Source organism: Peromyscus leucopus, chromosome 1 (genome assembly GCF_004664715.2).
Source record: "Peromyscus leucopus breed LL Stock chromosome 1, UCI_PerLeu_2.1, whole genome shotgun sequence".
Lineage (NCBI taxonomy): Eukaryota > Metazoa > Chordata > Mammalia > Rodentia > Cricetidae > Peromyscus > Peromyscus leucopus.
Genome location: NC_051063.1, coordinates 26,060,730 through 26,204,908, shown reverse-complemented (window position 1 = coordinate 26,204,908; position 144,179 = coordinate 26,060,730). Strand labels below are relative to the sequence as shown.

The following is a 144,179-nucleotide window of genomic DNA, read 5'->3' as shown; positions in this document are numbered from 1 at the left end:
AGCTACTTTTGTGTTGCTGTGACCAAACTATATGATATGAACAACTTAAGACAGGAGAGGCTTATTTGGACTCACCATTTCAGTTCATCACAGTAGGGATGGTATGGTGAAGCAATTCATTCTACAGCATCAGGACCATATGGCAGAGTCCCCTCACAGCATGGTGGACTAGGGAACAAAGAAGATAACAAGAACCAGGACTGGGCTAAAACTTTCAAAGGCCCAGCCCTACTGATCGACTTCCACCAGCCAAGCTGTTTGCTGTAGGTTTCACAGCCCCTGGAGTAGCACTACCAGCTGGGGACAAAGCATTCAAAACATGAGCCTGAGGAAGATGTTTCACATCCAAATAGTGTCATTGGCTCTTGCTTTGGACCAGTAAGTGATCCATTTTTATAAATATTCCATGTACGGTTGAAAAATATGCAGTTAAATGACAACCACCATAAGGCTTCTCTACATAACCACTTAATTGAGCTTTTACCCACTAAGCAATCTCACTGGCCCTTCTTTTCTGTATATTTTATAAAAAGTTTTATATCCTTGGTGCCTTGGACCAAATTTTTTTTCTGAATCTCATTAGTTTTGAAAGTATTGTCTACATTTATTCACTCATGTCCTCCAAGGATGGGCCTGTTGTGTTCATCAGTGTTATGCCCATGGGACACACAACATCATGCCTATGGGGTATGTGAAAGGGGTAGCAGCCAGCAGCATCTAAAGCTTGTCTTTCTGAGAACATTTGCTGCCTGCAGCTTCAAGCCTTAAGCCCACATTCTGGGTACCACACAAGGCGTTACAACTTTATTCAAGTCATCATCAAGACACAATCCTATTAAGATATACATTTTTCCCATCCAAAATCAGTGCTGCACACTGTTTTGCTGTGGAATGGTCTGTATGTCAAATTGCTGATTGGTCAATAAATAAAACACTGATTGGCCAGTGGCCAGGCAGGAAGTATGGGTGGGACTAACAGAGAGGAGAATTGAGAGAACAGGAAGGCGGAAGGAGACACTGCCAGCCGCTGCCATGAAAAGCAGCATGTGAAGATTCTGGTAAGCCACAAGCCATGTGGTAAGGTATAGATTAATAGAAATGGCTTGATTTAAGATATAAGAACAGTTAGCAAGAAGCCTGCCACGGCCATACAGTTTGTAAGCAATATAAGTCTCTGTGTTTACATGGTTGGGTCTGAGTGGCTGTGGGACTGGTGGGTGACAGAGATTTGTCCTGACTGTGGGCCAGGCAGGAAAACTCTAGCTACACTGTCTCTACTAAAATGACTAATAAAATGTAATTTTTGATGTTAATATTTAAATGCAAACAAACATATATGATTTTAAAACGTTTATAAAGAAACCGAATAAAAATGCTTGTTACAAATGTGTGGAAAGTGAGGGTTAACAGGCTTATAGAAAGCAGCTCCCTCTTCTGTTTAAAGAAGTTTAGCCAGGTGTGGTGGCCATGCCTTTACTTTAATCTCAGCACTCAGGAGGCAGAGGCAGGTGATCTCATATGAGGTTGAGACCAGCCTGGTCTACAGAGTGAGTTCAGGCCAGCCTGGTTTACAGAGTGAGTTCAGGCCAGCCTGGTCTACAGAGTGAGTTCAGGCCAGCCTGGTCTACACAGTGAGAGCCTGTCTCAAATAAAACAAAACCCTGCCACTGGAGCCACCTGTTCAAGGTAGCAACAACTCCTCCATTACTGCTGCCTCCTTCTCAGCCTCCCACTGGACAGCCCTTATCTGTGGGGTCATACCCCTAGAAAAGTGGCCACTGCTGGGCTCATCTGAGTAGCTCCCAACATGGAGTGAGTGCTAGAGGATGCAGTGATTTGCAGATGTGTGTGATTCTCTGGATTGCCATTTTCCTTTAGTCTTTTTCTAGAAGTGAAAGACTTCCACTGGTCAAATTCAAATCTCTGCAACTGGGTTCTCATTCCTTCATGTGAAACCAAGCTGAAAAGGAGACCCCTCAGCACAGCCAAATCTGTGTGCTCTCTTTTCTCTACGGTGCTAGGTACTGACTACAAGGCCTGTGCACACTGGTTAAGTGCTCACAGCCCAGCCCTTTAAAGGTGTCCTCTGGAGGGAGAGATTCAAGATGGCGGAGACAAGCAGACGCAGGTAGGCCTGTGTCAGCGGCCCGCGGAGGTAGACGGGTCCGGCGGCAGTGGCCGACAGCGACATTTAGGCCCGGCGGCAGCTGGCGGAGACATTCAGGCCCAGCAGCGGCCCACAGAGGTGGACAGGCCCTGCGTCGGAGATAAGCAGACGGAGGTGGCCAACAGAGACATTCAGGCCTGGCGGCGGCCCACAAAAATAGACAGGCCATGCAGCAGAGACAGGTGGACACAGGTTGGCGACTCGCGGAGGTGGAAGGGCCCGGAGGCAGCGGCCGACAGGGACATACAGGCCCAGCAGCGGAGACAAGTGGACGCAGGTGGGCCTGTGGCGGCGGGCCACAGGGGTGGACAGGCCCGGGGACAGAGAGGGGTGGATGCAGCTTGGAACGGGGATGCCCCTAGCCCCAACACCTGGGGAAGAGGCTATCTCCGTGGGTCGGAACCAGAGCAAGTCTGGGCACTCCGTCTGGGGACAACCCAGGGCCCAACTGCTGATCCTGTGAAACCCAACAACTTGGAGGTGTTGGTGAAACTACCCTGCTCAGCTGAAACCCATCTGGGAGAGGATTCAGAGGCCTACAGTTTGAAGTCTGAAGAAACAAGATCAGCTGAGGAGTTGACAAATGAACAAAACGTGACCTGGGAACACAGAAGAAGGCACTACCCAGTCACCAAACCAGATCACCAGAATCATAAGTATATAATTCACCGACTGAAATCAGCTGTCCCTGAAGAAACAGCCCAATAGCACCAATTTAACCAAGAACACCTACTAAACCAAGACTAAAAATTAGAACAAGAGAGGCACTCTCAGACACAGACACCACCTGCACCGCACAGAGGAAAAGATGAGTAGACACCAGTGCAAAAATACAGGCAACAACATAAAGACCTATATGGCAACATCAGAACCTAGTGATTCTACACCTGCAAGACCTAAACATACCATGACAGAAGAAACAGAAGAAATCAACCCTAAAAATGACTTTAAGAAGATGATAGAGGCCCTTAAAGAAGAAATAAAACATTCCCTCAATGAGGAAATAAAAACTTTCCTTAAAGAGGAAATGAAAAACTACCTTAAAGAGGAAATAAAAACTTTCCTTAAAGAGGAAATGAAAAACTCTCTTAAAGAGGAAATAAAAACTTCCCTTAAAGAGGAAATGAAAAACTCCATTAAAGAGGAAATAAAAAACTCCCTTAAAGAAATGGAAGAAAAAACGAACAAAAAATGGGAAGAAATCAAATCAAGCCAAGAAAAAGCAATTAAACAGATGAAAGAAACATTCCAAGATCTGAAAAATGAATTTGAGACAATAAGAAAACACATGCTGAGGGAATGCTGGAAATAGAAATCCTGACTAAACGAACAGGAACTACAGAAACAAGCATAACCAACCGATTGTAAGCGATGGAACAGAGAATCTCTCACACTGAAGACACAATAGAGAAAATAGATTCGTCAGTCAAAGGAAACACTAAAGACAAAAAAGTCCTAACACAAAACGTCCAGGAAATTTGGGACACCATGAAAAGACCAAACCTAAGAATAATAGGGATAGAAGAAGGAGAAGAATACCAACTCAAAGGCACAGAAAACATATTCAACAAAATCATAGAAGAAAACTTTCCTAACCTAAAGAAAGAAATACATATGAAGATACAAGAAGCTTACAGAACACCGAATAGGCTGGATCCAAAAAAAAAAGTCCCCTCGCCACATAATAATCAAAACACTAAACACACAGAACAAAGAAAAAATATTAAGAGCCGCAAAGGAAAAAGACCAAGTAACATATAAAGGTAAACCCATCAGAATAACACCAGACTACTCAATAGAGACTATGAAAGCTAGAAGATCATGGACAAATCTCATGCAGACACTAAGAGACCACGGATGCCAACCCAGACTATTATACCCAGCAAAACTCTTAATCACCATAGGCGGAGTAAACAAAATATTCCAGGATAAAACCAGATTTAATCAATACCTGTCTACAAACCCAGCCCTACAGAAAGCACTAGAAGGGAAAATTCAACCCAAAGAAGCTAAACACATCCATGAAAAATCAAGCAATAATCTCACACCAACATACACCACAGAAGAAACAAGCTGGTGTAGCTATCCTAATATCTAGAGAAAAAGGATGTTTCAAAAGAGAAGAAGTCTTGTGGCAATGCCTCAGTGGTCCAGGTAACTACCAGAACTCGGAAAAGTTGTTGAACTTGGGATTGACTGGGAGGCCAAAGATTTAAAAAGCAGAAGATTCTCTCAAGACACAAGTTGTGTGATAATAGTGTGTTTTGTGTGTGTGAATGAGAATTTGTAAATGTTGAATTCTAGGCTTCGACAATCATTGTCAGTGCAGATTAAGCTGCAAGTATTTATGCTTTAAAACTTAAATTATAAAGCTAGTTACGTATTTCTAACAACTAGTTTTAATGTTTATGAGCATATTTTACCTACATTACCTTTTCAGGATGTTGAGAAAGATGCATCACAAGCACAGGCTGGAGGCTGGGGGTAGATGGTTTTGAGGAAGAGGTCTTGGTGGACTCTTTCATAGAGCAAAGGGAAGCAATGCCTTCTGGAAATGAGCTAAGTTTTAATCTAGTCTTTAAGATTAGAAGTCAAAAACAAAAATATTAAGGAAAGGAAAACCTAATTGATCTTTGAAGTATTGTTATGTGGAATTGAGTGGGACTTTTGAGGCCTTTCTTCCAGAAAACAAGGACTTGGTTGTCAGGCCTATATTAGGCCTAAACCTTGGTGCCATGTAGTTGTACTTAAATCATTTCAATGGAAAGTGTCTTAGTGATTGGAACTTCTAGTGCAGTTTGGAGTTCTTCCATTTGAAAAATGTGATATTTGCATGGGATTGTTTGAATCTTGTTTTCTAGTCCCTCCCCATCACCACCCTCATAGTCTGAAGGTAGATTTTTCTCTTGATAAGGGAACAAAAAGGGTGAACATCTTGTTTGTAAATAGGTATCTAGTAACTAGTGGTAAACTTGAAATGGTAGAATTCTTTAAAGCCTAATTCTAGATAGCCTTAACAAAATGTATCTTAATTACTTTTGAACCTGTATTGATTTTTTTCAAATATCTTAAGTTATATTTTCTTTTTCAGAGCTGCTTCTTATTTGGGGCTACTTTTTTTTTTTAATTGAGGCGTAATTCATAAAAGGGTATATTGTTTTTGGATGAGACTTTTTACAACTGTGGCTGGATGTCTTTCTTTAGTCTTCCAAGAAGGGCCATTTTACTTTTTTAGAGTTACTTTTAAAAGTCATGAGGTCAACAACTTGGACTACTATGCATGTAAGTGCTAATGCAAATTAAAGCCCAAGTTGACCTCCAGCAGCAGTTCATTCTATGTTGACAGTGAGAGAACACTTTGCCTGTTAGGATACTGTTACTCTGTGGACTGAAATGCTGAAGAAACCCCTCCCCCTATTTTGTTTTTTTGCAAAAATCAAGGTATATTCTAGGGTTTCCTGGTTGACCTCAACAGATAAACTGAGATGATAGTCTTAGTTCAGAAATGATCTGAATGTAGATTTACAGTCTACGTGTACAGCTGGCTAAGTGAGATCGCTTTCACAGTTCTGCATGTATCCCATCAGCTCCCCATTAGTCACTGAAACTCTTAAAACTGGTATTGTAACATTATCACAATGTTTTGCGCCAATTTTATAAACTTTACAGTGCAATATGTGTTCCTTTTCTGAGGAAACCAAAGGTATATTTCTCAAGGCTCTGCTGCTATCAGCAGCGTTGATAGAGGATTTTTTTATACATTTGTAATAGATAGAAATAAACCAGAAAAAAAATAAGAAAAAAAAAGTGGTGGAGGAAAAGGTGAACAACTGCAAGAATACTCAAAAGGCTGAGAGTTGCAAATGCCGAAACAATGGTTTGCATAGTAAATGGAATAGAACAGCTCTGAACTATAGCTTACTTTTCCTGGTTTGGTCTGACAGAATGATTGAATGCTTTTGTACAAAAATCAGAGCCTTAAAAACAAGGATTTTGGTGAGATTGTAAAATGGTATGCCACTTTGGCAAAACAGTTTGGTGGTTGGTCAAAATGCAAAACATTGTTACTCTGTTACTCAACAATTCTACCCTTAGGAATATATCCTCAAACTACTGAAAATGTGCACCCTATGAAACATGTACATGAAGGTTTACAGCAGTGTGTTGCTAATAGTAAAAAAGTTAAAACAACTCAAATAGCTGTCAAATACTGGAGAGAAATAAAATGTGTCTTATTCATACAATAGAAATATTATTAAGACATAAAAATGAATGAGAAACTGACAGATTAAATGACTTTGGTGAACCTTCATAATTTCATTTGTAGATCTTTCCATTTCTAATTTATAAATACATTTGGGGTTATAAATAATAAATGTACTGCCTCCTGTCAACATTGTATACTTCTATTTGATGATTTCTGTGTCAAACATTATATGGAAATGTTTCCAAGTATTTTCTGTATTAACTGTGAATGAATAGAACAAAATAAATTGCCTGTGATGGAAAAAAAAAAAAAAAAAAAAAAAAAAAGGTGTCCTCTGATCTTGGGATTTTCAGCCTCTATTTGTTCCCACACTCCATTCTGCAGCCCCCAGATTTCCTCACCCAACAGACATTTGTTCCAACATACTCAAAAGCCAGAATGGGTACCAAGAGTCCCTCTTGCCAAAGTTCCCAACAAGGAACATCAGCTCTGCCTGTGACAACCAGGTAGCAAGGGCAAAGTCCTTGAGGACTAAGAAAAAAAAGTGAGCCATTCTATTATGTATGTGAGAAAAGGGGAAGTTTCTGGGATCATTTAAACCAAGCTTTAAAAGGCAACAAGGGAGCTGGGTGGTGGTGGCACACACCTTTAATCTCAGGATTTAGGAGGCAGAGGCAGGCATAGCTCTGAGTTTGAGGCCAGCTTGGTCTACAGAGCGAGTTCCAGGATAGCCAGGGCTATGCAGAGAAACCCTATTTTGAAAAACCAAATAAAAATAAAATAAAATAAAAGGCAACAAGGAGGAAGGGAAGAATATTTGTAGTAACTGAAACAGATGTGTGAAGGTAAAAATATGTGAGTGTGCATAATGGACAGACAGTAGGGGCAGATGCAACACCCTTTTAGTATCCAACCACTATCATGGTCCTAGCAGGACCAGAAAAGGGCCCAGGAATCCATTGGAACTGAAGCTTACTCCAAAGAGCCTCAGTCCTGCCATAAGATTCAGAAACTCAAGATTCTGAAGCCCCAAGCCAGGTTCACCAAAAAGGACAGACAGAGACGGGCCTTTAGATGGCGAGAGTGAGATGACAGAGGCGTGGGAAGGTTATAAGAGGAAAAAGGACGCCCGAGCGGGCAGCAGCTAGCAGAGACAGATATGAGCAAGGCCAGGTCGCGGAGCATAAAGTGGTATAATAAGGCGTCTTGGCAGAGACTTCAGGCTGGCGGCGGACAGCAAGAGCAAAGACCCAGGGCAAAAGCTGACGGGGAAATTCAGGAGACAAGACGGACGAAGGAGGTAGAGCAGGAAGGACCCGGCGGCAGGACAAGCAAGACGCAGCAATTGAACAGGGACGACACTACTAGAACCAACACCGGGAAGAACGTATCTCCGGGGACGGAAACGACGATGGCTGAACATCTTAAGACAAACCGTACTGAGAGGACCACACGAGGTGGTAAACAGCTGCGATGAGACTGGAGAAACCGATCAAGAAGACAACTTGGAGGTGATTAGGTGAGGACTACCCCGCTCACAAGTCTGACAAAGCCCATCTGGGAAGGAGTGTCGAGAGGGCTAGCAGTCGGTAAGTCTGAAGAAACAAGAAGCTAAGTAGAAAATGAAACATAACATGACCTGGAACAGAGAGAAGGGTGCAGAGACAGTTCACCAAAACCAAATCACAGAAATCATAGTAGAGTATGAATAAATGAAATTTTATACATATATGAACGGGAGGAAGTCGATTGTTGTACTAGATCAGAATAGGCATCACCTAAAAGATTACTAAATAGTCTCACTATTCGGAATCAAGTTGCGAACCAATTTAACCAAGAACCTACTAAACAAGAAAATTAGAACAAGGAGGACTCTCAGACACAGACACCACTTGCACGCACAGAGGAAGATAAGTAGTGCCAGTGCAAATAAGACAAAAATAAAGACTATATGGCAACATAGAACTTAGTGATCTACCCTGCAAACTGATAACCAGACAGAAGAAACGAAGAAATCAACTCTAAAAATGACTTTAAAGAAATGATTAGAGGCTCTTAAAGAAAATAAAACTTCCTAAGAGAGAAATTAAACTCTCTTAAAGAAGGAAATGAAAAACTCGCCTAAGAGGAAATAAAAATTCCTAAGAGGAAATGAAAAACTCCAAGTGGGGGGCAGTGGCGGCGGGCGGCGCGCACGCGGCGTGCACGCCTTTAATCCAGCACTCGGGAGCAAGAGACGGCAAATCTCTGTGGAGTTTCAAGCAGCTGGGCTCCAAGTGAGTTCCGCAGGAAAGGCGCAAACCTAACAGAGAAACACTGTTCAAAAACAAAAAAAAAAAAAAGAAGAAAGAAGAAAAGAAAGAAAAATCATTAAGAGGAATAAAAATCTTAAAGAAATGAAGAAGGCGTGCAGTGTGGGCACGCTTTATCCCAGCACTCGGAGGCAGAGCAGGCGGATCTTGTGGTTCGAGCCACTGGGCTACAAGTGGTTCCAGAAAAGGCAAAAGTCAAAGAGAACCTGTCTAAAAAAACCAAAAAAAAAAAAAAAAGAATGGAAGAGAAAAAACACAAAAAATGGAAGAATCAAATAGCCAAGAAAAGCAATTAAACAGATGAAGAAACATTCCAAGATTGAAAATGAATTTAGAGAAATAAAGAAAACACATGCTGCGGGAATGCTGGAAATAGAATCCTGATAAACAAGATAAATCATGAACAGGGGAACTACAGAAACAAGCATAACACCGAATTGCAAGAGATTGGAACAGAGAATGCTCCAACTGAAGACCGAAAATAGAGAAATAGATATTCGTCATCAAAAGAAAAAACTAAAGAACAAAAAAGTCATAACAAAAAACGTCCAGGAAATTATGGGAACAATCTATGAAAAGACCAAACTAAGAATAATATGGTATAGAAGAAGGAGAAGAATACAACTCAAAGGCAAGAAAACATATTCAACAAAATCATAGCAGAAAAATTTCTACCTAAAGAAGAGCAAGCCAACCTACAGTCCATTATGCTGAGCTCTCCTGAGATGGAGTCAACAAGGTTAGGGCAATGCACCCTAGCTCCCACTGAGCATGTCCCATAAAATAATAAAAAAGGGGTGGGTATGTGGGATGACTCATCCCTAACAGGCCTGAGGGCTAGCCAGCCCAAACAAGTAAAAAGATACTTTCTGAGAGCCAAGCTGGGTCTGCCTAAGGGCCTTAGCAATAGCAGCTGAGACATGATCTGGAGATGACCTGGACCAATTAGAGGCAGCCATGTCACACCAGCATATGCATATTCATCAGACCTTCCCCCAGGGTGGGGTGGAGGGTATATAAGCCTTGCTTCTTCCTGAACAATAAACTGAGCTTGTTGTTTTGACATTCTTCCAGAGTCTGTGCCATTGACTCTACGCCTACTCGGCCCCCTCCCCAAAACGGAACAACAGCACAGATCTCTGCTACATTCTACAATGAGGAGAACATTTACAATTTTCTTTTGATCTGACAGAATTAGTTGCCGTTGAAGGGACTCCTCCAATGAAATCTTCTCTGCACTCTGATTTGGCAGTTCTTCTGAGCACATAAGACAGCTTTCTCTTCCAGCTCTTTTCTGCATCTCTCCATGTCCATGTCCCCAGAACTCAGCTCTCCATCTGCAATTTCTACATGACAACCTTTGCAATCACCACCACCACCCCTAGGTCCCATGCCAGAAAGTGCCTGGTTGCTACAAAGGTGACAGGGCACACTGGGAAGAAGACTCGTTGATTGCAGAAGACACTTAAGTCCTGTGTTTCCAGGTGGGAAAATGTTAGAACAAATGCAGTATACTTTATAGTCACAGTTAATGGTTCAGATTGTTTATTTCTTTGATGCTGACTACTGTACTAGAAAGAAACAGATTTTTATTTATCTGTCTTTGCTTTTTTTTCCACACAGACCAATGTCTATGCTTTTTTTATCAATTAATGGGAAGTAGTAGCCTATAGAGTGCTTGTGATGTTGGGGGGAGGCGGTTTAGATGTCTCTGGGGGAAATAAAAGATAAGAACTTCTTGTGTTCAGAGCATGGACTATTATTTAATTTTACTTTATTTTAATTATTTAATTAATTTATTTTAATTCCTTCCAAAAGGAAGTCTGAACACTGACACTAAATTACAGACACAAAAGATGAAGAGACCCCCCAAGCAGCATCCCCACTTTGTTAGCTCACACTTCAGTCCTCTCTACTGAACATTGGGGTACATGCTGATGTGGGTGCTGGGATCTGACCTCAAGTCATTTGGAAAAGCAGTACATACTCTTAGCCACTGAGCCAGCTCTCTACCCATCTCAATTTGTTTTAAGTGATGGGATCTTACTATGTCCCCCTAGGGTAGCCCCAAACTCCTAAGCTCATATGTTCATCCCTGTCTCAGCCTCCTAAGTAGCTGGGACTACAGGTCTACACCCCATACCCAGAAAAAGTTTATTATTAAAGCTTAAAAAAACTATCATAGAAATAAAAAAGCCAGAATAGCCAGGAGGTGGTGGCACACACCTTTAATCCCAACACACAGGAGGCAGAGAGGTGAATTTCTGAGTTTGAGACCTGCCTGTTCTACACAGTGAGTTCCAGGACAGCCATAGCTACACAGAGGAAACCCTCTCTCAAAAAATCAAAAGAAAACAAAAAGCCAGGCATGGTAATAACTCTGTAATCTCAAGATTACAAGAACTGAAGGCAGAGAGATCAGATGTTAAATGTCATCTTCAGCTATACACCCAGCCTGAACAACATGAGGCCCTGTCTTAAAACAAAGGAAGGAAGGAAGGAAGGAAGGAAGGAAGGAAGGAAGGAAGGAAGGAAGGAAGGAAGGAAGGAAGGAAAGAAAGAAAGAAGGAAAGAAGGAAAGAAGGAAAGAAGGAAAGAAGGAAAGAAGGAAGGAACCAACCAACCATTAAGAGGCAACCATTAAGAGCCTTCAATCTCTCTCCCAGTCCCATACCATCCCCAGGCTCCCAAAGGAGCACTATTCTACATCTTATTGTCTTACACTTATTCTTTGTTTATGTGCACATATGTACAGAGGCCAGAGGACAAGCTCGGGTGTTTTCTCTCAAGACAGGGTATCTCATTTGCCTGAAGCTTACCAATTCAGCTAGACTGGCCAGCCAAAGAAGCTACAAGCATGTGCCACCACATCCAGAGTTGTTGTCTTGGGGTGTGTGTGTGTGTGTGTTTTAATATGGGTCCTGAGGATGGAACTCAGGTCCTTGCACTCTCAAAGCACTCTACTGTTCTGTTAACTGTTATCTACCCAACAACTCACCCCTTTATTCTTCTCTAGAGTTGTACTATATGTGTTTGTCATTAAATAGCACTTTGTTTTGTGTTTTTAGTGTTAAAAGAAAATTTTTCTCTGGGTGTGATGACACAATTCTTTAATCCCAGTACTTGGGAGACAGAGGCAAGCACATCTCTGTGAGTTCTAGGCTAGTCTCGTATACATAGCAAGTTCCAGGCCCACCAGGGCTACATAGTGAGACCCTGTCTTAAAACAAAGAAAAAAGGCAGGGCAGTGGTGGCCCGTGCCTTTAATCCCAGCACTTGGGAGGCAGAGGCAAATAGATCTCTAAGCTGGAGCCTGGTCTACAGAGTGAGTTCCAGAACAGCCAGAGCTGCACGGGAAAACCCTGTCTCAGAAAACCAAAAAGGAAAAAAAAGAAAGAAAGGAAAGAAAAAGAAAGGAAGGAAGAAAGGAAAAATTTCCTAAACCAGTTATATTGAGTAGTGTATTTAAGCAACACCAGAGGTAATTCTGAGACCATCCACCAACATCAGACAGCTCTTACCAGGAGAACAGAGGTTAGACAAAGAAAACAAATTGTCTGTGACCTCCTCAATCAACCTACCAATTGGTTTCAGATTAACTAGTTGTTTACATTTTGGTTAATTGGCTACTGGGGCTCCTGAAACCACCCAAAACCCTATTACTGACATTAAACTTCTTATTGATTGGTATGCTGGGCCCAGAACAGATATCCAGGGCAAATCGAAGGCCACCTAAAAATAATAGTTAACATTGTCTTGGCAAAATGGAAACACTGCACAATTCACTCTTTTTCAATTCTATTTCTGCCACTCGCCCTTATGTTCCTGGAGCCACATTTTCTCATGTCACTATAATTGACTCATTAATATTGTTCAAAAGGATCCACTGAATAAACATATCAGAGTTTATTTATCCATTCTACCGCTGATGAACATTTGAGCTGTTTCCTGTTTGGGGCAATTTAGAATAATGCTGTGAATAGTTGTAACCACCTTCTTGGAGTGTGATGTATATCACCATAAAACTTACCCATTTTAAGTAGAATATAAATTCATACCTTTGTGTAAACCTCACCACCACTTGAAGGTCCTTCATGCCTGTTTACAGCCAATCCCACTTGTGGTAGACCACCACTGCTCTGCTCTCTGGCATTCTGGCTTTTCCATAAATTTCACATAAGTAGACTCAGACAATAAGCAGTTATTTACATCCGGCTCCTTTCCCAGTGCATAATATGTTGAGGCTCCATGTTTGATCCTTTTCATTGCTGAAGGGTGTTCCATTCTGTGCCTTTGCCTATCATTGCCCAGTAGGTAAAAACCTGGTTGAATTTCAGGTTTCAGCTGAGAGATGCTCTGAGAATGTTTGTGTGCAAGACTTTGTGGGGACCAGTATTTTCATTTCTCCGGGAGTAAAATTAATGGGAGAGAGTAATTTTATGTTCAATTTTTTTTTTATTTGAGACACACTATCCCAAGCCAGCTTCAAATTTGTAATTGTTTCTGCCTCAGCCTCCCCAGTGCTGGGACTGCAGATGTATACCATCAGGCCTGGCATACTGTATGTTTGACTCTTTTCTCATTTTTAAAGTGCTGGAGATGGAACCCAGAGCCTTGCTTGGTCATTAAGTGCTCTACTACTGAACTATACCCACAGCCTGTGTCTAACATTTTTAAAAAACAATGTAACTGGCAGGCAGTTCTTCAGTTACTATTCTTCACACTGCTCATACCAAAGGGCACTAAATAATCTTGTTTTCCAAAGTGACTGAGCCATTTTGCATTCACCACTTATGTCAGAGCAGGACTGAATATGAGTGGGAGGAGGAAGATGGTCCCCTTAGGGGGTGCATGACTAGGGTGGTGAGGCTGGATGTAGGGAATTCTAAATGAAGTGAGGGATACTCAAGTTTAGAGAAATCCCACCACCATCCAGTTTTTAGCCTACCCAAACCCCATGTTCATGTCTGTGAAATAGGTACCAGGCTGTGCTACTGGAAAGGAATTCAGAACTGTTGAATTAACTATGCACTACCTGGGCTTGGGACCCTCAACCTCCCATCACCATTAATTACTATCAACCTCATGGCTCAGGGACATCAGCCCTTCAACCTATTTACTTCATAGTTTACTTTAAATACAACTGGGAACTCCAGATGTCTAAAAAAAAAAGAAAGAAAGAAAGAAAGAAAGAAAGAGAGAGAGAGAAAAAAAAAACGTATGTAACTAAGAGAAATGCTTACTCACTTAATCCAAATCTTCATGGACAAACAAGCATTCAGACTGCATTTACACAGATCTGCTTTTGACTGGAGAATGGAGGACCTCTCTAACACAGAATAGGATGTTCCTGGTTTTGCTCTGTTGCCTCCAGCCACAGTGTGTTACTGCCTGGCTCCCACACCCCTGTGAAATCCCAGAAGTCCCCAGAAACACCTCGGCGATGTCTGAGGGGGCAAAAGGGATAAAGGTGAAAAGACCTTTGGAGCAAGAAAGACACAGGCGCGGCTCAGACCTGACACTTATCAGCAGATAGTCTGAGGCTCAAGGGGAATTAAAGCCCCCGGGCTCCATGGGCTGTGGGAGTGAAGTACCAAGTGCTTCTAGTGGTGAAATCATTCCCATCAGCCGGGAGACTGTGTCCAAGGCAGGAAGCAAGAGAAGAGATGCCCTGTTTTGATTCTCTTGATTCCCTTCCAGCCCTTGTCCACATACACTGAATCCTGATATAGTATAAGGCAAGGTGACCTAGACCCTTAATCCCATCACTCAGATGGTGGAGGCAGGAGGATCCTGATTAGAGGACCAGCCTTGGCTGCATACACATCGAGTTCCAGGTCAACCTGAGCTGCATAGTTAGACCTTAACTCAAATACAGAAAAAGAAAGGAAAGGAGGGAGGGATGGAGAGGGGGAGGAAGAGGGGGAGAGGGAGTGGAAATCTGACAGAGGTGTCACCTCTGTCTGGCCAGAACAAAGCATACCTTTTTGACAAGCGACAAATACATGTTCATATGACCACAAAATTCCAGTAGAGAAATAAAGCCAGCTGTAAGAAGACCCAACTCCAAGCACCCCAACCTCAGAGACATTTAAGTCATGTAACAAGTCACCAACAAAAATGTAACCACAGCTTTTTTTAAAATAAGCATTTCCAGTAACCCACCACTGTCTCAGCTTTATCCTGAAGCCTTATTACCTCAGGGCCACTCCAGCTCTATAACCTGAGCTGAGGAATGGATTTCCTGGTACACACTGAGTTGTTGGCTTTTTGTTAAATGAAATTTTTTGAGAATTTCATGTGAGTGCAGGTGCCACCCCCAGCTTATTCATTATTGTTGTTACATATATACATATAAATTTATAAATGTAACCTGCTGATGCCCTTTAGTGTGGCTCCTATGTGTATTAGAACTGATAGTTGGCATTTGTGGTGATCTATTGTGTACCCTAATAAACTTACCTGGGGATCAGAGGACAGAGCCAGCCACTAGATTAGACATAGAGGCCAGACAGTGGTGACACACACCCTTAATATCTGGCTCCGGTTTTCTTTTTTTTTTTTTTTTTTTTGGTTTTTTCGAGACAGGGTTTCTCTGTGTAGCTTTGCGCCTTTCCTGGGACTCACTTGGTAGCCCAGGCTGGCCTCGAACTCACAGAGATCCGCCTGTCTCTGCCTCCCGAGTGCTGGGATTAAAGGCGTGCGCCGCCGCCGCCGCCGCCGCCGCCGCCGCCGCCGCCGCCGCCGCCACCACCACCACCACCCGGCTCGGGTTTTCTATTAATAAGACCTTTTAAGATTCATGTTACAAGGATTGGATAATCTATTGGGCTCGCTCATGCCTGGAGAAGACTTCCTCTCTCAGCAACCATTAATTACCCATAGTTCATCTAGGGATGGGACATTGTGAGATTTTTTCCCCATTCACATTGGCGTGTTAACTGGTGTTGCCATTTTTCAGGTCTAAGCAACCACACTGTTAAGATTTCATGGACACAGTTTCCAGTTATATACAGAAGACACTGACATCCTGGTCTTCTGCCCCTTATAATCTTCTGTTCTCTCTTCTGCAATGTTCCCTAAGCCTTAGTTGTAAGGGTTTTGTCTTAGCTAAGGAGAAAACTCCTTCCCAAGAACCCTCTAACAGATATCTGCTTACATCTCAAATTCAAGGGCTAAGACTGGATCACCAACCTTCTCATTCAGTGGGAACCAACACAGAAGAGACTGCCAAGATACTCTACAGGACACAGAGAAAAGCAACTGGGAGACTCTAGGCCTGTAGGCTGAAGAATGAATGCCCCAACGTTGCAGAAGAACTTTGGGTAACTGTCCAAGTAGGCAGCTATCTCTGTCATTTCCAGAACCTTTTGGAAATTGCTTACAATGCTCTTCCTGTTTACTTAGATAATACTATATCCTTCTGAGGGCTTTGGTGTAGTTGAAAACTAGATAGTTATAATTTTCCTTGATTATGATAAAAGATAAATTAGATATGAAACTTGAGACCCACAAATATAGAATAGATAGAATATTTTTCTTTAATTTTACAAAATACAAATAGAGTAGATATTATAAGTAATTCTTGCTTCATAGCTGTTCTTTTATATGTAATTTTACTATGTTAAAGTTAAAACCTTCCTTTTTGTTTAGACAGAAAAAGGGAAATGCTGTGGGATAGTGCTTTTGTACACTGGTTTAATAAAATGCTGATTGGCCAGTAGCCAGGCAGGAAGTATAGGCAGGGTGAGCAGACTGAAGGAATGTTGGGAAGAGGAAAAACAGAGTCAGGAGTTGCCAGCCAGATGCAGAGGAAGCAAGATGTGAATGTCTAACTTAGAAAAGGTGCCAAGCCATGTGGCTAAACATAAATAAGAATTACTGGTTAATTTAAGTGTAAGAGCTAGTCAGTAATAAGTCTGAGCTAATGGCCGAGCAGTTTTAATTAATATAAGCTTCTGAGTGATTATTTTATAAGCAGCTGTGGTGTCCTTGGTGCTGGGCGAACACAGAAAAACCTTCAGCTACAGTGAGATATCTCTGCTTCGCTTAGACCTATCACAAGTTACAAGGTAAGGGTGTGACACAGAATTAGGAAAGCAGGGCAGGGTGGCTGCCATTTTCCCTGAGGAGCTCCTTCAAGGTTCACAGGAAGGGAATGAGGCTCAGAGACCTTAAGTCCCTCACCCAAAGCCCCATGTGTCTTCAAAAGCCCCACCAGAGCCTAGAAAAGCCACTTCACCCAGGAGTGTCTCCACTATGTCCAGCTCTATGACTCCACAGGGCATGAGCATTAACCTAAAACTTAGCCAGAGGTATGGCATGGACAAGGTCAAGGTCCTTCAAAAAGATCCCTCCAGTGCCTCTCACTGGGCCTGCCTACAAAGCCCACATTAGGGAAAAGCACTTTGAGGCACTCACCAAAGCTTGCCAAGCAGGCTAGTGAGAACCCACTGCCCAACAAACTGTATCTCTAGGTTCCTCGTGCCTGGCCAAACTGCCTCATTACTCAGAGCTGAACTCACGCTTCTGGGGAGGTCATGTTTTAATCCACCCACAGTCTGTGTGCAGCCTCTCGTGGCGGCTCAGGTCTGCTACCAGCAAAGGAAACAGCCAGGCTAGGAATGTGTGGAGGCAGGAACACAGCACAAGCAGCACATCCCATGCCCACCCTGCCCACCACAGCCTTCTTCTAGCCAGCCAAGCACACTTCAGACAGAAGCTGAGATGAGGTCCACGTCCTTGCCTCCAATGGATGAGTATATTTATTTAAAAAAAAAAAAACAACAACTTTCACACTGGCTATTTCTGTCTGCTGTGTTCAGACTCTTGGAGAGTGAACAACAGGCAGTTTAACTTCATGGGAGGTACTGGAATAGGTCTGTTGTCAGTTCTGCCTGAGAGAGAGAGAGAGAGAGAGAGAGAGAGAGAGAGAGAGAGAGAGAGAGAGAGAGAGAGAGAGAGAGAGAGAGCTGGAGAATTCATGGCCAGGCTAAGGCTCATGTTCAGTGACAAAAAGTGAATGTTTATTTAGCCCAGACCGGGAACAGCCACCCACTCTGGAGTTCCCACTAATAGCAAAAACTCCCTTTGTATGGAAGCCATGTTTGCACCCAAGGACATTTAAAAGCCTTCATGATCTTACTTACAGACTTTCTGGGTCAAACATCTACTTGACACTTGAGAGTGAGTGAGAGTGGCAGTGGGAATTACCAGCACATGTAGTTGTGTCCCCAATACACATGCACCTTCTATAACCTTCCAGGACCTCTCTGTACCATCACCCACACCTTCAGGTTGCAGGAACTAGACAATGCATTTGATCTCATTCATGCTAACATTTTATTCTTGGGCTGTGGAGATGGCTCAGCAGGTAAAAGCACTTGCCATTCAAGCCTGACAGTCAAGGTTCAATCCCACACAAAGGTGAAGAGACCCCACTCCTGAAAGGTGTCCTCTGACCTCCCCACTCATACTGCAGTGTGTCACGTGCTCTCCCTCCCCCCTGTCTCTGTCTGTCTGTCTGTCTGTCTCTCTCTCTCTCTCTCTCTCTCTCTCTCTCTCTCTCTCTCACACACACACACACACACACACACACACACACACACACACACCAGTAAGGGGACAGAGTGAGCACACAAAAACACATTAAAGATTTTTTTTAAGCTTTATTCAATCACAGGGACTAAGAAATGTGGAGAAAGGCAAACGACCTGTTTCTTGTTTTCCCCCTCCCCCACTCCAGCCTGACCCAGAGGAAGCTGACATAGTACCCAGGTTTAAACTTTGCTTGCTGAAGTGTTTCTCCGAATAGGACTCCCCTTGTTCAGAGCTTGAAAACTTTGCATACATTGAAAGTATGCAGGCAGCATAGACACACATACAGAGTGGATCTCCCATTTATAGAATAATAATCTTCATACCACTCTGGGGTCCACTGTGCTTGTGGTAAGAGCTCAAGTTCAGTGTCAGCAAACCTGCCAGGCTTCTGTGGGAGACTCACAGCACTCAAGCTCTTCTGTTTATTTTTGGTGGGAGAGAGGAGGAAATAAAGGGTGACTTTGAACCTGAGTGCCAACACAAACTTTAAAAAGGAACGACATTGCCAAGTGCAGAGTATTCCTGCCTGTCCTCAGGTCTCTACCAAACGTTGGAAGCTAGGGCATGAGAAGGAACAAGAAACCTATGTCTTCAAGCCCTAACTCGGCAGCTAGCTCACCAGAACATATCCCTTTCTCTTGTTTGCTTTATTTTCTGAGACAGAGTCTCTCTGTGTAACAGCTCTGGCTGTCCTCAAACCCACAGAGATCTGCCTACCTCTGCCTCCCAAGTGCTGTGATTAAAGGCATGCACCACCACTGCCCAGCTCAAGTGTACCATTCTTGCTTCAGGTCCTAACCCTGTACCTCCAGTGTGCTCTGTATAGCTCCCTACAGTCAGGCGCTCAAGCAAAGCCACATCATTCCAACTCACTCCTTTCCAGCTATCCACTGATGCTAACACTATCTTAGACTCAAATACCTTCTGTGCTGTGGTGTTTGGGGAGGTCACCTGGCCAGGAGTAATGAGGCCCGACTCCTAATTCTGACTGTCACATAGTCACTGTTGGACCCTCAAGAACTCTATCTCTTCTTGGGGTCTCATTTTCTTTACCCGTAAAGACTAGATTAGATGATCCTAAAGATTCCTCTCATGGCTGGCCTATTTCACCCACACATTCATTCTAACATTAATCCAAGCCAGAACCAAGTTCTGAGCATCCTGCACCAGGCACAGTATGTCATGTGACTGTGGCCTGCCACCTAAAGAAAGCTGATAGCATTAGGGATACGATCTCCTTGCTTCCATGGACACTGCATGGTGCAGAGTGGGGAAAACAAAACCAGCTCTCCCACCTGCCCAACCAACAAAGAGAAGGTGTTTTTCTGTCCCTCATCCAAGGTCACATCCTAGGAGAGTCTTCGGAGCATTTTCGAAGTTTCAAGTTATTTTTTGAGGTTTTGGGTGTTTGCATTTTAAGTTGCCTCTTTCCAGGGAAGGGTAACACTACCTCTTTCCCTCCTAATACGTCCTTTATTCTCCTGGGTTTTGCCGAGAGAGAGAGAGAGAGAGAGAGAGAGAGAGAGAGAGAGAGAGAGAGAGAGAGAGAGAGAGAGAGAGAGAAAACGCTACTCGTTTCAAAGTATTAAATATGGTGTTTTTCAAGTTGCACGGGCCCTCAGAAGATGAGCTTCAAGCAAACAGACCCGTAGAAAGAATTTCTGGCCCATTCCTCGATACCACCTAAGTAAACACTTACCACCCCCAGTTTCTGAACACCTGTTGGACCTGCTATGACTCTCCTCCATTTACAACCGTGAGCTTCCTCCCTGAGCCTCAAAGTTTGTGGGAGGATTTCACCCTGTTCAAAGAGCTCCAGAGCGCTGTGCCAACCAAAGTCACTGGGTCTGTGTAGTTGGGCGTTGATGGGAGATAGCGCCTAGCTCTGCCTCCCACAGCTTTTCTTGCTGATGACGTTGAAAGGCAAGGGGAAATGGTGGTCTCAGACCGTAACCCCCGGTCCAGCCAACGCTGCAGGTGGATACTTGCATCCCAGTGATTCCATCGTGACCTGAGCCCACAGCATCCTCACGAAGGCTAGACACACACACCACACACACACACACACACACACACACACACACACACACACACACACACACACACACACACACACACACACACACACACACACACACACACACACACACACACACACACACACACACACACACCGCCGCCGCCCGCCCCCTCCCTGGCTGCCACCAATCAGCGTCCCGAGCGGCGCTAGCGGAGTCAGGTCGGCAGCCATTGAGCGCCAGGGCCCGAGGCGGCGCCTCACCCGCCCCCTCGCAGGATGCCAGGCGCCCCGCAGCTGGCGAGGTGGGCGCAGCGCGCGGGGCGCGGGGTTAGAGAGAAGCGCGTGCCCGCTTCCGCTCCGCCTCCGTCCGGGGGCGCGGGCGCGGTGGCCCGGGCGGAGGATCGCAGGGGGCAGGGCCAAGACAGCGAGGAGGGGCACCGGGGGAAGCGGGAGCGATAAAAGAAGGCAAGGCTGCCCCACCCCGAGGCAGGCCGGTGGGCAGTCTCTTGCGTCCCTTCCGTCCGGCCTGTGTTGGAGGCGGCGGGGAGGCGCGCGGCCCGCTGCCGGCCCATGGAGGCTTTCCCTTGGGCGCCACGCTCGCCCCGCCGCGCCCGCGCCCCCGCGCCTATGGCGCTCGTGCCCAGCGCCCGCTACATGAGTGCCCCGGGCCCGGTGCACCCGCAGCCCTTCAGCTCTTGGAACGACTACCTGGGGCTCGCCACGCTCATCACCAGGGCTGGAGACCGGGGCTCCCCGCCCTCCTCGTCCCACTGCTCCTCCCACGAAGGGTCCGGGCCCTTGGCAGCAGGACCCACGCTGGGGCCGCCCGACGACGAGGAGGACGACGATGGCGATGAGCAGGGGACCCGGGACGGCTACTTGGGGGGCGCGCTGGAACTGCGCGCGCTAGAGCTGTGCGCCGGCACCGCCGAGGCCGGGCTGCTGGAGGAGCGCTTCGCTGAGCTGAACCCATTCACAGGGCGCGCCGCCGCGGTACTGCTGAGCTGCGCGCCCGCCGCCTCCGCCGCCCCCACGGCCGAGGTGACGCCGCGCGAGGAGCCAGGCCCTGCGTGGGCGGCAGAACATCGTCTGCACGCGGCCTCCGGAGCGGCTGCCGCGCGTCTGCTGAAACCGGAGCTGCAGGTGTGTGTGTTCTGCCGGAACAACAAGGAGGCGGTGGCGCTGTACACTACACACATCCTCAAGGGTCCCGACGGCCGAGTGCTGTGCCCGGTCCTGCGCCGCTACACGTGCCCCCTTTGCGGTGCCAGCGGCGACAACGCACACACCATCAAGTATTGCCCGCTCTCCAAAGTGCCACCGCCCGCTGCTCGCCCGCCGCCGCGCAACACAAGGGACAGCCTGCCCAGCAAGAAGCTACGCTAGGGCTGGGCTGCGGACACCTGAAGCCATGGTAGCGCCTCCTTTCCCCTTTGGCTCAACTTAGGAAGTAGTCTTGGTTTTGCGGGAGCCGGCGGGGCGCAGCACTTTGCAGTGGAGTGGTCTGGTCTCTGACGTTGAAATCTTGAATTTTGTCTCTAGTTTCTAAAGCGCGCAACCAGAATCGTTGAGGGCTGAGCGGGTATAACACGGGCTCTAAGTGTGGCGACTGAAGCGTTGTTTACTGTATACGTTGGCCTATTTTAGGTGCGCATCAGTATGAAACTGTCTCTGACTTTGGATGTTGCGTTTTGTGAATGGAGGCATTTTATTAGCTCTAGAGTATTTTTAATAGCCTCTGAACTTGTGTGCAAAACTAACCATTTTATGGAATGTCGGCAAATGTCTATTTTATTGTTTGATGCAATTTATTAATTTTTTAAGTTTGTCCTTAACTCTAATTGCAGGTAAACAATTTAGTACACTTCCCAGTATCAATTTGAGAGGATGTTCCTCCTCGTAGCTTGTTTCTGTCCTAGCTGGGAGGCTTAAAGGCACAATCTTTAGCAGGTGGAATAGTTCCTTAACCTTTTATGTATGATATTCTAGTGAATTAGCAAGTAGCCCTTCCCACCCTCTTAAAATTAACTGTGCCAAGTCCTAATCATATCGTGTACATATTTGGAAATGGTGCTGTTTAAGAAGACTTGTGTATTTATACAGTGACAGTATATGAATACATTAATCTCCCCCTGTAAACTCCTACCTAGCATCTTCTCAATGCACCATCCCCAGACCTGTCCAATTGTCTGATGCTGAGATCCAAGAGAGCAGTGTTAACTCACCTTGATTGCTCAATTTCAACTTCTTAAATAGAAAACAGGAAACTATGAAGCAATAACCTGAGTTCCAGAAGGTTCTACTCTGGGCTGTCTGCCTTCAGATATACAGAAGGTGTGCCAGAATAAACACCATTTAAAGGCTCCAACACCTGGGGTTGGGTACAAGTATTATGACCTCCCTGGTGGTGGTTCCACTCTTACTGGTCTGCTTCCAGAACCTAATCTTCAGGGAAAATTTCCTAACCCCTTACTTCCAGTACTCCAGTAAATCCATCACATTGAATGCTGGACTATGGACATTGAATGATGGGACTATACCATCAAGACAGTAGATGCAGAGATAAAGGTGGATTAAGATAAACTAAGACATAACACTAAACAACATTACCTGAAAATACCAGCCAAGAGTTTATGTATATAAAACTTAACAGTAGTCAGATTTAGCTAGAGTACTGGGAACAGCTAACTTCCACAATAAATGTAAAAATACTGGTTAGCTCTGTGCCCTATTGGTAAAAGGGAGGTGCATCATATAAAAAGATGGGGTTGGTGGAAAGACGTTCTTAACAAGAAAATAACCATTATAGCCCCACAGAATTGGCAGATTCCACTTGGCCTGGGTCGCAAACTTAATAAAACCATGTAGTTCCTTGTTCTTTTGCTAGAAAATAAACCATTTGTTTTGGGGTGATGTTTTTCAAGTGAACATAAATTCACATTCTCTCCACTAACTGGTCATGTTTTCCAAGAAATGAACATTCTCAAAGGGCAAACTCAAGTCATTCAGCTCTTTGAATTGTGGTAGTTCCACCAGATACATTCCAAGGCATGTGTGTAGTGCCAGTACATGTGACTACATGAGCGGAACCACTGATGACACATACCTAATGCCAATTTTTATTTTCTGACATCTTACTAGAAATAGGGATGTTGAGTTTGCACCCTTGTTCAATGGTGTTAAGAGGGGTCCGGAAAATGTCCTCACATTAGGTAGCTCTTATATTAACAGATGGGTATATAGGTACCAGTAGTGTTTCTAAGCACAAAGACCCGAGTTCAATCCCTAGCACCCACATTAAAATATGGGAATGGTGGTATGCTTATAGTCCCAGTGCTGGTGAGGCAGAGGCCAGCCTTGCTAAATGAAAAACCCTACCTCCTAAGTTAGGTGGGCTCATGAAGACTATCATCTGAGGCTGACCTCCATTCACATACATACACATTTCAGCTGCTGTTTTGGTAAGTTTTAAGTCAAAGGTAGCTATGGTCTCAACCACAGGGGAGACAAAGGAGCCCTGCCTGGGGCTCACTGGTCAGGTAGTCTAACTCCAGGTTTGGAGAACTCCAGATTCAAAGAAATATCTTGTTTACACGCATGCACACACGCACGCACAAGGGAGCTAACAAATACTGAAAGTCTACAATATAAACAAAAATATTATTGGTTTTTTAGAGTCCTAGAAGAAATAAACTTAGCCCCTCCTGCCACACAAAAAAACTTTGGAGCCAGGCATTGTGATGTGCACCTTTAATCCTAGCACTCCTGAGGCAGAGAGAGGCTAAGTAATCCTTGGAATGAGATACAACACTTTTATTTCGCCCAGAATGAGAGTCTGCAAAAAATGTTTACAGTAAACCCAAGTTTAGGGCCAGGGATATAATATACCTCAATGGTAGAGTACTTGCCTAGAATGCAAAAAACACTAGGATCAATACCATTAAGGAAGAAAATGAAACTTAAATCCCCAAGTTTAATGCAAAACTGTGACAAGGTTGGCTTCTAAGAATGCACTGTATAGCTGGCTAAACCACAAAAGGCACAGCCCTGTCAGCTTCTCCATGGGTAGAGGCACAGGCTGTATTATGCTTTAGCCTGTCCAAACTTGTTATTCTAATGGCTTTTACTTTTTTTGTATTTTTCCTACAAAGTCCTTTTCAGAAGTTAAATAGCTTTGATTAGAACTTTTGTCAGATATATTAAACCAAAACTATTTATTTAAAAATCATCAGAAATGTATTTCAGGTTAATTTTGTTGTCTAAGCCTCAGGGTAAGAACATTCCCTCCAGAGTAGTTTTTGAGAATGGGTCTCACCAGCCAAAGCTGACCTGGAAAATTCAGTATTCTTCTGCCTTACCCAACAAAGTTCTGAGATAAATGCCATGTGGTACTGGTGGTTCTTGACTATATCCCACACATAGGTGTTCAAACCCCTTCCTGGTTGGCACTCTATGGACAAGTGTGACATAGATCTTCTGAGGGTCCTCTCTATCTTTCAAGTACAGCTATAGAAGCTATATGGTTCCATTGTTTACAACTGCAGAAGTCACGGGGCTCACCTGGAGATTTCCTTTAACCTGTTAAATGTATTGGAGGTGTGTGTGCTGTGATAGTGGGATCCCATGAGCTAGACCACTAAGCAACATTATCAGATACTTCTGCTCCTATACTGTTCTCTCAGTTTTCTCCTAGAACAAAAACAAAACCACTGCAGAAAATGTCTGGAAACCTTGAAACCTGCTCCCCACCACCCCCCATGTGCATTCAGCTATACATAGCTGATTAGAAGAATCACTTGCTGGGGATTATCTGTGGCATCACATTAGTGTTTGGCTCACTAGTAAATGCAAACATAGCAGGTTACTGCCTAAATATAACCAATGGTCTGTAAGTACTTTACTTGTTATGATTAAATAATCCCTTCCATGTTTGAAATTCCAGTCCTTGGTAACACCATACAAAAGCATCCGATTAAGTAGAAAAGCATCAGTACTCCCTCTTCTGGCCTGACAGCTATTTTAACAGTAGAAATTTTAAACCACTACCATAATAATTTATAAAGCCTATAACCACTAAAAGTTTGTCACTAAAGTCTCCTACAACTCTGTTGTTGGTTTTTTATTTGTTTTTCCTTTTGCTTAATTCCAGATGAAACCCAAGGTGGTAACTTGACAGTTTCCATGAATAACAAGGGTACTTCACAAACACTTGCAAGCTGCTACCATTTGCTTTTTGTGTTACTGTTAATGATAAACTTTAAGAGCACTGATAAAATTCACAAAACCTCAACTGAATACATGGAATATAGCACCATTAAGAAATCAACACTAACACCAAGTATGTAAGTATTTTATTTATCACCGAAGAAAAAACACAGCAGCAAGTTCTGTGTTGGCTTCAATAAGACCAAATGGTTACTCTTTCACACAGCTACTACACTCCAAAATTGAAGTCAACACAGTCATCACTACAAATTACTTGTTGAAATAATCTATCCTGAAGAAAGAAAATTAGGAAAAAGAATTTAAACAATTCCTCCAAACCACACATTTATAAATATCGTTGTATTTAAAATGCTTGAAAGGCATGAATTAGTGGAAAAGCAGTTTTCTTTTGGCAACAGAAGAGAAGAAACAGCAACAGTTTACCAAATGCTCTAGGAATCCACAGCTGTACTGTTCTGATCTGCACTTGAGCAGCGTTGTCATGGTGACTACAGAATGCTTTATACTCACCTCTCTCAAGTCAAGTCTACAGAAAACCCATTGCAACCAGTGTTTGTAATATCTACTACACTGATCAGAAGCTACAAACTGCCTAAATGTAGTTAATAGTAAATACCTAAGAAGGTATGTTCCCACTAATGATGGGAAAGCTGTCAGATCCATTGGCTTAAAGGGTTTTCAAATATTTTAACAGAACCTTACCTTATTCCAAATTAATATCTGATATTTCAAAAATCAAAACAAAACAAAAAAAAATCAATTGTATACCAAGATATAGGTGTTAACACCTGAAGGGTTCATTTTTATTTTTTAGTTTTTTTTTTTAAACAAATGATTGATGAAATAATGCAACACCTTAAATTCCAGAAAATGGCATGGTTTTTCAACCTCCTGTGAATACAGTGCATGATCAATCTATTATATATGATTAATACAAGTTCATGCTTTTTGTGTTATGGTGAGACAACATTAAAGAATTCAATTTAGACTGGGTGAAGCACAAGTATAATAATCCTTGAATGTGATCAAACCTATGCAAGAGATAAGTTTGACTCCATCATCTTGGGACTTAACGTCGTACTGTGGTCCATCCATCTTCATCAGTTTCATTCTTAGTACGACGAAGGGACTCCCTATCTTTCTCAGCTCTCCAGGATGCTTTCTCTTTCTCGCCTTCTCGTTCTCTCTCTCTTTCTCGATCTCTTGAAAGAGTTGGGGGAGGAACACGACGAGGTAGATCCCTTTCTTCGGTCCGGTCATCTTTCCTGTCATCAGCCCGTCTCCAAGAGCTTGCTACAAAAGTTTTGAAAAAAATTTAAATGTTAAACTTGAACTACTTTATTGATTCAAAATAAACAAGTGAAGCTAAAGAAATGCCTGCTTTAAACTACTGAGAAAACCAACAATGCAGAATCACACTAAAAGTCCACATTTTAATTATTTTGTGTCATTTATGACAAAAATCTTTGAACTTGCAGACGTAAATGGAAAAACTGCCAACAAACAAAAGTCCTTGACCATGGAAATATCTTAATAGTTGTAAATCAAACACAAGATAAAAAAATATCAGAATAAAAATGTCACACAGAAAGGATTTGACTTGAATTTTATCAAATGAGTCATAAAATGTGAGATTTTAAGTTCTAGTTTTAATACTCTTCTGCTCCTGCCGAGCAAATTGTTAAAAGCATGTAAGGAAAGCATTTAAGTACAACTGACATTATAACCTCACTAGAAGTACTTTAAAAAAAATTTTTTGCCAGGTGGTGATGGTGCTTGCCTTTAATCCCAGCACTTGGGAGGCAGAGGCAGACAGATCCAAATTGGAGTCCAGCCTGGACTAGAGTGAGTTACAGGACAGCCAGGGCTACATAGAGAAACCCTGTCTCAAAAACCCAAAAATAAAGATACAAATTAAAAAGATTGTTTATGTGTATACACTTATGGTTATGAGGTCAGAAAACAACCCTCGAGGGAGTTCTTTTTCTACCATATGCATCCCCAGGACTGAAATCAAGTTGCCAAGCCATCTCACCAGCCCCATAAAGTATCTCCATATTTACACTCTTGTGTTCATACACTAAGACCTTATGTAGTTAATACTGTTTCTCCATTTTCATTATCAATTTCTGCTACTTAGCATTTAGTCTACTGCTACACTTGCCTTATACATGAGTTACATCACAACCTGACTACTAAGTACACTGAATTTACTCTTTATTTTCATCATAAATCTAAAAGACAACTACATAAAGCCCCAGTCCTGCCACAAAACTGTTCCCCAACATTAATACCCAAATTGTCTCTACCTTCTTCTCGCTCTGATCTGAGAGGAGGTCCTCTCCGGTCTCTATCATCTCTTAAATCCCTTCTTTCTCTCAGGTCTCTCAGATCACGACGATCATCTCTTTCCCGACGACGGTCATCCCTGTCCCTATCATCACGGCGACTTGAATCTCTCCAGCTTGAAGATTCTTCTGCTGGTCCTCTTCTCCAGCCACCTTCATCCCTATAGCCATTTAAAGTAACAAGTTCAGTGCTTGATAGACTACATGGGTAATAGTAAGCAACACACCAACCCGGTGGTGGTGGTGGCGCACACCAGTTTGAGGCCAGCCTGGTCTACAGAGTGAGTTCTAGGACAACAGCCAGGGCTTACAGAGAAACCCTATGGGTATGGGTGTGTGTGTGTGTGTGCGCGCCCACGCAGACACAACACACCAGATCCAATTTATTACTCTGAATTTAAACTCCTAATATCTCAATTTCAATCTTGTATCTCAGGCACAGAGCAAGCAAGGCACCTAGACCATCTCACCTGTAGCTACTTAAATAAGATCCTACAATAGCACAACCCATATTCCAAGAGCTAGCTCACTAGCCACTTAAAGCTGCTAGCTGCCATGCTGGACAGGACAAAAAGAACTTTTTCCACCAGATTTCCTAGTGGCAAAACCATTATGGCAAAGGAATAAGCTAGGACTTTTACTGCTATAAACACCAGGTGTGTTGTCAACTGACTATAAATCTCAGCATAGAATGGTTGGATAAAAATTGAATCTCAGGTCATCCTGAGCTACACAGAAAGATGTTACCTTCTCAAATACTAAAAAAAAGGATAATTTAAGGACAAGTAAGCTGATTCATTGCTCTAAGAAGCAGTAGTAGACACCTGGACTGGCCAGTTATGCAACCTGCAGGCAGCCAATAGGCTAAGCCCTCCCCTGTTGTATAATACTATTTTAAGGTGTGTTACTTTTGTTTACATTGCATTTGTTTAACTCTGTGAAGCTGTGTTACTGTGCCTGATTAAGAAAAAGCCGCTGTGGTTTATTTGGGAGCCAAGTGGCAGGCCCCCCAAAAAAGCCAAAATAATAAAAATAAAAATAATCAACAACACTCCCCTCATGTTATTTTCTAGGTATCTGGGGAGGGGAATTAATCAGTCATACTCTACGTACATCTAAACGGTTAAGTGAGGACAGAGCATTGCTTCTCAAAAGTGATCTGGAATGCATAGACGAGTGTAAGAGAAGCCTGTTACTGCAAGTATGTCATTTCCAACCTGGGTCTTCTGAAGCGATCCTCCCGGTCCCCATCTCTGTCTCTGTCCCTTTCTCGGTCAGGGTCCTTGTCGTTCTCCTCTCGATCTTGACTGTCTCTATCCTTCTCTTTGTCTCTTTCCCATTCACGTTCTTCTGATGGTCTTGATTCTCGAGGTGGACCCCAACTCTCTTCTCTAGCCTTTTCTTTCTCTCTCCATCCACCTATTTTATAAAAGAAGCAATTTTGTTTTTTAACAGATTAGCAACTGTATGTTTGTGTGGTGCTGGGATTTAACACAACGTCTTTTGCATGCTAAGCAAGTACTCTATAAACTGAACCTTAATGAAGATAGCATTAATTCATCATCCTAAACACAAACTGAAGTTACTCCCATCCCATTAAGAAAATAAAACAAAAAACCTAAACCCATGTATATCCATGCACAGCTAGTCATTAATAATTTTTTGAATTATATATCTATAGGAAGCTTAAACAGTCTGGATGTAATGTTTTGTAAAATAAGAGTATCCTTTTAAAGTACTGTGATTTTTGCTGGTTACTCCACTGTTCAAATGACCCCTAAGCATAGGTTCAAATACTATCATCAAACTTAAGAAGAAAATACACGTGTTAGACAAACTTTGTTCAAGCATGGGTTACCAAAACTGCTGGCTATGGATTCAGTGTTGCAAATAAGTACTGTTTCATGCAAAGTGATTTAAACAGAAACACATCGAGAGACAAATTATATGTTGATGGATGGCAGAATAACAGAAAGACACCTAAGTTTGTATTTCTTCTAGGATTCCTCAGTACTCGTGGCAACCACTATTTACTAAGAAACTAACATACTGCCAACCCCATTTTACACAAGACATGGAAGTTACTTGTCCTAAAGGTCATATTTGAACAGTGAAATATGGCCAAGACTAGAAAAGACAAAGAGGTTTACCACAGAAATCACAAGAAACTACCATACTGCCAACCCCATTTTACACAAGACATGGAAGTTACTAGTAAAAGCAAAAAAGGTGCTAATTAGATCTGAACTCAGGAAGGATTATTCTGGGTACTGCAAAAAAGAACTGGGGGGGTGCGGGGGTAATGGCAGAAACCAGTTAGCAAGGCCAAAAGCACAAAGAACCCAGACTCCACTACAATGGGGGAACACAAAAGTGGGTGGATTTAAGGACCATCAATAGGCAGACTGAGGGGCTGGAGAGTTGGCTAACAGCACATAGTATTCTTGCTATACCCACATCAAGTGGTACTAATTGTCTTCACTCCATCTCCAAGTGATCTGATGCCTCTGGCCTCCATGGACACCTGCATTCCCATATATATATACCCATGCATACCAACACAGGTACACGCACACATGTAATTTTAAAATAATGAATCTTAAAAAAAAAAAAACTGAACTAAATGACAGACTTAATAGAGGCTAAAACAGAAAGCAGAGAACTTAAGACATTTAAGACAGTGATCACAAGAGTGTGTGTTTATTTGGAGGGGAGAAAGGGTTAAGTTTTAAGTCTCAAGTGAACACTCCCAGATTTGACTAGAACAAAAATGAGACACTGAGTATGAGCCCATGGGTGGACAGTTGTGTGAACAAATATTTAGAAAGAATAATTTTCATTTAAAAGTCACTGCACAGGCAATCAAGGAAAAAAACCTGTATTTAAAAAAATGAGAATATGGCTGTGTTCCCTCTGTTTCCTGCTCTGCTCCCTCCCATCCCCTTTCTTTCTAATAAAGCTCTAAAAGTAAAAAGAGAGAATATAGTACAACTATCATTTAGCCCTACAATTTCATTTTTTACACACCAAACAGATTCCATAAAGCACCTAATTTTCTAAATATTAAATCTTACCTGGCTTGACAAATGGTCTCCAAGGACCAGGTCTTGCATCATCACCACGTCTGGGAATCCTATCATCGTCCATATTTCTCCAAGGCCCCCGGTCATCATCTGCACCTCGCCTGGAAATCCTATCATCATCAGCACTCCTCCAAGGTCCTCGGTCATCATCCAACCCTCGCCTGGGACCCCGGTCATCATCCATGCCCCTCCTGGGACCCCTGTCATCATCAGCATTACGCCAGGATGACCGTTCATCATCAGCACCTCCTCGTCTCGGCCCCCGGTCCTCATCCATCATCCCTCGTCTAGGTCCTCTGTCCTCATCTGCTGTACGCCAGCTTCCTCTGTCGTCATCTAGTCCCCGTCTGGGTGGTCTGTCATCATCCAGTCCTCGTCTGGATGGTCTGTCATCATCTGTGTGACGCCAGCTTCCCCTATCATCATCACCAATTCGCCTGGGAGGCCTGTCGTCATCTGCATTACGCCAGGAAGGACGGTCATCATCTGTTCCTCTACGAGAAAATCTATCTTCATCGGGACCACGTCTAGGCCCTCTGTCATCATCCAGGCCACGCCTGGGGATTCGATCATCATCTGGTCTAAGAGAAGATTCTCTCTCTTCATCATCCCCCAGGCGCCTCAGCCGATCCTCATCTCTCCTGTGAGGCCTCTCATCATCCCGGGTTTCTCCTCGTCTCCACTCCCTAAGGAACAAGGTACAAGTTTTAAAAGCAAATTTTTCAGAAAGCATATGGACCCTTGATTTCACTCATTCTTGCAAATCAGTAAGTCTAAATTCCTTAGTTCTAGTCCTTTAAAAATGTTTTGCAAATAAAAATTATACCAAATCCAGTACCTTAAATCAACACACATAGTAACAAGCAGACAACATTGTAAAAACAATTACCTGTACCTTCCCAAGAATAACTTGCCAAGTTCTGTATCTTTTACAATAAGTTTTCCTCTAAACTTAATTTCTGCAAAAATAAAGCACTATTTTTACCACTAGTAATTACCATACAAAATAATTCAAAAACTGAGCACATAGCTTAGTGGTAGAGTGCTTGCTATACACTACAACCTTAGGTTCTATGCCCAATACTACAAAGATTAAAAAATATATTGCTGGGGGATGTCTTTCTGTATGCTGTGAATATATGTTGTTACCATTGGTTAATAAATAAGCAGTTTTGGCCTATGGCAAGGCAGCTTAGAGGTAGGCAGGAGATCCAAGGAGAGAGACAGGAAAAAGAAAGGTGGAGTCTGGTGAGACACCAGCCTGCTGCCCAAGCAGCAACATGCCATCAGACCAGTAAAGCCATGGAACACATGGCAAAACATAGATTAACAGAAATGAGTTAATTTAAGATATGATAACTAGCTAGCATGAGGCCTGCCATAGACCATACATACAATTTGAAAATAATATTAAGCCTCTGGGTGGTTATTTTATAAGCAGCTGAAATACAGTGGGGCCGAGTGGGACAGGAGAAAACTCCAGCTACAATATATTTAAAAAAACAAAAAAGCTCAACCTCTTTAGAAAAATGTTACAGACAGTTCTTTTTTTAAATGGGGGTTGGGGAGAAGACAAGGTTTCTCTGTGTAGCCCTAGCTATCCTGGAACTCACTCTGTAGACCAGGCCAGCCTTAAACTCTAGAGATTCACCTGCCTCTGACTCCCTAAAAGTGTGTGCCACCACAACATGGCACATTTCATTCTTATTCTTCAAACTCAATGTTGTCGGGGTCTGATGGATTTATTTCAAGATCTGTATGGGTCAGTTGTCAGAGCAATACTGAAGGGAAAAAAGAAAAACTATAAAAAAAATTCTCATTCTCAGTAAAAAACCAGGTATGGTGGCACAAGCTTGTAAATCCAACACTTGGGAGGTAGCAGTCATTCTACAATTCAAATCTGATTTTAAAACCCAGACACCAGGATCCAAGACAAGACACACTTCCCATAATTCCACTTACTTCTCTGGTGGGCCTCTCCTCCACTCAGAGTCAGCTTCTGGTCCTTTTCTCCATGTGCCTTCTGAATCTCTATCTCCCCACCGAGAATCCTGCACCCACAATGCAAAGAGGCATCATAGTAATTAAAGTTACGATTCCAACTACTAGAGTTATCACTCAAGGATTTCATTATTTCATTAAACAACCTCACAATAAGAGTCTCTGGTTGAAGGAGGATGCACAACTCTAACCTCATCACTCAGAGGCAGAGGCAATAGGATCAGAACTTTTTTTTTTTTCACTTTATTCTTCTTTTCTTTTTTTTTTTAAATTTTATTTAATTTTACAATACCATTCAGTTCTACATATCAGCCACGGGTTCCCCTATTCTCCCCCTCCCACCCTCTCCCCTTACCTCCAGCCCACCCCCCATTGCCACCTCCTCCAGGGCAAATCCTCCCCTGAGGACTGCGATCAACCTCAGGTCCAGTCCCTTCCTCCCAGACTGAGCCAAGTGTCCCTGCATAAGCTCCAGGTTTCAAACAGCCAACTCATGCAATGAGCACAGGACTTGGTCCCACTGCCTAGTTGCCTCCCAAACTGATCAAGCCAATCAACTGTCAAGGATCAGAACTTTTTAAAAGGTTATCCTGGGCTATATAAGATACTGTCCTTCTACAAAAATAAAAAAACTAGAGAATGGAAGAAGTCAGTGGTCAAGTATGTATACTGCTCTTCCAGAGGATGAGAGTTCAGTTCCCAGCAACATCAGATGCCTCACAATTTTACCTGTAACTCCAGTCCCAGTGAATCCAACAACTCTGTGGGCACCTTCATTCATGTACACTTACCCACGTGCACATAATTAAAAATAATCATTTAAAAGAAATTGGAAAAAATAATAAGTAGTGTTTTGTTTAAGGGGCAAAGCAGTAACTCAGAGTGGCTGAAGCACAAGTTGACTGGTGAAAAGGGTTTGCTAATTTAATTGCCTTTGGCTCTCAGTAATGAATATGAACCAAAGAAAGCTGAGATAGAAGAGTAGATTTAAGGGTCACATATGCTACCATTATGAAAACTGAAAGGTCTGAAAGGAGATTATGATTGGAGAGACAGTAAAGGAATAAAGGAATCAGAAGTGACATAGGAAGTAATTAAAACTGAACTATGATTAAGTGAATAACTGACCACCAAATTAGAAGAATTCAACAGATGAGAGAAACAGGTCAGTTTTGTATACAAGCAATATCATGTAGGCACCTGATTATATTATACTGCACATTTTGAAAGAGGTTAAGATGGACCTAATTATCTCTCCCAAGTGATGGAAATACTATGAATGTGAATAGATCTTTGTATCTTAAGCAGAGAATGTCAAGTAGTTAATTGGCCACAATATTACACAAGAAAATTCATTGGTGAATCTATATGTAATACAGAATAATAAATACACAAGGGTTGGGAAGACAGCTCAGTAATAGGAGACTTTTTAAGAGTCTGAATTCCCTCTCCAGCACTAAAGAGAAACCAAGAGAATAACTTCTGTACTCACTTTCCTAGAAAGTGGATCATCACCAAGTCTCCTCTCTTCCTCTCTGCGCCGTTCTCTTTCTTCAATTTCCAGCTCCCTCTGCCGTTTTTTCCTTTCTACTTCTTCCAGTTTCTTGACTCTCTCCTGATATTCTCTAAGTTCTTCCTCCCGTTTTGCTCTCTCAGCACGCTCTCTTTCTTCTCGCTCTATGAAATTTTATCAGGTTATTCCAATGTGCTTCCCACCCATCCTTTCCTTACCACCATCAGGGCTGCTTTCCTGGTATGTAGAAGAGTTTTTAAAGGTGGGCTGGAGAGATGGCTCAGAATGATCTTCCAGAAGACCTGGGTTCAATTCCCAGCACCCACATGGCAGCTCACAGATGCCTGTAACTCCAATATCTGAAACCTTCACACAGACATACATACAGGCAAAAACACCAATGCACGTAAAATAAAAATAAGTAATTAAATAGTTTTAAAAGGCAAGTATATTAAAACAAGCCAAGCAGTGGTGCACGCCTTTAATCCCAGCACTCGGGAGGCAGAGGCAGGGAGATCTCTGTGAGTTCGAGGCCAGCCTGGTCTCCAAAGAGAGTTCCAGGAAAGGCTCCAAAGCTACACAGAAAAACCCTGTCTCAAAAAAATAAATAAAAACAAAGCCAGGAGGTGGTGGCACACGCCTTTAATCCCAGCACTCAGGAGGCAGAGGCAGGTGGATCTCTGTGAGTTCGAAGCCAGCCTGGTCTCCAAAGCGAGTTCCAGGAAAGGCGCAAAGCTACACAGACAAACCCTGTCTCAAAAAACCATAAATAAATAATGAATGAATGAATAAGTAAATAAATAAATATAAAAATAAAAAATAAAAATAAAAACAAGCCAGGTGGTAGTGGTGAATGACTTTAATCCCAGCACTTAGGAGGCAGAAGCAGGCAGATCTCTATAGGCCACTTGAAAAAACAAACAACAACAAAAGAATATTAAAAACAAGGCCTGCAAGATGGCTCAGCGGGTAAAAACATTTACAAATAAACTAACTGTATGCATTTAATCCCCAGAACCTAGATAAAAATTAAAAGAGAAAAACTGATTCCTCAAAGTTGGCCTCTGACCTCCACCTGTGTACCTGCCACGTATACACCATACACACTCATTAATGAACAAAAATTTAAAGAAATCTCAAATAGTTGGCAATCAAAAAATAGCAGTTGAGACTCAAACAAATGATTTAGGATGATACTAAAATCCAGTCATAGTTTTAGTTCAGTTGACACAAATCTAGACATACTTGGGAATAAAGAGTATTGATCTAGGAACTGCCTCTATCCGAGTGGCCCATGGGCATGTCTGTGGGGATATTTTCTTGAATGCTAATTGCTGTGGGGGGGCCTCCCTGTGGACAATACCATCATCCCTGGGCAGGTGTACCTGGACTATATAAGAAAGGTAGCTGATCATGTCATAGGAGTGAGCTAGGAAGCAACTCTCCTCCATGGTCTCTGATTCAGTTTGTCTCCAGGTTCCTACCTTGAGCCCCTTGACAGAATCTCCTCTCACTTCCCTCAATGTGGAGAATGATAAAGGAATCCAAATAAATCATCTCCTCATTTCCCAAGCTACTTCTGGTCAGTATTTTATCACAGCAACAGAAAACAAACTAGAAAAAAATTCTTACTGTATCTCTCAGATTCCAGGTATAGAACCACATATGTAATAATCATTAATAACACAGGATACTAAAACCCCAAGAGGGGAAAAAGTATCCATTTTTAAGTATGTAGATATAGGTTGATAGAGAAAACAGCACTTACACATAGCATGCATTGGGTTATCTCTATTGTCAAGAGACCAAATATACAGATTCTTTTGTTTTCTAAATAATATTATCTAAATGGTTTACCTTTTAGCATCTGTTCTTCTGCCCTCCTCTGTTCCTCCTCTTCCTTTTCTCTGTAGTAAGTTATTTTACGTTCTTCTTTTCGTTGCCTTTTCCGTTCTTCCAGGCGATTATGCCTTTCTTCTGCTAACCGTTCTTCAAACTGTTTCAGTTTTTCCTGTGAATTATATCCCCCAAAGGTCAAGTTTGTTCAAAATATAAACCAGGAATACACTTTTACACTTGTAAGCTTACAAGATCTGAAAGCCATAGAAAGTGGCCACCAAATAAATACAAAAGCAGAAGCTCTTAAAGGGTAAATAAATTTCATCAGTGTGTAGTGTGTCAAGTTTTTAGAATACTGAGTAACACACTGAATCTACATAGTGACATATACTGAATCTACACACTGGACTGAGAGCAGAGTACTTTGCCTGGCACACCTGTGGCCATAGGTTCAATTTCCAGTTCTATTTCCTACCTCAAAAAAAAAAAAAAAAAAAAAAAAACCTATTTACATTTTACTTATAAGAAAATGAGTAAGAACTCTAACAAAATAACTCTAACAAAATAACTTTGATTTAGTTCATCGCTGCTGCTTCTTTTTTTTTTTTTTTTTTTTTTTTTTAAAGGCAGGGTCTCTGCATAGTCATGGCTACCCTAGAACTCACTATGTAAACCAGGCTGGCCTCAATTCAGAGATCTGCCTGCCTCTGCCTCCCAGGTGCTAGGATTAAAAGTGTACACCACCATGCCCAGTCTTGATCTAGTTCATTCCTGAATCAAATAGTAAAAACACAACTTAAAAGCACACATGAATCTGGAGTTGCCTTGTGGTGTTTGTTCCTGAAATTCCACTCCTTCAGAGGTTCAGTGTCAAACCACACACAGCAAGACAAAAAGGCCCCATCTCAAAAACCCACACTTCTAGCAAATGAGAAAAAAAATCAACTTTCATCTTTGAAGCATTTCTTTTTTTTAATGCCGAATGCTGTTTATTGAAGGAGGGAGAAGGTCTTAAATACAGGCTTACAGCACAATGGGAGAACCCTAGAGAGCTGAAGTTCGCTACCAATGTTTTACAATCGTGCATCTAAGCTGTTAACGCCCATTATGCAGGATACACAGACAAGGAACTTCCCTTAAACATTCAGGAGGGTGAAAAACAGGAGGAATTAGCATAGGGAGGATATCAAGGTCAAGGTCAGCAAGCAAGGCAAGTTACCCTATAGGTCCCCCTTTTACTAGAAAAGGAGCTTCTGACTTAGGTTGCCTGGGACATCAGCATTTCTTGAGATGATTTCTTGATGATTTCCCTACTCTTCCTACTGAAATATTGAATAATTATCCATTACACTTTAACTCAAGACAGATTCTGCCAATGTGTTAAGGGAGAATCCTGAGAAATAAAAATAAAAATAAACCTCAAAGCTCACAAGTTAACTTTCCCTTACGCACGGGAATCTCACCTCATACACAGACTGCCGGGCAGCTTTGAGCCGCATCACAAATAGATCTCTGTCTTCCAACATTCGTGACATTCGATTCTTATGTTCCAGAGCCTTTTCTCGTTCTAGCTGCATTGTAGTAATCTGAAAGTACATAACACAAGGGTAATCTCCACAACATTTGTTTTCCAAATTACCCCCAGAAGATTCTAAAACTCTTTAAATCTGAGAAGTTGGTCCTTCCCCATTGTATCTTTTGACAACAGCATCCCAATTGATCCCCAAAATAAAAGGCAGGAAAACAAGAGGCAAATTAGCCCTAAGACATTAATGAGGGAGGTTTTGAACAAAACTATTTGATTTTACTGGAAGTTAAGGCAAAATGTCAGACTTTCTTCTCAGTCCTATGAAAATACAGAAGCCTCCAGACTGTCCCAAGTATTACTTGATCTGTAGCATTTTCTACTTCTACTTAGTTTAAACCCTTATATTTGCAGAGAATTATCACAAAAATCCCAATTTATCCTATATAAAACAGGAAGAACTGACAAAACAAGGCCTATAAATCTCCATATAATAGATTCTGAGACTTCAGGTGCCAAAAGCCCCCGTAAGGATGACCTTTCTCTTGTTTACATGCACACAAGGCTGTGACTTACAGTTTCATATTAAATCTCTACTGTGAACACTTCTCTTTCCAAACTATTAGTAAGCAGCTGTTAAAGCACAATTTCTAGCAAAAGATTTTAAAGCTGTTTTACTGCAGACTTATAACTTAGCTTACAGCACGATACCACAACAAAATGAAAAATGCTTACTCTTTCTTCTTCTTGTTGTTCCCACAGGTCCATGTCTTTAACCCTTTGTTCCTCATAAGCACTCTTTATCAAAGGAATTTCTTCCAAACGCTTAGCTCTTTCAAAATAGTCAATCTGAATGGTATAAAAACAAAAGCAGTTTTACAAAATAACTTTTGTTGTTGTTGTTTTTTAATTTTAGAGGCAGGGTTTCTCTATATAGCCCTGGCTGTCCTTAAGTTCAGAGATCCACCTGCCTCTGCCTCCCAAGTGCAAGGATTAAGGTGTGTACCACCGCCACCACTGCCCAGTCAAAATAACTCTATTTAACTCGTGTGAAAAGATTAACAATCCCATTAGGCAGGAGAAACAGTTTGAGGCCAGACTAGAGACCTTTTATATAAAACTAAAGAAAAAAAAAAAAAATCCACCCTCTCATTTACCTTCTTTTCTTGATTCTTCAGGCGTTCCTGAAGTTCCTTCTTTTCTTTCTCCAGTTGTTCAACCTGTTTGGCCATGATAAAATCTGGATCCAGTTCCTCAAGGTCCTGATGGTAACACAAAGACAGAATGGTCATCACAAATATTTTAGTTTATATTTATTTGAGACAGGATTTCTCTCTGTAGTCCTGGCTGGCCATGAACTCAGAGATCTACCTGCCTGTCTCCCCTGAGTGCTAAAATCAAAGACGGTGTCATAACTCCTTTATAAAGATTATTTTTAACTATGGGGGAAGGGTATATGTGCACTTAAGTACAGGTACCTGAATGTCCTAAGTGCTCAATCCAGCTGGAGCTAGAATAAGAGGTGGTTGTAAGCCACCTGATGTGGGTGCTGGGAACTGAACTTGGGTCCTCTGGAAAAAAGCAGTACAGCCATCTCTTCCAGGCCACAAATAAAAGATAAATACAATTTACAGTCACCTGAGGTCACTGCTTTCTAGAATCAAATCCTGCATTTCTTTAAATAGATATTCAATCAGGAAATATCAAAATTAGCCAAATGGGAGCTCAAGAGTAAAGAAGCTCCTGATGGCTGATGTGCTACATACTTCAATGTCGATGTCTTTGAATGCTTTGGCACCCAGTTCTGTCTTCTTGATCTGCTCTAACCGCTCCCGAACAGTTTTCTTTTTGATTTGCTCATGTTCCTGAAGGATTCGTTCCTTCTCTCGCTCCTTTGCCTCCTGGCGCAGCCTCTCTTCTTCAGCCTTCCGTACTTTCTGGAGTTCCGCTTCCCTCTGCTCCAGTTCTTCTTTCTCACGCTGGATATTCAGACTCTCAAGACGCTCTTTCCTTTCCTCAATTGTCTGTCGACGAGCCAGAATCCGCTGATGCTCTTTTCGTGAATTTTTAAGATATGCAGTAACTGCCAACTGATGCTGTTCTTCTTTCTCTTGCTTCAAAACAAATCCATTTTAAAAGATTACAAATATACTCTAGCACTAGACAGCAGTAGTAAAAATATTACCCACTGAAAGGCAGTTAAAAGACTGTCTTGACAAAAGCATCTCAACCACCAGTGAACAGGAAATCATCAAGTCTCTTCCACAGATTTCATCTCAAACCATATTTTGAAACATATACAAGTCCCTCAAAACTTTTGTAGCTCATATTCCCCCCTCAAGACACATACCAAAATGTGAGCAGGCTTGATGACTTCAAGTGCTTTTGCAAGCACTGAGGACATGGCTGTAAGTTGATTTCTTATTTGTTCTGATGGCATGCTTTGCAGGTGAGGACCAATTGGGGCATCTTCTCGAGTTGCATAATTCAAGTCTGATCCAAAACTCAGAGTACGAGAAGTGTGGTCAATACGAACCTTTGAAAATTAAATTATCAGTAACCAAGACTATATTTACAACTGCATTTGAGAAGGAAATAATCCAAAGTTAAAAGTAATGAGAATTTGCTCAACAGAGTTTTTAAAAGGTTACCATTGTACCAAAAGCAGAGAAGCTAAAGATTTGTGTCTTTCTAGTTCACAAAGACCTTCTAACCTGCCATCAGTGCCCCCTTATAGCACATACCTGCAGGTCGCAGTGCCTGGCTGCGTCTACTATGGCCCGTTCCAGTTGGAAAGCATCAACAAAAGGAACCAGAGAAGTCAAACGAGAAAACTCAATGCTCTGATAAATCTGTGCCACCTGCACAAAAAAACACAGGGTTAATAACAGCTACTATTTAGTCACCTTTTTTACGTGCAATTTCTTGGTAGCTAGAGGAAGCAGAAATTATGCCCATTGTCCAGAAAGGGAAAAAAAAATGAAGTTCATACAATTCGGCATAGCAGTAGACTATCAGAACTGAAGTTTCAATCACATGCTATGATCATATTACACATAACCATCTTCTGAATTCCTAGTTTCATAAATAAAAAACCTAAATGGCCACATATTTGTAGATAAAGGCCTGCTACTTACCTAATATAAATACTTCCAATTTTTTTTTTGTCTGAAGGAGACTGACAGCATAACTATATAAGTCATTCTGCTAATTATCCTTCAAGTATTTGTATAGCACATAAGAAATAACACTGCTCACATATTCAAAAGAAAGCAGGTCAATGAAATGTGCAAACACATCATAATACTCCCTTACCAAATGAAAATAAAGTACAAAGCACTTATACCACTAATAAACTGCAACACTCAACCATAGTCCATGACACTGAACTAACAAGACAAAAAGACACTAACAGCCAGTGTAAGCAAGAGGAAAGACTACCCAGTCATTACTGGGAAAATGCTTTATTAATATACTCTCAGGAGCTGCTAAAGTTTTAATTACATAAACTATGTGACTAATTCTATATCCTACAGGAGTCTTGATCATATGCAAAGGTATATGCATGTTAAGTGTTTGATGCTATAACACTTTCTAATGGGGAAACCCTAATGGAGTTCCAATGGCACTGAAATTGGTGTGTTTGTTACTATATCTAAATGGAACTTTCAGACTATGAAAAAATGGTGTAGGTAGATTTTTAAAGGAAAAGGGTAGCCCTATATTAGCAAGGAAAACTCAGGCCCAGGCATAATGATTTATGCCTTTAATGTCTGCACTTGGAAGGTAGAAGCAGGCCGATCTCTATGAGTTCAAGGCCAGCCTGGTCTACATAGTGAGTTCCAGGATATCCAGAGCAAACAGTGAGACTCTATGGGGGGGTGGAGTGGAAGAGGTCAACAACAACCCAAAATCTAAGGAAAATTCATAGTATTTGACAAAGAAAAAGAAGTAGGAGAGGAAGAACAGTTGTTAGGTCATTGATTCTGTTTCAAAATTACAAATATAGAAATGTGAGCAGTAGAAATTGGGATGACTTTCACGTAAGTCTAATTTTTTCAGTTTTGTCATCAAAATAAAGAGTAAAGGGGCTATGGAGGGGAGGGAAGATTCCCAGAGTTGGCCAGTCTGGTTATCTGTGAGCTTCAGGTTCAATGACAATCTCAAAATACAAGACAGAGAGTAGCAGATAACAGAGGAAAGACAGCTGATATCCACCTCTGGTCTCCACATACTTGTGTACATAAACAAAGCAAGTGTGTGCATATACATATTATATTATATATATATATATTACATGTATCATACACACACAAATATTTTCAATAGTGATACAGAGTCAACAGTAGAAATCTCATTTCTCCATAAGGCATTTGCTTGCATTTTACCTGTTGCAGAAGGCGGAGTATGGTATTGTTCTGTAGTTGTGGTACATATTGTTGCAATTCTGGTTCCTTTTCAGGTTGTTCCCTAACCCAATTTAATACCTATAAAATCAATTAAATTGAGAAAAAATATATATAGTTTATATGTAGCAGACACAGTTTACACTTTCAACTTCTTTATATACAAAACAGCATATAAAGATACGAATTTCATCCAATGACACTAACAATACTTGTCTGAAGGTGACTGACAGCAGTGGCAGATGTAGTCATGCTGCTAATTGACCTCCAAAAGTTTGTTTAGCACATCAGAAATATCTTTTCTCTTGATGTGAAGAAAAGACAATAAAATGTGCACTTCTCAACACATAGGGGAACACTTCTATTTTAGACAAATATAATGCTCAATTGCAGTAATGCCAACCATGTGGTGAAGAACAAAAACCGCCCATGCCAAGTCTTACCTTTGTGACTCTCTCACAGAGTTTTAGCGGGTTGAATTCTACCTCCAGCCAGTTGTAAAGGTCTTTCACTTCTGGGACAACATATTGTAACACATTGAATCTGACCTATAGTAAGAAAGGTAAAAAGTTTAACTGCTAAAGAAAAATTTCCAGCAGAGATTCTGGACTACAAACTAAAACTAGAAAATTATCTGATCTCAGTTCCCTATAAATTTACCAAATACAATCCAAACCATTACTATAATTACCCATATTGTTTCTACCTATAATTAACAACCAAAAAAAAAAAAAAAAACTTGAAAAGAGAATAAAAGCCGAGAGAGAGAGAGAGAGAGAGAGAGAGAGAGAGAGAGAGAGAGAGAGAGAAGAGAAGAGAAGAGAAGAGAAGAGAAGAGAAGAGAAGAGAAGAGAAGAGAAGAGAAGAGAAGAGAATCAACTAAAGGGTAACACAATATTTACAAAGACAACTACAATGAACACAAATTACATATCCAAAACCACAAAATAACCGAGCTCCCATTTTTTTTTTTTTGGGGGGGGGGGATTAGTTTTGAGACAGGGTTTCTTTGTGTGCCTATGGCTATCCTGGAACTCGCTCTTCAGACCAGGCTGGCCTCAAACTCAGGGATCTGTCTGCTTCTGCCTCCCAAGTGCTGGGTTTAAAGGAGTGTGCCACCACTGTCTGGCAAGAAATTATTCTTTTTTTTTTTTTTTTAAAAGATTTATTTACTTATTATGTATACAGTGTTCTGCCTGCATGCCAGAAGAGGACACCAGATCCCATTGCAGATGGTTGTGAGCCACCACGTGGTTGCTGGGAATTGAACTCAGGACCTCTGGAAGAACAGCCAGTGCTCTTAACCTCTGAGCCATCTCTCCAGGCCCAACAAATTATTCTTATATGAAGTATCACCAAAATTACCAGGATAGCTCTATTTTCCTCAAGGTCAAATTTGGAAAACTCAGTGTCCATTAACAGAACAGTATTATGTTAAGAGCTATGGTCACCTGTATCAAGTTCCACACACATACTCAGCCAATCATATTTAGATAATATTCATGAAAAAGATTACATCTGTCCTAAACGCTTTTTTTATCACCCAAACATGGCATAATTATTGCACAATATAGCATAAATTTAAGTATTCTAGGAGATTATATTTCAACCTTACATGGGGTTATGCATTAGATTATATGCAAATACAATCACTACCCTATTTCAGACTACCAGTGGGTTTTGATGTCCACTGGGATCTGAACCAGTATCATGCAGACACTTTCAGGTATAATTGAAAGCTACCTAACTCACCACATACCCTGAACCACTGCTTTAATGAGTTTCCTCAAATGAACAAGATATCCATTTCATCAGTGGTTGGTTCCTTGTCCACATATCAGAAGCCTAACAGTGATCTGAATTCCCAGTATTTACTCATGAATTAAAACTTACCACAAAGTTTTCTCTCCAAAGCAATAAATGCTCAGACTTATACTAACCATATCATTAATAAGGCCGATTCGTGTGGGTGGGGCTTGAAGACCTAGCAGTGTTGCAAGGCGCCGCTGCTTCTCAACTATAATACCATCCATATCCAGAAGTCGAGCAATATCAGTTCGCTCAGGAGTAATAGGTATAGAAAGAGTCGCCAAAAGGACTCTAGTGGACATTCTGTGGTGAACAAAGTTTTATTTGTTAATATTATAAATGTGTTTCTCTTTAATTATCTATTGTATGCCATCAACAAAATATACACAAGCACACCATGGACAGCTGCATTCATACTAGTTATTCCAGCATATCACAGTATTAGAAAACTGAACCTTGAGGAAATGAATCCTTATAAACTCATCAACACGTTGAATGTGGCCCAACAGCAGTAAAGACACATTTCCTTACCAAAATAATTAAAGGTAGCTTTAGAAACTAAGAAAATGGACTTTAAGTAAACACAATTATGACAGAGAATGCAAGGGGAAAGAGAACCTAACTTTTTACTTTCCTGAAACACAAGTCTGCACTTTAGAATGCTAAGTTGCATAGGTGCCCAGGAGCCTTCACAACATAACTCAGGAGTAAATGACCTGCTGCTGCTAACCAATATTACAGCATTCATGGGAAGAACAGCATTAACTCCCTTAAGGAAAACCATTTGGTTGATTTCATATTCTTCTACAAAACTAAGAAAAACAGATACACATTTTAAAAAGCCAGTTTACTAATACAAGGGCAAAAAAGGTGACATGTGAATTGCCTATTTTGTGTAAGACAATAGGTTCCATTCCTAGCTTGACCAAAAAAGGAAAGAAAAAAGAAAGCAACTGAAAAGAAATTAAGCTATATGTGATAGGGTTTGTTGTAGATTTTTCCTTGTTGGAAGAGGTCTTGCTATGTAGTTGAAGCTAGCCTAGTTTTGAACTTTTGACCCTCCCGCCTCAGTCCATGTACTAAGAGGTATGTGCCACCCCACCATTCAACCTATACTATGATTTTCTTTTTAATAGCCTACAAGTTGCACACACTCTTTTATTTTTGAAATATGTTTTCATGCCTATCTCCCAAATACTATCCATTTTATGACTCACATGCCCATATTTTTTACCATACTACAAAAGAAATGGAAATTTTTATCTTTTCCCAGGCTAGTGACATAACGTGTAGTATTTTTGAAAAAGCAGCAGCAATCAATGATCCACAGCTCCTAACCAGCCATGCATTCCTAAGAGTAAACAGACCCTCTTCTGCCCCTAGTATACTACACTGTTAATAGTAGGTCAGTCTAATATATCCTTATTTAACACATTTTCTTTCAACTTACCAGTAGATTTACCAGGATATAACCTAACACAAGTCAAGTGCTTTAACTACAGTTACTGTTTTATAACCAAGAAAGAAAAGAACTTGATGGAATTACCTAAGTATCCAACTTGCTCTAAGATGATCTACCAATACATGGATAAAAGGTTCACATGTTAACATTACCTCTGTGAATACACAACTTTCTCAATTGGGTTTCCGGTGGCATTTTTTTCTGGGGTCGGGAAAGGTAGAAGATGGCTCAAGAATACTCTCCAAGGAGAGCAATGTCTCAGAGACACTTGGTGGTCACAATTAGAGATTGCTCCTGGTCCCTAGAGATAGCTGCTAAACACTCTACCAAGCACTAGCAATATACCACAACAGTATTAGCCAATCTAAAATGTCCAGAAGCGAAGATTCCATGGTTTGGACCACACTACCACTTAGAAGTTTAATTTCATTACCATCTAACTATAACATTCTTACCTTTGCATCTCATCTTGTGTAAGATTCTTTCTCATTTCTCTAGACAGATGATAAAGACGATGAAGTGTAGATGCATGAAACAGAGCATTTCCAGATTTCCAAAACACTGTTGAGACTTTGTTATAGTAATTTGCCATCAACTGAGGCTTAGGTGGTTTTTTAGACAAGGAAAATAACCCATGAATATCTTCCACAGCTTTGAAGGCTTCCTAAAAATGTACAAATTAATCACTTCATTAAAAACAATCAAATGACAAATCACTTTTATGAAATTAAAACATTATAAATAAAAATCGAAAATAAAATGCCTAACATGGTTTTTATTTCTGTCTGATAAATCTGAGAAAGTTATAATTACAAAAATGCTATCTTTGAAATAGTATCTGATAAATAGTTATAATTACAAAAATGCTATCTATGAAATATTGTTTTGTTGTTTTGTTTTTTAACACAGGGCTTCTCTCTTTCTGTGCAGCTTTGGCTGTCCTAGAACATTTTTCCTAATATAATCATATTTGCTTGTCCTCTACAAGTAGTAGTTTAACATAGGTGTCCCTATAAAAAAGGAAAAATACTATGTGCAAAGGAAGAAAATTAAATCCCATTTATACTTTTTAGTTAAAACACATTTCAGCTAAAAACTGCCAATTTTTCAGTTAACCCCCTATAATTTCAACTAGCTCTTGTATGTTAAATAAATTTAGAAGCCCTCAAGTTATAAAGCTCCAAAATGATGTGAATATATCCTACATAGGAGGGAAAGGGCCAGGAAGCTTTTCATAATCATCACTGCTATCTCTTAAAAGTTGTATACACCATGCATGGTGCTAAAGCAGCACTTCTCCAAACAAAGGAAAAGGGTAAGTGTGTCATTTTTAACTTCTAATCATCAACAAATGCTCATAAAGTACAATAAAGTCACAATGTATTATCAGAATAAAACAAAATTATGAGGGAACTACTATTTAATAGTCTTTGTAGAAACTAGAGATGTCATCAGTGGTGTTGCACATGCCTACCATTTGAAAGGCTATGGATTTAACCACCAGCACCAGGGGGTTGGAGATTTAACTCATTGAAGTGCTGGTCTACCAAGTCAAGACAAAGCTGTGGGTTCAGTACCTAGTCCAGAAGAGTATGCACATACACAAACAGGTACTAATTCCTGGCACCAAAACCAAATGAGGGAAGGGAACAGCAACAGCAGCAACAACAAAAATATCTCCATCTTTTAATATTTTTCTCCATAGTTCTTTCATCAATCAGACTACCCAACTCAGAATGGTACCAATCATAGAACCACATTTTGTGCAGCAGTCATGATGTCGAGTTTTTTATTTTTGTTTTTGCATAGATTACATGATTTGGCCCAGATTTTGCAAGCGATTAAAAACTTAATTATGAACTTCCTGTCTAGAACTTTTCCTGCTGTTAGACCACCTTAAATTCTCACATTACCTACTGAAATTAACCAATACCAACACTAAAGGGAGAGAGAGAGAATGGTACAAAGCTAATAGTTAACTTGCCTGCCATAGTTCCATGCTGATAGCACTGTCCAACTGAACAAGTCTCGTTTCCAAATGCATGGACTGGCTCTCTGGATTGTTAAGATTGATTGCTGTGCTTTGGTTATGGTGGCGCTGAATCTGAGATAAGTGCATTCGCAAGTTGTCACAGAGCTTGCGGAACTCAGCCTTTCGAGTATACTGGAGGCAGAATTTGAAAGCTGTAAGCATAATTGTCAAACAAGAATTAGATATTTTCTGTCAAATTAAATATCTGAGTAAGTTTTATATGCCACATATTAAGATCAACATTAACAAGATTCACTAAGCTCACCATTACTCTATGTCAGTCTTAACTCCCTCCACGAACCTATGCCACCACTCTAAATCCTGAGCAAAATAAAAGACATGGTCCTAAGTCCTGGCCCAAAATATGGTTCTAGAAATTTACAAATAGGAAATGAACAGAATTTAAATTAAAGAAAAGACTCGGGAGCTAGAGAGATGGCTCAATATCTGGCTACTCTAGAACTCAAGTTAGAGTCTCTAAACCCACATGGCAGCTCAGGGTCATCCATAACTTCAGTTCTAGGGAATCCCGTGCCCTCTTCTGGCCTCTGTAGGCACCAGGCATGCACATGGTATACACACATACATACATACATACATACATACATACAGTCAAAACACCCATACACAAAAAATAATAAATTCAAAGCAAGAGTCACCTTCAAAGACCTAAAAGAACAAAAACTGCTAAGTTGAAATACAATGAACTTACATATCTAATATACATAAAATGCAACATGCTTTTGTACTAATGAAAACTACGTAATGAGGATTTACCTAACCTAATTTCAAATACAGAAACAGGAGAACATATGAACTACTTGCTCAATCATTAAAATACACATCTAATGTAGTATCTTTGCTCTTACAAACTGTATTTCACTGAGTGATAGTGGCACACGCCTTTGATCCCAGCACTCAAAAGGCAAAGGCAGGCAAGATTTCTGAGTACAAGGCCAGCCTGGTCTACTGAGCAAGTTCTAGAACAATCAGGTTACACAGAGAAATCCAGTCTCAAAATAATAAATAAACAGTATTTCTATTTCAACAGACCTAAAACAAGTAATATGATTTAACCTCAACTCTGTATTTTTTACAAATCAGCAAAAAGCCCAAGTTTGTTTGTGAGACATGAATATCTACATATGCTATACATGCAAATAATCACAGGTTCAAATATTCCTACTTGAAACAGTCACAGTTGAAAGTTACCAACACATAAAGAATTTCTGAGCCAGGTGTTGTAGATGGGTGCCTATAATCCTTAGAACCTAGACCAACCTAGCCTGGACTAAACTGAAAACAAGACAGACAGACACAGAAATAAACTAAGGAGGTAATCATCCTTAAGACTAGAAATGTAAACTTTTAAGTATAAAAAACAGGGGGGGTTGGGTCAAGTAGTCCTCAGTTATAAAGCTACATGCACTGCAGCAAAAAAATGCTGTCAGTCTAGTCCTTTTAGAGTGTGTGCTGAGAGATAACCAAGTACAAAATGATCTGTGACATCAATACTAAGCAATAATGCTTAAGAATGAGAAACATGGTTGACATAGTGGTATGTCCTTTTAATGCTAGAATTCAAGAAGCAGGAGCAGACAGACCTGAGTTCAAGGCCACCCTGGTCTACAAAATGAATTCCAGGAGAGCCAAGACTAGAGAGAAACTGTCCCAAGGGGGAAAAAAAGGCCAAAAAAAAAAAACACCCTCGTGTATAAGGCTATCCAAGTAGAAAGTAGGGGTAAGAGATTTCTTTTGGAGGGAGGAGATAGGGCCAACACAGAGAAGTCAGGGAGTTGGCAGTAGGAGGAGGGTGATGATCAAGAATGAAGTATAACATGAAAATATACCATAACAAAGCTTATTACTCTGTGTACTTAACTTTAAAAAAGCAGGAAAGGCTTCAAAAGTCAATAGAACAATCTATATGGAAATCTATTAACCCGTAAGATAAAACTTTTTTTAAGCTATTTGTGTAATAAAGGTCAATCTCATTTCACTAAGGATAAAACTAGTTGTTTTTAAAAACTATAGAGAACAGGAAGTTAATCTACAAAAATCTATTCTAAAATTAACTTTTCAAATCAGTTTATTAACATTTCACAATGTCATTTTACCTTGCTGGGCGATATCATGGTAAAGGCGCTCTACTCTAGAATTGTTTCGTAGAAGGTCCAAACACTGCCTGTATGATTCCCAAAGGAACTTGACCCAGGGAGTCAGTAGCAATCTGTCAGTACGATCCTGAGTGTCTTCCCCACTTACTGCACTTAAGAGAACACTACAAAGAAAAATGCATTGAAAACTATTTTAGATTCTTACTTTATTGTGACCTGAAAGCCCAAACCAACAATGACAAATACAGAAATGCTTCCCGCAACCTCATATATATATAGTCAAGCTGTACCTTACCATCTGTATCTGAATTCTCAGTCTGTATTACAAGTGTTTAAATTTTAGTGCATGTTCTATCTTAAGGTGTAAATTTTAAATATTGCTTACATGGTTGAAGTATACATTTTAAACTTCAAATATAAGCAGTTTTTTTCTGATAACCACCTACCTTCAAGTGGTGGGGGGGTGGGGAGTGATAGTGGCCCATGTAAAGAAAAACATTGTGCTGGACGGTGGTGGCGAACACCTTTAATCCCAGCACTTGGGAGGCAGAGACAGTGAAATTTCTTTGAGTTTAAGGCCAGCCTGGTCTACAGAGTACATTCCTCCTCTACACAGAAAAAAAAAAAAAAAAAAAAAAAACCCTGTCTCGAAATACCAAAAAGTAAAAATTAAAAAAAAAGAAAAACATTTTGCTAACTATCAAAATATTTACTAAGGGATTAAACTCACATACCTCTCAGGAGTCTGAATATTATCCAGATCTTCTATATCCAACACCATTTGTTGGGACTCTTCTTTAGCAGCTTCTGTTTTCTCCTCTGCTAATTTCAAGTATGCCCTAACAACATCCTCTAAAGATTTAATGTTTACCTACAGGAAGAAAAATGAATTTAATTTTCTCCAATGAACTAAAAGAATGTTTAAAAAGCAAATCAAGATAAAAACTTTAATTCGAAAGGTAAATTCCTCTAAAAGTTACTAAAAGCACTTTAAAAACACAAAAACAAGCGCAGTACCTGTTGACAAATGTTCTTATATTGATATAAACCTTCCTTAGCCAAATGGCTCTTACGAAGATCCACACACAGTTCCAAGTATTTCAACATAATTGGTTCATGTATCTTTTGCCATGTTCGGTGTTTCTTACTTTTCATAACATCATAAAGAACATCCAAGGCAGGTTGCTTTTTGCCAACCTCAAGAAATTCTGGAAAAAAAATTAAAAGTTAAAATTAGCTGTACATACTTTTATAAAAATCCAAATGACAGAACAAGGAAATGACTCAATAGGTAAAGCTGCCAACACTGACCCTCTTTGAGTTTTATCTTCAGAACCTAAATAGGAGAACCCACTCTTGAAAATTGTTCTCTGACCTCCACATGCACACCAAAGAATATGCAGGTCCCCTTAACTTGCACAAATAAATAAATGTAAAAGAAAAACTTTTTAAAATTTAGATCTTGCCTCTTTACTGATTTAAATTTCTAACTCATTCCCAACTTTTTTTTTTTAACATGTTTGGCTTCTAATAGCAATCTCATAATCATCCATTTATAATGATGACAAATTAGTATTATCTTAAGATACAGCATCCATGTAGAACTCAGTGATTTTAAAATTCCAGAAACTGAAGTCACAGATGGGGGGATATCTTCCCCCAAAAACTAAAAGTGTAAGTATGACTTCACATTGCTGTAGATAATTACATTTCTGATAAATTATTTTATGATGAAGTAGAAAAACAATAGATTGCTTTTACTATCTACTTTAAGACCAGTTGACTACATTTAAATGAACTTATTCTCAAGGAAATCCAGTGAAGTCTTGGAATTGGACAGTAAGTGTTCCAACTTTGTCAGTTGGTATCTCTAATCTGACATAGGTCTGAGCCTTTCCATACAAATTTTAAAATAATCTACAAAATAACTTGCTAAGATTTTGATTGGGATTATATTGAATAGTTATAGATATGAGTTTGAAGATGTGACAGTCAATCTCCCCAATCATGTAAATAGGTCACATACACACCAAAAAAAGACAAGAAAGCAACTGAAAGAAGGGATACATGAGTCTGGAGAAGATGGCTCAACAGTTAATAAATGCCCTGTTCTTGCACAGAACCTAAGTCTAGCACCCACACCAAGCAGCTCACAACTGCCTGTAACTTTCAGCTCCAGAAGATACACAATGCCTTCTTCTGGCTCTTCCAGCATTTTACACGGACACAGACGGACACACACACACACACACACACACACACACACACACACACACACACACCCTTTCCTTTTGAAGGAAAGGGTCGGAGACAGGGTCTCTCTATGTAGCCCATCTCAAAAAATAAAACTTAAAAAAGAAAAATGATTCGATCCTCAGCTCCAAAAAAAAAAAGAAAGAAAAATGAGCTGCTGGACACACACGCCTTCAATCCCAGAACTCAAAGGGTCTCTGATCTCATTCCAGGACAGCCAGGGCTACACAGAGAAACCCTGTCTCAAAAAACAAAAACAAAAAACAAAAATTTAAAAAAACCCTAAAAGAAACTTCTAAAACAATTATCAAGAGAAACACCAATTAGGATTCAATGGACTAAATATATGTGTCCTCCCCAAACTTCAGATTTGATACGTACTGACCAATGGAATGCTTTATTAAGAGTTGAGTCTTTAAAGAGGTGACTGGGTCAAAGGGTTCCACCCTCTAAATGCAACATGTAGCTTTTATAGATAGCTTCCTTTTTGTTCTATCTCTTTAATCGGGCAAGGGACACATTAATCTCCGCCTGAGAGATACTGAACCTGCTAGCTTATTTATCATGAACTTTTCAGCCACCAGAAATGAGAGAAATAAATTCTTGGTATTGATTGGTAAAGTACCGAGAATGTGTTAATCTCATTAAAACAGCACCAACTGATTTAAAAAAAGGACATTCTACAAAACATAGGCGTACTTCTCAAATCTGTGATTTTAAAAAAAAAGAAAAAAAAAAAAAACAGAAAAATCTGAGACACTGACAACCAAGACATGACAACTAAATAAAATGCTGTATGTGGACAGGATCCCAGGGCAAAAGGACAATAGGCAAAGTAGGATAACTGGAACACAGTAAAAACTTCACTTAATAATTCAATTGCTAGGCAGGGGTACTGGTGCGTGCCTTTGATTCCAGCACCTGGAAGGCAGAGGCAGGAAGATCTGTGAATTGGAGGCTGGCCTGGTCTACTTAGTGAGTTCCAGAGCTACAAAGATCTTACATCTTAAACAAAACAAAAATAATTTCGGTTATTGGCTCGTTATGAAGGATATACCATATTGTTTTAAGATGTTCATTAATGAGGACAACTGGGTATGGTGAAAAATCTGTATTATCTTTGAATGATTCTGTGAAAGTGAGAACTGTTTTATAAATTTAAATTAAGGTTAGTTTTAAAAATACAGCCGGGCGGTGATGGCGCACGCCTTTAATCCCAGCACTCGGGAGGCAGAGCCAGGTGGATCTCTGTGAATTTGAGGCCAGCCTGGACTACCAAGTGAGTTTCAGGAAAGGCGCAAAGCTACACAGAGAAACCCTGTCTCAAAAAACAAAAAAAAAAAGCCGGGCGGTGGTGGCGCACGCCTTTAATCCCAGCACTCGGAGCAGAGCAGGCGATCTCTGTGAGTCGAGCAGCCTGGCTACAAGTGAGTTCCAGGAAAGGCGCAAAGCTACACAGAGAAACCCTGTCTCGAAAAACCAAGAAAAAAAAAAAATAAAAAAATAAAAATAAAAATACAGACTATAGAGCAAAGTAACTTGACTTTGAGTTTGAAGGCATTGTGTGTAGTAACATTTCCAAATCTAGTTGCTGTCTTAAATTTTATATATGCAGCACCTTTAAAAATTCAGTCAACAAAAGTGGCTCTAGATTAAAAATATGTATTTTTTTTTGTCCTTCCCCCTCCCTCCTCCCCACTTCACACAAATAGTAGAAAATATTTAATCTAGTCAACTGGTTAAACTCATTTTTAAATTTAGTAATTTTAAGCCAGGAGTGGTAGCTTATACCAGTGATCCTAGCACTTGGGAGGCTGCTGCAAAAAAACAAAAAGATAAAATCAGAAAATGCTGAATTTCACACACAAATACAAGCTTCCACTTGCACTTTTTTGTTTGTTTGTTTTGTTTTTCGAGACAGGGTTTCTCTGTGTAGCATTGCGCCTTTCCTGGAACTCACTTGGTAGCCCAAGCTGGCCTCGAACTCACAGAGATCTGCCTGGCTCTGCCTCCCAAGTGCTGGATTAAAGGCGTGCACCACCACCGCCCCGGCCCACTCGCACATTTAAAACATAATTTGAAGGAGTTAAAATACTGGTTTTAGTATATCTCCATTTTAAAAAAAAAAAAAAAAAAAAAAGTTTATTTTCCTCCTAAAGAATAGTCTTGGGGCCAGGGGTGGTGGCCCATACTTTAATCCCAGCAGGGAGACTGAGGCAGGTGGACTTCTACACAGTAAATCCCTTTCTCCATCCACCACCCCCTAAAGAAACAAAAAATAATCTTGAGCAAACAATTTTTTTCTGAATTTGGGATATTCTGACTTAAAGTAAGATTGTTAAAAGCCCTGAGTCTAATTCTCAGTACCAGTTTTTTTTTTGTTTTGTTTTGTTTTTAATGGACAGCACTGATGATGGAGAGGTAGGTAGGTGGTCAGTGCTTTAGAACACTTGTTGCTCTTTCAGAGCACCCAAGTTCTGTCCCCAGGATCCATATGGTAGCTCAATACTATCTGTAACTCCGGTTCCAGGGGATCTGATAGCCTGTCTTCTGAACTCCATGGACACCAGACACATAGGTGCACATATATACAAGTAAAACACTAACTAATGCACTCAGAAGGCCATAAAAGCTCCTTATTTGGGAGCTGACTAGATCTACAGGTTTAATGACTAAGGTTTCAGGAATGGTGCTTCCCAGTTCCTCCAGTGAAACAATACTGCTCCAGCTCTCCAACATACTAAGTTTTAGACCTGGACATTTCATAACATATCAAAAACTAAGCATCTTTACAAAATATTGAGTGTTCTTATTTATCAGCAATTTTCCCCTCCAGTGTTGGAGCCCAAACCTAGGGTCTAACTTCTGGTATGCCAGGCAAAAGATGCAACCCTAGCCCCACCCCTTACATATCAAACAGTATTCACATACAAACAAATATAAACTCAACATTATGTGGGAAAGACCATCTTCATTTCAGCCACACTGCTACCCCAAAATCTTATCAAATGAAACAAAGAAGTACAGCTAGATACTATATTGGAACCAGAAAGTCTGTTTTAAGTACCAGCCTCTTCCTGAAGTGTACCTAAGGTTGTTTTCCATGTTTCTTTAGGTGTTTTTCAAAGCAATTTAAACTAAAGTTAACCATAACAGCAGGACTGGAGAAATGGCTTAGCAGTTTACAACACTGGTTACTCTTCAAGGACCTCCGTTCTATTCCCAGCACCTCTCACATTATCTATAACTTCAGTTCCAGGGCGATCCAACACTTCCTGACACCCTCTTCTGACTTCCAATAGGGCACTACTTGCAAGCAAAACATACATATGAAATAAAAAGAAAATTGTAACAGCAACACTACAATGACATACTCTACCCATATACCCAACCCTCTATTTCACACTAAGGATTTAAATTTTCAAACTATTATTTAATGTTTACAATATAAAATACAAATCAAGTTAAAGTTAAGGACTGAACCCATAATAAAATAAAATACAAAACACTGGAAATGTTAAGAATAATCCACTTTCCCAATGTATTTTTTTAATGGAACTGAGGTTTCTTTACTTTAAAAAAAAAAAATACTAGGTTTTTTTTTTTTTTTTTTTTTATGTGTATGAGTGTTTTGCCTGTATGTGCCCCACATGCATGCCTTTATATGTCAGGACAGATCCCTTTCAATTGGAGTTACAGCTGTTTGTTAGTGTGGTTTCTTAATATCATGCTTAGAAGCTTGATGTAGAATCAAATCTGTATCATTACCACAGGAGGCTGAAGCAGCATATCAAGTCGAGGACAACCTGGGCTACCTAGTAAGACTCTGGCACTAAAACAAAACCACACAAAAATAAATACACCTTCAATGATAAGTCTAGGTTCAAAACTCATCCTTTCTAACTCTGAAAGTCTCAAATAAACTGAAGGAAGCACACTTAAATATAAAACCCCAGCACTCAGTAGGTGGATTCAGAACAGCCAGGCCTACATAAGAGAACCTGGCTCAAAACACACAAAATTATGGGATAAGACACCCTCACTCCCCCCCCCACAATAAGTAAGAAAAATGGGGGGGGCACATGAATGTTTTTAAACAAAAAACTGAAATTGGAACAAACGCTTCACAATGACCCATGGTTGAGTTGTCCTTACTCCAACTTATAAACATGGAGATTTAGTTCCTTGAAATTACCTAGTTAATGGGATGGGAAGGCTTTTGAGGCTAGAAGGAATTATTTCAACATTTAAATAATTCCAAGATTAAGAATCTAAAAACTGAAATCTAGACTTATATGTACTACTAGAACAAGTGTAGAATTACTAGCATTCTACAGACATGACTGAAACAAGAACAAGTGTAGAATTACTAGCATTCTTTAGGACATGATTGAAACTATGTCTACCAATAAAAAAAAGGTTCATATCAATCCTTCATTTTTCCCTAATCTGTGCAAGTATCTATCTAAGCTATAATGTTACTAGTCAGTTGTGGGGTTTCAATAACAACTTTATCTCTTAAGGCAGGAGTTGTAGGGTGTGAGTGTAAAATGAAAGGCTTTGACATTTTTCCCTCAAAATTACCACTTAAGGTGACTTGAAGGGCTATTTTATTTAATTTTATTAAAATAATTAAATAGACTAGGTCTAAATATTGTGGGGTTACAGATGCTACAGATAAAACATTTAGGTAAGCAAGATTTCTGAGATGTGAAAAGTCCCTTTATCATTCTACTTAACCTTCTATAAACGGTGTTATGTGTGAAAGACAACCTGCTCATGTCAAGTCCCTTGGGAGCTAAGGGACTCCAGACACTGTAATGAGGCTGCAGCAAGAGGTCAATACAGCAGATCCACTTCACCCACACAGGACTTTACTGATACTGTCCTCAACTTGCTCATCATTAATCAGGTCTACTTCAACTGAGAAACAGTAAAAAGAAATTTAGAACACATTATGTAACCTTCCTACTTTAAAAGTTATTGAACTAGTAAGTTCACATGAAAATTCCAAACAGGAGAAAAACAAGGTCAGCATATTACTATGGATGTATGTAGGCCAAAGACTGTAGTGGTTTAAGTAGACTACCATGGGAAAAAAATACCCACTGGTGAATGTTACAAATAAAATAACAGCTATACCTAGTAAGTCCACCCAATTCCATTTCCTACAGCACAATGTAATTCTAAGTTTCAAAACATCCGAAGTCCTAACTTAGCTACAGTTCTGATTTCAATAATAAATTAAATTAGTGTTAGCAGCTTTGGGTTAGTTATCAGCAACTTGCAGTTTTTCTAAGTTCTACTACAATTCAAAGGTGCAATTCCCTATCCACAAAAAAAATACATGTCAGAAGTATGTAACCAAAACATTTTTGTTCCTGACATATTATCAGCAATATTCCTTTATAGTACTGACTCAAAAGGCCTTTTCACAAAATGAAATCTCCACTTTTAACAACCTTGCCAAACATAAATCCTCAACATACATGGTTTATCTGTTTGGACTGGGGGAGTTAAAAGGGGGACAGCTACAGAATTAGGATTTTTTAAAAGCAGTTTTTAAAGATGAGAGATGTGCACACGACTTTTCCACCACACAATGTCAACTGAAGCGATCAGAACAAGTCTTTCCTGCAAGCCCAGGGCTTAAGCACACGTATGGAAATAGAAATAGCAGTCGATGGCGCTTCGGAAAGAAGAAAAAAGGAGAAAAACATAAAAACAAACAAAAAAACAAAAAACCTGATCTGGATATCAAGAGACCTTGGTTTTAGTTTCCGGACACTCCCAAGTGACCTTGGAGAAACAGTTTTTCTAGAGGCTTGTCTGGGGAGAACCATTTTTAAATCCCTAAAGAATATTAACTTTTCGTGATTCAGAATAGGCTTTCGAACTGACCCTAATAAATACCGGAGGGGGGAGGGGGAGGAGAGGACAGGAAACAAGTTAATGGATCCGAGGCCTGAAGTGCAAACTAGCGACTCTGTAAGGGAAGTGAACCATGACCCAGCAGGCCTCTGCGTGGGACCTGGGGCCAGACGTGCCTCAGAGGTGGGGTGGAGATACACTAGTCAGGTTCTCGGCCCGGCGGGAGGTGGAGCCGAGGTTCTCGCGTGCATTGTCCCCGGGAGGGAGCCATGTTTCCTCCTCCCCGGCACTCCCAGATGGCGGCAGGGAGCGCGGGGCTTCCCAAGCAGCCCGCCGGTCTGAAAAGCCGGCGGGGGGGCCCAATCGAGGGCAAGGATCGCAGGGCCAGAGAGACCTGACCTCCGCCGCGGCCTCGCGACGCAAGCATCAGGCGGCAGCTAGGGCAGACAGGCCGGGGGCGACGGTTCCTGATCCGCGCTTTCCGCCGCGGCCCGCTTGAGTGGGGAGGCCATGTGGAGACCCGGCCGGGGTGGCGGCGACCGAGATCACTGGCCTCCACTGCCCGAGCTGCGGGCCGCGGACAGCAGGCCCGGGCCCTCGACCTCCCAAGCCTCGGGTCGGCACTGTGCGGCGTGACCTGCTGCCGTACTCACCGTTGGCGCGCTTGAGGGCATTTTCCGGCCTCTGGAAATAGGCCGGCATCTTGGCGGTAGGCTCAGCTCACCCGGCGTCAGCGAACTCCCTAGTGGCCCGGACCGGGAGAGGAGGCGGAGGGGCACTAGCGCGAGCTTCCACGCGCCTCACCAGCAGTCGCCCGCGCCCAGCCGGCCAGAGACGGAAAGGAAGGAGCCACGTGATTCCCTTGCGGCCGCACCGCCGCCGCCCGAGCCCCGGATGTAGGGGGCGGGCCTCTGCGCATGCTCAGACTTTCTCCGCGCGCAGGCGCGCTGTTGTCGCGAGCGCGGGCTGACGTGGCGGCGGGTACCGTGTGGCGCGAACTGTTGTGTACCTCTTTGGGGCGCGGGAGGGGACCGTAGAGACAGTTTCCCCGGGACGGCGGTGCTCCAACGAACATGGGGTGGGAAAGGGGAATTTGCGGTCAGATCTGCGACGAGAAAAGGCATTGTCGACACAATCATTTCCAAAATGAATGGCGCGGGGGCAGGCCGTATTAAGATAAGATCACATTGGCTACGCAGGGACTTCGCCGACCGTCAAGAAAGGGAAAAGAAATATTTTTTTTTTCTTGATTTTTGTTTTTTCGAGACAGGGTTTCACTTTGTTGTGTAGCCCTAGTTGTGCTGAATCTCACTATGGTATCCTCGTAGGGTTAGTGTCTCAAGGATTCCCGAGAGAAGTCGAGTGTCAGAGCCACCTTATAGGGAGAAAGCCCTGGAACATAGCAGATTTTTATGTTTGAAAATAAGAGAGTGTCGTCGATTTTTACATACAGACCACGTCACAGACAAATAAAAGAAATGTATGTTGGTGAGGAAAAGATTTATTGCAAGTCATGTCTTTTATTGCTGCCTAACAAATTATTAATTACTATGCTTAGAACTTGAAAGCCATTTAAACAGCGTCGAATTATTAAACTCTTGCTATGAAATAGCTTGAGTTCAGAGCTAAGGATGTACCGTGGCAGAGCGTTCGCCTAGCATGCGCAAGGCCCTTGGCTCAATTCCTAGCACCACACAAAGTAAGGTTTAGAAGGAAAAGATGGAATAAATTATTGCAAGTTTATTACACATTTTACAATAATAGATATGGGATATGTAAGTTAATGAAATATTGTATCGATGAATGAGGAAACCACATGCCACAAAAGCATCTCATTTCTGTCTCCGAAATGAGGTTTTTGCATTTAATGCAGAAATGGGCAAAAAAAATTGACAGCTTCTTTTCAAAAACAAAAACCCAGTGCTGGTGGCCCACACCTTTGATCCCAGCTCTTGGGAGGCAGATATCTGTGAGTTCGAGGTCAGCTTGGTCTACAGCGTGAGTTTCAGGACAGTCAAGACTACACAGAGAAACCCAATTTAGAAGAAGAAGAAAAAGAAGGGGGGAAAAAAGCCCTGCAGTGGTGATGAATGCCCTTAATCCTTAATCCCAGAACTCCGGAGGCAGAGACAGGCTGTCGAGGCCAGCCCAGTCTACAGAATGAGTTCTAGGACAGCCAGGGCCACACAGAGAAACAGTTCTCAAATAAACAAGTAAATAAAATTTTAAGGGCTATTTAAAGATCTGAAGAGATGGCTCAACTTTAAAAGGGTTACTTGCAGAGCACCTTAGTTCAGTTCCCAACACCTATGTCAGGCTGCTCATAACCACCCATAACTCTAGTTCCAAGAGTATCCATCACCTCTGGCCTTCTCACAACAACATGTACATACCCACACGAAGACACAGACAAAAACAAAAAATATTTTAAAGTTGATTTCAAGAGTTCTTACTGCCGGCGATGGTGGTGCACGCCTTTTATCCCAGCACTCGGGAGGAGAGCCAGGTGGATCTCTGTGAGTTCAGGGCCAGCTCTGGGCTACAGAGTGAGATCCAGGACAACCACCAAAACTACACAGAGAAACCCTGTCTCGGAAAAAAAAAAAAAAAAAAATTGAGTTCTTACTCCAGAATGCTTAGACCATGCTAAATGTATGACCTTTCACCTTCCAAAGCAAACACCAGACAGGGTTGGTGTAAAGGAACAGTAAATACTAAGAAGCTTTAGCAAATGTTTTATGGGCATGATCAAGGATTTCTTTGTGTATGTTATAATTAAGTCAAAATTTAAAAGCCAAACATAAAGAGCAAATAGTTCTTTCATGCAGTTTTTATTACATAAAAATTACTTCATAGGCTAAAGAAAGAGGCAAACAATAAAATGAAACTTGGCCTAAATATCAGAACATGCTTATATCAGATAATATGATAAGAGTTGAAGAAATGGCTCAGCAGTTAAGAGAACTTGTTGCTCCTGAGGAAGATCCAGGTTTTATTCCAAGCATCCACATGGTGATTTACAACTATCCACCCATAACTCCAGTCCCAGGGTATCTGGCACCTTCTGACCTCTACAAGCACCAGGCACACACACGGTGCACATACATACATGAAGGCAAAATACTCATAAACATGAATAAATCTAAAACAAATTTAAAGGTAAATGTTTTCAGCATTACTCATTTGGTAGGCCCACAGTCGGATGATGAACTGAAATCAAATGTCCCTCATATTGATAATTTTCCTTTCCATGTTGTTTAAAGCATATGAAGCATTGGTGTAGACCAGGCTGGCCTCGAACTCACAGAATCCTCCTGCCTCTGCCTCCCGAGTACTGGAATTAAAGGCATGCACCACCACCGCCCGGCGAAAAAATAATTTTTAAAAGAACTGAAATTAGTATGTTATGAAGTACACTGATTTTTACTATATATAGGAAGTTTTCTGCTCTTAAAGAAACACAATAGTTTAATCAAAAAAATTATTAGCATTTCCTACCATCATTCCTCAGCATACATTAGTCTATCTTTAGATTGTATTATTTTAGACAAACAAGCACATCCATCTCAGTATGCAAATTTGCTTTAATCTTTAATAGAGTACTAAATTTATATGTATACCAAAATTGTTTTAAGATAAAGTTCTTTATGATTTCTTATCAGTTTGATTTATAAGCTTATTTTTTTAACCTGTATATGTCTATTTAATAGTGAAAGTAACATTTTTTCTCTTGTTTAAACTGAAAATTTGATCTAAATTTGTTATATAATTAGTAATACTAGCCTTAATGTTGCTATTTCCATTATAGGTATATCACCCTTGCATTGTTTTTCAATAGTTTGTAAATTATATACTTATTTTATATATCTGGAGCCATGCAAAACTATCTCAGATGAAAAGGGTCAAAAGTGGGAAAAGTTTAAGAAACCTCACTAGACCACCTGCTATTCCTCCAAGTTACAACCTGAAGTATCTATAAATCTCAGACCATACCTTTCATTCCCAGTTTTGGGAGCATGTGAAGGCAGTTACTAGAGATTGAACCCAGGACTTTTCACAGTCTAGGCAAGTATCCAGAACTGAACTATATCCTCAGCCCTCTTTTTACCTTTTTCTTTTGAGACAGGGTCTTTCTAAGTTGCCTAGGCAGAAGACTTTTAGTCTTCTTGCATCAGCTTCCTGAGTAGCTAGGATTGCAGGCTGGATTTGAACTTGCTGTAAGGCTAGCAAGATGACCAGCAGGTGAAAAACTCTTGCCACACAAGCCTGATAACCTCAGTTCAGTAGATGAAAACCAAATAACAGTAGAAGGAGAGAACCAACTCCTGAATTCTGTTCTTTGACTTCCATATGCATGCCCACACTCATATATGCACATCATACACACACATAATAATGATAATAATTTTTTAAAAAATAAACAAACACTATTTGCTGCTCTTACAGAGGACCTAAGTTCAGTTACAAATACCCACATGATGATCATTTGGAATCTGCATTCCCTCAATTCTGTATTTCTAAACTAAAGAGACATGCATATATCTGTAATGGCAGCTAGTTGAGAAGCTGAGGCAGGATTATGAGTTCCAGGCCAGCCTAGGCTACATATAATCAGACTCTGTCTCCAAAAAACAACTCTGCTTCCATTTTGCTACCCCTCATCCTCCATTTCCTCCTTTCCCAACTTAGATTTCCTCATTGGTGGTGGTTATTTTTTTTTTTTTCTTTTCTGACTCCTTTCCAACTTTATTATCACCTGAGAAACCCCATTCAGGTCAAATCTCATCACATTCCCCTTCCTGCAGCCAAAGTTGGCTATAGAAAAAATGTGCAGCCATGGAAACAGATGTCATCTTAAATTCCAAACCACAACTCAGTCACTCTTTTGCACTTCTCTAGGCCACTACCCATTTTTCCCAGCAGAGTGTTTTCCTGCTCTGTCCCTTCCTCTGCTACCTCCAGCATGTTGGCCTATCTCCCACCCAGCTACCTTAGTGCTGCACAGCCTCCACCCTTCTTTGCTATCTGACTAAAGCCACTCCGTATTCCGACACTTCCTCCCAGACACAGGCTGGACCACTCCTTGTCCTGGAAGCATTTTTCTCCCACTCAGCTTCCAGGACCTGATTTGCACTCCACATTGCTGACTACTACTCACTTGTGTGTGCTCACTCTCTGACCTCTGAGGTTGAGCTATCCCAGGGCTTAGACCTAGACCTCATTTTCTGACTATAACTCATCCCTTGCTTCTAGCTCATGGCTTTAGACATCATTTCTATCCTGTATATAAAGTTGCATTAACACCCTTTGACTTCCCTCCTAGAAGCTAGACACCTCTGTTTTACACATCAAATAGATGTTTATTGTATTATGTACATCTGACCTGTTACAAACTAGACTACTTGGTCCCCTCTGCCTCCACCCTTCCTTGTCATCTTTCCCAAATTAATGCCAGCAATTCCATTCGTCCACCTATGCAGATAAAAGACATTGAAGACATCTTTGACCCCTATTTTCTGTCTTACTCCCTCACCCAATCAATCAATACATCCAATTCCCTATACTACAGTTACCACCACCACCTGGTGATGCCTGGTCCATGTTACTGACATTTCTCATGTAGAGTAAGTAGTAACATACTAAATTGGGTTTTTGTTTCCATGTTGGTACTTTCTCTTTACTCTTCACATACTAGGAAGGAAATTCTTTTGAATTAAAAGTGAGTTGGTGCCAGTCATGATGAAGACCTATTTTGTCATTCCAGCTCACTTGGTGAAAAACAGAGTCTTTACAGGGTCTCACAAGGCCTTGCACAGCCCCGGTCTTCTGCATTATTACTTCCCCACCACCACCAGTGTCACCCTTACTGTGAAATCTCCCCCATAGAGTAATAACAACTTGCCTTTCTCCTACATGTCTTAGCATCATTCTTTTATTTCCTCCATAGCATTGATCATCATCTGGTTCCCAGTATATTTTATTCATTTATTTATTGCCTGCCCATCTAAAACACAGTAATCTTGGCAAGGGCCAGGTTTGCTTTATTTACTCTGTATGTGACACCTATAAGAGTGCCTAACAATAGAAAGCACTCAATAAATGTTTGTTGAGTACATGTCTTGGTTGATTGAAACAGGCCTTTAATGCCAAGAAGAGTGGCACACACATGTAGTCACATTCACTTTGAAGCTAAGGCGGGAGCATAGCATGAGCTCAGGGCTGTTCAAGTAGCAGCCTGGTCAATGTAGCAGACTGTCCAGAGAGACAGAGAGAGATCCTAAATTATGATTGCCCATTTGCCTGTTGATCTCCTGGGTGATACTGGCATTCTCTTAAAGGTGGTGGCTGGAACAGCCCATCATTGTATGCAGATAGTTCCTGGCATATGGTCAATACTCAGAAAACATTTAATCTGTGTCTATGTTTTCAGAGCATCTTGATTATTCTACCTATAAGAAAAAAAGATCAAAAACCTTCCAGCTTACATTCTTCATCAAATGCAAGTAAGCTTGAACTCTTCAACAGGGATACACCAAGAATGTATTGTGCCTCTACCAAGCAGGTCACTGTTGGGGCATTAAACTCAGTTTCTGCTTGGGGTTTTAAGAAGGTAGGCCCAAAGCTACCCAAATCAACTAGGCCAAAACAAAATGAGTAAGACACTGAAGAGTGGTTTCTGGGTGTGGTTTGAAAGCAAATGTCTCTGTTAAGTATTTCAAACAGATTACAAGGAAACATGGACCACAGGGTGTGGGCTTTCATGCTGGGGAGGTAGAGATAATCTTTGTGGAGGTCTTACACTGTGTTGCAGAACAACTTAAAGAGTACCTGTTCAGAGAGCACTATCCTGGTACCCAAATGTAAATCTGGTGACCATTCTGTTTTTCCTTTAATTTAGACTTTTTAATAGTGTATATCAGTTGTACAAAGTAAAGGATGTCATTATGGCATTTTCATGAATGTATATCTTATACTTTGAAAGAATCTTACTTCCTTTTCCCTTTTTCCTTCTACATCTCTAGTTTGAATTTTCTGCAGAGTGCTCACTATTAGGTGATTGTTTTGTTTCCTTAGTTACTAGATGGCAAACTTTAAGAGACTGAGGGGGCCTTGTTCACTTTTGTACCCCCAAGTCCCGGAACTCTGCCTGGTGCAGGGCAGTCACTGCATAAATATGTGATATGTGAATAAATAAAGGAGCAGGAAAGACGCCTCAATGGTTGAGAGCACTGACTACTCTTCCGGAGGACTCAGATTTGACTCCCAGTGCCCACATAGTGGCTCACAGCCAGGGGATCTGACACCCTCTTATGGCCTCCACAGGCATCAGGCATGTATGACATTCACAGACATACATGCAAACAAAACACCCACACACATAAAATAATAAATCATAAAATAAATAAATCAAATGATGGAGACTGACCATGGTGGACAGAATTCTGTGATATCTTCAACAAACCCATCCCCAGGTGAACCCGCTTTGTATAAACCCTGGACTTGTTTTTCAAAAGTGGAATTTGGTTATATGCTACAATTGACTTTTTAATTTTTTTATTATTGTGTATGAGTGTGGGTACATGTATGTGGAGGTCAGAGAACAACTTTCAGGAGTTGGTTCTCTCCTTCTACCATGGGATCTGGGGATCAAACTTAGGTTGGCAGGCTTCTGTCCAGCTACAAGTAACTTTAAAAGGGGGAGATGGGATAATGAGATGGCTGTAAAAGCCCTTGGCATGCATACTTAGATATAATATATACACACATACTTATACATACATTAAATAAATCAATGTAATAAAAATTACTTTAAAAAAATAAGGGAGCTAAAAGCAGTAAACAGCCACTCAGATAATTAGGACAGATATTAGTCCTACAACCACAAGGAGCTGGATGCTGTTAACAGTCTGAATTTAGAAGCCAATTCTTCTGATAGTCTCCAACAAGAAAGGCAACTGGACATCACCTGGATTCCAGCCTGTTAAGATCCTAAGAAGAGAGTCCAGCCATGCTGTACCGAGCCCACGGAGCTATGAACTCATGAGTATGGGTATTCTGAGCCTCTAGTTCATGCTAATTTGTTATGCAACAATGCATAACACAGAGGCATTAATAGTTCTCTCTCTCTTTCTCTCTCTCTGGTTTTGGTTTTTTGAGACAAGATTTTTCCGTATAGCCCTGGCTGTCCTGGAACTCACTCTGTAGACCAGGCTAGCCTTGAACCCAGAGATCCTTCTGTCTTTGCCTCCCAAGTGCTGGAATTCAAGGTGTGTGCCACCACTGCCCAGCTAAGTTTCTCTGTTCTTTTACTTATTTACTTATTATTTATTTATTGTGTGTATATGTGTGAGTATGTACATGCCATCACATGCATGTGGAGGTCAGAGGACAACTCTTAGTAGTAAGTTCTCTCCTGCCATCTTGTAAGATCTGGATATTGGACTTGGGTTGTCCTACCTGCATGCAAGCATCTCTACCTGCTTAGCCATCTCGATAGTTTTTTGTTGTTTGTTTTTATGAATCAGGGTTTCACTGTAATCCAATCTGGCCTCAAATTCACAGGAATCCTCTTATCTTAATCTCCAGGATATCAGGATTACAGGCAGGCTTCATTAGGACCCTCCTTCCCTGTTATGTCAGAGGAATAATGAGATGCTAAAAGTAATATAAACTCAGCACTTGGAAAGTAGAGGCTGGAGGATCAGAAGTTCAAGGTCATCCTAAGATACATAGCAAGTTGGAGACCAGCCTGGACTACATCAGATCTTGACTCAAAGAGAGGGAGAGAATTTTGGTTAATGGTATGTCACCAGTCTCCCCCAAATCCTGTAAAGCCTTGTGTTCACCTGCTGCAAGGAGTCTGTTAACAGGAGGTTCTAATGGTGAGAAGCACTGAGAGTTGTTGGCGCCACGGTCTTGGGTGATGCTCAATGACTCAGAGTCAGAAGTTCAGTTATACTGTTACTAAGGATTCTCATTCTGGGTGGTGGTGGTGGTGGTGGTGGTGGTGGTGGTGGTGGTGCAGGCCTTTAATCCCAGCAATAGGGAAGCAGAAGAAAGTGGATCTGAGTTCAAGGCCAGCCTGGTCTACAGAGCAAGTTCCAGGACAGCCAGGGCTATAAAGAGAAACCCTGTCTTAAAAAACAAAACAAAAATCAGAAAAGGGTTCTCAGAATGTGCAACAGAAAGTGGCACTAGCACAGCTAATCTACCACATCTAACATGTCAGGATCATGGAGAATTGGTGCAGCAAAACCTGCCAGAGTTGGAGCTGACCCTGGATGCCAAGATGGTTCCCCTATATAAGAAGAAGGCGAAGGCCATGAAAGTAGGCTGAAGAAGAATCCCAAAGAGCTTTGTGGATGCAGGTTGGGCACACACATTCATGCATTGGTAAAATAACTCATTTGTTTTTTAATTTTTTAGATTATTTTACTTTATGTATATAAGTGTTTTGCATGTACATATGTATGTGCACCCCATACACACCTGTAGAGGGTGTCAAATCCCCTAGAACTGGAGTTACAGATGGCTGTTAACTGCCATGTAGGTACTGGGAAACCCAAGTCCTCAGAGAGAGTAATGAGTGTTCTTAACCATTGAGCCAGCTCTCTGGTCCAGAACTTGTTTTTTGAATGGGTAATTTGAATATAATCATAAAACCAAGATTTTTTTTTTGAGACAGAGTCTCACTTTGTAGCCCAAGTTGGCCTTGAATTCTCAATACACCTACCTCAGCCTCCTCTGAGTGTTGAGATTACAGAGTATACCACTACAGGTGGCTCACCAAGGGCTTTTAAATAAACAGTTACAGTGCGCCAGTCTTGGTCCATTACTTCTTGTAACAAATGTCCTGATTGATACAAGGTTGACAGAGGAAACTAGGTTTTATGGTAACTGTCGGTACTACCCTGAAGGCTTTTCTGTGAAGCCAAACTATTCTAAAACAAAAAGATTACTTTTTTTTTTTGGTTTTTTTTTTGGTTTTTTTTCCCGAAACAGGGTTTCTCTGTGTAGCTTTGCGCCTTTTCCTGGAACTCACTTGGTAGCCCAGGCTGACCTCGAACTCACAGAGATCCGCCTGGCTCTGCCTCCAGAGTGCTGGGATTAAAGGCGTGGGCCACCACCGCCCAGCTTAAGATTACTTTTTTGTTTTGTTTTGTTTTTTTCTTTTTTTGTTTTTCAAGACAGGGTTTCTCTGTGTAGCCCTGGCTGTCCTGGAACTATCTTTGTAGATCAGGCTGAACTCACTCAGAGAGATTTGCCTGTCTCTGCTTCCCAAGTGCTAGGATTAAAGGTGTGCACCACCACTGCCCAGCAAAAGGATGACCTTTAAAACAGGGAGAAATTATTTTTAGACACATCACTGTAAATGATAAATCTTTTTATGTTCTTTAAAACACATAAATAATGATCTGTGGTAATTTGAATGAGAATGACCTTCACAGGCTCATCTAATATTTGAAATCTTGGTTCTCCAGCTTGAGGAGCCCTTTGGGAACAATTATGGGGCATGGCCTTATTGGAAGAGGTTTGTCACTGGATGAACATTAAGTTTTCAAAAGATTCAGACTGGTGCCATTCTGTCTGGTGTGTCTGTCTGTCTATCTCTCTCTATGTCTGCATCCACTTCTCTCTCTCCCCTCTCTTCTCTCTTTGCTGGTATAGACTTTAATCTTCTGAAACTGTAGGCCCAAAATTAAATGCTTTCTTTTTGTTTGTTTGTTTGTTTTTCTAGACAAGATTTCTCTGTGTAGTTTTGGTGCCTATCCTGGATCTCACTCTGTAGACCAGGCTGGCCTTGAACTGCTTAAGTTGTTTTGGTCATGGTAGTTTATCATAGGAATAGGACAGTAACTAAGATAAGATCCAAATTGGCTTTAATTACATTCTTCTTGATAAACTTTTTATTTTAACACAAGAGAGCTCAAAAGCTTGGCTTCTTAGAGCCAGGTCCCAACATTAGCATCATAAATCTGAAGAATGCAACAAGGACTTCCTCATAGAAAGCCTCACTGTGATGGTTAATCTCAACTGGCAACTTGGCTACATTGAGAAATGCCTAGGAGACTATAAAGCACACCTCTGGGGGTATAAGTGCTGTGATGGTATTTCCAAAGATGTTAGCTTCTGTGGATTCTGATCTAACACCTAGATTAGCCCCTTGAGGATCAATAAGACAATGGCATTATTTGGAGGTGATGAAAGTCAGGAAGCAGAGTATAGTTTCAGGAGGAAGCAGCTCATTAGGGGCATGTCCTTGGGAACTACCCATCACCCTGGCTCCTTCCTGTGTTCCCCTTTCCCTGTTTTCTGGCCCCCATGACATGAGATGTTCTGCTCAGCCATGCCTCCATAATATACCAATACCTCTGAAATAGTAACATGAATTAAATGACCCTTCCCTGTAGGGGTCTCAGGTGTTTTGGTCACATCTGTGCAAAAGTAAATAATATACTTATGTATGTTGTAATCCAGTTAGCTTTCAGGACAGAATTTCAAAGCTGTTGATTGAACTGCCTTCTTGGTACCCTTTAATGAGCTGAGTTACCACTCTGATGGCTCTGTTGACTGGCAGGCCCAGTATATGATTAATTCCAATGATAGAAACAACAATAAAAAAGAGAGCCATTCTTTCATCAAGTGGTCCACAAAATTCCATCTTTGAGATACAAGGGTCCCTTGAACACATGACCAGACAGGTTTAGACTGGAAATTTTGTTGTTGTTTTTTTTTTTTTTTATTTTTATTTTTATTTTATTTATCTATTTATTTATTTATTTATTTATTTATTTATTTGAGGCAGGGGTTTCTCTGTGTAGCCCTGGCTGTCCTGGATTTCACGTTGTAGAGTAGGCCTTGAACTCAGAGATCCACCTGTCTTTGTCTACCAAGTCCTGGAATGAAAGGCATTTGCCACCACATAGTGATTTGGGACATTTTCTAAACCTATACTAATGTCAATAGCTCCTGATTCTATTTTCTGGGACAAGAGAGTGAGCATGGTATGCAAAACAAGAGTTGATAAGGGGCTGGAGAGAAAACACAGTGGTAAGAGTGCTTGCCTAGAATGCATCAGGCCCTGGGTTCAAACCCCTAGCACCACAATAAATGAGTAAATAGCTAGCTGAGTGTGACAGCACATACCTAGAATCCCAGTACTTGGAATCAAAGTTAAAGATTATCCCTAGTGACAGAGCAAGTTCAGTGGCAATCGATGAGTCCTTAAAGCAAATCAATGGGGTGGTCTTGGAAACCCCTGATACTAGACTAACTACACTTTTCTAAAAGTTTTTCTGATTCAAACTTTATTGGGAGAGGCACAAAGGTAAGTATGGTTAGCTTCCCCTGATTTTCAAGGAAACAAGAGGAAAACAAGTAATTTAAAATAGGCTGTACAGTTAAGATGGGCAGATCTGGGCTTTGACCCCAACTTCATCTATGACAGTACAGAGGTCAGTCTTACAGCTAAAGGTTGGTTGGATAGCCTTTTTTTCCCACCGTCTCCATCCTCTAGTGCTTTCCACTTAATGCTGGTTAACTTGTCTGGCAGGTCTGACAGCACAATGAAACGAGAGGGGAGGCATAATTCCCAGTCACCTACACCATGACCAAGGCAACTCATAAAAGAAAGCATTTCACTGTTGGCTTGCTTACAGTTTTAGAAACAGTCCCATTATCATCATGGTAAAAATCACAGCAACAGGAAGCATGGTGCTGGAGAAGTAACTGAGAGCTACATCCTGATCTGAAAGCAGAGAGCATGGGCCTAACATGGGCTTTTGAAACCTCAAAGCCCACCCCCAGCGACATACTTCCAACAAGGCCACACACTCTAATCCTTCTAAATATTTCAAATAATTCCACTCCCTGTGATTAAACATTCAAATATATGAGCCTATGAGGGATATTCAACCATCGTATCTACCTTCCTATAAATCTTATCTCCATCTCTGGCCTGGAGTCCCACAGCATAGTTACTAGATATGGCCTTCAATATCTTTTCCCAACACCCAACACCATCTCCCTTAAATAAAGCACTTATGAATTATAGGAAGGAGGATCAAAAGTTCAAAGTCATCCCCAGTTACACAGAAAGTTGAAGACCAATCTGAACTTCGTAAGACCCTTACTTAAAAAAAAAAAGAATTTTACTTAATATGTTACCAGTTCTCCCAGTCCTGCAAAGCCTGTGTGTACCTGCTGCAAGAAGCTATTAACAGAAGATTCCAAAAGAAGCTCAAAACCAATATCTGGTAACTGTAAGTTGGTGGAAAGAAAGATATTTAGTCAAGGATCTGTGGGGGGTCTCTGCAACCACTATGGCCAGCAGGATGCCATTTCTGCTTGAGGCAAGAAGACAGTCCAGTTCAAATTGATTCAGTAGTCAGTGTTGGGTCAAGTGTTGAGAGTCTGACCTCGAGTACTTTATTTTAGGCATATTTAAGCACAGCACAATTTGGAAAAAAAGTTTCTTGGTGACAATCCTATGTGTACAATAAAGCTTAAGACATGACTACATCAAGACTCTTTGAAAGTACATGTGGAATCTTCCATAAAGATGAGTTCTATAGATTGACTATGTGTGACATCCTAAGGGTCTGGGGAGGATCTGGTGTGGTCTCAGTCATACAGATAGCACAAAGGTCAGCAGGTTATTAACCACCTCCTCTCCTAGCCTTCTGAGTGGGAAGCAAGTAACACATCTTTCCTTCTGAAGAGAAAACACTGCACGCTTAACATTCCTGGTTTCTCTAGTGCTTATCTGTGTGCACAAGAACCTCTATGCCTCCTACAAGGGACAACAGCAACAAGTTGGAAGGTCTGTCACCTTCAGAGTCCCATCTCAGGGAACCCATGGGTACAGTGTTATTTTTATAGAGGTGGTAAGGGGGAGTCGGGTGGGAACCTGATGAGCTGAGTGTGGTCTTCATCATCCAGAATGCATTCTTTCTCTTTCCCTGGTCAGAACATCACAGTGGACCTCAATTCTCTGGAACTGGTCCTTTAGTTCTTTTTAGACAGATTATTATTATTATTAGGAGGAGGAGGAGGAGGAGGAGTGTTGTTATTATTTTGCAAATCTCTCACAGCAACTTACATGCTTTGTATTGGTCAAGGTACAAAATTTCTGTAGTGTGGAGTTGATCTCAGATTGACCTTCTAAGATGATTCATATTTCTTAGCAAAGGTGAAAACAGATTTGCTGGAGGGTTGGTTTAAACATTTTAGAGAATAAATGCTTGTTGATGAGGAAATGACATCTTTAAAGTTGCTACTGAAGAAAACTTATGTAAAAGCAATCACAGAAAACCCTCAAGAATATAGCTTGGAAGACAGAACTACAGTTGCCTTTTATTTAAACTGCTTGGTGCATTTGTCTCCATGGGGCTATTTATCGGATCTGTTGACTACAGAAAGCTTCATGCTGCTTTAACTCATGTTTGAATGGATTTGGATATGCCAGATGAGATAATGCCATTGTTGTTTTTGGTAATTCCTTTTTTAAAATCTTGCTATAACTTTTCTAATAAAATTTTAAAACTTTGAAGAAAAAAGTAAATAATAGATGAGGTGGGGGGGCTAGAGGGGGGGGGAAGTACTAAAAGTGGGAAGCACTTCAGGATCAGGTAAAAACCTGGTGCAAGGGATCTCCCAGGAATCTACAAGGATGATTCCAGCTAAGACTCCTAGCAGTAATGGACACGTAGCCTGAACTGGCCATCTCCTGTGACCAAGCAAGACTTCAAGTGGAGGGAGTGGGAACCCAACCCAGACATATACCTTTGACCTACATACAGTCTGCTCTGCTATGGGATGTGCTGGGGTAAAGGTAGCCTAGAAATGGAGGAGGTGGCCAACCAATGGCTGGTCTAGCCTAAAACCCATACCAAGAGAGTAAGCCCACCCCTGATACTGCCAGTAGCACCAGGACTCACAGGCTGGATGACCCAGAGACCTAGGATAGAACCAAACACGACTGGAGGGAAAAAAATGTCAATGTGTTGCAGGATATTTGATCATACTGTGAAACTCTGAGAATATGTTAATAAAATTAACCTTGGATCAGGGGGTGGAGGCAGAGACTTGATATGGAAATATAGGATATAGATATGATAGGATAAAAGAGTGGATTGTTGAACCTACTTTTAAAGAGCAACTTGTTTAAAAGTTTTTACATTGGGCCGGGCGGTGGTGGTGCACACCTTTAATCCCAGCACTCGGGAGGCAGAGCCAGGCGGATCTCTGTGAGTTCGAGGCCAGCCTGGGCTACCAAGTGAGCTCCAGGAAAGGCGCAAAGCTACGCAGGGAAACCCTGTCTCGAAAAACCAAAAAAAAAAAAAAAAAAAAAAAATTTACATTGGTATAGATTTTAGTTCATTGATACAAATTTAAAGTTAATTTTGTTATTCTGTATGTATATTTCTATTCTTGTTTAAGGTATTATGTTTGTGCAGCTCATTTAAATTGTAAGGGATAATTAAGAAATACAGATTAGTAATTAGTCTTCTATGATAGTCAAATTTATAGTCGTGTTAAGTTTTCTAGGTATACATAGATATATTTCAATTAAGTAGGTAATCTTCAAACACTCAAAGACCTACAAAATATGGCATTTAAAATGTTTTAAGAACTTTGACTTTCTGGACATTGAGACATGTCTGCTTCTGGCAACACCAATCCACTTCAGAGAAGATAATGGGCATTGAAGAAAATGCATATGTGTGGGTATGGTGAGCACGTGTAGGACTGCAAAAGCCGAAGATGGCACTGAGAGGAAGTGAGCTGGGCAGGGACCTAACTTGTTTACCAAAAATTATGATTGGCTCTTGGGATCAGGAGAGGTGACACAGGTGCATGGCCTCCTCCTGATCATCATGCTGAGCTATGCCCGGAGGGGCTCGTGGATATGTGGCCTTTGTTGTGATTGGTAGAAGGAAAGCTGGCTTGTGGCTTCATGCTTTATAAAGGGTGTGCTGATGCTTAATAAACGAGTTCCTGCTTGACACAGCTCCCCACTGGGTCTGATTGTCTCCGGGTGCCGTGATGGGCCAATGGCACACTGCCCCTCCTCAGTCAAGGGAGGAGTGGTGGGCCTAATTCTTTGGTGGAGTCAGGGGAACCCCACACATATAGAGTTAATTTTCATTGTGGCAAAAGTTAGCCACTGGGCAACAAAGTGCCCTTGAATCGACTGCTGACAGTGTGCTATCCAAAATGGACAAACAGGACACAAAACAAAGAACTATCAATCCTTGCCAAGACAGTGTGGTTGCAGCTTTGGCAACAGGTGTCCTCCGAGGCCAGGACAATATGGCACTATCGCTGAAGTGGCTTTGCAATCTGGAAAAGGTACAGTGCCCCTTTCTTCGAAGGCAGCTGAACAGGCAGTGGACTGATGGCTTCTGTTGTGCAGTGGAACAGCAGCTGAAACAGTTATTCTTAAAGGAGTAACTAGGCTGACTGAGTCTAACCTCTCAATGGTAGACTGGCATTTAATAAAGAAGATGAAGCTACCCACAAACCAAGAAGAATGGGATGTGAAGAAGAATGGGATGCTGAGATGAAGCCAACCACGAGCCAAGAAGAATGGACAGCTGAATTCCAAAACATCAGCAATTTCCAGAATTTAAAATCTTGAATCATGACAGGACACTGGTGGAATTCAAATTTATCTGGTACATGGAATACTTGCACTGAATGTGGGGTCAAGCTGTAGGCCTTGTGTACATCCTACTTCACAAATGAGTCTGTCAGATACTCTAAGCCTGTAGGGCCGAAGATGATGCCCCAATATGCAAAGGAACCTCGGGTGACTGTTCAGGCAGCTGGCTGTTTCTGTCATAGCTCATTTTTTAGAAGTTACTTGTTTGCACTTCCTGTTTTACTAGGTAATATTATTTCCTTCTCGGGTCTCTGAGGGAATTGAAGATTAGATAGTTTTCCTTGTTAAGAAATTCAGTAAAGAAACTCACTAAGACGTGTTAAATGTATCAGTTTGAAAGACATCATAAGATAGTTTTCTGTTGGTAATGTAAGTTAGCATAGAAAGTGAATTAGGTACATTCTGGACTCACCAAAATAGGATAGATAATGGAATATTTTCTCTGAATTTGTCAAATGCAAATGGACTAGACATTGTTGATTTATCTATTGCTTGTATATATTGTATATAGTTATTGTACTCATTGTATATAGTTTTTCTTATATTAGTTTTAACTTTTAAAAAAATTTTAGACAAAAAAAGGGGAAATGTGGTGATATTTTATTTGTACATTAATAAATAAAGCTTGCCTGGAGATCAGGGAGAAAAGGCCAGCCATTTTAAGTAAACAAAGAAGTCAGCAGCACACACCCTTAATCCCTGAGCAGGCAGGATCTCTGTGTTCAAGGCCACACTAGGGAACAGAGCCAAGCGTGGTGACACATGCCTTTAATCCCAGTCCCAACCATAGAGACCTGGAGGTCTGTACAGACAGACAGATAGACAGTGACAGCTGTGTAGGAAGAGGGAGTGAGGTAGCTGGGCTAAGAGCCAATGAGAGAGCAGAAAAACAAGGCATATAAGCCTGGGTAGACAGGAAGTCATGCTCTTTGGAAGCTGAAGTGTCAGGGACAAGGACAGAATCTCTAGTTAGTAGAAAAATACAGACACCCCCCCATAAGACAGGGAACTAGATCAGCTTACAGTCAGGTTGCCTAGCAACAGGACATTGAGTCAGAGCCCTTGACCCTCTCACCCTGTAAACATCCTATACAAACATCCTGTTAGCTTGCCCCACCTTATGCAGATGACAGCTTCTTGCTTTCCCCCCCACCCTGCAGGAACTATATAAACCTTTCTGAAAGGAAATAAAGTTGCACCTTGATCAAAATCTAGACTTGGTGTGTTTTCCTTTGTATCTCCTGTCCCTACATTCCCTCCTTAGGGTGGTCGAGAACCCGTTGTAGCCCTACAGACAAGACACTGCAGAGGTGGTGAGGTAAGGTTAGCTGGTGGCTTTCCATATTTCCCTGATCTCTCTAAGGCTTTAACCCAAATTTCTGGCTCCGTGTTTTTTAATAAGATCTTTTAAGACTTTTAAGACATGTTACAGAGACCAGTTGACAGAAATTATCCATAGAGAGGATGGAGGAACCAAGAATATGGATAGAGAGATGCACAAGAAGGAGTAGGGACTTACAGATTTGAGGTCTTTTTTTGTTTGGAAAGAATGGAGAGACACTTGTAGCTGGAGAATTTTCTCTCTGAGTCCCGCCAAGCCCCGGCAGTCTGACAGCCTACTTGCCACGTGGCTTACCAGCATCTTTACATGCTGCTTGTCATGGTGGTGGCTGGCAGTCTCTCCCTCCTCAGCCTTCCACTTCCCAGAATTCTCTCAGTTCTCCTCTCTGGTAGTCCCACGTATACTTCCTGCCTGGCCACTGGCCAATCAGTGTTTTATTTATTGACCAATCAGAGCAATTTGACATACAGACCATCCCATAGCACTTCCCCTTTTCTTTTTTTCTTTTTTTTAAAGAGGAAGGTTTTAACTTTTATATATCTCTAAAGCCAGCTTGGTATATTTGGGAATTTGGGTGTAGCTTTTCTTACTACTTCCTGCTGGAGGGGGCCACTGTATCTTATGGGGACACAAAGAAAATTTTAGGATTATGGAGTAGTCCGTGAGGGTGTATCGTCTGAGCCAGTTGTCTTGAAACAGTTCTGGATGTTGGATCATCTGGGCCTTGGTGTCATCGGAGACCTTTCAGGGGGTCTTGGCTGGTCAAACCTGATTTATCTTAATCTGGAACAAATCCATAGCCTCTGGCTTTCTGTGGAAACAAAAGCAGAGCCTCCTTTCCAAAGCAACATATCCTTAGATCCAAATTTTGAAGTCAAGATATCTTTAGCTTTTTCAATCAAATGTTTTTCTTCAGTTACGAATATCAAAGAGAACATAATCCAGATTCTCTGTGTGATAGCCATCTTTACATGGCTTATTTTTTATATTACCTTGAGCCTATTGCTTTAAACTGCAGCATTCTAAGACTGAAAAGGTGATGTGGCTGCTGGCTCTGCCCACTTCAGCTTTCCAACATGGCGGTGGTACGTTTTCTGCCAGTTCTGGGAGCCATCAATTCTCAGAAATAGTGGGTCTATGCTTCTATCAAAGCAGCATGTAGCCCAGAAACCTTTTTGTTTTGTACTAGCAAAGGCTAAATCCACCACGCAGCTTAATGTGCCACTTGCAGAGGCCTCATTCCCGCCATACTGCAGGTTGAGGGCACACGCCAGGAACCCGCCATAGTAGCTCAAACATGCAGGCTGCCACTAACTTGAGAGAAACAACTAGGAACTGTTTTTAGCTCTGTTTTAGAATCTTTTTTCTCAGTTTTAGGTGGAAACTCTTGCCAACACATTGGGCGCCAGACACTTCTCTTGCTTGGTCTCTGGCCAAAAAGGAAGGTCAGCTGGTTGCTTCTCAGCCTCTCTGATCTAGCAGATTTTCACTCCAACGTATGACTCCTGGGTCTTTGTTGGTAAATAGAATATTAGCGACTTAGTTAAAACCTACATCAGGTGATCGAGGCCAAGCTGGTGCCAACAGGACAACCAAGGCCACACAGAGAAACTCTATCTTAAAAGCAAACAAATAAAAGAAATCTGCCTCATTTTTCATTACAACTTCATAGCATTGTATAGTACAAGATATTCTTTTATTTTTAGATTTAATTTTTTTTAGGTATTAGGCCTTGTGCACTATGTGCATGCCTGGTACACACATTAATTCAAAAATGGATGTCAGATGCACTGGAATGGGAGTTACAAATAGTTGTGAGGGGCCATGTGGGTGCTGGGAATTGGTCTTCTGCAAGAGCAACAAACGCTCTTAACTCCTGAGCCATTTCTTCAGCCCCTCCGTCATTTTTAAAAAGCTTTTTGAAAGTGTCTTCACATATTTTCACTACTAGCAGGGACACTCCATAAACATTCTTGTGCTTGCATTTTATTTATTTAGTTATTTACTTTTATCTATCTATCTATTTATTCATTTATTTACTTGGAGACAGGGTTTCACTGTGTAGACCTGGTTGTTCTGGAACTCACTCAGTGATTTGTCTGCCTCTGTCTCTGGTGAGCTGGAATTTAAAGGTGTGTGCTCCCCCTGCCCAGCTGTACCTGAACATTAAAGGGGAAAGTACCAGGCTTCTTCAGGGACTTCAGTGCATCCAAGTGGAGGTTACAAGGGATCTGTGCCTCAATCACTGAGACCTGAGGCACAGAATTCTAACTAGGGGTGGTGAGGGAATGAGGAAAGGACAGACACACATACATTGAAGTTGAGATCAGGTGGGGTTCTCTAACCTCCATACCCTGGAACCTCAGTATTGTGTTTATCTAAGTATTCTTTATCAATAAAAATTCAGGAGTCAGATATCAGGGTAAGAACCTGAATGAACAGAGAAGCAGCAGAGAAGTGACCAGTGACTGACTCTCTCTCTTTCTCTCTCTCTCTCTCTCTCTCTCTCTCTCTCTCTCTCTCTCTCTCTCTCTCTCTCTCTCTCATTTTTCCATCCAAAAGGGCCAAGACCCTTTCTAAGCCCTGCCCTCCTACTTCCTGTCTCCATCTGTCTTCAGTCCTCCAAAACCTCTGTGGTTAATTTTGGTCAGCTAGTAGCTAGATCTGCCCTCTAATTCAAAACACACTTTAGCAGGCGGTGGTGGCGCACGCCTTTAATCCCAGCACTGGGGAGGCAGAGCCAGGCAGATCTCTGTGAGTTTGAGGCCAGCCTGGTCTACAGAGTGAAATCCAGGACAGGCACCAAAACTACACAGAGAAACCGTCTCGAAAAACCAAACCAAACCAAACCAAAACAAAAAAAGAAACACTTTATTATCAGTCTCAGGAGAGTCAGAATGCAATCAAGACATCACACAACACCTCAGCATGGGTAGATGGGGTTAGCTAGTCTCTGTAGGCCATCAGTTTCAGGCTGTAAAGATTAGGGAAAAAGAAACTACAGTTGGTAGTCTTTGCACACACACTGATTAATGGTTCATAAACACTCATACTTAGACTCCTGAGGAAAGCTTTTCCATCTATCTTAAGCCCAGCCCATAAGGGTAACAGCTTTGCCAATTTCCCATGGATCAATTGGTCTTGGAGTTCTTGACAGACCTTTCTCATTTCAAAATACACATTCACTCAGGACTTAATTCATTCAGTGTTTCCTTCGATCCCTAAAATCCTGGGTGTGCAATAATGGACCTTGGAGCCATCTCTGACCTGCTGCTCAGAGACAGCTAGTTTCCTGTTATGGAATACTAGTTTAAGATGTGTTACATTTGTTTATGCTATGGAATATTTGTTTAATAATGCAAAGATGTGTTGCATTCTTTTATGTTACATTTGTTTAACTCTGTAAAGCTGTGTTACTTTGCCTGCCTAAAACACCTGCTTGGTCTAATAAAGAGCTGAATTTCCAATAGCTAGGCAGGAGAGAGAAATAGAGAGGGCTGCCAGGCTGAGAAAATAAATAGGAGGAAAAATCTAGGCTAGAAAAAAGAGCAAGGAGGGAAAAGAGGAGAGGAGGGTGTCAGGGGCCAGCCACTTAGCCACATAGCCAGCCACAGAGTAAGAAGGAAAGAAAGATACATAAAGAAAGGTAAAAAGCCCAAAGACAAAACGTAGTTAAAGAGAAATGGGATAATTTAAGTTAGAAAAGTAGGCTAGAAATAAGCCAAGCTACAGCTGGGCATTCATAAGTAAGAATAAGTTTCCATGTATTTATTTGGAAGCTTGGTAGCTAGCCCCTAAAGAGTTAAAACAAACAAACAAACAAACAAAAAACTACATTATGGCCCCCCAAGTTGGGCACCAAATGTTGTTTTGCGTTCAATACAGTGGCTGCACCTTAAGTAACTTCTGTCCCAACCAGCAATTGCAACTCCACAGCTACCAGCAGCAATTCAGCCACAGCCAGGCAGGAAATCTATTCCTCAGGCACCAGCTCTTTCACTGCAGCTAAAGGAAACTTTAGCTAAATCTCTATCCTTCTATAGAACTCAGGATTCAAATGTTGAAGGGAAGTCCTGCTAGCTCAGAGAGGCAAAATAGCAAGTAGCTAACCTTCTTTCCTTGCTCATACCTCCTGCAAAAAGGGCCTTCCTTCTGCTCAGCCCCCACTAAAGAAACCTCCCTACACTTAGTTACTCCCTACCACTTCCTGTCAGCTAGTTGCTGATTCAGCCTCCTGACCCCAGGCTAATTTTATTTAATCAAACAAATGTAGCACATCTTTGCATCATTAACAAAGGCAGCGGAAACAGATGTAACACACCTTTACACAGTTAAAATAATATTGCAATGCAAATGTGAATTTAACAAGAAGTTGTAGATTTTCAACACTGTACACAAACTCCTTTGTTACAAATAAATAAATATTTATTTATTTATTTATTTGGTTTTTTATTTTTTTTTTTTAATTTTTTTTTTTCGAGACAGGGTTTCTCTGCGTAGCTTTGCACCTTTCCTGGAACTCACTTGGTAGCCCAGGCTGGCCTCGAACTCGCAGAGATCCGCCTGCCTCTGCCTCCCGAGTGCTGGGATTAAAGGCGTGCGCCACCACCGCCCGGCTGGTTTTTTATTTTTAAGACAGGGTTTCTCTGCATAGCTTTGCGCCTTTCCTGGAGCTCACTTGGTAGCCCAGGCTGGCCTCGAACTCACAGAGATCCGCCTGGCTCTGCCTCCCGAGTGCTGGGATTAAAGGTGTGCGCCACCACCGCCCAGCCTAAATATTTATTTTTTTAAAGATTTATTTATTATGTATACAGTGTCCTGTCTGCATGTATGCCTTCACACCAGAAGAGGGCACCAGATGTCATTACGGATGGTTGTGAGCCACCATGTGGTTGCTGGGAATTGAACTCAAGACCTCTGAAAGAACAGTTTACTGTTCTTAACCTCTGAGCCATCTCTCCAGTCCACAAATAAATATTTATACTTCTAAAAAAATAATATTCCACAACAGTTTCCCTGTAAAGGCTTGGTCTATTTCCTAAAAGTAGCATGCTAGGAGCTGAGTGCTGAAGCACAGGTCTTAAATTCCTGCTACTTAGAAGCCTAAGGAGAAGGATTTTGAGCTTAAGTCTATCTAGGGCTAATTAGACAGACCTATCTTAGCAACACAAAATATATATATATAAATAGTTGGTTGTGCACTTTTCTATTTCTATAGATACTGTAAATCTACTTTCTAAAAAGTCTTCATTCATTAAAATATTTTCTTTAAATGAATAAATCCAGAGAGTTCTCAGAAAATCATTATGAACTGTTACAAAATCAGGATGCAATTAAAGTGATGCTGATTTTATCTTTCACATTAAATCCTAGACCATCATTTTTTTTTAAAAAAAAGTAATTTATTTTTATTTTATTTGCATTGGTGCTTTGCCTGCATGTATGTCTATGTGAGAGTGTCAGATCTTGGAGTTAGAGACAGTTGTTAGCTGCCATGTGAGTGCTGGGAATTGAACCCAGGTCCTCTGGAAGAGCTACCAGTGCTCTTAACCACTGAGCCATCTCTTCAGCCCGAGCATCCTTATTACCAATGAATTCAGTATTTTCAACTGTCACATGCTTGGCCTCCACACCCTCCAGATTAATGTGTTGAAATCCTAACTCTCAAGGTGTGGAGAGGGCTGTTCCAGGAGATATCCCCAACAGATTAGATCCTGAGAGTGGAGCCCTATGCAATCTTATTAACAGATTCAAGAACTATCTCCCACACCCTCTGCCACATGAACTTACAAGGAAAGACAGTTTGTCTATGGGAAGTGAACCCTCACCAATCACCAGACCAGCCAGTTCAAGGTATCTTGACCTTGAACTTCCCAGTTTCCAAAGCTGTCGGAATTTTTTCTGTTTATAAATTACCCGTTTTATGGTACTTTATTAAAACAGCCAGAATGGACTAAGATATCCCAGGGCAGGGCACAGGCAGAGGAGAAGTAATTTAGAATTTTAGTTACCTAGAAATCATTCTTGTGATATTTTGGAGAAGAAAGTGGCTGCTTTTTTGCTTTATCTGAAGAGTCTGCCTGAGGCTAAAGTGAAGAACTTTTGGATTAATTACATTGGCAAAGGAAATCTCAAAACAGCCTAGTATAGACTCTGTTGTGTGGCTATTAGTGTTAACTCTGATGGAGATTTATAGTGAAAAGGAGCAATCTGAACATGGAAAAATATTTGAGGAGAAAAAGAACACCAGAAAGTGGAATGAAGCTAAATTCTGTGTTCAAGGAGATAAACAGATCAAGAAATGGAATAAAGGGAGAGGTGACCTCAGAGCAAGATCTCACCCAGGTAAGTTTCCAACTTGTGAAAAGGAACTAAGAAAAGTTTAGAGCCAGGTGTGGTGGGGCACACTTTTAATTCCAGCACTGGGAAGGCAGAGGCTGGCGGATCTCTGAGTTTGAGGCCAAGTTGGTCTACAGATCCAGTTTCAGGATAGCCAAGCTTAGGCAGTGAAGGACAGAAAGCTGGTGAAGATGTAATTGAATGAGGGGCCCCCAATAAGCAGCAGAACTTGGAAGCTTTGGGCATATGGTTCTGACTTTAGAGCTAAGGATAGAAGAAATGGGTTATGGAATTTGCTACCACACCTAAAGAAAGCTGCTTAGGCCAGGCATGTGTCAGGGATATCCCTGAATGGAGGCCTAGTATCGAGGCCATTGCATGAAGCTGTAAAGTTGAAGCCTGAATTGCTTTGGAGAAGCCAAGATATTAGATATGACAGAGTCACAGGATACCTCCCAAGGAGAGCTGCTAACAGGGACTGGAACCAGCCAAAGAGAAAGAAGTATATTGCAGTTAACAAAGCTGAATGGAGTTGGAGATCTGAAGAGCACTTTGACATCAGATTAGGAGATGCAGAGTCTGGAGTTTGCCCAGACAGTTTTCAGTCTTGCTTTGCTCCAGTATTTCCTCAATATGCACCCTTCCCTAGGTTTTGGAATGGTAATATATATCCTGTGCCATTATATGTTGGAAGTATGTGAGCTGCTTTTTTCATTTTGATTAAATAGGGAGTTACAGTCAAGAGACTGTATGAATCTCAGAAGAGACTTTGAACTTTGGACTTTTAAACATTGTTGAGACTGTGATAGACTTTTTTGAAGTTGGACTAAATGCATTTTGCATTATGATATTGTTACAAGCTTATGGAGGCTAGGGAGTGGAATGTGACAGTTTGAATGTAATTGGCCCCCAAAATCTCATAGGGAGTGACACTATCAGACTGAATCTCTGAACTGTAAGCCACCAGCTTAATTAAATGTTTTTCTTTATAAGAGTTGATGTGGTCATAATGTCTCTTCACAGCAATAGAAACCCAAATTAAGACACATATGACCTATTTCCTCTAGCTAGCCCCTAATTCTGTGACCGTTTCCCAATAAAGCCATCATATTATGAATCCATCAATGGATTAAGCCATTCATTAAGTTATCAGTCTTATGATCTAGTCACCTACGGGAACACCATCATAGACACAACCAGATAGTATGTCACTAATCTCCTAGACATTTCTTTCTTTCTTTCTCTCTCCCTTCCTTCCTTCCTTCCTTCCTTCCTTCCTTCCTTCCTTCCTTTCTCTCCTCTCTCCCTCCTCTCCTCTCCTCTCTCTCTCTCTCTCTCTCTCTCTCTTTCTTTCTTTCTTTTTAAAGATTTATTTATTTATTATGTATACAGTGTTCTGCCTGGATGTATGCCTTCACACCAGAAGAGGGCACCAGATGTCATTACAGATGGTTGTGAGCCACCATGTGGTTGCTGGGAATTGAACTCAGGACCTTTGGTAGAGCAGCCAGTGCTCTTAACTGCTGAGCCATCTCTCCAGCCCACCTAGGCATTTCTTAAGTCAATCAAGTTGAAAAGATTAACCATCCAACATAGGAAATAAAATTTATAGGATACCATTGTTTTAGACCAAGTTTCTGCACTAGGCCCAACAGGCCAGACCCAAGTCAAACATATCAAGTAATCAAATTGAACTCAGAAACTATGGTGGTTTGTATAAAAATGGCCCCTATACAAAAATAGGAAGTTGGCCAGGCAGCAGTGGTGCACGCCTTTAATCCCAGCTCTCTGGAGGCAGAGGCAGGTGGATCTCTGTGAGTTTGAGGCCAGCCTGGTCTACAAAGTGTGTTCGAGGACAGGTTCCAAAGCTACACAGAGAAACTTTATGTCAAAAAAACAAAAAACAAAACAAAGTAAAAAAAGTTGTCATGGTTATGGTGTCCCTTTACAGCAATAGAATACTAAGACAGAAACCAGGCCTGTTTTTCAAAATAAAACAAAACAAACAAACAAAAACAGGAAGATTCATAGCTGGCCATTCAGAAGAGCCTTAGTTTACTAAAGTAACTGGGGAATTTATCCTTTAACAAGTCCTGAGACATCAGCAGGCCTCCAGACCTTAGTAAAACTGACTCTATGATGGAAGTACCATTCAGGCCATAAAACTCAGTACTTAGATAATAGTACCATCTGCCAAAATGAAAACATAGACCCAATCCATCAAAGTTCTGGGAAAGTCTATAAATGTCCCCTGAGACTAAAAAGTCTCTAGATTTTTGGCCTCTGTAGTTTTGTTTCTGGATAGCTGTTCTTGTTAACTGAAGTATATCAACCCATATCAGGGACAATGGGGGTCCAGCCCCTCGATAGTCCCCTCCCAGGGTCCGGGAAGAATCTACAACCAGCTGATAATTAATCTTTAATGGGAAGAAATGAATCTATGTACACGAAACTCCTTAGTCCATATACTTTATTATTCTGTGACAGTTACAAGCTTATATTCTGCTCTCATATTTAGGTCATCTTTAGCCTGATTTCTCTCTACACTTGTCTGCGATCCCCTCTATGTTCTATCTTAATTCCTTCATCTAGTTCTGTCCCTTCTAGGTTCTCATCTATCTAGTTCTTTCTCCTATCAGCTCCTCTCCTGTCTCCTTCTCTCTCATCTGGCTCTTCCTCATCTTGTTCTTCTCCATCTGGCTCTTGTTCATCTTCCATCTTGTTCCTCTAGTACTCTCCTGTAGCCCTTCAATCTACTTCTTCCCCATCTCAGTTTGTTCCTCTCAAGTTCTTTTTTTTTTTTTTTTTTTTTTTTTTTTTGGTTTTTTGAGACAGGGTTTCTCTGTGTAGCTTTGCGCCTTTCCTGGAACTCACTTGGTAGACCAGGCTGGCCTCGAACTCACAGAGATCTGCCTGCTCTGCCTCCCGAGTGCTGGGATTAAAGGCGTGCGCCACCACCGCCCGGCTCCTCTCAAGTTCTTACCCATCTAGTTCTTCCATTCTCTTCTTTCTTCTCCCCCTGTGCCCTGGAAGTCTCGGTATATAAAGGGAGGGTCCGAGCTAAATTGTGTAAAGCTATTACTTAACGTCCACCTTTCCTAGGCGGTGTCTCCTTGTGGAATTTACCGTAAGTCAGGAGACTTGCATGTGGGCTGTTATCACTGTTAGTCCACCTGGGACTAACAATGGGCACCCACCTGGGTGGTGTTTCCTGTATTCCTTGAAAGTGGCCAAGGGAGATAATCTGATTCCAGAGAAAGCCTTTCCTGAGGCTGTTCTCCAAATACCTGGAATGTGTATGTCCAGAGAGTGATCAGTCTACACTGTTAGCCCTTCTTAGAGAAAAGTCAATTGGGAAAACTATGAAGGCACACATGATTTTCATAACAGAAGACAGCTGATATATAACAAGCCAAGTAACACCAAAAACTCCTTGGGATTTGGCTTCCTCTGGAGAAATTCCCTGATTCCTCCAGGTAGTGACTTTGCCATAACCAGCTGATATATTCCTGCGGCCTGCAGCAAACTCAGAACATGGTTTTTGTGCTTAAAAACTCACCCTGAGAAATGCTCAGGGCTACACTGGGATCCTGAACATCCAGTGTAGCCAACGGCCAGCTAATAATGACTTTCTATTGGCTCAAACCCATGTCTGAGCAGTCTTCTCTGGTGAATACCCCACAACAGTATAGGTTGAGGAAATGGTTAAGGTGTAAAGTGCTTGTCAGGCAAGCACGAAGACCTGAGTTGGGATCCCCAACACCTACATGAAAGTAGTGTCACTGTAATCCAAATTCTGGGGAGGCAGAGACAGGAGGGTCCTGAGGGATTGCTGGCCAGAAAGTCTAGCCAATCAGAGAGACTCTGTCTAAAAAAATAAAGTGGAGGGCTAGGGAGATGGTCAGTGGGTACGGTGCTTACTGTGCCAGCAGGAGAACCTGAGTTCAGAACCTTAGCATTCTCAAAAAAGTCCAGCAAAATGACACACATCTGTTACATCAGCCCTGAGTGTGTGTTTGGGGGCAGGAGTGAGGGGCTAGCAGATCCTGACCTATCTGCAATGTCTAGCTGCAATGTCAAGTTCCAGGATCAATAAGAGACTCTGTCTCAAAAAATAAGAGGAAGACACCCGACATACCACTGGACTTCATATGTGCACACATGGGCAAGTGTGTACCCATACCCTTGTACACATGTATACACACACACACACACACACACACACACACACACACACACACCAATAAATTATTTAAATGAGGCATTAGAGAGATGGTTAAGCAGTTAGGAGCACTTGGCTTCTTCTAGAGGACCAGGTTCAATTCCCAGCACCCACATGACAGCTCCCAACTGTCTGTATCTCCAGTCCCAGGGGAACTGGATGCCCTCTTCTGGCATTATACACATGTGGTGCACAGACAAACATCCAGGCAAAACACCCATACACATAAGTAAGAAATAAACTTTAAAATATGTTAAAGAGATTTTTAAAATATTTAAATGAATTTTTATCAAAGTTACATAACATAAATTCACCATTTTAGAGTGGGTTATTCAGTGGCTTTTAATATATTCACAATATTGGGCAACCTCTTTCCAGTTCCAAAACTTTTTCATCATCTGTAAGTGAAACTCCCATACCTATTATGTAATTACTCCCCATTTTCTCGCTCACTGATTACTGCCAATTTGTGCTTTTTTTTTTTTTTTTTTTTTTTTTTTTTTGGTTTTTTCGAGACAGGGTTTCTCTGTTTTTGCGCCTTTCCTGGAGCTCACTTGGTAGCCCAGGCTGGCCTCGAACTCACAGCGATCCACCTGGCTCTGCCTCCCGACAATTTGTGCTTTTTGTTCTTTGTCCCTGCTTTTTCTAGCCCCTTTCTGCCAATAAGGCCAACCTTTCCTCAGTTCATATATTAGATCTTTACATTTGTGTGTGTGTGTGTGTGTGTGTGTGTGTGTGTGTGTGTGTGTTGCTAGAGTAAGATTTAATGCTGCGGGAAAAGCCAAGATTATAGAAAAAATGATTTTTTCTTTTCTAGAAATTGTGCATAATTAAGGCAAAGGTCTACTTTCAGAAGTTGTGTTGTGTAGGTCGCGGCAACACTGCTCATGTTAACCCCTCGTCAAACATCAAGGCAACACTATGAAAATGACTTGATTTTTTTCTTTTTATAGTTGGTACGTGTGTATTATACCTAATAGCATACTTCAGGAAGTCTTGACGCCCATTGTGAAACACCTCATTCCCTGACAAACTGCAGTATTTTGTTTTCTTCACGGCGTTTATCACTTGAGCTGTCCTAGTATTATTTATTTTATCCAATTAATGTCCCTCACCCTTACTGGAATGCTTGCTTTCCCCGGTCAACAGTGTTCCCAACACTTATTAGTTCTCCAATTATTTTTGTTTTCATTTTTGTAATGAACTAGTGAACGGAAACTCCATTTTTAAGGTACTACACAAACCGAAGGGTGAAACGCTGGCTATGTCTCTGTGATGGGGGCCTAAGAGAACGATCTCAGTCCTCGGGGGAGGCCTTGATCTGGAGGAAGTGGGAATGGAGGGTGGGCTGGGGGGAAGAGGAGGGGGGCAGGAAGGGGGAGAACAAGGGAATCTGTGGCTGTTATGTAGAACTGAATAGTATTGTAAAATAAAATAAAAAAGCATGATACAGCATCTGAAAAAAAGATAGCAAATAAAAAAAAAAAAAAGAGAGAAAGAAGGAAGTCTCGGCCAGGAAAAGGAAGCCAGGGCGGTATCTGCAGGTTCAGCTCCGCCTGGCAGGAAGGGACGGGACTTGTGATGGGCGTGGCCAAGTGGAGGGGTGGGGCCTGCGGCGCAGACCAGGGAGCGGCGGAAGATGGCTGCAGTTGTGGCGACGGATACACAGCTGATGCTCGGAGTCGGCCTGATCGGTAAGGACGCAGGCTCTCTTCCAGCCAGGCCGCGCCCCAGCTCCGCCTGGGTTCTCGGATCTGTGAGGCTGTCCTGCCAGGGAGGGGCGGACCTGGGCCTGAAATTCGGCCTCCTCACTGCCCGGACTGTCTTGGGGCCTGCGGGCAGGCGGGGCTTGAGGCTCTGGTTGATGGCCCGGGCCTGGGACTACGCGGTTGGAGAGCTGGGGCTCGGTTGCGGGTGTTTGCAGCTCTCCGGGAGTATGGGTGACGCCCCAGGAGCCCCGGGGTGCCCTTGGCAAGACACCCCAGGAAGTGGTGGAGCCAATGTTGGAACCCGCGCAGGGTTACCTCGAGCCTCCACTTCCACGGTGAAGTACTTGGTATAAGTTGATCTAGATGTCCCTGCTGCATGGTCACATTTGTAACCTCGTCTAGTTTATAGGAATTCATGGTGAGGAAGTTCATAGGTATCTTTGTGTGTGAGTTTTGTGCAGCCCAAGCAGGCAGTAGGTGACCGCACTGGACTGCACGAATGAATGAACCTTTATGAATTCATTTGAATAGTCTCGCTCCTGAGATTCTAATACACCTAGACACTATCCTTCCTTTAAGAGTACAAGCGTGTTGCTTAGGCTTAGCAAATAACTGCACTGATTATTTTTCAGAAGTTCAAAGGAGTGTCTTTATCCTGTATTCATTTCTTCTTTCTGTGTAAAATTTTATTTATTTTGCATGAGTTTTTCTCTGACTGTTTGACACCGTGTGCATGCCTGGTGTCAAACGGAGGCCTGAAGAGATCATCAGATCCTATGGAATTGGTGGCACTTGTGAGCTGCCTTATGGGTGCTAGGAATTGAACCTAGTCCTCTTAAAGAACAACCAATGCTAATTCTTGACCAGCCAGTGCTAACTGCTGAGCCATCTTTAGCCACCTTGTACTCATTTCTAGTGTGATTTTTTAAAATTGCTTGAAAACAAAACCTAAGTATCTCAGGCATCTTGGACTTGTCAGCACTTCAGAATTAAGGTTGAGTTAAAGTGTGAAGATCAGAATGACTTACAAACAGCCAAGTGATAGTGGCAGGCCTTTAATCCTAGCACTCGGGAGGCAGAAGCAGGGAGATCTCTGTGAGTTCGAGGCCAGCCTGGTCTACAGAGCAAGTTCCAGGACAGCTAGGGCTATGTAGAAAAACTCTGTCTCAAAAAAAAAAAAAAAAAAAAAAAAAAAAAAAAAAGACTTAAAAACATATTTGCCCGTACAACAGCTCTTTAGTTTTTATTCTGGCACGATTTAAAAGGTAGTTACTTCTAAGCTGGGCAGTGGCACTGCAGAGGTGGCTGCGGGTGAATCTCTGAGTTTGAGGCCAGTCTGGTCTACGTAGTGAGTTCCAGGATACCAGGAGCTACACTGGGAAACCCTGTCTCAGGAAAAGAAAGATACTTGTTTCTAAGTAAAGAGAGTATCAGAGAAATAGTGACACAAATCTATAGTTATCAACTACTGAGCCAGCCCCTCAAGTTCTTTATTTCCTTTTTTGTAATTGAGATGTTTTTTTTGTTGACAAAATTACATTATGAATGGATAGCTTTGATTAGTGTTGTTCTGAAAATTTGGCAGAGCTGTAGAGCTCTTGCCTAGCTTGTAAAATTCATGGGGTTTAATCCCCAGCAAAAAGTGCAAAATTTAAATCTAGACTGTATGTGTAACGTGAGTTGAAGGATGATTCATTATCTCAGTTGCGAAAGGGGAGTGAAGGATCAAACCCAGGGCTTCAGATGGCTCTGCCTGTATGCTTAGACCTCTCCTTTTTCCTTCTTAAGAACCCTTTCTGTGTATTTTACTTAAAGATTCTTCCTGTTGCATACAAATATAAGCCAATAAGTATTTTTGTAGGAGAAGATAGAGAATCTTAACACATATCTAAGGCTAGTTTTTCATTACAGTTTTATTTATTTGTGTATGTGATCATGTGGCAGGCTTGTCCATGTGGAGGTCTGAGGACACCTTGTGGGAGCCAGTTCTCTCTTTGACTGTGTGTGTGCTTGGGGTCAAACTCAGGTCACTGGGCTGTGTAGCAAGCACTTTTACCTGTTTTTGGTTTGTTTTTGTTTTTGTTTTTGTTTTTGGAGACAGGGTTTCTCTGTAGTTTTGGTGCCTGTCCTAGATCTCGCTCTGTAGAACAGGCTGGCCTCAAACTCACAGAGATCCACCTGGCTCTGCCTCCTGAGTGCTGGGATTAAAGACAGTGCACTACCACCGCCTGGCACTTTAACCTGTTTTACTTAGGTGACCTAGAACTAAAATCATGAATCTGCCTGGCATGCTGTTGCATGCCTGTAATCTCAACTCTTGAGTGATAGGGTTAGGAGAAACAGGAGTTCAGGGTCACCTTTAACTACATAGTTTGTGACTAGCTTTGGTGATCACAAACAAAAACAACCAAATACAAATCATGAGTTCATACGATGTTTGGTCTCAAGTGCTCTGAGTTGCTTTGTAAAGTGGGTTGTTACAACTGATTCCACAAAGTGTTTGAGTAACCAATCAATTCACTTCCTTGCCGCTGTTTGACATTCTCACAGTGACCATCTTTCCACCATAGAAAAGGACACTAATGGAGAAGTTCTGTGGGTGTGGTGTTATCCTTCCACGACAGCCTCATTAAGGAATCTGCTGCTCCGAAAATGCTGCCTAACAGATGAAAACAAACTTCTCCACCCCTTTGTCTTTGGTCAGTACAGAAGAACATGGTTTTATATCACTACAGTTGAAGTTCCAGATTCTTCAGTTTTGAAAAAGGTATGACTGCTTCAAGGTTAAAAAAACAACAACCCAATATATCTAAAGTGATTTAAGAATATAAGCTGTAGAGTCTGTCTTTCACAGTACACACTTGAAAGCATTGAATATTATTTTCATCGAGATTGTTCCCTTTTACACTCCATCATTGTATGAATATTGATATCCACTGTTGTTAGTTGAACGCTCAATAGCTTGAGGACATGTAGTCTCTCTTTATCAGAGTTATAGTCTGGTGGACTAGAGATATTTAGGCAGTTTTAAAGCCATATTGAATAAAAGTGAGATATGTTTTCCATAATTAAAATCTGTTTTAGGGCTAGGTATGGTGTCTCATACCTTTAATCCCAGCACTTGGAAGGCAGGTGGGTCTCTGAGAGTTTGAGGCCAGCCTGATGTCCATAGGGAGTTTCAAAAACACAAACTATTTTAGAAGCTGGGAATGATGGCACATGCCTATAATCCCAACTCTTAGAAGGCTCAGGAAGGAGGATTGTCAAGTTCAAGACCAGCTTGAACTATGTAATTCATTTCAGGTTAGTAAAACTTTAAAAAAAATTTTAAATTTATATGTGTGTGTGTATGTGTGTGTGTGTTTTGCCTGAATGTATGTCTGTATGAATGTACCACATGTGTGTCTAATGCCTGCAGAGACCAGAAGAAGGTGTTAGATTTCTTGAGACTGGAGTTAAAAATAGTCATGTATGACTGTATAGGTATTGGGAATAGAACCCAGTCCTCTGGAAGAGCAGCCAGTGTTCTTAACCACTGAACCGCTTCAGTCCCTTAAAAACTTTTTTAAAGACTATAATTATTCTTGGCAGAGTTAAGATTTTTTTAATTTACTTTATTTTAATTTAAAATACATTATGAATTTAAAATGATTATTAAGAAAATCTGTGTCATAATTAGACTTTTATTAGTATGTTGTTTTCTATGAGTAGTAAGTATCAGTGTGACCTGGGGAATAAGTTATGTGGTTTCCTTTTTGTTGTTGTTTTGATTTTTTTTTAGAAAGGGTTTCTCTGTGTAGCCCTGGCTGTCCTGGAACTTACTCTGTAGACCAGGCTGGTCTTGAACTCAGAGATCCCCCTGCCTGTGCCTCCTGAGTGCTGGGACTAAAGGTGTATGCTACCACCCAGCTAAGTTACATGGTCTCTAACTTCAAGCAAGCAGAGTTCAAGAGAAAGATAAGGAAACAAGTTTCTGAGTCTTTGGCACGTACATGGGGTGCCTCTTTTCACTTTTCAGAGTTAACTTTTGAGCCATAATGGGACAGTATGAAGTATGTCCAGAATATAAAGAATAGTATTAAAAACTAGGGAAATCACTTAGAAAGAGTTATAGGGTTCTTAGAAAAATGTAAGTTTGGAAGTTTCAATGTATTATAAGATCTTTGCATTTTGTTCAGTAAGTACTTTTTCTCTTTGGTTTGTCTTGAGACAAGGTCTCTTATAGCTCAGGCTGGCCTCATACTCACTGTGTAACTGAGGCTGGCCTTAAACTCCTGATCCTTCTGTTTTCACTTCCCAAGTGCTTCCATTGCAGATTTGTGCCTCCATGACTAACTTACTTATATTTACTTTGGTAGGTTGGTTGTTTCTTTTTCAAATTTTATTTTTACTTTTATTTGTGTGCATATATGCCCATTTGAGTACAGGTGTCTTCAGAGGCCAGAAGAGGGCATCATACCCCCAGAGGTGGAGTTATAGGCAGTTGTGAGCTGCTCTGTGGGTTCAGGGATTCAAACTTGGGTCCTCTGTAAGAGTAGCAAATGCTTTTAATTGATAAGCCATCTCTCTATCAGTTCTTTCTGAAAAATCTTGATGCATCCATAAGTGCATGTGACCCATGTTTTGGATTATAGACTCCAAGTTACAGCAGCATTCATATCACATCTGTGATTCAGATTTCAAAAATAATATTTAGAATAGTCCAAAATATGTGTTTTTCAGCAGAACACAGTGGCATACACATATAATCTAGCACTTGGGAGGCTGAGGCAGAAGGTCTCAAATATGAGACCAACATGGGCTACATAGTGAGACTGTCTCAAAATAAAACAAGGATAAACAAGTGAAGATTTTGACATTTTTGGTCTTTTCTTTTTAATGCAACTATGTTGTGTTCAAGAGGTTTGTTAGAATAGAATAATACTGTAATCTGTTACAGTAAGTATCTATTGAATCCTATTCAAGCATCTTTAAAAAGCATGCTTTTGTTTGTTTTTTTTTTTGGACAGGTGACTCATTTTTCTATTGTTCTGACCGCCAAAGATTTTAACCCAGAGAAATATGCCGCCTTCACTAGGATATTGTGTAGGTCTGTATGAAAACTGTGTTAAATGCTAATTCACCAAAATGAAGATCTCATTCAGTAGTGACTCAGCAGAAGGGAACAAATTCAGTCTTTAGTCTCCCTGACTTAATCCATGTGGCTTTGCAGAGGATGATTTGTAAAGAGGGGCTTTGTCTTTGCTGTGGATTTATCTTCTGGTTTGGGGAAATGGGCCAGGGGAGGAGAAAAAGCAGTTTGTCTGGTTTTTGTAGTTCCTGAGCATCTCAGATTACTTGCCACTTTTGGTTTGTCCCAATCTTTCATATATATATATATTAGGGACATTGGCTTTTTAATGATGGCTTTTCCAAGGTTTCAGTTTTCCTGTTTTACTAGTATCACTACATAACATGCAATTATAAATGTTATATGTGTCAACTCACTCACCCAATAGTTTTGTGAAGAACTGAAGGGAATTTTTGTGTTTCTCACTGTAAGCCTAATAAGTAGTTTTTTGTCTTTTTTACATATGTACCTCTCACACGTGGACATGCATATCAAAGAAAAAAATTGAAAAATGAAACTCCATTACCTAAGAGTTTCAGTTAGATTGTATTTTAACCAAATGAGGTTTTACTGTTTATGTAACTAGCCATTCTACAAGACCTGCTGCTGCTCTTGTGGCACTGACATAGGGGAGGTTGTTATTGATAGAAGAGCCGAGGTCCAGAAGCTATAAACTGAAAACACTGTAGAGGTGTTTTCTAAAAAGCATGAGGCTCCCATTGCATCTGATTTACCTAGTCAGGGCTATTTACCCAGCTGAACTGAACAGGAAGTATTTTGGAGTTCAGAAGGCAGCATTGTTTCAGATGCGACTTCCAATTCAGGAAGCCTAGAAGTTGCCTGGTTTCTGTAGTGTATAGTGTTTTGGTGTTCTACATCCTCCTCCTGTCAGGGGGCAGAAGGAATGAGGACTCAGCAATTGCCAGCCACTTCCTGTCCTCTGTTCCTTCCTGCTTCCCTGTGCTCAGCTCTACACATGTGCTCGTGCATAATTCCTCCACATGTCCCCACACACATGTGCCTGATATTGTACACATTCATGGACAGATACTTTTTCATGATGATGAGGCAATTGTGGAGGACCTATCTTCATTTCTGGGGAGAGAATCAGCCAGGTGTGCTTCCTGTGACATACAGCAGAGGCCACTCAGGAAGGCTTTAGTCCCTGGGGTGGCATCCTTTGCCACCCCTCCCTTGATCCTCTAGTTCCTGCGGCTAATGGGGTTTTGTGCACACCTAGAATGTGCTGTACTTGCCAGGTGTGGCAAGCCTGAGGAATGCTGTCTAAACATGGTCCTCTGGGCTACACTGCATGGTTCTCCCACAGTCTTTTCAAGGGGGGTGTTCTTTTCTGTCTCTCATAGCCTAAGATTTCATCTCATCAATCTTATGTTTGACTTCTCCATTACTATAATTGGTGTCTGTTTATTATGTTGATAAATTTTTTATTAAGAAGCACATAATAAAAAAGTATCAGTAATACAGGAGTCTACAATAACATTCAAGATTCCTCCTGCCTCTTCCCCAGCCCCAGTTCATACAATCCCTGCAATATCCTCTCTTTGTATAATCTTGTGTTTGAATTAGTGGGTTGGTGGCCATACCTGAGAGCTCACAGTATTTATTGTTTCCTACCTTTTTCTCAATTTGTAGCTTGAAATAGTAAGCATTTAGTAATAAGTTAAGCTAGGTTTTTTTCCCCAGTTAGTCTACAGTAAATATAATTTTCAAGTAGTCAGTTGTAAAGTTCAGTTTCCAGTTTAATTTTCTCAGTTTTCTATTACATTAGCTGCTGAAAGGCCCAAGTATGCCCATTAATGTCTTTTTATTCTTTAGTGCTGTGGATCAAACTCAGGGCTTCAAGAAAGCTAGGCCTACCCTTGACTACTGAAGTATACCACTAGCCCCAGTGAAGTTTCTCAAGCAAAGTATAGCTCTAAGCCTGACTTGGTGGCTTAGGTCTTTAATCATAACACTCTGAAGGCATAGGCAGGTGGATCTCTCTGAATCTGAGGCCAGACTGATCTACTTGGCAAGTTCTAGGACAGCCAGGACAGAGAACACTGTCTCTAAATAAATAAATAAATTGCTGGCTATAATGAGTAAATAATTAAATAAGAGAGGAAGAAGTAATCTTAGTTGCTCAGAGAAAAGGATTTCAAGGGAAAGAGACTTAACATGTGGCCTTTATAAATGCATCTGGCTTCCCCATCAGTGTTTTTTGAAGTTTTAACCTGATTACTGATGTCTGTGTTTATCACTGGAAATTTTAAAGAGCATGGATTTGTTAACTATCTAAATGTAGTTACCTCTAGTATCGCTTATAATAAGCGTGAATGATGCTTTGAGCTCTTGTCAAAGGAAGTTGGGGCAATAAAACAGTTGTGTGACTGAGAACACCAGTTGTGAGCATAAGACATAAAAAGAAATAAGAATACAGTATTTCTGGGAGTAACACAGCTTTAGGAATCCACTGTTAATTTCTCCCGTATGGGGACTACATCTCCAGATGGCAGGAGAGAGCCTTCCTCAGAGGAATGGTCCACATCTGTCAAGTGTTGTATTTCAAAGTAAATTAGAGAAGAAATGCTGTGGACAGGTTTGGACACTGGAAATGCTGCCAGGTTACTTTATAATTGAGAAAGTACCAGTGTTTAACCTTGGTGCCTTTCTCCACATTACCGTACTGCGGAAGAAGCATTGTCAACCTTTTTTTCCATCTCACAGAATATATCTGAAATATGGGAGCCCAGTTAAAATGATGGAGAGTTACATTGCAGTTCTCACCAAGGGGATCTGCCAGAGTGAAGAAAATGGCTCTTTCTTTAGCAGAGACTTTGATAGTCGAAAGGCATACCTTGCAGGGTCCATCAAAGGTAAGAAAGAAAGAAAAGACTGGGGTTTGGAGAGATGGCTCAGTGTTTAAGGGCATAGACTGCTCTTCCAAAGGACCTGAGTTCAATTCCCAGCATCCACATGGCAGATTACAACTGTCTGTAATTCCAGTTCCAGGGGATCTGACACTCATGGTAAAATACCAATGCACATGAAATAAAAAAAATTTAAAAAAAAAGAAAGAAAGAAAAGAAATAAAAACCCTGGCCAGCAACAAAAGCCCCAAGCCAAGGTCATTTTAACTTGCATTTCCTACACAGCAGAGTACATCATTTCTTATGTTGCCTTCTGACTTAGAATTCTGTCAAAGCAAAATATTTTGTGACAACATTTTCCATATTGTGTCTTTTATAGAAATATTCTTTTAGCTAAATTCCATGACTCACAGTCTCCACTGACTTCCATAGTTTTTCTTTCCTCACATCTGAGCCATTAACTCTTCCTGTTAGAGAACTACAGCCATGGGTATAGTCTTTAATCCAGCGCTTAGCTGAGGAATTTACAATGACAGGCAGCCAAGAGCTAAGCCATAGATCTTGGGGTCCTCTGAAGGTGGAGCTGCTCTCTTCACATCCTTTAACAGTGCTGGCTGGTCCCCATCTGCTGTCTTTAGTGGTTCCTGAGCATTTGGTTGAGGTTGGGTGTTCTTTAAGACTTTTTTTATGATGCTGAAAAATGTTGGTTCTATTTTGTATTATTTGTTACACTTCTTTAGAAGTCTGGCATTATCTGTGTATCCAGAGTCCCCAAAGGGCATTGCTGGAAACTATGATAAACATCCTGGTAAGCAGATGATTAAACATACCCACCCACCATTTGAAGTATGTCTGCACTTAATAGCATTTGCCTAAATATAACCAGTATATTAAAAGTAGTTTTGTATTTATATGACAAGAATTCTTTTTAATGGAAACTTTATGCCATTATGTATTTAATGCAATATTATCTTTTTATTTTAAGACATTGTATCTCAATTTGGAATGGAAACTGTTATCTTACACACAGCATTGATGTTAAAAAAACGAATTGTTGTCTATCACCCCAAAATAGAAGCTGTCCAGGAGTTTACCAGGTACCATCTTTAATTACTAAAACGTGTAAGCTTTCCTGATAGTTGGGGATACTAGATGTTACTATGTACTGTGTTCTGTTGCATATTTGATTAAAAAAAAAAAAAGAGCATGGATTAGTCTGAGTAAAATACTTTTTTTTTTTTTTTAAAGATTTATTTATTTATTATGTATACAGTGTTCTGCCTGCACGCCAGAAGAGGGCACCAGATCCAATTACAGATGGTTGTGAGCCACCATGTGGTTGCTGAGAATTGAACTCAGGACCTCTGGAAGAACAGACAGGGCTCTTAACCTCTGAGCCATCTCTTCAGCACCCGTAAAATACCATTTTTGTGATTCAGTTTAGAGCTAGTAGTTCAGGGTTACTGAATTTGGAAAGATTTTTATTCAACTTTAGAAATAAGGCACTTGGAAGGCAGAAGTTGCTCTTGGGAGGGAGAGGCAGGTGGATCTCTTGAGTTTGAGGCCAGCCTGGTCTACAGTGCTAGTTCTAGGATAGCCAGGGCTACACAGAGAAACCCTGTCTTAAAAAACAACAACAAAATAAAGACCTGCAGATGTGCACAGATAGACAAGAACATCCCAGGGGAGGAAAGGCTCTACCTAACATTTGTTTGGTATATATGCTTATATGGGTGGGTGGGTGCTTGGAGTGGTGTATGTGCACACATTCCTAAAGGAGTACTGATTACAACTGTTTCTTTGGCAGATACAATGAGTTAGCAAACTTTTGCTTGAAAGAAAGTAAGTAGTTTAGGCTTGGGACTGGAGATACGGACTCAGTGGGTAAGAGCACTGGCTTCTCCTCCAGCAGATCTGGGTTTGAGTCCCAGTACCCAACATAGTGGCTCTCAACAATCTGTAACTCCTTGGGCACCAAACACACATGTATTGCACAGACATGAATTCAGGGGAAACACCATACACATAAAATTAAACAAATGAAAATTAAATATATATGTATATATATATATACACACACACATACATATATATAATAAGTAAATATTTTAGGCTTGTGAACCATATGTCTTTGCCAGTTTCTCAGCTGCCTGGCTAGCAGGAAAGTAACCCTAGACAATATGTATATAATGTGAGTGAGCATGGCTGTGTCAATAAAACTTTATTTTCAAAGTTAGACAGCTAGTCCATGAGGCTGACCTCTGTTTTAAGTAAATTGTCCCTTTGATTCAGTTTTACCTGACTGTCATTGTTAGTGGTAAATGGGGTTAGGGGGTGGAACTTTTTGTTTACTAAATCTAATTCATTCTTAAATTCATTTGTTTTAGGTTTATTTAATGCAAATAAATGGGACACCTTAAATTGTTAATCTTACTCATAATAAAAAATTCAAGGAAGTAGCATTCTTATGCTTTATGAATGAGAAAAATGAGGCAGAGGCTAAGTGGTGAGATTATGAAAAGGTGAAAAGGCTTTGTAGACCCAAAGTCCTGGGTTAAAATCATGAAATGACAGGTGGTTAGTGTGTGGCCACATGGAAGATACTGGCTATTCTGAGTCTCCATCATTTTAGGATCATAATACAAAGTTAATGAGCTTGTTTCCAGTACTGGAAATAATTTATATAATGTGCTTTCCAAGTGCCTCACCCTTTACGCCTGCTTTAAAATGATTTATACATGTCACCAAACCTGGAGTTGTGTTTGTCCTGTCTAAGGTGAGAGGGCCAGAGTTTTCACCCTGTTCCCTCTGTAGTTGACCTTTACCTCATCACCTTCCTGTCTGTATTCTTAAACTGGAGTATCCATAGCTTCTGAAATGTGGTTTCCTGAAGCTACTCACACCTCCCTGCAGCACTTGTTTTTAAAATTTTTGTTTATTTTCTGTGTATGGGTGGTTTGCCTACCTGTATGTCTGTGTACCATGTCTGTGCCTGATTCCTGCAGAGGCCAGAAGGGGGCATTGGATCCACTGGGACTGGAGTTATATATGGTTGTGAGCTCCTATGTGGGTGCTGGAAATTAAACCTGGGTTCTCTGGAAGAGCAGCCACTACTCTTAACTGCTGAGCCATCTCTCCAGCCTCCTGCTTCAAGTATTTCTGTTTAAACCTATGTGTTGTCTGAAAACAAACAACACGTTTTGCAAGTTTGGCTAGAATTGTAAATATAAGTAGGAGACTTCCAGAAAACTTGTCTTGCTGGAACTCGTTTGGGTATCACCCCAAACATCTCTAGCAGTTTGCAAACTTCACCTTGAGCTTTTTGTAGCCAATCTGACCCAAAAAGTAGTTTAATATGTTGCCCTCTCCAGGTTTGGTGACATATAACTATGATCCCAGCACTTTGGAGGCTCTGGCAGGATTGTCATGAGGTTCAGGCTAACCTGGGCTACATAGTGAGTTCCAAGCCAGCCAGGGTACAACACCTTGTCCCAACACAAACACACACACACACACACACACACACACACACACACACACACCATTGACACAACATTTTTTTTTGTCAAGTCTAGAGGTGTTAGTACATTTAAGGCTTAGTTTCTTCTCTGTTCTTGAATAGCTATCCATAGGACTTTACCCTGGATGTTTCCTCTTGGGAGGAGAAGGAGCAGGCAAGTGTCCAAAATGAAGGCCAGCAACTGTATGACTGAGTTTTTGTCTTTATTCCTTAGGACTCTGCCTGCCCTGGTGTGGCATCGACAGGATTGGACCATCCTGCATTCTTATATGCACCTCCATGCTGAAGAACTAGAAGGCCTGCAAATGTGCACAGGTGCATGAAAACATCCCAGGGGAGGAAAGACTGCTTATGTTTATTTGGTGGGGCATGCACATATTGGTAAAATGAATAATGAAACTTTTTTTGCAAATACAATGATTTTTTTTTTTTCCATTTAGAGCCAGGTGGTGGCACACGCCTTTACGCCTTTAATCCCAGCACTCGGGAGGCAGAAGCAGGTGGATCCCTGTGAGTCCAGCCTGGTCTACAGGGCAAGCTCCAAAGCTATAGAGAGAAACCCTGTCTCCAAAAAAAAAAAAAAATTCAAGGTTGTTTTTTTTTTTTTTCATTTAAAAAATGTTTTTTAGCCAGGCGGTGGTGGCGCAAGCCTTTAATCCCAGCACTCAGGAGGCAGAGCCAGGCGGATCTCTGTGAGTTTGAGGGCAGTGAAACCCTGTCTCAAAAAAACAAAACAAAACAAAAAAAAAACAAAATAAATGTTTTTTAAAAATTGTAGTAAAATGCACAAAATTATCATTTTTAGTTTTGGGTTTTTTTGTTTTGGTGTGTGTGTGTGTGTGTGTGTGTGTGTGTGTGTGTGTGTGTGTGTGTGTGTGTGTTTTCCTGATGTTAGAAATTGATTGTAGGGCTTTAGGCATGCTAAGCAAGGACACTACCACTGAGCTATATTCTCAGCCCCAAGTTAATCAGTAATTTGATTTTGAGTGTTTAGGGTTTTTATTTTTGGGTTTTGTTTTGTTTTATGTTGTTTTTTGGTTTTGTTGTTGTTTTTGTTCTTTTTTTTATTGGAGACAGGGTTTTTCTCTCTGTTAACAGCCTTGGCTGTCCTGGAACTTACTGTGTAGACCAGACTGGCCTTGAACTCACAGAGATCTGCCTGCCTCTGCTGGGATTAAAGGCATGTGCCACCACCACCTGGCTTCAAACCTTCTTTTTATTATTCATCCATTCACTTTCTGGTGCTGAGAACTGAATATACTGTACCATTTAACTATACTCCAGCTCCTGTTTTCATTTTTTTTTTTAAATAGGAATAATCACTTGGATCCAGGATATTTATTGAATAATTTCATTTTTTAGTAATAGTGCCACCCTTTTATGTTTTACATTTTTCATGTGGTTTATTGGGGTCTGGCTTTCATTAGCAGGTTTTCCTTTTGTTGCTGATGTTTTTGCTTTCTTTACTTGAGAATGTAAAACTTCAGCAATGGGAAAAATGTTTATTCCCCCAAACAAAACAGTGCTAAGGGTATGACTCAGGTTCAAGCACTTGCCTAGCATGTATGAGGCCCTCAGCTCAGTACCCAGCACTGTAAAACAAACCCCTCATCTTTTTATAATTAACTTGCTCTCTGAAATAATCAACATGTGGGAACCATCACTCTAAACAGCACTAATTCTAGAAGCCTACTGATTCCCTTAGCAGACATTGTATCAGATCTGATAGAACTCAAAGATGGTCCCTGTGTCATCCTTGACAACCTAGACATGTGGTTGTGGTTTTCCTGGGGACAAAGATCTGAAATGAAGACAATGGTTGAGTCCATTGTTACTTTTGGACATCCTTTTTCTTTGTTTTTAAACCAGAGTTGGATTTTTTGTTAAAAGATATTTTTTAATATGTTTTATACATGAGGATTAAGAGAAAAAGAGAGGAGAGGCACAAAAAGACAGACAGACACATGGGTGTGGGCTTTTTTGGGGGGGTGGTGTTTGAAACAGGGTTTCTGTGTAGCTTCTCTGTAGACCAGGCTGTCTTCGAACTCACAGAGATCTGCCTGCCTCTGCCTCCCAAGGGCTGGGATTAAAGGTGTGTGCCACCACTGCCCAGCTGGGGATGGACTTCTTTTTTTTTTTTTTTTTTTTCATGGAAAATGATGCATTAGGCAAAAATTTTATTTCCAAGTTCTTCAAAAGTTATTATAAACACAAACTTTCCTTCTAAAAGTATCCCCAATTAAATCAAAGGCACATCACCCCAATAAAATACTTGTGACATTAATTCTTTTAGGTTGTAATATTTTCACATTTTGTTTTTAACCAATTGCAATGTTCTGAATGTAGGTCACATTTTAAACATTTTTTAAAGGCATAAGTACATTTTTAAGAGCTACAAACACAATTATAAATTTTAAAATAAAGGAACTAAAGAAAAAGCTAACCAACCTCACCTAGAATGGGCAATCTAACGCTACATCAGCCCTTTCAGTTGGCTAAGGAGCATCTCCCAAGTCTACTGTCAAAGTAAGACCATATCGCATTAAAAAATAAAAACCGCTGTCCTTTAAAAAAAATCAAGATATCAATTAGTCCTCCAATTTTATATTTTCATTAAGTAATTGTAAATTCTTTTTTTTTTTTTTTTTTTTTGGTTTTTCGAGACAGGGTTTCTCTGTGTAGCTTTTGCGCCTTTTACTAGAACTCGCGTTGGAGACCAGGCTAGCCTCGAACTCAGAGATCCACCTGCCTCTGCCTCCTGAGTGCTGGGATTAAAGGCGTGCACCACTACCACCGCTGCCACCACCACCCAGCAATTGTAAATTTTTACGAACAAATTTTATTAGAGTATAAAAATATTAGGAAAATTACAAATACTGTTTTTGAAAATAAAATGTTTCCTTCCTAAAATGCAAACACCCAGTAAGTAAAACATCCTATATCCCAGGCAGAGCAACACAGGTTCTATTAGGGAAGAGGTGCATCTTAGTAAATTTGGTGGTGAGGTTAAAAAAAAAAAAAAAAAAAAAAAAAAAAAACTGATTACTGTAGAATTTGGCTCTAGGAGCAGGCAACAGAAAAGGTGATTTGGCCGTTGAAACTGTTTTCTTGGGACATGGCGGCGGTCATCCATCACCATGTTCTTTCCCGGCGACCTTTTTCCCGGTCTTCACAGTAAAGCGCAGGATCTGGGCTCCCGGAAGGGGTTGTTTCCAGCTGGAACCCCAGCAGCAGGGCATCCTTGCAGGCATTCTGCATGCAGTACTGCTGAAGCTCTGTGGCTGTCTGAGAGACCTTCATCCTCTCCACGCCGGCTTCCAGCTTGAGCTGCTCCACCAGGCGCTGCATGGTGTTCACGCTGGCCCTGGAAGACATGGCGGCTTGGGGATGGACTTCTTTAAGAGAGAGTTACCTACTTTCTGACATTCTTGACCTAAATATCATTGACCAAAAAGTAAATGCTTTACTTCAGCCTTGTTCTTTCACATTGTACTTAAAGTTTAGAACATTTTGAGCCATATGTATTTTGATTATATAGCACTAATAAGTGCCACTAGTACAGCTAATATTCCTGAATAATAGAAAACTGAAGAAAAGTAGCCAGTGAGCTATCAGATTGAGTCTCCTACTGAGACCTTCACCACAGGCTTTCTTTCTGCTCCAGTAATTTGATCAATTTGCAATGCAGGTTACATCGCTGGCTTTGTGGAATTGGAGGTGAGCAGCAGACCAGACCTCTACGATGTGTTTGTGAATCTGGCAGATAGTGAGATCACCATCGCTCCACTCGCAAAAGGTGACTTTTTCTTTCTATCTCTGTTCCAGTATTAACATGAGGTACAAGCCAAGCAAGCAGCTTTATGTTTTGGGCTGACTTCTTTTTTTTTTTTTTTTGGTTTTTCGAGACAGGGTTTCTCTGTGTAGCTTTGCGCCTTTCCTGGAACTCACTTGGTAGCCCAGGCTGGCCTCGAACTCACAGCGATCCGCCTGCCTCTGCCTCCCGAGTGCTGGGATTAAAGGTGTGCGCCACCACTGCCTGGCTTGGGCTGACTTCTTTTTTTTTTTTTTTTTTCCATCACAGGCAATTTATTTTGTTCTATTCATTCACAATTAATACAGAAAATACTTGGAAACATTTCCATATAATGTTTGACACAGAAATCATCAAATAGAAGTATACAATGTTGACAGGAGGCAGTACATTTATAATTTATAACCCCAAATGTATTTATAAATTAGAAATGGAAAGATCTACAAATGAAATTATGAAGGTTCACCAAAGTCATTTAATCTGTCAGTTTCTCATTCATTTTTATGTCTTAATAATATTCTATTGTATGAATAAGCCACATTTTATTTCTCTCCAGTATTTGATAGCTATTTGAGTTGTTTTAACTTTTTTACTATTAGCAACACACTGCTGTAAACCTTCATGTACATGTTTCATAGGTGCACATTTTCAGTAGTTTGAGGATATATTCCTAAGGGTAGAATTGTTGAGTAACAGAGTAACAATGTTTTGCATTTTGACCAACCACCAAACTGTTTTGCCAAAGTGGCACACCATTTTACAATCTCACCAAATTCTTTTTTTTTTTTTTTTGGTTTTTCGAGACAGGGTTTCTCTGTGTAGTTTTGCGCCTTTTCTGGAGCTCACTTGGTAGCCCAGGCTGGCCTCGAACTCACAGCGATCCGCCTGGCTCTGCCTCCGAGTGCTGGGATTAAAGGTGTGCGCCACCACCGCCCAGCCAAATCCTTGGTTTGGGCTGACTTCTTAAAGACAGTATTTGATAACTTACTGGGCATCTGCTGGAGCTGGAGGGATTTCTCAGTGTCAGAGTGTACAGTTTATGTCCTAATGTGTTAGACATGTGGGATTGCTGCTCATAGCTTTTGTGTGATCTCTCAACAGTTCCCAAATCCGTTAGGACTCCGTGTTAGAGTCTAGCAACTTCAAATGAGTAAAACCAGAATTGTTCTCTTTTCATTTGCTTTAAAATTTCAAACATGACCATGTTCATGTGGAAAAATGAAAGTGGAAACAGACCTTAGGAAAATATTACCTCTTACAAGGCTAAAATTATAAAAATATGGCCATGGCCAGAGCCAGAAAGGATGGCACTATTTGTAGGCAGAAGTTTCTGTCCCACCAGCAGCTCCCAAATAGCCAGCAGCCATTTCCCAAATATTTTGACTCAGAGGCTTAATATTAATTATGAATGCTCGGCCAGTAGCTCAGGATTATTACTGATTAGCTCTTACACTTAAATTAACCTATAATTCTTATCTGTGTTTAGCCACGTGGCTTGGTACCTTTTCTCAGTGCGGCATTCTCATCTTGCTTCCTCTGCCTCTGGCTGGCTACTCCTGACTCCATCCTTCCTCTTCCTACAATTTTCCTAGTTTGGCTCTCATGCTCAATACCTTCCTGCCCAGCTATCAGCCAATCAGCTTTATTATTAACAATGAGCATAATCCACAGCAACTGCCTACTTTCTGTTCTGATTTACAGAACATGCTTATTCCAACTGGCACCATCTAAATAATGTGTGTCCTTTACAGTGACACACAGAACTTTCTGTCTTACAGCATCTGTAATTCATGTGACCAAAGAGGTTTCCTTTGCATATTTCCAAGGATATGAACATGCTATGTGCTCTTCTGGCACCCAAGGGCCTGGCCGTAAGCTCTTCTTTCACAACCTTCCTGCCAGAAAAATGCACTTAAATTCTTCCCCCTCGCCGCGCCCCCCCTCCCCCCCAATTTTTTTGAGACAGTATCTCTTCATAGTCCAGGCTGTACTAGAACCCACTCTGTAGACCAGGCTGGCATGCAACTCAAAGAGATTCACCTGGCTCTGCCTCCTGAGTGCTGGGATTAAAGGGCATGGGCCATCAACGCCCAGCACCACTTAGATTCTTAACTATAAAGACTTGGTCAGGCTTTTGCTCACTTGTAATCAGTGTTTTTCATTCAGTTTATCAGACAGATATGAAGGGGAAATCTGGTTTGGCATTGGTGATAATACTTCCAATATGCTGTTACATTTGTGTTGGGAATAAAACAGAAGCTTGGAGGGTTATCTGTTGCCTTTTGAAAAGTCCTTTAGTGTGGTCTTTGAGATTTTCAGTTGGATGGCTTGATTATTTATTTATTTATTTATTTTTGGTTTTTCGAGACAGGGTTTCTCTGTGTAGCTTTGCGCCTTTCCTGGAACTCGCTTTGGAGACCAGGCTGGCCTCGAACTCACAGCAATCCTCCTGGCTCTACCTCCTGAGTACTGGGATTAAAGGCATGCGCCACCACCGCCCGGCTTAATTATTTTTTACTGTGTAAAATTCTAAGTCTTCATAACAACATTCTTTCTGCTTTCATCAGAGGCCATGACGATGGGCAAATTGCATAAAGAAATTGGTCAGCTAATTGTGCAGTCTGCAGAAGACCCAGAGAAGTCAGACAGCCAGGTTATACAGGTAACCCTTGATCTGCCTTATGAAGCATCCTGTAGCAGCCTCACTGTACACTCTCTCAGAGCATGGTAGCAGAGTGAAGTGTCAGGGGACAGGCTAACTGGCAATAATAGGTTTTCTAGTGGCCAAGATAATGGTGGATGGGAATGGGGGGCTTGGGACAGGTCATTACAGGGGCTGGTACTAAAGCCAATCCCAGTGGTGAGAATTGTAACCAGTGAGTGGGCTGGAATGCCTGTGAGGGCCACCAGTGCATTTCATCCTGCTACAAGAATTTTCATGGGGGAAAAAATGGTGAAACAGTAACTTTAGAATCAAGTCTCCACTTTTGAACTCTGAAGAGTTCATTCAAGCTTTTCATAATAGGTCTTTGAGGAGCTGTTGACCTGTTAGCAGATGCCAGGGGCAGCAGGCTTGGCAGGGTTGGCTGACAGCACTGTTCTCTCAGTGCTGGTGGCCTGTGCAGCATGCCCAGGAAAAGTGGGTGGGTCCCTCCTAAGACTGTGAACTGGCTGTTGCCTCCCATCAACATTAGAGCAGAAACACTCATTTTTTTTAGTATCACTTTAAATTTATTCTTTGAGAATTTCACACATGTATACAGTGTACTTTTTACTTTGGTAGATATCTACTCCCTACTTCTGGATCTCTCCAATAGATTCCCTCCCAATTAACTAACTTACTTTCTTCCTTCCTTCCTTCTTTCCTTCCTTCCTTCCTTCCTTCCTTCCTTCCTTCCTTCCTTCCTTCCTTCCTTCCTTCCTTCCTTCCTTCCTTTCTATCTGTTTATCTGTCATGTGTATTTTGTGTGTGTGTGTGTGTGTGTGTATTGGTGTTTTGCCTGCATGTATATCTGTGCACTATATTACACACAGAGGTCAGAAGAGGATTTTGGATCCCCTACAATTACAGATGGTTGTGAGCCACTGTGTGGGTGCTGGGAACTGAACCTGGATCCTCTGAAAGAGCAACACGTCATCTCTTCAGCCCCATTCCTACCCCCCAACACACACACTGAGTTCAATTAGTGCTGCCCATATTCACATGGGTGTGGGGCTATCCGCTGAAGCATGAATAACCTACCAGTGACTACAACACCAAAGAAAACTGACTATCCCCTCCTCCAACATCCATCAACTGAGCTGGGGTAGGGCTTCATTGTCCTCTCCCTATCCATGTTGGAGTTGTAACTTGATCTTGTACAGGTTTTGCAGATTTAATCACAGCTGAGTTCATGAATGCTACAGCCATGTCAGCGTTTCACAGCTCTCCTCCCATCATCCAGCTCTTAGCTTCTTTCCACCCTCTCTTCCATGGTTCTGTGGTGTTCTCTGAGCCTTGTGGGGTGGTGATATAGCTGTCCTACATAGGTTTGAGCATTCAGTCACTTATTCTCAGCACTTTGACCAGTTTGGGTCTCTGCATTAACCACTACTCACTGCAACAAAAGAGCCTCTCTGACCAAGGTTGAGAGCAGCACAAGCCTATGGATATAACCATAAATAGTTAGAAGGCAGTTTGGTGATATGACCATTTAGAAAACAGCAATAGTATGTACCCCCCCCCCTAATATGAACTCACCTCTTCCTTCGACCCCCAAGTCATAGACTTTTGACCAGGTTTACAGTAGCAATCAAGAATTTCCTCCTGTAGAGCAGGCTCAAATCCAGTCAGAAAGTGGATGATTGTTACTCTATAATAGTCCTGTCATTATTGCACCAGTTGTGGGCACATCTTGCCTTATAGGTCACTTTTATAGTATACAGGGCATAATACGAGGTAAGACCATTGTTGTCTTTTCTTCCTCAGCAACTTATATATTTAGCACATTCTGGCACTATGAAAACTAGCAAGTAGGGAAGAAATTTCTTGATTAGTTTCAGTTGACACCATATACTTACAACCAGTAAGTATATGGTGTCATCAGCAATAGGGTCATAACATCTAGTTACAGTGGGCAACAAAGAGCAATGGCAATAGCCATCCCTAATGATGTTGGTCAAATACAGAAATTACAGTTATGGGCTATTTGGATTATTTGTCATGGATTAGAAGTGATACATAGATAATTCTACATAATATATGAGATCTTGAGAAATTAAGTGATAAATGTTCAAAATACTTGAATGCATTTATGATGTCAGCAAAACAGGTAAAAGATATGACTTTAATGTGAGTTCCAGTGAGTCACCTGCCCCTCAGGAGTGCCAGTTACTGAACAGGCAAAAAGCCCATGTGGCAGGTGCCAGGTTACTCTGCTGTGCAAATCGGGAAAGAGACTCATTCGAAGAATGGTACCCATAGAGTGATTCTTAATCAGCAATTCTGCTTCTAGGTGAATATTCAGTGGAATTGAAGGCAGAGACTTGAACAGACTTTTGTCACTAGTAGCATTATGTGTACTCAGTAAAGATAGAAGTGACCTGGTTATCCATCAGCAGAAAGAGTGGGTAAAACAAAATGTAGTGGGCACATACAATAGAATGTTTTATTATTCAGCCTTAGAAAAGGAGAATCTAATAACCAAGAGTAAGCCCTCAGGGCATGGTGACATGTTATATGAAATAAGCCAATCATAAAATGGCAGATACACGATCCTACTTAGATAATGTATCAAAGTAGGTGAATTCATTGAGAAGTAGATTATAGGTCACCAGGGTTCTACAGGGAAGAAAGGAATTGACTGTTCCTGGGTACACAGTGCCTATTTGGCATGGTAAAAAACTTCTAGATACAATACAACATGGTAACTCTACTTTTTTCTTTTGAATTATTGTGTGTATGTGCATTTACATACAACCTAGAGTTGGTGCTTCCACTGTAGGACCTAGGGATTGAACTAAGATGGTCAGGTTTTCACAGCAGTCTCTTTTACTCACTAAACCATCTTGCCCATGTTTCTTGTGGTGACCGTTCTTTATTATTATTATTATGTTTATTTGTGTGTGTGTGTGTGTGTGTGTGTGTGTGTGTGTGTGTGTGTGTGTTATCACTGCATGCATGGAAATCAGAGGACAACTTTCAGAAAGTTGGTTCTCTCCTTCCACCATGTGAGTCTTAGGGATTAAACTCAAATTGTTAGGCTTGGCAGTTAGCTTTTACCTGGAGGGCCTGTGGTGTCTCTCTCTTTTTTTTTTAAACAGGGTTTCTCTAAGTAGTCCTCGCTGTCCTCAAACTCAGGGATCTGCCTGTCTCTATGGTGATATTTTATTTGTACACCCCAATAAAACTTACTGAAAGATCAGAGGGGTAGAATAAGCCACAGCCAACCTCACCTTACCAACTCCTCAGCCTCCAGAGAGAGCTACTTCCTGTATATTCAATGCCTATATACTTTTTTTGTGCTGTGCCATCTTATTTCCTCTCTCCGCCCAGCTACATCACTTCCTCTTTCTGCCCAGTCGTATCACTTCCTGTCTGTCTGTACAGACCTCCAGACCTCTATGGTTAACTAGTGCTGGAATCTGGGATTAAAGACTTGTGCCACCACGTCTGGCTCTGTTCCCAGTGTGGCCTTGAACTCACAGGCATCTGGATGAATCTCTGCCTCCTGAATGCAAGGATTAAAGACTTGTGTTACCACTGCTTGACCTATATTTAATATAGTGGCTGGCTTTTTCCTCTGATCCTCAGATAACCTTTATTGGGGTGCACAGTATATCAACCACATGTCTCTGCCTCCTGAGTGCTAGGATTAAAAGTATGCAATACTGTGCTTAACTCACTGTATAGACCAGATTGGTCTTGAACTCACAGAGATCCACCTGCCTCTGCATCCTACTAGGATCAAAGTCAAGCTCTACCATACCAGGCCTCCACGGTGACTTTTTTTTTCCTTTGGGTTTTCAAGACAGGGTTTCTCTGTAGCTTTGGAGCCTGTCCTGGAACTCGATTTATACACTAGGCTGCCCTCGAACTCACAGAGATCCACCTGCCTCTGCCTCCCTAGTGCTGGGATTAAAGGCATGCACCACCACCACCACCACCACCACCACCACCACCACCACCACCGTCTGGCTGTGACTATTCTTAGTATCAATGCATTATATGCTTAAAAATGACTAAAATGACTATAAACACCTCTTTGACATTGATTTCCTAAGTTATTTTGTTTTAAGAATTTATGAGAGCTAAGCATAGTGGTAGATAACTTTAATCCCAGATCTTGGGAGGTAGAGGCAGGTAAATGTCTTGAGTTAAAGGCCAGCTTGGTCTATAAAGTGAGTTCCAGAACAGCCAGAGAAACCCTGTCTAGAGGGTGGGGGGTGATTTATGAAGTCAGTCTGATAACAGAAATAGGATTCTAGGAAATAACTTCACATTTTTAGATACTAACATACTGTGTATTTTTCTGTTCTATTAAAGGACATTGCCCTAAAAACAAAAGAAATCTTCACCAATCTAGCACCATTTTCAGAAGTGTCAGATGATGGGGGAAAGATTGTCCTCAGTGTTGAGGCACTGAAGCAAAAGCGATTCCCACCTGCAACAGAGAACTTCCTTTACCATCTAGCAGCAGCTGAACAAATGCTGAAGATATGACTGTCCACAGCAAGCCCCACAGAACTTCCCTTTCATTCCGAGTACCCGGTGGCATTATATAGTATTGGAATTACAGAGGAAATGTTCTATTTTTAATGGTTTATTTCCAAGTATTGAGATCTGACCTGAGAAACATAAAAACAATCGCCAATTTGATCCAGTGCTGGATAGTGTTTTAACTGCTGTCCTAATGGCAGGAGCCATATGCTGTCCCAGAGTTTAAGAGTCGCACACAGATTAGCACATGCAAGCCTTCATTGTTTGTCTCACTGTAGCCATACGTTTAATGGTTTATTTTCAGAAAGCTGCCTCACAGTTTGCTTATTCTTCTAGGAAAAAACTTGAATTCCTCATGGGAGATTTTACTTTCTGAGCCAAACTGCTGTGTTTTCTGCAGAATTATCTAGAATATCATTCAAGAGATATTGCAGTTGTACTTTCTTGTAATAGAAAATGTTTTGGGGCCTTTGAAAATTTTGCCTGTATTATACAGGTTTTTCATAGATTTTGTACTGAGTAGACAGTTCCAATAACAATTAGATGTAAGCATTCAGCAAAACATCAGCCATTGGTACTCTTGGACTAACTGCTGCTGGCAGTGCCTTTGGGAAAGAAGCCAGTCCCTGTAACAGGAGCCTTTTAAATGTAAGAGACAACCCTTTGTTCTTGTTTGCAGTGCTGGAGCTAGAACCTGGGGCCTTGCATATGCCAGGCAAATGCTTTCCCACCAAGCTAAACCCCCAGCCCAATATTCTTTCATATATTGGTAAAGTAATATCAGAATCAAATTGCAGAGGCCAGAGTAGACACTGTCTTCAGGTGACTGCAGTAAAAGTAATCTGGCCACATCATAAAGGACACTGTTATTGGACCTTCTTTTTTTTTGTTTTGTTTTGTTTTGGGGTTTGGGTTTTTTGGTTGTCCCCCCCACACACACACACGGTTTTTCTTTGTAGCACTGGCTGTCCTGGAACTCACTCTGTAGACCAGGCTGGCCTCAAACTCAGAGATCCGTCTTCCTCTGCCTCCTGAGTGCTGGGATTAAAAGTGTGCTCTACCAGTGCCCAGCCTATTGGACTTTCTTAATTTGAGACCTTAAAATTGCCAAATAAGCACAAGTGTCTAAATCAAGCATTCCTATGTCTATTCATGTTAATTATGAAAGGCCGCTTTCCTTCACTACAGTTGAAGAACCTTCAAACCTTATCAGGAAACATGTCTACTGGATCTTTCTGCTGGGTGTGGTGGTGCACACTTTTGATCCCAGCACTTAGGAGGCAGAGGCAGAAAGATCTTTGTGAATTCGAGGCCAGCCTGGTTTACAAAGTGAATTCCAGGACAGCTAGGCCTGTTACACGGAGAAACCCTGTCTCAAAAACCAAAAAAGTTGGGTCTTCTTAAAACCTTATTGTTAGACATTTAAGTAAAAATAAAAAATGGCCTTTACCTCTTGTCCTTGGGTGGGAACAGAGAGGACCTGAAATAAGTTGTTTACTGGAGCTAACAATTGAAGATTAAATTTGCACTTTATGAACAGAACTGCTGGTGTCTTTGTCATTTTCTCCCTTTTCTTGCAATACTGTATGAATTACAAAATTATGATGCAATAGAAACATTTTCATAAAGTTTTAAGTAGTAGTGAGGAAGTCTTCCACCTGGAGATTTTGCCCATCTTGTAGTATTTTTGTGTTTTAATTTATGTGTATGACTTTTGCCTACATATATGTTCATGCACCACTTGACTACCTAGTGCTCATGGTGGTCAGAGGCATTGGCTTTCCTAGGGCTGCAATTACAGATGTTGTGAGCCAAACCTGGGTCCTCTGCAAGAATAAGTGTTATTAACTGCTGAGAAATCTCTCTAGTTCCTACCTTTTATTTATTTTTTGAGACAGGGTCTCACTATGTAGTTCTGGCTGACCTTGAACATGCTACATAGGCCAGGCTGGCCTCAAACTCAGAGATCTGCCTGCCTCTGCCTCTTGGGTGCTGGAATTATAGATGTGGTTACTACACTTGACTACCTCTTTTTTTTTTCTTTAACCCTCCTACTTATCCTGAGCTTTTCCCACACACAAAAAAAGATGTTTAGCCGGGCTGTGGTGGTGGACGCCTTTAATCCCAGCACTTGGGAGGCAGAGGCAGGCAGATCTCTGAGTTCAAGGCCAGCCTTGTCTACAGAGTGAGATCCAGGACAGGCTCCAAAGCTACACAGAGAAACCCTGTCTCGAAAACCACCCACAAAAGATGTTTATTTATTTGTATATATGTTTGTGTGTATGCCATATGTGGGGGTGTCAGAAGAGGGTGTTGGATCTTCCTAGAGCTGGAGTCACAGCAGCCACATGGGGCTGGGAACAGAACTCATGAAAGAGCATCAAGCACACTTAAATGCTGAACCACTTCTCTAGCCTATGGTTCTCTACCTTTAGTTCTGTGCCACTGAGCCATGCGGTAGGTCTTTTGGGGCTGCTGTGATACTTTTTTAAAACCCAATTTTGGAATAATTGTCCTGCAGACAGGGAACCTGAAAAAGCATAGACACCAGTGAGTTTAGTGTGGAAGCATCACTGCAGTAACCAAATGTGTGTATGTTCTCTAATGACAGTCTGCTAGGAAATAGGACCAGTCAACAGTTCTTGTAGTAGTGTGGCCAGGACCAGATCTGATAAGAGAAACAGGGAACTATGGGAGCCTGTGGAAGAGGTACCTTGCTCAGTACTGTGAGCTCTCAAGGCCACCACAGCTTCTGTAAAAGACCAGAAAAGCCCACATGTGGGGCACCTGCAGGTCAAAAGAAGAGAATGGCAAGAGATGAGTAAGAGAGGCTTTCCAAGGGTGTTTGGGATTAGAATTTGGTCTTCAAACACAAGCAGAAAGGTTCAGAGAGCAGCCAGAGCAAGCCAAAAAGCCACAAGGCAATGCCAACAGGGGGTGCTATTGCACTGAACTGAGGCTGCACCTAAAGCCTTGCTTGGGTTTTTAACACATGAAATTATGCCCTTCTGGGGTGAGCAGCATTTGTCAGACACAGATGGGTAAATGATGACACCATTCTCCAAGACTGGTAGGGAGCTGAACTAAAGCATGGGTGAGTTCTGTGGAACATCTAACAGCCAAGTACATTGGGGCAACTTTTGGGGGTCTGAGGGGCTGGCAGAATGGCAGTCTAGCCTTGGATGGAGTTTGGGTGAGAGCCATCTCAGCAGAATGTAGACTGGCCAACAGCACTTAGAAAGTCTGGATAAGGTCTGAGTTTGAGGTTAGCCCAGTCTACTGTGAGTTCCAGGACAGCCAGGGCTACACAGAGAAACCATCTTGAAGAAGAGGAGGGGAAGAAAGGAGGAAGAATCAGAAGAGAGGGATGGAGGGACGGAGGGATGGAGAGTGAAATATGGAGGAAGTCTGGTTAGGAAAGATGTATTGCTTTTTTGATGAGGCAAGTGACTGGCAGTATCAATGCTCTTGAGAGTAGCCTGCATAGAAGGAGATGTGCCGTCTTCCAGTGGCTACAGAGCAAGGCCCAGAAGAAGGGAAATGGTTATCCCTGAGAAAGCTGACCTTGTATAGACCTAGACTGATGTTGTAAAGGAAGCTGTTGCTGGCAAGGGTCCTTGATTATTAAAGAAACAGAAGTGTCAGGGTCCTGTCAATCTGGAACCAGGGAAGCAGACAGAATGCTTGCAGTGTGGGATCAGATGAAATAAGAAGGGAAACAGGATTACTTTAGGCACTAGAAGCCTTAATGAGTTCACCAGAGCTTTGTGTCTTCCTGAGGCTATCTATGTAGTGTTTGTATCCCAGACCAGGTGTACCTTTTGACTATTTTTTCAAGTACTCAACTTCAGACAAGTTTATTCACAGGTTCACACTGTCCTTTCCCAGGCTGATTCTCACTTCCTCTACTGTTCCTTCAGCAGTCCCTGGGTGTTGCTCTTCTTTCAGTTAGCCTCAAAACCCCAGGTACAGTGGGGTTGGAAGCTGGCTGGCTGCACAGGAATTGCTGGGAGCCCTGAGGACCATGACAGTGCTCTCCAACTAACCTTGAGGAGCCAAAGATTTCCAAACAGGAACCAAACTTGCCCTTATACCCCTCTGTTATAGAAGAGTTCTTTTTCTTCTGTAGAAGACTGAATCTCTTTTTCAAGCTGACTATATTGGATCTGAAAGACAAGGTCAAATTCTTTATATTCACGCTTCTGCCTCAAAGGCCATGTTTTAAAAAGTTCTGAAAGCACCTATTTTCACATAATTCCCAATGATACCTAGTTGATAGCAAGAAGTACCATTTCTTAGAACTATTTATTGTTTATTCATTTACTTCTTTAGGTTTTTTGAAACAGCATTTCTTTGTGTACACCTGGCTGTTCTGGAACACACTCTGCAGACCAGGCTGGCCGGCCCCAAATTCACAGAGCTCCACCACCACCACCCAGCTCTTAGAACTTTTTTAATGGAAATTTTCAAATACAGAGGGAACATAATCAGCTCTAGTGCACTCAGCAATAACTATGAAGAGTCTGCTGATCTGACTTCCTTGAGCACTTACCACACCCATAAGTGTATCAGTGGTGAGGGATGGGGGTAATCTTTCTTTGGTTTTGGGGACAGGCTCTTGATGTGGAGGTCAGAATGACCTTGAACTTAGTCTCCTGCCTCAGCCCCTAGAATGCTGTTAATACAAGGATACACCTGGCTCCTTGAACATTTTAAGGCAATTCTCAGTTGTATCATTTCATCTACAAATACTCCAGTATGAATTACAGACTTCCTGTTATCACATACACAAAAAATAACCTAGCAAATGTTAGCAATGATCCCCTAACAGCCAATGCTCATTTCCAGTCTTTCAAGGTTGGGTGTACTCAGCTGATGGCAAGCAGTAGAGCTCTGAAGGGACAGGATCCCTTATAAGGATCCTTGAAGTTCCAGAAAGGTACTACAGGGATATCTGAGGAGATGCTGAACCCCTCTCAGCCTTAGAATGGCCAACCAAGGCAGGGTACCCCAACAGCACAAGACCATCCCTGGAGCATCTCCACTACCCACCTAGAGGCAACAGGTACCTTCAAGGTCCAGTGACTCTGGAGCAATGCTGGGATATAGACTCTATTTCCTGGCCCTGCTCTGCCCTCTGAGATTCAGCCTCCACGCCTGGCAAGGCTCCTGCATGACCCCTTCAAGCCCACGGCTTGTTTCCTCAGCCTGGTGGTGCAGTGCTGACTTTAGTCTCAGCATCCTGTCAGTCCTATGGGGTCATGTTGTCCACTCCTCCCTCCTGTTCTTCCACTGGGAATACATTATTTTCAGTCCCATCTCTGCCAGTGCAAGAGCATGTGATAGATCCTATCACTGACCCCAGGGTCTTTCCTCTTCCACATCATCAGAGGCCTTTTGTTATAAATTTGTGGGTGTACATTCATATTGGAGTGGGTGTGGCTTTTGGGGGGGAGACATGTCACTGTGGCTTTGAGGTCTAAGAAACTCCAGCCATGTTTAGTGGCTCATGGTCTCTTCCTGCTGCCTTCAGATCCAGATGTAGAACTCTCAGTTCCTTCTCCAGCACCATGTCTACCTGCATGTCACCATGCTTTCTGCTATGAAAACCTCTGGGCTGTAAAGCCAGCCCCAAGTAAATGTTTTCCTTTATAAAAGTTACTGTGGTCATGTTGTCTCTTCACAGCAATATAAACCCTAACTAAGACACAGGCTGAACCCATTGGAGGTAGCCAGTAATAGCCATGACCACCCACCTGGAAGTTATCAACCCTTGCTTTTTCCCACCCAGGAACTCAGGCCTTCTTTTTGTCAGTTTATGGGGGCTCTGCTCTTCAATTGCTTAATTCATTTGGCTCACTTTGCTATAGCCTTCAGCAGTTCTCTCCATAGCTTCAAAGAGTGAACCTGCCTCAGTATTCCCATTATGCCCAGAAATACATTTGTGGTACCATAGTCTTTAGTATATAGCATTGTCCAATTGGCTCTACCCTCCAGTGAGTCACATATCCAGTCCAGCTGGCCCTCTGTGCTTCCCCACTTTGGAGTTCTACAGTTGAGTGAAATAACCAGAATGATCTTTAGGGTAAGTTACTGTTAGTCTTTTTTCTTTTTGAGGGAAATGGAAGGTAGTTGAGGCAAGGTCTTATCTCATACTATAGCTGTCTTAGTCAGAGTGGTTTTTTTGTTTGATTGGTTGGTTGGTTTTTCAAGACAGGGTTTCTTTGTGTAGCTGTTCTGGAATTCACTTTGTAGACCAGGCTGGCCTTGAACTCACAGAGATCTGCCTGCCTCTGCCTCCCAAATGCTGGGATTACAGGTGTGTGCCACCACCATCCAGCTTAGTTAGGGTTTTTATTGCTGTGAAGAGACACCTGTTGTCGGAATTCATTCCTTTCAGCCAATGTCTTTGGGGTAGAAAGCCCTAGGGCATGGCCTTGCCTGTGTATGTGACCACTTAACAGCAGAGGAATAGGGGTCCTGCACTAGCTTGGGTGGATGGAGCAGGATGTTGGCTCCCATTGCCCCTAGACAGGATGGAGTTGGCTGGATAAGCAGTGGTGTCTACTTTGTTCTATATCAGTGAGTGTATTATCCCCATATACCTTAAATTCTTGAGATCCTTTAACAGACTCTGGTGGGTTCACATAACAAGTAGCACCCAATGTGACCTGAGCCCAGTGGCCTGCAGCTAGTCTGAGTGGCATTTCTGAGCCCACCCCTGACCCCACCTCATCCCACCTTGCCCCCAGACTCCAAGGTTGCTTGGAAGTGCTGCCAAATCCCCAAGCACACCTGCCTGCCCTGCATCCCCGCACTCTGCACATGATCAGTAATGCTAGGCACCCTCATGAGCTGAGACAGAACACTCATTTGTGCTGTATGCCTTTGCCCATCCCCAGCCCATGCGTACCTGGTCCACTGGCCTGCTCAAGCCAAGCCCCTCCATTCCACCCTGCTCATAGTGGCTTGTGGTGCCCAAGTTCCATAGCCTCTGAGCTGCTTCCTGCTTCCTGGCCAGCAACCAACAGTCCCTGGTCCCTCAGCCAGCTGCAGATGTGCCATCCTCTAGGAATTGAATCACTCCAAATGACTGGAATCAATTAGTCTCATCAGTATTAGAATATGGTCCTCAATTACAATAGAAAAGCTGATTGAGAGAAGGAGCTACGGCCCTTGAACAGCAAGTTAAGATTAAAGGTTTTGAGATTTCCCAAGATCAACTACTTGTGCCCTAAGGCAGCCTTAAATGCTTGGGATAGGATTCAAGAATAAGTGAAAAGAACTGAGCCATTTATTAAAATTATACAAGGCTCAAAAGAATCCTTCACTGACTTTTTGCAAAGATTGACTAAAGCTGTAAATAGAACAATATCAGATCCAGAAGTCAGACAAGTACTAATCCAATCTTTGGCTTTTGAAAATGCTAATTTAGAATGCAAATAGATAATTGGGGCTTTAAAGGTCAGATCATCACCCATATAAGAATGGATCCAATACTGAGTCAATATTGAGTCTCTTAACTATAATGATGAGGCTTGGATAGGAGAGGCAATATCCAAAGGCCTAAAGAGACATCAAAATATCAAATGTTTTAATTGTGGTAAACCAGGCTATCTAAGAAGAAAGTGTAGACAGGGCATTCCTAGAAACAATGTTTCTTCTAGGAATGACCAAATAAAAGGCCCCAACCTTCTGGATTATGCAAAAGATGCGACAAAGGCTGACTTTGGACCAATGAATGCAGATCAATAAGAGACAAATAAGACAACCCTTTACCATTGGGAAACATATTAGGGGGCCAGAGGCCCCCACTTAAAAGACTGTTTCTTCACTATACCTCTACAAGAAAAGGATAGGGAAAAATTTGCCTTCACGGTACCTACTTATAATAATTTTCAGCCTGTTAAGAAATGAGACGAATCCAGCACTCGGGAGGCAGAGCCAGGCGGATCTCTGTGAGTTCGAGGCCAGCCTGGGCTACCAAGTGAGCTCCAGGAAAGGCGCAAAGCTACACAGAGAAACCCTGTCTCAAAAAAAACCAAAAAAAAAAAAAAAAAAAAAAAAAAAAAAAGAAATAACAATGGAAGGTTCTCACACAGGGAATGTTAAATAGCCCCACCCTGTGCCAATATTTTGTGTAAAAACCATTGGAAATAATTCATGTATAGTTCCCACAGTCTATAATTTACCATTATATGGATGATATCTTATTAGCTGACCTAAAGGTGGATACTTTAGAAAAAAAAATGTTTGAAGAAGTAAAGAAAGTTTTGCCTCACTGGGGATTACAAATTGCTCCTGAAAGAATACAAAGAGGAGATTCTATTAACTACTTAGGATATAAGATAGGTCTACAAAAAATTAGACCCCAAAAGGTACAACTCAGGAGAGATCAATTGTGGACTCTTAATGACTTTCAAAGATTGCTAGGAGACATTTCTAATTTATGGCCCACTGTTGGGGTAAAAACTGATGAACTGAGTAATTTGTTCAAAACCTTGGATGGTGACAAGGACTTAAATAGTCCAAGAGAATTATCGGCTGAAGTTAAGAAAGAATTGACTTTGGTGGAAAAGAAATTACAGGAGGCATGTGTGGATCATGTGGATCCAGAGCTTAACTGCATTCTGGTCATATTACCCTCTACGCATTCCCCTACAGGGATTTTAATGCAGAGGGAAGATATTATATTGGAATGGATATTTTTGCCACATAGCAGAGTAAGAAATTAAAGACATATGCAGAAAAGATTTCTGATTTGATTTTCAAAGGAAAATCAAAAATTGACAATTGAGAGGAAAGGACCCAGCAGAAATTGTAGTACCTTTAATGAGGAAATTTCCACTTTATGGGCAGAAAATGAATATTGGCAAAGAGTTTGCAGTAAGTTTTTGGGAGAGATTAACAACAATTATCCCAAAAGTGAGAGATTTAAATTCATGAAAAGAACCAGTTGGGTCCTTTCTCACATCGTATGGAGAACACCAATCTCTGGGGTCTCTGCATTCTATACTGATGCAAATAAATCAGGAAAGGCAGGATATAAATCAGGGATTTTTGTTGTTGTTGTTGTTTTGTTTTTTGAGACAGGGTTTCTCTGTGTAGCTTTGGAGCCTGTCCTGGAATTTGCTCTGTAGACTAGGCTGGCCTCGAACTTACAGAGATCCGCCTGCCTCTGCCTCCTGAGTGCTGGGATTAAAGGCCACCTGGCTTTAAATCAGAAAATTTAAGTAAAGTGGTTTAAAGCCATTATGATTCCATACAAAAGTCAGAATTGTATGCAATTCTCATGGTACTAATGGACTTTACAGAACTTCTCAATATAGTTACTGACTCTCAACATGCAGAAAGAGTTGTTTTACGTATTGAAACTGCAAAATTTATTCCTGATAAAACAGAGTTAACTTTGTTATTTATACAATTACAAGAAATAGTCAGGAATAGGAATCATCCCATATATATAACACACATCAGAGCTCATACGGGTCTGCCAGGTCTTCTAGAACATGGTAATGATGAAATTGATCAACTATTGATAGGAAATGTGGTGGAGGCCTCAGAATTTCATTAAAAAAAAAAACATGTCAATAGCAAAGGTTTGAAAAAGGATTTTTCCATCACTTGGCAACAAGCCAAGGAGATTGTAAAATAAATGTCCTACTTGTTCCTTCTATAACCAAACTCCATTACCTGCAGGAAGTAACCCTAAAGATGTACAAAGAAATGAAATTTGGCAAATGGTTGTGTTTCATTTTTCAGAATTTGGAAATTTAATATATGTGCACCATACAATAGATATGTTTTCAAGATTCCAATGGCAACTGCTCTGAGTTCTGAAAAGGCTGATTCTGCAATTACATACCTATTAGAAGTCATGGCCATCATGGGTATACTTGTACAAATTAAGACTGACAATGTTCCAGCATATGTCTCTAGACATATGTTTCAAAAAAAATGAAACAGTTTTTTTTGCATATTATAATATAAAGCATATTACAGGTAAGCCACACAATCCTACAGAACAAGTGGTTGTAGGAAGATCTAATCACACTTTAAAAGAAATGCTTAATAAATAAAAAGGGGGAACTAAAACCCCCAGAGATAGATTGCATAATCCTTATTAACTTTGAATTTTCTTAATGCTAATGAGAAAGGAACAATAGCTGTGGAGAGACACTGGACAATAGAAAAAACTACTGAATTAAATCAGCCTGTGTATTTTAAAGATGTGTTGAGCTCAGAATGGAAACCAGGATATGTGTTATGTTGGGGAAGGGGTTTCACTTTTGTTTTCACAGAAGAAAAGCTATGGGTACCATCAAAATTAATAAAGATTCAATTCAAACAGGAGAGATCTCTTAATAAGGAGAAGTGATAGTTCATTCAGCAATGTGACAATTCTACAAGTCGGAAGAAAAACCCATCAAATAAGGGTCAAGCCAGGGTTCTGTTTTTGTTTTTACAGGAAAATAGAAATACCCATCGTCAAAAAGTCAAAAGACCTTGGACATCTAGACATTTAAAGAAGGGAAAGCTATCAGAAAAAAATTACCAAGCAAAGAAAAAACTGACCCAAGGGCACCAATATTTTCTACAGGGTAAAATCTCACTACCTAAAAAACATCAATATCTCTTTATTTCTCAAAAAAGTTGAAGTCCTGACCCAGTTAAAAATTAAAGCTGGCTTTGGAGTTGGAGTGTGGCTCTCTCCTTCTCTAAATCCAAGCACATTGTCAAAAGTATTCAGAGTCTTTGTCTCATATCAGAAAAGTCACCTGCTGTGGGACAGAAGAAAACCAAAATCTAGGGACAATTGTTGTCATAATTCTCTTTCTCCTGATACTTATTTTTGACTCTTTAGAACCTTTCTTTAGATATATTACTATCTTAAATTTTAAACTTTCTGTCTTGATATTAATAATGTTTAAGTTTTCCACAGTGAACAATAAATTTTCTTAACAGCGATCTCTGAAGTCTCCAGAAGGATGATGGGGCTCCACAACAACGATTCTACCTCATCCATAATAATGACATTGAGCTGAAAAACACCACTCAGGCCTTGGACTGCAAACTGCTCAGGATAATTCCAAGGTGGCTCGCTGGGATGGTCCACCATCTTACACCACTCTAGCCAGGACTTCAGATAAGCTTTACCCATTACTCTGAGACTGTCTAAAATGTTACAGCTAGTCCTCATGAGACTTAACCATTGTTTTAGTTTTTTACAGGATCCCACAGAGATACTGTCATCCCCTAGAGAACAGGAAGCAATTCTAAAAAAAATGACACCTCCTCTCCCAACAGGTTTTTGTTTTCTCAGGGTTATGGATAATTTTCATCTGTTAGGGGTTGGTTATAAGTTGTTATAGGGTTGGGGGTGGAACAATAAAGTCTAGACCTAGGAATCTCTTTTGCAATAGGAAAAAGGGGGATAGATAGAATAGGATAATAAAGTGGATTATCCTTATGTATCTTCTTGTAAACTAAATTAGCAACTATCAGTTTTAGATTATTTGGATTAGTATGAATTCTTGTATGTTGATACAAATATAAAATTATTTTTCTAGTCCTATTTAAGATAATTTGTATATTGATACAAATTCAACACTATATTTGTCATATTGTACATCTGTTCCTACCTCTGTTTAAAATATTTTTGTAATGGTGCACGCCTTTAATCTCAGCACTCGGGAGGCAGAGGGAAGCGGATCTCTAAGTTCGAGGCTAGCCTGGGCTACAGAGTAAGATCCAGGAAAGGCGCAAAGCTACACAGAGAAACCCTGTCTCAAAAAACTTTAAAAAAAAAAATTTGTAAATTGATACAAATGTAAAAGTATGCTTGTCATATTATATGTATATTCTCCTTCTGTTTAGGATATTTTGTATATTGATACAAATTAAGGATATTGTTGCCATATTGCACTATAGATGGCTATCTCTGATTAAGATATTTTTGTAAGCCAGGTGGTGGTGGTGCATGCCTTTAATCCCAGCACTTGGGAGGCAGAGACAGGTGGATCTCTGTGAGTTTGAAGCCAGCCTAGTCTACAGAGTGAGTTCCAGGACAGGCTCTAAAGCTACAGAGAAACCCTGTCTTGAAAAATAAAAAAAAATAAAAAAAAAATAAAAAGAGAGAGAGAGAGAGAGATAGTTTTATATATGGTCACAAATTGAAGATCATTGTCCTTATACTGTACATCTGCTTACAGATTATTTTTATAATATGAAGCCTTAGTCTTTACAATATATAGCTTGATAAGAATTATAGGTTGGGGGCTGGAGAGATGGCTCAGAGGTTAAGAGCACTGGCTGCTCCTCCAGAGGTCCTGAGTTCAGTTCCCAGCAACCACATGGTGGCTCATAACCATCTGTAATGAGATCTGGCGCCCTCTTCTGTATACATAATAAATAAATAATAAAAAAAAAAAAAGAATTATAGGTTAATAGTCCCATAATAGTCCCATGCTTGTTAAATTTATAGTCATGTTAGTTAGTTTTTCTAAATAAACAGAGATATATTTCAGAGGGATAGGTAATCTTCAAACACTTCAAAGATGTAGAGAATATGGCATTTAAATGTTTTATAATGTAGAATTCTGTTGACGTGAGACATAATTGCTCCTGGCAGCACCAATCTACTCCCGAGAGGATGTTGGGCATTGAAGACACTCCATATGGAGTTTATCCCGTTCTTGGCATAAATGGCCTGTTGGGCAAAGAACTGCCCTTGCCTCGACTGCTGACAGTAAGCATGCTGTCCAATCCAGATGAGAAGGACACAAGGAAAAGTGACTGCTGAACCTTGCCAAGTAGGAAAGTCTTTCAATTTTCCTGCTTCTGAAAATGGTCTGTCAGATATTTTAGGCCTACATCCTGGAATAAGTGGATGCCCCACCATTGCAGAGAAACAATGGGTGACTGTTCAGGCAGCCAGCTGTTTTTTATTTCTTGCATTTTTCGGAAGTTGCTTCCTTGTACATCTTGCTTACTTAGGTAATATCATTTTCCTTCTCAGGTCTTTGATGGGGTTGAAGACTAGATAGTTACAGTTACAATCCTCTCATATCTTAGCCAAGAGCACATCAGGTACAAGATTTAGATTCTTCAGGATAGGACAGCTGTTGGAGTAATCTCCGTAATTTTCCTATTACATTTGGTCTGGACATTTAGTATGTGTTTCTTGCTTGATGTTGTTCTTGTTGATTGTATTTCCTTTGTAGAGTTATTACTCTTTCATTCTTATGGACAATACTTGATAATTGTTCTTATTGTATATAGTTTTGTATTAGGTTTATAACCTTCTTATTTAGATAAAAAAGAGGAAGTATTGTAGGAATTTGTTCCATTCAGCCAATTGCTTTGGGGTACAAGCCCTAGGGCATGGCTTGGTCTACATATGTAACCCCTGGAGAGCTGAGGGAGAGTGGTTGTGAGCTCTCTGGGGTGGTTGAGACTGGGGTCTGGTGGCAGAGAGTGGCTTATAGTTGGTCCCCATCGGCCTTGAGAACAGCAGCTAGATCAGCAGTGGATCAGCAGCGTGTCTCTGTTTTGTATTAGTGAGTCTGTATTCTCATTGCACCCACTAATAAATTGAGATATAGACTTTTGTGGGCTCTTATATTAACATTTCATTCTCTGGCCCCCATAGGCTTATAGCCATAGCATAACAAAATATATTTAGTCCAACTTCAAAAGTCCCCATAGTCTGTCACAGTCTCAACAATGTTTTAAAGTCCAAAGTTCAAAGTCTCTTCTGAGATTCATTCAATCTCTTACCTGTAATCTGTTGGAAGGCCCTGTTGCTTAAGGTTGCAGTCCACTGTATCCAGATAGCTCTGGGCTTGGTGTAAAACGGAGGACTCCCTTCCCAACAACAGGGCCTCCTGCTTGCTGCCTGACCTTATCAGTTATCCCTGAGCATGGATGCCTGACATGCATAAGCTTTGACACAGATCCCTGCAGATGCTGTCCCCCTGCCAACCATAATTAGGTTGAGTGCCCCAAGATGTATGGTAGGACTGTGCTGCCAAATGCAGATTAGGTGATACCCCAGCTGCTGTTCCCATCCTATATATTTCCCTTCACTCTGGAATAAAGTTGAGCTGTAACACTGAAGCAGACTCCTGGAAGGCATTTCCCTCACACTCAAAGGCCTTACAAAACTCTGCACACCATCTCTGCTCCTTTTGTCCTCATAGCCTGGGGGCAATGGACCATGAGGAAAATGGAGATCCATCAGTAATCCCCTATAAAATCAAAATGAAAAAAGCAGCTCACATACGTCCAACATATAATGGCACAAGATATATATTATCATTCCAAAACCTAGGGAAGGGAGCATAGTGAGAAAATACTGGAGCAAAGCAAGACTGAAAACTAGCTGGACAAACTCCCAAACTCTGCATCTTCATGTCTAATGTCAAAAATCTGTTGTTGCAGGGTTTTGTTCTTTTTTGAGGGGCCTGCCACCCAGCTACCAAATAAATCACACACAGAGGCTTATTCTTAATTATGAATGCCCAGCCTTAGCTTGGCTTAGTTTCTTGCCAGCTTTCCTTAACTTATCCCATCTACCTTTTGCCTCTGGGCTTTTGCAGTTCTCTTACTTCTGTACATCTTACTCTTACTCTGTGATTTGCTATGTAGCTGAGTGGCTGGTTCCTGGAGTCCTCCTCCTTTGGCTGCTAGATTTCTTTCCTCCCAGATTTCTCCCTCTATATATTTTCTCTTCCTGCCAGCCCTGCCTATCCTTTCTCCTGCCTTGCTATTGGCCAGTTCTTTATTAGACCATCAAAGGCCTTACAAAACTCTGCACACCATCTCTGCTCCCTTTGTCCTCATAGCCTGGGGGCAATGGACCATGAGGAAAAGGGAGATCCATCAGTAATCCAATCAGTAATCAGTTACAGGCACAGTAACATAGCTTCACAGAGTTAAACAAATGCAACATAAACAAAAGTAACACACCTTAAAATAGTATTCCCCAACACTCTTCAGATCTCCACCTCCTTTCAGCTTTGTTGATTGCAACACATTTCTCGGGCTGGTTCCACTCCCTGTTAGCAGTTCTCCTTGGCTGGTATTCCATGACTCTGGGGAATTCAACATCTTGGGGGTCTCCAAGGCAATCCAGGCTTCACAGCTTCACTCAATGGCTTCTCTGGGACCTCATACAGGGACACCCCACCACATACCTGGATTTATTGGCTTTCCTTAGACACAGAGGAAGATTCTATAACCCCTTTCTTCTTGACTCTAAAGCCAGAACCATGTGGTTGAAGCTTCCAAGTTCTGCTGCTCACTAGGGCTGGAACATGACCCCCTCATTCAATTACATCTTCACCAGCTTTCTGTTTTTGGTGGTTTCCTTCACTGCCTAAGCTTGGCTGTCCTGTAATTTGCTCTGTAGACCAGGCTGGCCTTAAACTCAGAGATCCACTAGCTTCTGCCTTCATAGTGCTAGGATTAAAGATGTACACCACCAAACCTGGCCCTAAGCTTTTCTTTAATTCCTTTTCACAAGTTGGAAGCTTAGCTGGGTGGGATCTTGCCCTGAGGTCACCACCACTCCCTTTATTCCTTTCATCCCATCAGGCTTTTCTTTAATCTGTTTATCTCCTTGAATATAAGATTAACTTCATTCCACTTCCTGGTGCCCCTTTTCTCCTTAAACTGTTCATTTTGTATTTTTTCTTGCTCAGCTTGATCCTTTTCATTATAGATCTTCATAAGTGAATACTAATAACCACATGACAGAGTCAATAATAGGCTATTTTGATATTTCTTCTGCCAATACAATTAATCTCAAACTCTTCAATTTGACTTCAGGCAGAGTTTTTTAGACAAGGGCAAAAAGCAGACATATTCTTCACCAAAATATCACAAGAACATTCTCTAGGGCTAATACTAAGTCTTCTCTTCTGAAACCTCTTGAGCTGGGCTCCCTCTTGAGTTAGGCTCCCACAGTTCCAATCACCCTCAGCACCACTGTCTTGCATGTTCCTACTAGTATAGCTGATTAAGTCCCGCTCAAAGTGTTCAACTGCTTTTCTTATCCAAGTCCCAAAGTTCACTGTAGTTGTTGTTGTTTTTTTAACTCTTTGACTCTTTTGGGGGGCCTGCCACTCAGCTCCCAAATAAATTTATATTACTTATAAGTGCCCAGCCTTAGCTTAGCTTGTTTCTTGCCAGCTTTTCTTAAATCACCCCATCTACCTTTTGCCTCTGGGCTTTTTCCTTTTCTTACTTCTGTACATCTTACTTTCACTCTTACTCCGTGGCTGGATGGGTGGCTGGGTAGCCAGACACTAGCATCCTCCTCTCCTTGCTCTCTTGTTCCTTTTCCCCCTCAGATTTCTCCTTCCATTTATTCTCTCTGATTGGCAGCCCTGCCTATCCTTTCTCCTGACTTGCTATTGGCCATTCAGCTCTTTATTAGACCAATCAGGTGTTTTAGACAGGCAAAGTAACATAGCTTCACTGAGTTAAACAAATGCAACATATCTTTGCATCATTAAACAAATGTCCCACAGGATAAACAAATGTAACACATCTAAGAATAAAATTCCACAACAGTCTACATTCCTTCAAACAAAAGTATGGTCAGACCTATTAGTCCACTCCTGGTACCAACTTTTGTCTTGGGATTTTTATTGCTGTGAAGAGACACCAGGACCACAACACTACTTACAAAGGAAAACATTTAACTAGGGCTGGCTTACAGTTTAGAGGTTTAGTCCATAATTGTCGTGGAGGAAAGCATGGTGGCATGCAGGCATACATGGTGCTGGAGGATAAAGGGGTGAAACGGTAATGGAATCTTCCTCCAATGTTCCTCTAAGATACCTGCTGAAACCAGACCTGTGGCAGTAGAATCCCCACATGGAAGCCCAGAGAGGTCATTGTGTGAAGCTATGAAAGTCAAGCCTAATTTTGTTGGAGAACATAGGATGTTGGAAATGACGAATCCATAGAATGTCTACCAGGCAGAACTGCAGAGAGCCCAAGAGAATGAACTATGTTGCAGTCAACAATGCAGAAGGGAGTGAGAGATCCAAACTACCATCTAAGCCCTTTGATCTCAGACCTGGAGCTACAGGATTTAGGAGTTTGCCCTGATGAGGTTTTGTTCAGTGATTTCTTAATATGCTCACAATTCTTTTTTGTTATGGTAATGTATATTTTATGCCATTGTGTTGTTGTTATGTAGCTTGCTTTTTCATTTTACAGGGGTTACAATTAAGAGATTACCTTGAGTCTCAAAGGAGACTTTAGACTTTGTAACCGTATTGAGACTGAAAGACTACAGGAACTTTAATTTGGACTAAATGTGTTTTTGAATTATGATATGGGCACAAGTCTATAGGAGGCAGAGAGTGTGAAATGTGGTTTGAATGAAAATGACTCCCATCAGCTCATATATTTGAATGCTTGTCCCCAGTTGGTGGAACTGTTTGAAGGATCAGGAGGTGTGGCCTTGTTGGAGGCCCCAAGGTGGGCTTTGAGGTTTCAACAGCCCACACCATTCCCAGTTAGTCTTGTGCTTGTGGATCAGATGTAAGCTCTCAGCTCTGCTCCAGTGCTATGCCTGCCTGCTGCTATGCAAGGCATGGACTGCTCCTATGAAACCATGAGCCTCCAATTAAATTCTTTCTTTTATAAGTTGTCTTGGTCATATGTTTTGTCACAGCAACAGAAAAGTCACTAAGACACTTGCTAACTCCCTTTTCTACATGTTTTCTCTCATTTGATTCATATAAAAACCCCAGCCAGGCGGTGGCGCATGCCTTTAATTCCAGTACTTGGGAGGCAAAGGCAGGTGGATCTCTGTGAGTTCCAGCCTGGTTTACAGAGTGAGATCCAGAACAGGCAACAAAGCTACATGGAGAAACCCTGTCTTGAAAAAATCAAAAAACCAAAACCAAAACCAAATCCCAAGATGGACATAATTACCTTCATTTCACAGATGAGAAAATAGATCCAGTCTCTTCTCCCTAAGGACTTTCCTGAAAACCCTACTCAGAACTCTGCTCCAACCCTGCAACTACCTGATTTCTACTGTATATTATTGGGCTTCTCCTCTAGAATCAAGAGCATGAAGATGTTTCTTTTTAATTCATTCCAATGCCTCCAAAGGCCAATCTGGCACGTTTGGCATTCCAGGAGCTACCAAAATAATGGATGAAAGTTTACGTATTAGTCTTGCCTGCTAAATTTCAGATTCCTGAGAATGGAGCCAGCATTATCTTGTGTGGCTACAGAGCCAAATGCCCAATAAATAAATATTTGTTGACCTAAGTCATGAAAGGATGAGGGGTACCCCAGAATAAACTGACCCAACAGTTAATGATGTCAAAAATGCAAATATTTTAATGTCCATTTTTATACTACACTTTACATTCAGCACTTGAAGAAAATGATTATGGTGTTTTAAAAATGCAACTATCAGGTTAGATATAGTCCTTCATGATTATACCTCATCAATACTTAAGGACACTATAAGTTAATGAATACAATAAGAAAAATAATGGGGAAATTCAGTTTAATACACAGAAATTCAAGAGGAAATTTCAAGACTTTGATCAGAAGCTTTCAGTGCTGGTACTATATGCTACTACATTGTAGACCAATGTCCACAGCAGGCTAAGGAGAAGAATGCTTACCCTCTGAAGACATGATCTAAGAAACAGGGGGACAAAAAAAAAAAAAAAAAAAAAAAAAAAAGAAGAAAAGAAAAAGAAATGGGGGACCAAGCATTCTGTGGGAACCAGTTAGCCATCAACAAGTCCCTAGTAAGGACAACTATGGAGGCAGCTATAGGGAGCCTGAGCCTGTCTTATAAAACAAAGCCATGGAGCAGTACTCATAAACAAGCATGATGAGGTTTTGTCATCTATAAATAATTTTCACGTTGTTGACGTTGTTGATGTTGTTGAAAGGATTCCAGCTATGACTCTTTTCGGGCATGAGAAGCTTTGGGTGAACACCAGCCATGGGATGACCTACTGATGGACCTTCTCAAAGTACTCTTTGGAAGCTGTTGGACTTGGCTTGATCTGAAAATTAAAATTAAATTGGGTAAGAGAGACATCATGATAGTAGTCTCAACAGTGAGCTCAGAGCTCCAGAAACTAAAATTTCTTCACTTTTGAAGATTAGCCTATTTTTTCAAAACATATAGATGAAAGCTAACTAGCAGCCTGCGTAGGAACTGTCCACCTCACTGTCACCTACCCACATGCAGCCAGCACCTCTGTTGGCTCCCTTGATAGATTATTCTCCAGGCAGAGAAGACTTGGAATTGGGGCCTGGTGCTCTGAGGAAAACAACATACCGTAGGGGACTCTGGTGTCCAGTTGGCAGGACAGACTTCTCCATGGGTCTCCACAAACTGGAATGCCTTTACCAAACGGAGGGTTTCTTCCACGCTGCGGCCCACTGGGAGGTCGTTGACACTCAGATGCTTGATGACACCATTAGGGTCAATAATGAAGAGGCCTCTGCACAGAATTTATCCTCATCAGTGCTAACAGAACTAGGGCCAACAACTCTCATTTCTATCCTTTTATGTCTTTGATTCTCTTTTAGTAAATTCATTAAGCTGTCAAATGCTTAAAAATGGGAGATTAGGGACTGAAGAGACTGCTTAGCAATTAATAGCTTAGACTATCTATCCAGAGGACCTGAGTTCAGTTTGAAGAACCCATGTAGGGCAGCACACAACTGCCTGGAACTCCTGCTCCAGGGGACCTAACATTCTCTTACAGCCTCCAAGAGCAAGTTTACCAGCATGCACATACTTCTACGCAGTCACATATACATAAGTAAAATTAAACCTTAAAAAGAGAAACTAGTGCTGGAAAGATGGCTCAGAGGTTAAGAACACTGGCTACTCTTCCAGAGGTTCTGAGTTCAATTCCCAGCAACTATATGGTGGCTCACAACTCTCTATAATTAGATCTGGTGCCCTCTTCTAGTGTGCAGGCATACATGCAGACAGAACACTGTATATATAATAAATAAATAAATCTTTAAAAAAAGAAAAGAAAAACCAACCTGGAATTAGTATTATACAAAAAGTTTGTCACCTTTTAGTAATGACAGATGCTTTGATAATGTCAGGCTACCATGTACAGCTTATGTTATGGAACACTGCAAAACTGTACCCACAATGTGATGCATCTAAAAGGAACGAACTAGAAACAATAAAGACTTTTATTCAGTGACCTAGCAGACATTCTTTAGACTCCTGTATCAGACTGTGGTAAGGTAACCACATATATGTAAGAAGAGATTACGTTATCTACATCCAGTAAATATTTAAAACTTTCCCTTTTGATTTATTTTGTGTGTTGTGTATGATTGCATGCAAATACCTATGGAGTCCAGAAGAAGGTGTTGGATTCCCCAGAGTACAAGTTATAAGTGGCTGTAAGTGGTGCAATGTGGGCCCTGAAATCGAACTCTGTCTTCTGCAATAGCAGTAAGTATCTATAACTGCTGAGTCATCTTTCCAGCACCTCACAATTTCTTTCTTTTTTTTCCCTCCCCCTAATGAGACAAGGCCTCTCTACACAGTCAAAACACTCACTAGTTAGACCAGGCTGGCCTAGAACTCACAGAGATCTGCTTTTCTCTGCTTCCGTAGTGCTGGGTTTAAAGGCGTATACCACCATACCCAGCTGAAAATCCCTCTTAAAGGGATATAGGGACTTCAGTTGTCAACTACATAGGGAAAGAGCAAAGTACAGAGGGGCTTCTTCTTCTCCTGTCTGAATCCAGGCTTTGGGCCTGATCGTATTCTTCTTGTGCCTGATCTCTGAGGGACCCAGCTGCAGTCCCTAGAAAGTAGTAGAGGCAGACCTAGGAAGGAACAGAGTCCACAGACTCTAGAATCTAGAGAGAAGACTAACTTGTCAGCTCTACTCAGCTTTCTGTTAGCCCCAGAAAGAAACTAGTAATAGTCACTACAAAATTAGAAGATCCAGTGTGGTAGTTTGAATGTAATTGGTCCCCATAAATTCATTGGGACTGGCACTATTAGGAGGCGTGGCTTGTTGGAATAGGTATGGACTTTTTGGAGGAAGTGTGTCACTGTGGGGGTGGGCTTTGAGGTCTGATATATGCTTAAGTCACACCCAGGATCTCAGTTCACTTCTGTGTTCAAGAAGATAAACAGATTAAAAAATGGAATAAAGGGAGAGGGTGACATCAGGGCAAGATCCCACCCAGCTAAGTTTCCAACTTGTGAAAAGGAATTAAAGAAAAGCTTAGTGCTTGGTATGGTGGTGCACACCTTCCCAGTACTCCAGAGGCAGAGGCTGGTGGATCTCTGAGTTTGGGGCCAGCCTAATCTACAGATCCAGTGTCAGGACAGCCAAACTTAGACAGTGAAGGAAACCACCAAAACCAGAAAGCTGGTAAAGATGTAATTGAATGAGGGGGCCATGTTCCAGCAGCAAAACTTGGAAGCTTTGGCCATGGGATTCCAGCTTTAAGGATAGAAGAAGGGTTATGAAATCTGCTCCATGACTAAGAAAAGCCGCCAAGGCCAGGCATATGTCAGGGTTGTCCCTGAATGGAGGCCTAGTAGACCATTGCATAAAACTGTGAAGTTGAAGCCTGGACTGTCTTGGAGACCCCAGGTTGTTAGAGATGCCAGAGCTATATGGTATACCTGCCCAGGAATGGGGAGTGCAACTAGCCCAAGAAAAAGAAGTGTGCTGCAATCAACAAAGCTGAAAGGAGTTGGAAATCTGAAGAATGTTTTGACATCAGACATGGAGATGCAGAGTTTGGAGATTGTCCAGCTAGGTTTTGGTCTTGCTTTGGCCCAGTATTTCCTCACCATGTTCCCTTCCCTATGTTTTGAAATGGTAACGAATATTTTGTGCTATTATATGTTGGAAGTATGTGATCTGTCTTTTTATTTTATAGGGGATTACAGTTTAAGAGACTGCATGAATCTCACTAGAGACTTTGAACTTCGGACTTTTAAACATTGTTGAGATTGTGATAGACTATGGGGACTTTTGAAGTTGGACTAAATACATTTGCATTATATTGCTACAAACTTGTGGGGGCCAGGGAATGGAATGTGGTAGTTTGAATGTAATTGGCCTCTATAAACTCATTGGGAATGGCACTATTAGGAGGTAGGTGTAACTTTGTTAGAGTAGGTATGTCCTTGTTGGAGGAAGTATGTTACTGTGGGGGTGGTCTCTGAGGTCTCATATATGTTCAAGCCACATCCAGTGTCTCAGTTCATTTTCTGTTGCCTGCAGATCAAAGATGTAGAATTCTTAGCTCCTTCTCCAGCACCATGTCTGCCTGCATGCTGCCATGTCCCACCATGATGATAATGGACTGAACCTCTGAACTGTAAGCCACCCAATTAAATGTTTTCTTTTATAAGAGTTGCCATGGCTATGATGTCTCTTCATAGCAACAGAAACCCTAACTAAGACATACTGGAAGGAAGCATAACAGACTACACTTTCTCTTGCCACTGCTAACTATGGAGGAGCTTGGCTTTGGTTTACTAAGGAAAACAGTAATCTTGAAGTCAACAAGGCTGAGTTCCAAAAGGCTGCCAGCACTGAGTTTCAAGATGAGTTGGGTTCAATTAACAGCCAGCCTCCAATGCAACTGTGTGGCATCCCAAGGTGTAGCTCTTTTCCCCTTCATGAAGTTAGTTCCTGGGTCCCGCCTTCACTCCCGTTCTCGGAGATATCAAGATGACAGCTAGAGCCTGTGTTCTCATGAAGGAACTCAAGAAGGTAGCATATGAACATGGGACTGTTTAAGACTGAACTTTTCCCAGTCCCATTGAATGAAAGAACATAGAAAGCACAGGCTACAACTCCCTGGAGCTATTCCCTAAACTACCTACCTCATCAGGTTATTCCTGTACACCTACTGGAGACTCACCTTCATTTAATCTATGAGAAAAGTGAGACACAAAAAGGCAAATAACTTGCCCCAAATCACACAGCCTAAGAAGTCAAGTTTAACAAGAAATCAAACCCTGTCTTGTTTGATTCCAAGGCTTATACAACACCATCTCCACTGAGAGAGAAAGAGAGACAGACAGTCAGACCTTCAAAAAGCCTTTCTCCCAAACAGTTCGATAGCTTCAGTGCCAGGAATAGCCATTATTGAAGGGCTTCTGGACTGTTAAAGAGAATGGATCAATGGGACGATCAAGACACTGGCATTCTTTCCTAAAAGAAGACCCAGGTAGTGGACTGAGCACACATCTTGGCCATTTCTGAAGACTTGCAACCCTCATAGAAGCTATTTCATCAGTGCCTAAGTTAAAAAAAAAAGGGGGGGGGGCTCAAAAGCTAAGAGCAATTGTTACTCTTACAGAGGACTTAGGTTAGATTCCCAACATCCATATGGTAGCTAACAACCATTTATAACTCTAGTTCCAGGGGATATGACCTACAAGGGGAATGCTTGCACATGGTGTATGGACATACATGCAGACAAAACACATCCATACATATAAAATAAAATAAATTTGGGATGTCTATTCTTGGATGTCAACCTGACTATATTTGGATTTAATTAAAACCCAAATGACTAGGCACACCTGTGAGGGATTTTTTTTTTCCCCTTCTTTTCCAGACAGATTTCTGTGCCCTGGCTGTCCAGTACTTTACTCTGTAGACCAGGCTGGCCTCAAACTCAGAGATCCACCCACCTCTGCCTCCAAAGTGCTGGGATTAAAGGTGTGCCCCAACACCACTGAGCAATTTTTCCTAATTAAATCATTTGAAGTGGGAAGACTCACTTTTCTAATTCAGATCCTTAAAGTGGGAAGATACACCTTTAATCTGGACCACACCTTCTGCTGGCAGCCTATATAAAGGACATGAAAGAAGGAAGCTTGCTCTCTCTGCCTGCTTGCTCTCACTCTTGATAGCAAGTCAATTCCTTCACTGGCATTAGAGCCACTTCTCGAAGATTCTGGATTATACTGAAGACCAGCTGAGACATCCAATCTCATGGACTGAACTACTACTGGATTCTTAGACCTTTCATTAGTAGACAGCCATTGTTAGACTAGTTAGACTAGTTATAGACCACAGCCTATAGAACATTCTAATAAATCTCCTGTATATAAATAAATAGCATACACACACACACACAAACTGTAAGTTCTGAACTCTAATACAAAATCTAAATTAAAGAAAAAAAAGCTTCTGCTTCTAACAACATTTTACCATCCAGGTATAGGTGGAACCAAAATAAATGCAAATTAAAGGATAGTGTGGGGCTATATATCCAAACCCTGTTTCAAAAAATCAAAACCACCAACAAAAAAACAAACCTGTATTCCTTCCTGAGAGTTTTACTGAAACTGACAAGCATTTCCTAGAATCTTTATAAATCCTCAAGAATTAAGATGATACTAAAATATGCAAAACCATCCCATCTCTAAGGAGCAGCTCTTACCTGAGTGCAATGCCAGCACCTTCCAACAGCACTCCGTAGTCTCGGGCTATTTGCTTAGTTAAATCCGACAACAGCGTAATGTTCATATGGCCCAAACCACCACTCTAATAAAAAGGCAAACAGGACTGGTTTTCAGGTGGTTCTACAAGGTCTGAACCATATACCAATGTTTAAAACTAACAATGATGGTGGTTAAGTAATAGTAAATGCACATAAGAGAGTTCTGTTTAACTTCCTCCTGCAAACTGCCTAAAGTAGATACAATTATATCTGCCATTATATATTTTTTTTTAATTTATTTTTATTTTATGTGTCTGGAGTATTTTACCTGCATGAAGTGCCTGAAGAGGCCAGGAGAGGGCATCAGATACCCTGGAACTGGAGTTAAAACATGTTGTGAGCTGCCATATGGATGTTGGGAACTGAACCTGGGTCCTCTTGAAGAACAGCAGTGTTCTTAACTGATGACCCATTTCTCCAGTTCCTATTATTTTCTTGTATTGATGTGTATGTGTGTGGGGAGGATGTGCATGTGTGGAAGTGAGGACAACTTTGTGGAGTTGCTCTCTCCTTCCACTTTATGTGAGTTCCAATGATAGAATTCAGCTTGTCAGGTTTGCTCAGCAAGTACTTTACCTGCAGAATCACCTCAATGGTCCATCTCCATTATTTTAATGATGAGGAAACTGAAGCTCAAAAAACTAAGTACTTTTTTTCTTCAGGACACTGCTATAGTGTCTGATTGACCTTTATCTTTTTGAGACAGAGTCTCACGTAGCCAGACTGGCCTCCAATTTACTATGTAGCCAATGATGACCTTGAACTTTTGATCTTCCTGCCTTTACCTTTGGAATTCTGGGATCATAGGCTATGCTAACCCACCTAGTTTATGTGGTACTGGGGACTGAACCCAAGGCTTCTTGGCATATTAAGTAAAAGCTCTAAGCACACCCTGCTCTCTTTTTCCAATTGTTAAATCAGTTGTTGAGATGAAAACTAGTTTCTCAAATATAAAAATAAAGGAGTGACAAATTACTCAAGTCACTGTTGTTAGTCCTGGATCATACCTAGTAAAATTCTGATTGTTTTTCCTAGCAGATTTCTAGACAACATCACACAGAACAGTATAGCAAGCTACTATGGGTTCAAAGTACAGGCCTAAGGAGGCAATATAGCTAGCCATGTTCCCTGTCTTACTCAGTCTATCTCCATTAGTATTTGAACCTTGGAAAATATACATGGAATGAGCAATAGAGATAATACAATGTCCAGGGAGTTTTTACTACAACAGTTTACAGACTGTTAATAGGCAAGGATCTACAAACGGCCTACTTCAGGAGGATATGGCTCACCTGGTACAGAGCTTATCTAGCATGCATGAAGCCCTGGATTTGATCCCCAGGAAGACATAAACCAGGTTCTGATCCTAGCACTTGGAAGTGGAGGCTGCAGAATTAGAAGCTCAATGTCATCTGAGTTAAGAGGCCAGCCTGAAATACATGAGACACTGTTTTTGAAAGGAAGAAAGGGGGGAAGGAAGGCAGGTAGGCAAGAAACTCACTTCAGACTGGCTATGCTCTGACAATCTCTAGGCTTTCTCTTAAATCTCTTATGTTAGTACAGGGGTCAGGGGTAGTTGGGGAATGAGGAAGAGACACTGGTCAATGATTATTTAGATAAGAGGAATAAGTTCTGCTCTTCTGTACAATAGGTGATATAGTTAGAACATATTGTATTTTTTAAACTAGCTAAAAGAAGATTTTTGTTTTGTTTTTTGAGACAGGGTCTCACCATGTGGTTCTGGCTGCCCTGGAACTCACTAGGTAGACCATGTTAGCTTAAAACTCACAAAGATCCCCCTGCCTCTGCAGAAGTGCTGGGATTAAAGGTATGAACCACCCTGCCCAGCTAAAAAGGATTTTGAATGTCATGACCACAAAGAAATGATTGAGGAAACAGTACTGAAAAGCCTGATTTGATCCTTGCACAATGTATACATTTATCAAAACATCACACTGTATCCCATAAATATATACAATGTTTTTATTGTGTGGTCTGTATTATTTGTGATTTAGAAATGAAACCAAAGAATAAAATAAAACAAAGAAAAGGTGATTGTCAACCAACCTACCTTCCTTGGTGTATTGATCCAGGCAAGATGGCTAAAGTGGGAATCCACTGAAACTGCAACCACTTCACAGTTTACATCATGAAATTCATTGGCTTTGTCACTGAAAGCAACGATTTCTGTAGGACACACAAATGTGCTTGGGGAAAAAAGAAAGTTTCATCAGATCACGCAAAGACAAAAATTTAAGACATAAACATTAAGTTGACTAAAAACTAAATTGATTTGCTTAAGGGGTGAAAAAAGTGAAATGGGCTGGGTTGGGGGCACATACCTTTAATCCCAGAACTCAGAAGGTAGAGGCAGGAGAGTATCTGTTCAGCATGGTCTACACATAGAGACCATGCCACTGCCTCTCCTGACCCCCCCAAAAAAAGCAAGCTTCCTTCTTTCTAGTTTCTGGGCATGGTGTTATGTTCTTTTAATCCAAGCACTAGGGAGGCAGAGGCAGGCTGATCTCTGTGAGTTTGAGGCCAGCCTGGTCTACAGTGAGTTCCAAGACAGCCAGGGCTATTGAGAGATACCCTGCCTCAATCAGTCAATCAATCAATCAATCTGCAAGGGATTGGGGAGGCATACTTTGAAGACTTAAAAAGAAAACCTGTACTTAAATAAAGCAGCTTTATGAACTCATTTCTTATACTACTTTCTCATTTTTCAAACCAGACTGGTATGAAGTTTAAACTGGTTTAGAGAACCATTAGTCAAAAGCATGTAATACAGAACTGTATTAAAAGTTGAGAGCATAATTCAGTGATGAAGTGCTTGCCTAGCATGCCCAAGGCCTGGGGTTTGATTCCTAGGACCACCAGAAAAACAAACAGAACCATATTAAAACTCCTCCATTAGAGTCGGGCAGTGGTGGCTCACACCTTTAATCCCAGCATTCGGGAGGCAGAGGCAGGCAGATCTCTGTGTTTGAGGCCAGCTTGGTCTACAGAGCAGGATCCAGGACAGGCACCAAAAAACTACACAAAGAAACCCTGTCTCGAAAAACAAAAACAGAACAAAACAAAAAAAAAACCCTTCATTAGAAGTAGGGTCATTTCTCCCATTAAGTTTATCACATGAGCTATAGATAGTCAAGGTCAGTGAACAAAAATCAAAAGAATCTTCCTCTTCACTAGAAGAGGAATTTCAGCATGGGTTAGAAAACAACACCAGCTCTTAGTAGGACATGAAAGCATTATAGAATCATACTTACAAATCCAAAGGGTAGAAGAAAAGCACCAAGTATTTCCCTTTAAAATCTTCGAGACTCAGCTCTTTGAACTCTCCATTGACAACAGCTGTACCCTTAAAATAGGGTGCATGCTGTGTGACAGCAGGGGTGTGAAATGTGGAACCTAAAAGAGACCACACCCTTGTATGTAGCTTGTCATTCACATCAAGCACTGCATGATTTTATTTAAACTCCTTTCATTGAAACTTATCAAATTAATTATTTATCAGAACTGGTGATATGTTACTAACTCAATGACATGGTTCACTTCAATTGTACATCTTAGGTACAGTAATTTTCTCTTCAGCGAAGTTCTAAATTATACACAAATCCAACTCAGTGGTAGGTAGAAGTGTGTGTGCACGAACACATATGAGCATGAATATGGAGAATGGAAAACATCCTCTGGTATTGATTCTCAGAAGCCATCTACCATTTTTTTTTTTTTTAAAGCTTTTTCTTTCTTTTAGAGTCTCACAAACTTAAGAGATCACCAAGCATGTTAGCTGGACACAAGTGCATACTACCATGTTTGGTTATATGTGGGTTCTAAAGGTCAAACTGGAGGTCTTGCACTAGCTTACTGACTGATTTAGCTATCAGTCCAGCAACGAAGAAAAATTAAAAACAACAACCACCACCACCAAAAAAAAAAAAAAAAAAAAAAAAAAAAACAGGAAGAAGAAATGAAATGCCCTGGGAACTAAAAGGAGGAAGACAAAGGAAAACAAAGTCAGAGTCAGGGTTAAAAAGACCCTTAGTATCAAGCAGCAGGGTTGGTTCTTCACCTCAATAGAGAGAATGGAGTCTGGGTGGTTCTGATGCAGGAAGACAGCTGTGTTCAGGAAGATTAGTCTATCAGGAAGGTAATGACTATAGTTATCTCAGTGAGAAGGACTGAGGTGTGGCAGAGAGAACATCAAGAACAGATAGATGCAGGGCATGTTTCAATGCTGGGGTGGGTACAGGTATAGCTCAGTGGTGTTTTGTGTTTTCATTTTATCCAGTGGTCTTTTTATTACTGAGTTGTAATTTAGGTATCTTAGAGTAATTTCTTTTATTAAGTATATTATACAAGTTTTTTCTTTTTCCTTGACTATGGTTTTCTCTACTCATTTCCTTCCTTTCCTTGTTTCTTTCTTTCTTTCTTTCTTTCTTTTTTTTTTTATTTCCAGACAGGGTCTCACTCTAAGAAGGCCCTATTGGCCTGGAACTTATTATGTAGCCCAGGCTGGCCTCAAACTTGTGGCAATCCCCTTGTGACTACCTCCCCACTGCTGAGATTACAGATATGCACTAATCATATCTGGCCCTTTTCTTTTTTCTCTATCTGAAACAGAGCCTTCCTATTTAACCCAGGCTGGCCTCAAACTTGTGTTGATACTCTGCCTGCCTCATCCACCTAAGGCCTGAAATTTCAATTGTGTACTGCTACGCCTGACTTTCTCCATTTCCTTTTTTTCTTTTTCCACTGAGACAGGGTTTCTCTGTGTACTCCTGGCTCTTCTGAAACTTACTCTATAGACCAAGCTGGTCTAGAATTCAGAGATCCACTTGCCTTTGCCTCCTGAGTGCTGGGATTAAAGGTGTGTGCCAACACCAACAGCTTCCATTCATTTTCTTCATGTTCCTTAAAGGTAGATCTTACATTTTTTTTTTTTTTTTTTTTTTGTTGTTGTTGTTGTTTTTTGGAGACAGGGTTTCTCTGTGTAGCTTTGCGCCTTTCCTGGGACTTACTTGGTAGCCCAGGCTGGCCTCGAACTCACAGAGATCAGCCTGGCTCTGCCTCCTGAGTGCTGGGATTAAAGGCATGCGCCACCACCGCCCGGCTTAGATCTTAAATTTTTGATGCTGCCAATTACTCACTGTTCCTAAACCATTCCTTATGGATCTGGCCATCTCTACACATTCTCATACTGCATTTTTAAAAGCTCTAAGGACAAGTCTCATGCATAGCCAAGATCCAGAGTTGTTGTCATGGGTTCTTTTTGCCTGGGTAAAGCTAGAATACAGTAACACTTACTGGTGCTAAAGGCAAACTTTGCTTGGGCAGAGGTAGACCACAGTATGTCGGTCAAGCAGGTTCTTCTAGAAGCAACAGGCCTAAGAACTGCTGAGGTAGAAATACCCCTGGAAATGGCACTCACATGCTGAGCAACCTGGAAAGAGAAATGCTTTCTATTAGGAAGACTTTTTGGAAGGGTGACTAAAGTCTGACCTTGCTGCTGTGGCTCTTTGTCAATGGTGGCCTTAGCTGTTCGTTTCCCCTGTGAACCAAATACCAAATCAAATTAAAAGCACATTTTCTTTTTCCTTCTTCCTCCTTAAAGACTGCAAGGCCGAGGGAATCGTAAGAACACAGCCTCAAGAATAAAAATCTCCAGATGACTCTAAAAATTCAGCAAGGCTAGGCCAGGCTGAGAAGTTAGTTAAGCGACCCTCCCTTCCCCGCCCCCTCCATATCTGGTGCACACGCGGCCATATCAAGGTTTTTCTCAGAAAAGGTCCTTTCCAGGCTCTTAATCAAGCAAAAAAATAGGGGAAAGTTCATGCCCTGGGAGAGTTTGGCCAGTGCTCAAGGGAAATGTTGGCTCAACTTGGATGCCCAGCATGGCTAGGGGAGAAGGTAGGTACTGCCTTGAGGCTGATGGCGACGAGAAAAAGAGAAGATGGTTCTCAAGAGGATAGCAGCCTGCAGCCACCAGAGAACAGCAGTTACAGAACAGAGTCCAGACTGAAGTGGAAGTAGAAAGCGGCTCCCGTTACTGTAGCACTTTGTTCACACTCAGATTTAAGTGTGAGCCCACAGCCACGTCAAAATGAGGCATCACTCCTTCCATGGTAAAGAAAGGAAAGCAAACTGAGGTTCAGAAATGAGAAGTTAAGCCAGGCGTTGGTGCCGGACACCTTTGATCCCAGCACTCGGGAGGCAGAGGAATGCGGATCTCTATGAGTTCGTGGTCTACAAAGCGAGTAGTAGGACAGTCAGGGAGGGCTACACAGATAAGCTTGGGGAGGGAGAGAAAGGGAGAAGTCACTTGCCCAAGGTCATATTTAGTGACAGACCCTAGAACACGGCACCCAATACGCTGGCCTACAAAGCCAGACCTGGGTGCTTTAGTGAGTGAAGAAGCAGCAAAGGGACCCTCAACTCAGAAAACCGAAAGACTCCGGGGGGGGGGGGGCCGCACCACCCGCTGGAACTAGGGGACAAGCTGTTCTGCGCAGGCGCAAGGGCCTCGCGGGCCTCAGGAGGCCTCTCGGTGCGCGAGGTGAGTGTAGTAGCCAGTAGACCCAAGAGGGCGCGATCCGGTCCAGGAAGAAGGTCCCGGAGTCGCAGCTGTGTCATGCATCTGCCCAGCTGGCAGCTACTCACCGAGGACCAGAGCAACCTTCCCGCAGCAGCCGCCATCTTCAACGCGGAAGGAAAGGTAGCCGGAAAAGCCTGCAAGCAGCGGTCCACGAAGGGTGTGTGTCTTCTACGTAAGGCGTGGTTTCTGAGCGGGGCTTCCCGTCTGGGGGGCGTGGCCCCGGTGGGCGTGGTTGGGTTTACAGGGTGGGGCTGAGGCGGGAGAGGTGTGGCTTACGAGAAGAGGTTGAGTGAACTGGCTTAAAGTAGAAGGCTGAGAAGGACCCCTTCCTGCTCAGGGCGACATTTCCTCTTGACCTCTTGAGTGGCTGAATGCTTGTTTTCCTATTTGTTGTACCAACCTATAAAGACCTAATGAAAGTTATCAAGTAGATACTTATTTCCCCATTTCCTGTTGATTTTGTTTTCTTAACTTTGTGTGGTGGAAACCTTCTGTCTGAGAAAATCCAGTTCCCTTTCTACTTCAGGTAGAATCTTCTGGCTTCTGCATTAAATGGAACCAATTTAGTTGTTTGAGTTCTATAATAAGCTAAGTGATTTAGAGACATCAATGCTTACTGTGCTTGTAAACCTTTGGGATTGTGTGGGGGCTTCCATTTTGGCCTCTCAAAACTGGGATAATTGGGACACATTTTAAATCAATTTATTTGTTAATCGATACTGAGTGGAGGGCACGGTTTTGAAGCTGCACATCAAACACAGAATAAAATTCATATGGTATTTACAGTAAATGCCATCTCTAAGCTGGTATTTTCCAAGCACTGTTCTGTTATTAATTTAGTTTTTCAAATCTACATATCATCTAAATAATATTTAATACTTTCTTTAAACTAGCTCACTTTATTAAAAAACACAAATGATCTTTTTTTTCCTTTTTTTTTTTTTTTTAAAGATTTATTTATTTATTATGTATACAACATATATGACTGCAAGCCAGAAGAGGGCACCAGATCTCATTACAGATGGTTGTGAGCCACCATGTGGTTGCTGGAAATTGAACTCAGGACCTCTGGAAGAGCAGTCAGTGCTCTTAACCTCTGAGCCATCTCTCCAGCCCCCACAAATGATCTTATTTGACAAGAAATGTTAAACAGGAAAAACTTATAACAGTATAAATAGAAAATAATTAATAATAAACATACTAAAGCAAAATACTGCAAAGTTCTAGCTAGATAGTTACCTGCTGAAAGTCTGAATTTTGTTAAAAAGAGAGAGAGGTGGTCAGAGGCATTCTCTTCTAGCCTCACAGAAAGCCTTCTGATTTGTTGTGTCCAGAGGACTGAAAGAGAATTCAGAAACACTTTTAACTTTCTCATGTTGAGATGTTATGTTATTATTTATATATTTTGCTCCTCACTATTCCAGAAGTATATTTCATAAAGCTGTCCATGCACTCTTAGTAAGTGCTACCCAGGGTATCTGCTTTGTTCTTTAAAACAAAACAAAACAAAATAAAAAAACAAAAACAAAAACAAGCAAAGAAGCAAAACAAAACAAAAAACTGCCTTAGACCTAAAGAAACAAATCATCTCAATCAGTTTCCCACAGCACCTGACTTGCACTTAACTGGTACCCAGTGTGTGTGTTTAGCAAGATCAAAATGAAAGCAATCATAGAATACTGGTGCTCAAATCTGTGATGGAATATAAATCAGACATAAAAAAGAAATGGAACCTGAGTTTGATGGCTCATACTTGTAATTTCAGCACCTGGGAGGCTGAGACAGGAAGATGGCCAAGAGTTCAGGCCAGCCTTTGCTACAGAGTGAGACTCACTATCACATAAGAAAAAACAAAAACAAAAACAAAAACAAAAAAAACCTCTCAGGTGTGATAGCACAGGTCATTAATCCCAGTATGTGGATATCTGTGAGTTCAAAACTCAAAACTGTCTGGTCTACAAAGAGAGTTCTAGGCCAGCCAGGGCTGCATAATGAGACCTTGTCTCAAAAAAAAAAAAAAAAAAAAAAAAAAAAAAAAAAAAAGACATTGAAAGATACCACCATGTGAATGAGCCTTGAAACCCCCATGTGGGGTCTGGAACAATGGAAGGAGAGAATTAATTCCATAAAGTTGTTCTCTGACCTCTACACATATACTGTAACATGTACATTCACCCACTTACACATTGTATACTCCTAATAATGTTGATGATGGCAATGTATTTTTTAAAATTATGTAATTGTCAGATGCTAAGAGGATCTGGAAGACATGAAGACTAACAGTACAAGCTTTTAATTTTTTTTTATGACTGCCTTGGGGCCAGCCCTGAGCAGCACAGGGCTCAGAGGGACCCACAGAGTCAGCACAGCATGTACTAGACTAGGGGGTTAAGGGAAAAAGACACTCACACTCTCTCTTGATGGTTTCCTTCTTTGTTCTTCTGTATTCTTTCTACGGTATACTTTTTTCTACAG

The 144,179-nt window shown here is 41.3% G+C and overlaps 4 protein-coding genes, 2 non-coding genes and 1 pseudogene across 9 annotated transcripts; 2 read left to right on the top strand and 5 right to left on the bottom strand.

The window, feature by feature from the left end:
- Positions 1-20,523: 20,523 nt before the first annotated feature.
- On the top strand, positions 20,524-25,372 carry Nanos1 (nanos C2HC-type zinc finger 1). Its single transcript, XM_028860760.2, has one exon. The coding sequence runs from the start codon at positions 20,877-20,879 to the stop codon at positions 21,690-21,692; it is 816 nt and encodes a 271-aa protein (XP_028716593.1). The 5' UTR covers positions 20,524-20,876; the 3' UTR covers positions 21,693-25,372.
- A 268-nt stretch (positions 25,373-25,640) lies between these two features.
- Positions 25,641-58,609, bottom strand: Eif3a (eukaryotic translation initiation factor 3 subunit A). The gene is made up of 22 exons (XM_028860759.2): positions 58,445-58,609; positions 50,685-50,875; positions 50,402-50,538; positions 49,668-49,831; positions 47,503-47,702; positions 45,974-46,182; positions 44,188-44,359; positions 42,691-42,795; positions 42,230-42,328; positions 40,586-40,702; positions 40,192-40,377; positions 39,608-39,955; positions 38,999-39,103; positions 38,577-38,690; positions 37,780-37,902; positions 36,335-36,488; positions 34,457-34,641; positions 32,926-33,014; positions 30,955-31,649; positions 29,098-29,299; positions 27,842-28,041; positions 25,641-26,825 (listed from the first exon to the last, which is right to left on the bottom strand). The coding sequence occupies exons 1-22, from the start codon at positions 58,491-58,493 to the stop codon at positions 26,602-26,604; spliced, it is 4,068 nt and encodes a 1,355-aa protein (XP_028716592.1). The 5' UTR covers positions 58,494-58,609; the 3' UTR covers positions 25,641-26,601.
- LOC114686128 lies at positions 41,004-41,134 on the bottom strand. Its single transcript, XR_003733535.1, has one exon. It is a non-coding gene; the product is annotated as a small nucleolar RNA SNORA19 (small nucleolar RNA).
- LOC114686129 lies at positions 42,458-42,584 on the bottom strand. The gene has a single exon (XR_003733536.1). It is a non-coding gene; the product is annotated as a small nucleolar RNA SNORA19 (small nucleolar RNA).
- Positions 58,610-87,941: 29,332 nt separating the features above from the next.
- Dennd10 (DENN domain containing 10) lies at positions 87,942-110,737 on the top strand. 4 transcript variants are annotated; one of them, XM_028860749.1, is made up of 9 exons: positions 87,942-88,054; positions 90,620-90,836; positions 93,079-93,158; positions 95,907-96,055; positions 97,035-97,146; positions 99,784-99,884; positions 103,258-103,365; positions 105,948-106,042; positions 110,405-110,737. In XM_028860749.1, exons 1-9 carry the CDS (start codon positions 87,942-87,944, stop codon positions 110,579-110,581), a joined length of 1,152 nt encoding a protein of 383 aa, XP_028716582.1. In that variant the 3' UTR covers positions 110,582-110,737. The 4 variants fall into 4 exon arrangements, with proteins under 4 accessions (XP_028716582.1, XP_028716583.1, XP_037061528.1 ...); XM_028860750.2 differs by having other exon boundaries at positions 87,964-88,054; positions 90,640-90,836; XM_037205633.1 differs by lacking the exons at positions 87,942-88,054; positions 95,907-96,055.
- Positions 102,618-103,233, bottom strand: LOC114686121 (annotated as a pseudogene).
- Positions 110,738-128,923: 18,186 nt separating the features above from the next.
- Prdx3 (peroxiredoxin 3) lies at positions 128,924-141,885 on the bottom strand. The gene is made up of 7 exons (XM_028860755.2): positions 141,770-141,885; positions 140,417-140,552; positions 138,376-138,517; positions 137,175-137,310; positions 135,044-135,147; positions 129,915-130,080; positions 128,924-129,636 (listed from the first exon to the last, which is right to left on the bottom strand). The coding sequence occupies exons 1-7, from the start codon at positions 141,803-141,805 to the stop codon at positions 129,583-129,585; spliced, it is 774 nt and encodes a 257-aa protein (XP_028716588.1). The 5' UTR covers positions 141,806-141,885; the 3' UTR covers positions 128,924-129,582.
- Between the last annotated feature and the right edge of the window lie 2,294 nt (positions 141,886-144,179).

Excerpts from the sequence above, each read along its gene's own strand:
- Nanos1 (XM_028860760.2), top strand. The coding sequence starts at position 20,877 with ATGGAGGCTTTCCCTTGGGCGCCACGCTCGCCCCGCCGCGCCCGCGCC.
- Eif3a (XM_028860759.2), bottom strand. The coding sequence starts at position 58,493 with ATGCCGGCCTATTTCCAGAGGCCGGAAAATGCCCTCAAGCGCGCCAAC. Across the intron at positions 44,360-45,973 it reads ACACAAGATGAGATGCAAAG|AATGTCCACTAGAGTCCTTT; the intron begins GTAAGAATGTTA and ends TGTTCACCACAG. Across the intron at positions 39,956-40,191 it reads TCAAGCCTGCTCACATTTTG|CAAGAGAAAGAAGAACAGCA; the intron begins GTATGTGTCTTG and ends TTTGTTTTGAAG.
- Dennd10 (XM_028860749.1), top strand. The coding sequence starts at position 87,942 with ATGGGCGTGGCCAAGTGGAGGGGTGGGGCCTGCGGCGCAGACCAGGGA. Across the intron at positions 96,056-97,034 it reads CCTTGCAGGGTCCATCAAAG|ACATTGTATCTCAATTTGGA; the intron begins GTAAGAAAGAAA and ends TTTTATTTTAAG. Across the intron at positions 99,885-103,257 it reads AGGCCTGCAAATGTGCACAG|GTTACATCGCTGGCTTTGTG; the intron begins GTGCATGAAAAC and ends TTTGCAATGCAG.
- Prdx3 (XM_028860755.2), bottom strand. The coding sequence starts at position 141,805 with ATGGCGGCTGCTGCGGGAAGGTTGCTCTGGTCCTCG. Across the intron at positions 137,311-138,375 it reads TTCTTCTACCCTTTGGATTT|CACATTTGTGTGTCCTACAG; the intron begins GTAAGTATGATT and ends TTTTTCCCCAAG. Across the intron at positions 129,637-129,914 it reads GGACACCAGAGTCCCCTACG|ATCAAGCCAAGTCCAACAGC; the intron begins GTATGTTGTTTT and ends TTTAATTTTCAG.